Source organism: Aythya ferina (genome assembly GCF_964211825.1).
Source record: "Aythya ferina genome assembly, chromosome: 1".
NCBI classification, from domain to species: Eukaryota; Metazoa; Chordata; class Aves; order Anseriformes; family Anatidae; genus Aythya; species Aythya ferina.
In genome coordinates this window covers 57,772,845-57,917,023 of record NC_140296.1, presented here as the reverse complement: position 1 = coordinate 57,917,023, position 144,179 = coordinate 57,772,845, and the positions used below count along the sequence as shown (strand labels likewise).

The 144,179-nt window shown below is 39.2% G+C and overlaps 5 protein-coding genes across 23 annotated transcripts; 1 reads left to right on the top strand and 4 right to left on the bottom strand.

Annotated features, from left to right (window-relative positions):
* Positions 1 to 56,569: 56,569 nt before the first annotated feature.
* LOC311436819 (protein-lysine methyltransferase METTL21E-like) lies at positions 56,570 to 77,371 on the bottom strand. Its single transcript, XM_084519317.1, has 7 exons — positions 77,330 to 77,371; positions 76,512 to 76,653; positions 75,872 to 75,910; positions 75,441 to 75,551; positions 61,121 to 61,278; positions 58,423 to 58,540; positions 56,570 to 57,520 (listed from the first exon to the last, which is right to left on the bottom strand). Exons 4-7 carry the CDS (start codon positions 75,505 to 75,507, stop codon positions 57,096 to 57,098), a joined length of 768 nt encoding a protein of 255 aa, XP_084375443.1. The 5' UTR covers positions 75,508 to 75,551; positions 75,872 to 75,910; positions 76,512 to 76,653; positions 77,330 to 77,371; the 3' UTR covers positions 56,570 to 57,095.
* A 1,722-nt stretch (positions 77,372 to 79,093) lies between these two features.
* On the bottom strand, positions 79,094 to 94,742 carry LOC311440843 (DNA excision repair protein ERCC-5-like). 10 transcript variants are annotated; one of them, XM_084528268.1, is made up of 17 exons: positions 94,639 to 94,742; positions 93,436 to 93,536; positions 92,652 to 92,827; positions 92,027 to 92,142; positions 91,316 to 91,408; positions 90,483 to 90,543; positions 89,450 to 89,593; positions 88,296 to 88,503; positions 87,064 to 88,011; positions 86,488 to 86,717; positions 85,979 to 86,098; positions 84,759 to 84,972; positions 82,979 to 83,123; positions 82,601 to 82,723; positions 81,977 to 82,177; positions 81,093 to 81,177; positions 79,094 to 79,756 (listed from the first exon to the last, which is right to left on the bottom strand). In XM_084528268.1, exons 2-17 carry the CDS (start codon positions 93,521 to 93,523, stop codon positions 79,199 to 79,201), a joined length of 3,510 nt encoding a protein of 1,169 aa, XP_084384394.1. In that variant the 5' UTR covers positions 93,524 to 93,536; positions 94,639 to 94,742; the 3' UTR covers positions 79,094 to 79,198. The 10 variants fall into 10 exon arrangements, with proteins under 10 accessions (XP_084384394.1, XP_084384390.1, XP_084384397.1 ...); XM_084528264.1 differs by having other exon boundaries at positions 93,436 to 93,556; positions 94,639 to 94,709; XM_084528271.1 differs by having other exon boundaries at positions 91,316 to 91,405; positions 93,436 to 93,556; positions 94,639 to 94,709.
* Positions 94,743 to 96,736: 1,994 nt separating this feature from the next.
* On the bottom strand, positions 96,737 to 111,285 carry BIVM (basic, immunoglobulin-like variable motif containing). Of its 8 annotated transcripts, none has more exons than XM_084528361.1 (11): positions 111,218 to 111,285; positions 109,625 to 110,226; positions 108,010 to 108,136; positions 107,033 to 107,128; positions 106,850 to 106,954; positions 104,925 to 105,019; positions 103,468 to 103,600; positions 101,020 to 101,091; positions 100,049 to 100,132; positions 98,116 to 98,212; positions 96,737 to 97,178 (listed from the first exon to the last, which is right to left on the bottom strand). In XM_084528361.1, the coding sequence occupies exons 2-11, from the start codon at positions 110,112 to 110,114 to the stop codon at positions 96,888 to 96,890; spliced, it is 1,590 nt and encodes a 529-aa protein (XP_084384487.1). In that variant the 5' UTR covers positions 110,115 to 110,226; positions 111,218 to 111,285; the 3' UTR covers positions 96,737 to 96,887. The 8 variants fall into 8 exon arrangements, with proteins under 8 accessions (XP_084384487.1, XP_084384486.1, XP_084384488.1 ...); XM_084528360.1 differs by lacking the exon at positions 111,218 to 111,285 and adding an exon at positions 110,989 to 111,105; XM_084528362.1 differs by lacking the exon at positions 111,218 to 111,285 and adding an exon at positions 110,707 to 110,824.
* A 3,644-nt stretch (positions 111,286 to 114,929) lies between these two features.
* On the top strand, positions 114,930 to 125,136 carry POGLUT2 (protein O-glucosyltransferase 2). 2 transcript variants are annotated; one of them, XM_084506391.1, is made up of 10 exons: positions 114,930 to 115,246; positions 116,814 to 117,019; positions 117,417 to 117,622; positions 118,381 to 118,458; positions 121,250 to 121,422; positions 122,445 to 122,682; positions 123,264 to 123,473; positions 123,939 to 124,028; positions 124,558 to 124,662; positions 124,869 to 125,136. In XM_084506391.1, the coding sequence occupies exons 1-10, from the start codon at positions 115,068 to 115,070 to the stop codon at positions 124,884 to 124,886; spliced, it is 1,503 nt and encodes a 500-aa protein (XP_084362517.1). In that variant the 5' UTR covers positions 114,930 to 115,067; the 3' UTR covers positions 124,887 to 125,136. The 2 variants fall into 2 exon arrangements, with proteins under 2 accessions (XP_084362517.1, XP_084362518.1); XM_084506392.1 differs by having other exon boundaries at positions 115,114 to 115,246; positions 116,848 to 117,019.
* TEX30 (testis expressed 30) lies at positions 124,769 to 133,844 on the bottom strand. 2 transcript variants are annotated; one of them, XM_084506393.1, is made up of 5 exons: positions 133,646 to 133,844; positions 131,599 to 131,829; positions 130,080 to 130,131; positions 128,398 to 128,606; positions 124,769 to 127,205 (listed from the first exon to the last, which is right to left on the bottom strand). In XM_084506393.1, exons 1-5 carry the CDS (start codon positions 133,661 to 133,663, stop codon positions 127,032 to 127,034), a joined length of 684 nt encoding a protein of 227 aa, XP_084362519.1. In that variant the 5' UTR covers positions 133,664 to 133,844; the 3' UTR covers positions 124,769 to 127,031. The 2 variants fall into 2 exon arrangements, with proteins under 2 accessions (XP_084362519.1, XP_084362520.1); XM_084506394.1 differs by having other exon boundaries at positions 133,790 to 133,807.
* Between the last annotated feature and the right edge of the window lie 10,335 nt (positions 133,845 to 144,179).

Genomic DNA, 144,179 nt, shown 5'->3' with positions numbered 1-144,179 from the left:
ACAGTGGTAATTTAATTGCTTCAGATTTACTGATTAGATATGCTGATCAGATATCATTAAGGTAATCTGATGCATTCTTTTAAATATGACTGCAGACCTTCTGTCTCCTTCTTCTACAATGAGTTTATGTATTGCTCATTTGGGGGATTTCATCACAGTTTTTAAAAGCCACTTTCCCCCATCTGAATTCCAAATAGATGTAAGGAGGTCATATTCAGATGGTAAGGCCCTGTTTAAATAATTTGATGGTACAATTAATTTCCCACAAGTGGAATTAACTACAGGGGATTAATGAAAATGTCAGGGTTACAGGTTGTGCTGGTAATGTGTTTCTAATGTCAGTAGTAAATCTGCTTGCTGTAGGTAGAACACAAATTCTTTCCACATAGTCTCTTTCTGTAAAAACATACTCTGAACTCATAAAATAACCCACTGCTGATATGGAACAATTTTCCAAAAAAGTGCACTCACCAAGGAAACAGAGCAAAACACACAGTTTATGGAGGTGAAAGCATATTTCAGGTTTCAGAACATCCATTGACCAATTTAAAAATGGACAAAAATTCTTGCACAAAAAGGGGACTTACAAAATAGGTGAAGAAAAAATAATTAATGGACCATAAATTTATTGCTGGCAATTTAATATGATGCCTGAGGTACAAGTCTCAGCTTAGGAAGTCCTTAAATGAAAGTTTGCTGGAAGCTGTGGAGATATGTACCCATGTGTCTTACAACTTTCCTTCCAGCACCTGCTTCTGTCATCGCTAAGTTAACTGGAGCTCTGCAGTTCCTGTGTTTGTTTTGCAATCACTTCCAGTAAGCATTAAATCTAAGGATAAGTACAATGTGTTTACAGATATCTTGCCTACTGAAAGGGAAGAAAAAATCACTGAGTCTGGAAGTAACAGCTGAGTAGAGGTACAGAACAGCATCTAGTGAAATGAATATTGTATTGGAGGAGTGACAGGAGAAAATTCAGAGAAAATTATTCGTTGAAGACATATCTCCCTGTCCATAGAAGGACCGGTCATCACCTTGATGGTCTTCTTTCCATTCTGTACCACCTCACACATTACATTGTATATTTTCAGAATTTTTCCACAGAACCCATTTGTTAGACAAACTAAAACTACTCATGGTTAGAAAACATAAGACAACTGGACCATTTACAACACCAAAATCATTTATAGTATTTAAAGCATCACTGGAATATGGTCAGAATTACTATTAGAGCTCATTGACTCAGGGGTAGCAAAAACTCCCTGTGATCTCTGCAGACACCTATCCAGAAACACACTGCAGTTGCATGAGGTGGGTGGTGAGGAATCAGGTAAGCCTGGGTGAGGAAGCTGGGGTCAAGCAGTGGTGAGCAGAGAATACCATTTTAGACTACCATTTTACAAGTGGTGCTGTCCCTCTCACATACACAAAACTAAGTTTTTCCGTCTTTCCCCACAGACGGATTGGTCATACATGTATTTCAGGCTGCCACGTGGAAACAGCCCCTGACACATGGTCCTCATCAGCCCTACCCCAACACCCCTTGAGAGTGCCTGGTCACAACAGCTGAAGCTGTGCCAGGAAGGGTGCAAGCAAGTAAACAGCACAGGCAGTCACGCAACAATCCTCAAGCCTGTGCCCTGACCTTGACTTATTTACTGGTATAGGTGTAACTGTATGTGCCCAAACCCATTTTTTCTTTAAACACTGAAAACCATCTAGCTTTAGAAGGACCACAGAATTCTAGGTACAGACCATGTGTTTTCTGATGTTGTTTCTTTGTAGATCTCTGGCAGCTCTGACTCATGCTGTTAGTGATGAATTAAGCTTTAATGAAGTAAATACTTTAGTTCAAACAATTTGTACCTCTGTGGAACCCAGCCTCCATTTATATAAAACAGATCACATTCATCCCAGAATAATATTGTATCTTTGATGTAGTGTTTGTTTTTTAAACAATTTGATCTTGGTACCATTTGTACTGCTCTTCAAATGTTACATATTTTTATTGTTAAATAGGTTAATGGGTATGATAGAGAATGAAAATAATCCTTGGAATTAAGTTTTCAAAGGTGGATTTCTGCTTGCTACTATTTTATGAAGGCTAATTTTATTGCATAAATCATTTGGGCTTAACTGCAGGGGACTACAGGGCCAGGTTCAGAGGTGATGTGCTGCCTTTAAGCATGCTTTCAAAAATCTGTAACTCAAACGTATAAGGTGATATGGAGTCATGTCACTGCACTGTCTACATGATGAGAAAAGACATCTTGACAGAGAGGAAGAGGGTAAAGATTAATGTTGTGAGGCTATACAAATGAATAAATATATTTGCAAATGTGATTGTACTTAATGCAAAACTATTCAGGAAAGGTGCCTAAACTCCAGAAACACCCTCCTCTTTTATTGAATCATCCATGAGACGTTTTGAGAAATATGTGAATGCAGACACTGAAAGTGCCTCCTTTATAACAACATTCATGTTGGAAACAAGTTTACCTCAAAGTCCAGTCAGACCCTAGAAATAATGTGTTCTCACACCTGCTTCTCTTCAGGAGATCAATCAAATGGTCATTTTCTGAGCAAACCTAGTTGGGTCCTAGAGAAATGAGTGGATTCTGGGTTGATTTGTTTGTTTGTTTTAGTCTTAAATATGCAGCTCTTGTTGATGATATATTCTCTATTCCCTTGCCCTCTCCCTTTCAATGTACATTAGCCAATTGACTATATTGACAACAAGCACCCAACACAGCTGCATCCTAGAGCAATGTATGTCAGCAACAGCCTGACACTTCTACCCCTTACTTGCTCTATTTTGTCAGTGGAAGTTGCCTACCACACATTTAGCATATGCTGCTAAACAAAAAGGTGTCCAGCAAGCAAGACTGAGCATTGGGTTGCAATTCATCCATGCTGCTGTCTGCTTCTGTGATACCCCTCAGCCATGGCAGAGGTCAGTCCCCAGCAGCATGGGCATGAATCAGGCCCTGGTCTTCTTTAGCAGTACATATACAGCAGAGGAGTCTTCCTTCTGGCTGAATATCGTAAATTCTTCATCAGACCAAGATGTACATGAGCAGGTGCTTATCCAATCACCATAAGCATTTGCACTAGTTTCTGTGAAGGATAAACCCTGCATCCAGAAAGGCACAATTAAACACACCAACCCTTTGTCAGCATTTGGTACGTAACACCACATATTGTGCAACCTGTAACAACAGATGACAAGTCTAGATGTGGCCAAGGAAATGTAGGCTTCTCACAGGAGAGCTCCTCTGTCCTGCCACATGCAGATTGGCTAGATCACTGACAGAGAGCTCTCAGAAAAAAAAAAAAAAAAAAAAAAAAAAAAAAAAAAAAAGTTTTATTTATTCCAGGAATACACATTAGTGTGTGAGAAGATACATGCACAGAGGACACTGTAAGGAAAGAGAAGAAATGAGACAGAAATAACAGAAGGGTGGATAAAAGCTGGGCAATTACTTTCACTATTGACTGGAGCAAGAACATGAACAGATGGAAACAGAAGTGGATATAACACAAATAAAAGCATAAATGTAATTGTAAAATGCCAAGAAAGGCTCTGAAATGACTGAGAAGGGGGATCAGATGTAGTAGGAATGGATTCTGGAGAAAAAGTGTTGTAATACCCTTTTTTATTGACATCAAGAACTGTAGAAGAAGGAATATTTTTTCAGTCTGCCTCTAAGTGACTTTTCTTTCTGAAAATGCACCCTTTAAAGTAGAGATCAAAACAGTTGACTAAGAGCTCCAAGATTTCCCATCAGAACTTGGAGCGTAATGTTCCTTCAGTCTTTAACTGCATACTGAAATCAAATAGGGTGTGCCATATGCTTTTACCAGTCCCATCTTTACAACTCCAAAGATAAAAATGGCTTTTCTTATCAGATTAATTTCAGGAGATAAGAAACAGCAGTTCAACTAAAAGATATGCACTTTGGATGAGCAAGTGAGCAATGAACAACTGCTAAACAGTAAAAAAAAAAAAAAAAAAAAAAAAAAAAGTTTTCTCTTTCATTCTGTACCCCATAAAATATGCAAAGATTTGTTTCATTTTATTCTTTTAAACAAACATTTCAATCATATTTGCTCTCTTATTTTAAACTGGCTGCAGTAGAAGCTCTATCTGCTCAAACTGGCATAATTGTGATAGGCTAATTTGAATCAGAAAAGGTGAGATATACATTAAACACTTGCATCTAGAGCACTGTTGTACTGTGTTACTGAATTTGTGCCACAGACTGAGCTTCCCACTTTTCTTGTCAAAAAGGATGAATAGTATTGTTCTCCACTGTCATTGTTTCATTAAGTAGTGTTGTAATGCAATTGCAGCAAATGTAATCAATATATTCTTAGAGCAAAGTTTAGAAAGCAAGCTAAGCAAATATAAAATATTTTAATAATGTCTTACTGTGTTCTCACTAAGTTGTAGCCTGCACAAATTGATTTTTTCATCCCTGACACTGATATTGAACCCACAGAAGTAGATCTTACTTTTGCATGGGGAAGGCTCTGCGTAGATGATGGTAGTGTGTGAATTCAGATTTTAGACTAATTTTAGATCTTAACACAGATAATTGATCATACTGAACATGGCCTCAATGACAGTGAGTACTCCATCACTTGAAGTGTTGTCATAAATGTTAAATTTCTTTTTAGAACAGGAATTTTTGGCTGCTGAAGTTGTGGAGTGAATGCCATATTCCATCCCATACTAGCAAATTAAATGATCTCAGTAGCCAAAAATAAATAAATAAATAAATAAACTGTGAACTTAAGCACAAAGGTCATGTCAGACCCTTTGTTTATTTTTCCAAGTGGTAAAATTTACCATCGTACTTGCTCTTCCTTCCTCCCTACTAGCCTAAATTATTTTATCCTGTCTTTATTTATCACTCTATGCCCTGAAGCTATGGTTCTGAAATCATGTGAAATATTTACAAAGAAATGTGAAAATATTGGCATTTAACCTGACATATGACAGGAGCAGGAGAGCTGAGCTCCAGAATTTCATTTTGCATAATCAGCCCCTAAGATCGCAGACTTTCACTGCACAGCAGCATATGCCAGCACAACATGTTGAAATAAAAAGAACAGAAGACCAGAAATATTAACTACTTACAAATGTGTGAAATAGTTATTTCTTCTTTGTATATCTTGTTCTTCTAAACTGACATCAGAGACATGAGGGTGGAGCTTAAGACCAGAACTTAATTGGTTTAATTTTTAGCTCTGAACAACATAGCTACAGGGTACATTCATGGCTCATTGTCAGACTGTATGTTCTTCTATTAAAAGATCTTTATTTACCTGCCTCAATAAACACTCCAACACAGAGACCAAGGGGAAACAAGTATTCAGAGTGTTACTAGCCTCCTGGATATGCCCTTGGCCTTGTCCTCTTGGTTGTTTTGGACAAAAACGCCCTTGAGTCCAGCCTTTGCAGATACCACAAGAAGTCACTCCACTTTGCCTCACAGCCAGCAGGCCACCCACCCTGTACAACAGAGAGTCCTGATGGGTGGCCACGTCCCTGGCACCAAGAAATGTCCTCCTCTCCTTATGGGAGATACCTTCAGACACCACTTTCTTGGACTCTAGAAACACAGCAAGGGGGCATTTTTCAGACCCTTGCACTCAGCACTTCACAGCTCATGCTGCTAATATTTCTTCTCTCTGAAATGCAGGTGGCAGGCCATATCTGTCTACTTAAACACTTCTATTTCACACCTGAAGACCAGATTTCCAGCTTATATGCAATTCATGTGCAAGGAAGCCCCCTAACAGTGTTGCCCCAGGGGATCTGTCCCCTCCTGCCCCTCCGTGAGTCCACAGTAGCTGAGGCTTCTCCTACTCAGCTAACACGAGGGAGATGCCCTCCTTGAAGGGTTGAAAGCCTGGATTTGCATCCCCAGTATCAAAACTACATGTGTGATAAAGTCAGGTTGTGTTTGGGTAAAGGATTCTTCCCCTGCTCTCCCTCATTTGCTCTACATCATCCTAGTGTGCAACCATCTAGTCTTCTCATTGTTCTCCTCTCACTTCTCAGAGAGCTGTTAAAGCCACCTTCACATGCCACAACACTTCAAAGCAGAAAGACATGTTCGATATTAAAGACTGAACTCATTCTTGGACAACCTTGAAAAGAAAGAGAACATTTGTAGAAACTTTACTGCATTTTTCCCAAACATTGTGTTTACTGTATTTCCTCCCCTCCTTCAGTCCTTATTTTATGTAGCATTTCCACTACTGCAAATGTTCTTTTATTCCCTCCCACAATAACACCTGTTTCACACAGTCCTGTGTTTTGGCTGTCAGTCTCTTATATCAGAAAAGCAGTCTAGAGTCACACTTCTCAGAGCTGTGGCTTCTGTAAATGCTTCTAATTAAAGGCATCTCCAGCCTATATTTTTATATGTATTTTCACAATAATAATAATAATAAAAGCCTAATTATAATGCAGATAGTTGTACTAAACTGAAGAGGAGAGTTTCAGATGCTACTTTTTTGAAGACTGATTTGTGCATAATGATTCCCTAAAAACTTGCTTGTTTATTTGGATTAAGAGGGGAACACATAAAAAGGACTCTGTGAAAGAAAAAGATGTTGTTGACTAAAGGTATTGTGATATAACTACAACTCAGAAAATAAATAGAATGCAGAATCAGTTAGTTTCAAGTAATATATATCTGTTAGTACTTTTCAATCTTCTAAATTTTATCTGCGGTTACATTTTTAATTTTATTGATATGTTCCAATACTCTGACACATGCAAAAAAAAATCTTCATTATTACATTTGTGAAAGAGGTACAGTCTGATTACTTAGACTGAGTTTTACCTTTCTTAACTTTAATGGTCTATAGTTGATCTACTTTCCTTAGACTCTTTCCGTAAACATTTGAAATCAAGAAATAACAGCTTTAAAAACATAGCTTATCTGGTCTGCTATAAGCACCTCTAAGCTGAAAATAATGGGATCCTTATCTCTCCCTGCTAACCACAGAAGGGAGTCTACACTATCTGGGTCAGATGTAGCAGTTCACACGGTAGACATCTTTATTTTATCAGTTATCAGGTTTTCAGATTCTACTTTGATCAAGAAGTGCAATATTTTCTATGCCTTCTTGGCAATGCATCTTCAAGCAAAGTTGTAGAGATTGTGGAGATTGTTGTGGAGATAACTATTGTAGAGAATATTTCTTCTGAAATATTTTTTCATTTATAATATCTGAAACAATATTGTAAAACAGTAGCTCCTTAGTTCATGGTGGTATTGACCACAATTACCTCTTTGTTACTTCATGTTCACATGTTCAGGGCTAAAGGTTTGGAGACAGAAATATTGTTTCTTTCCCATCCCCAGGTAAGATTGAAAGGAGCATCTGGACTTTTTGTGTCAACCTGCAGCCCTGTTCTGGGGACATCTGCTAAGTACCTCTGGAAGTGTTATTAACTGAATTTCTTCTATTACAAGGACTTACAGCACTTGTATTATTATCATCTCTTTTGCTCACTCCCTGTAATGTATTGTATGTCTAATAAAGCATGGTGGGTTTATATTCTGTAAGAGGTTCACAAAGCACCTATTTTAGAATGCAAAACAGGTGTTAATCAGAAGATAGTCACTTCCAGGCCTATACTCTTATAACTTGTCAGCCAACAAAAACATTATTTGTCTTCAGGGAAGAAAACATAAGAGGATAAGAGGAGATAGAGGTGAATTAGTACAAGAGTATTTTTAAGTGTTTATATATATATATATATATTTATATATTTATTTATAACGTTTTGAACTATAAGTCATTATAAACCTTTTAGAAAAAAAGGGAATTAAATTTTACCACAAATTCTACCTAGCATGTTTAAGAAGCAGAGATAACCTTCAAAGCTTTAGGCCCATGGGAAGTTGCACAAGTCATGTACAAGGTCTAAAGTAATACAACAGGCTTGGAAAATGCAGAAATATGAAGGGACACTTCCATGTATTCTAAGTCACATCTCCTTGCTGGCTGATCTTATTGCACTTTCTTTTCCCAGCCATCCATGTGGAAATTGTGCTACTGTACGAATCAGCACAATACAAACACATACATGCATCCTGTGTGCTGAGCTTGTTACACAGCCACTATCACCAAGAAGATGGGTGACATACTCATTCCCTTCTCCTCACACGAACAAATCCTTCTTTACCCTCTTGTGCTCTCAAGTCTGTATTTGCCTTCTCTTCTTTCCCCCTGCAGCTACATCCTCACTTCGCTTGAATGGAGTCTCTTGCAGACGTTTTATTGCATAAACTAGAATTTCATGCTAGATCAGTAGATGGCATAAGACCATGTATGTGATGACATAAGCACCTCAGGGAAGTCATTTTGTGTTCTTTCTATCTAATCTGTCTATGCCTTTATACTGCTGTCATTAGTATGAGTTCTGAGCATTTAATTATCATAGGTAATAATCTACAAAGATTGCAACACAAAATTTCTATCTAATCCCATTGTCATTGATTCTGAATTTGCTGACTCAAATGATAGCAGTCTATCTGGGAGTGTCTTTAAATACACATGATCTGAGATCTGAAGAAGTGCAGTTTACCATGTCCTGTACAGTAACAGCATTTTGATGTTAAGACGAATTCCTTTCTTTTCTAAATTCTTCTTTCTTCACTGTGGTAGCAACCATTGGCAATTTAACATGGGATACCCTTATTCTAATTTAGTATCATTCAGGCATGGATTTACCAGAAGAAGCAGGGCCTGAACCTCTTCAATGCCTTAACAGTACCACATGTATGCCCTGGCATATGACATCAGAAGTCTTCAGTAGCACACTGGCTGTCTGCTCCACTTCCCCTTATAATTGTATCCAACTCAGATCCTCTCTGAAAGCAGGGGAAAGCTTCTTCTTTTAGTGCAGAGTACAAACCCTGCAAAAGAGCACGGGGGGTCAATCTTCAGGCTTTGAGGGAAGCTCCTTGTAGGGTGGCACTGCGAGTAGGCAAAAATAGAGAGCTAGCACTTTACACTCACACTCTGAGTTAAGGCAAAAAGAATGTGAACAGGTCTATTTCAATCCAATTATATTTTATGTTCACAGACCTATCCTTTAGAGATTTTGTTTTTGTCTTTTATACTAATTGGCCAAAATAACATAAATCAGATCTGATCAAAAACATTCAGTGTGCACTAAATGAGGGAAAGTTGAGAGGGGAAGGTCAATCATTTAAAGGTGTGATATGGCTAGTGTGAGCCAAGTTGCTAAAGGGTTAGTTCTTTAAAGGGCCAAGTTAAATAAGATACAACTGGTGCTAAGTTAGCTTCCAAGAGCTCCCAAGTGCAGGCTTATGAATGCCTGGAGGGACAGGTTCACTTCAATTGTGCCATATTTAACTTGGCAATTTAAAAAGCAAAACTCCTTTTTAACTTGGCTCTTGGTATATATATTGCACCTTTATATGGCTTAACATCTTTACTAAAGAGGTTTTTTTCTTCATATTAATTAGGTATTGCCATATGTGTGTACATACTATTCGGATATGTAGACACAGACACACTTAAAATGGATGTGTATGTTAGATGTCACTGAAAATTTGCATGGACTAGGTAAAATTCAACTTCTTCAGACATGTAACTTATGCTCAGATTTTTAGTAGTGAAGTAATTAGTTTTCTTAAAGAAAGATACGCGTGTCCCAGATATTCCGGGGAGAGAAATGTGCAATGAAGCCTTCTAGAAAGAGATCCCGTACAGTTAGTGGAAAAAAATAATAAATAAATAAATAAATAAATCACTATCATGATTTTGATTTGTGACTTCTGTTATCTGGTAATTCTTTTGAGTTTTGTCCACTTAAGTATCAAATGAATCAGCAAATAACAAGACTAAAGGTTTCCAGTGATACTCCATTTCCTGATATCTCCCTTACAGGTAGATGGGAGTGTGCTAAGGTTTAGATAAGGTCACATTTGGGAGCTAAAATGGTCATTATACAACAGTTCCCCATCATTGGAACAACAAAAACAAACAACAAAAAAATGGTTAAGGGATAAAAAAGGTAGTGGGACTAAATCCTTCTTTGTAAATCCATCTCTAGCATTGGCATAACTGAGAATAGAAGCTATCTTTTTCTTAGCTTATTTCTTAATTTTTGCTGTGATTTACAATGAACCTCCTCTACTATTTGCTATTTTGGTAACCCAGGTGTTCTTCTCTAGGGTAGTAATAAGAAAATAATTGAACTTCAGTTGATGTATACAGAGATTTTCAAGGATGCCAGTCTCAAATTTTAAACTGTACATCCTTAATCATAAGAGCTGAAATTAAAGCACTTCAACCATCTGATTTCAAAAGAAGCACTCTTCTCTCCTAACAGCCATCCTTTTCAGATAATACAAAGAAAAATAAATAAATAATTTTGTTATAGTTGTTGTTCTGCATTGATCTAAATGAAGGAGATACAGGAAAATGGAAATGGATGAAAGGGCTGAAAAGATGTGTGCTTTCTGGGAGAAAAACAAAGGGGTTTACCCAACCCAATTGGGGTTTGGGTAACCCCAGTCTTGAAAATGTTCATTACCAAGATGGTCTGTTCCTTTATTATATATCAGATTAGAAACCTAAATTTCACTTCCTTACCTTCTCCTAACAAAAATCTTTGTAATTAGAAGTTAGATAATGGATTGATGACTCTATTGCAGGCCTCTCTTGCTGTAAGAGGAACTACTTTCAAATGAGCTGCCTCACTACTTGCTTACCTTTTAATCAGTTTTATTTAACCATTACATTCTTTAAAGTAAGTTATGAAAGCATCATCTCAAAATGATGGTTTTTTTTTCCCCACTATACAGCATCAACAGCATATTTTAGGGCTAGGGCAGCATTCTTCTACCTGCTTGAAAAATACCTCGTATTTGGGCAATACCACAACCTACAAATAATAGACTGGGCATCGTACATGTATGCTTCCAGTCCAGCTGGAGACATCACAAGAAAATAAGCAAGTAAATCTAGTAAGACAAAGTGCAGGATTTCATTACCTTTCATCATGTTTTATCTTGGTGCCCATATCATTGCCTATAATCCTTACTATCAGTACAATGCTCAATTACAGGAAGCTTGAGATATTAATTATTTGTTTAGGTGGGCAAGTAAGGGCATCATAGCTCTCAATCTAATGCACAACTCTTCAAATAGAAATGTACATTTCAAAGAAGATCATATGTTGTAATTACAAGTCACTTCTATACTAATTCTGTTTCTGACTTTGGATACTGGATCTTACAATTTAGGATATGTTAGGACACTACTTGAGTCAGGGTAGAGAGACAGTAGCATAGATTTCTTTGTAAATCATTGGAAAAATCTTTCTCTATTGTATTAACCTGAAATGGAAGAAATTCTACTATGCACTTTGCATTTTTTGAAATCCCACTCTGTAGAAAAAAAAACAAACTTAATTGATGAAAATAATTAGGTATAGTAAGCATTATTTGTATTGTTCAAGATCTCTTAATCAACGAACTACATTCATTAAGAAGCTCCAAACAAAGTTAGTAAACCACATCTTGGAGCATGGGTAGAAAGTACAAAAATGGCAAAGCCGAAAAGCAGAAAAACCTGTGGGGTTTCTTAGGCTCATGAGTCCAATATTGATTGTTTCAAATTATCTAAATATTTGTATTCAGACTAAATTATATTTTAATATGATTCATAAAAATAGATAAACAAGAACTTTAGGATGCTCCTCTGATCTATTGTGTAACGGAGATGAAATAGAGATGGCTCTTCCTTTTTGGTACTCACTTTTCAAGAATGGTCAGCCAGGAAATATAGATGTATAACTGGCCTTAGGCAAAATATTTTCCATAATAACAATTAATCATTTTTTTTCTTATAGTGATTGCACTATAGGACTATGTACTGGGTCTGGCTGGAATGTTAACTTTCCCGGCAGCAGCCCATACAGTGCCGTACTCTGCACTTGTAGCTGGAACAGCAGTGTTATCACACCAGTGTTGTGTCTACTGCTGAGCAGCACTGGCACAGCATCGGGCCTCTCTCTAACCCTCCTAGGGGGTGGGCAAAAAGTGAGAAAAGAAACATCACCAGGGCAGCTGACCTAAACCAACCAAAGGGATATTCCATACCATGTGATGTCACACTCAACAATAAAAGGTGGAAACAGGAAGAAGAGGGGAGGGGTGGGCTCTCGTTGTGAAAACGTCGGTCCTCCTCCCGAACACCGGCTACGTGCGTTGAGGCCCTGTTTCAAGGATGTGGTCAATCATCGCTCATTTGTAGGAAGTAGAGAGTAATTTCTTTCCTCTGCACTTCCACATAGTCTTCATTTATTTTATTTGTTTGTTTTCCTCCCTTCTTTTTATTTTCCCTTTCCCCCTCCCTTTTCCCCTTTCCCTTTTTATTTCCCTTTAGTTAAATTGTTTAGTTAATAGTAATCTTTATTTAATTATTATTATTATTTCCCTTTAATTAAATTATCCTTATCTCAACCCGTGAGTTGTTCTTTGCTTTACTTCTCCCCCTCCTCATCTAAAAAGAGGGGGAGTGAGAGAGCGGTTGTGGGGTTTAGCTGCCCAGCACGGTAAAACCACCACAGACTACCACAACCTAAGGAACTATTCAGAACTGGTGTCTCATAGCATCCCTAGATATCTCCAAGGTGTGAAAGACGTCAAAGCAGAGAAGAGTTCCCTTGCATAAGTCAAATTCAAATATTGAAGATACTTCTTATCAAGAGTCATGAAGCACGTAGAGAACCCTCTGTTGTCAATATTTTGGAAGAGGCATTGAAAAGCAAACATTTTTTCATTTAACTGTGAATGAAATTTTCATGCAACCATACTATATGCCCAAAGCAACTGAAAACCAGGCCCAATGTCCTTGGTCATTTGAATTCTATTATTCCTGCAATAGGCTCAGACTTAAAAGAGAACGGGTATGTGGAACAAAGTGCACAAGAGCTACAGCTTTGTTTCAGCAAGTTAGGTGTGGGCTCTCTCGTTAATCCCTAGATCCCTGCCATCCGGCATTTGTGGGAAACATGCAGCTTGGAGCACTGCCATAGTCCTGCAGTGACAGTGAGAGACTGCTGATGCCAGGCCACGAAGGAGTGCTAGAAATAACACCTGCTCTCCTTCAAATGGAGATAACTTGGTGAGAAAACTGTGACAGCCACTACTGATATGGGACATAGCTCTGACGGATAAGAGCATTCAGAGGGCTGCTGTTCTAGCAGCCCTGAGAACACTTGATAACTTCCATTGCACCGTATGGCAGGAGATCAAAGGCAAAGATCTTTTGGAAATCCCTCTCTGTCAACAATGCACTTGGATGGTTTCAGCTTTCTGTGAAGAAATTAAAAATAAAGCAGTATCTAAATTATCTGTTCCCACTGCTTTCAAGGTCTTCATGGGAGATTCCCACAGATCCTGAATAAATGTTTGCTATATACCATTCTGCCTTCCTGACAGAAAGACACAGTCAGCACTGGTGTGTTTCATGTTATTGTAAAAATTCTTTCTTTGAAAGTATCTTAAAATAGAATGTTCACAAAATTGAATTAAAAAAAAAAAAAAAAAAAAAAAAAAAAAAAAAAAGCAGATCTTAAGGTGAACTAATTACACAATCAAATATACCTAAACATATAGGTAAATATATGCCTTATATATACCTAAACATAAGGCCTTATACAGCTTCCAGATGGAAAGCAGCCACTGCTTTCATGAAGCTTTGCAGCCTTCATTCACTCTATTTTCAGTCATGCAGGACCAAGTCAGCATATCATAAATAGCTATATATTTTAGTACAGCTACTTTTCCTAAAGTGTTGCACAGAAAGTAAACTTTGCTTTCCGTGTGTCTTCAAGGTATGCAGGAGATAAGGCAGTACTTTTATGGAACATTGTTTCAGTTTCTGAAATAACTAATATTTTGCAAAGATTCTTACTCGAGTAATATTATATAAGTAATAGCTTATAGTACTTTTTGAATTTCCTAAGTAATTACAGGCAATGTCTTAAAGCAAACTTAGAATATACTTTTAATATTAGTGATACAAATTTTCCTTTTTCTTTTTCCACCTTGTAGGGAATGAACATCTAATCTGATAACCTCTAAGGTTAAGGACATCAGAAAGCATGTTAAACATTAAGCAGCTGATGGCATTTGAAAACCATCATCACTAGTAAGAACTGTAAAAGGATTTCATAAAACTACATTTAAAAGGGAAATAAAGCTTGAGCCAGGTGAAAAATGGAAGGATCCTGACATTGTTGAAAATAAAAGCAAAGTCTGATAACATAAGAAAAATGTATTTAACATTAAGAAACTACATTTGCACACTGGTTTCAAACCTGGTCATTCACTGTCATGGAGTTAGTTATTTTCAGTGGAGTTATTTTCACCTGTAAATTTGTGTGTGCTTATGAAACATATATATTCCATTTGATGCTATGATATCACAACCTTAATGGGCTGAAACACAGATACTTGCATTATTTCAGACACATTGAACTGTTGAATCATATAAAGATGATAATGTTGATAACCCCACAGAGCCCATCGGATACCCAAGGTATCTCTCAAGCAGTTAAAAATGCCAGAAGGGTTGGGTCAGCCTTGAGGCATAGGAACATGAGTCATTGTGCACCACACAACATGGAAACTCACATCACTTCTACAAGGCTGATGCAGATGTATCTACAGAAACTGCAAAACACAATGCTGGATGTCAATATAACTCTATAAATATAATGTTTGGAATTTATTACCCAATAAACTCTGAACAAAAGGTTAATACTTGAAGGACAACTTTGTAGAAAGAATACTTGCATCTGATACAGAAGTTAAAACTTTTATTTACAGGAGTTTAGTCTTGTTGACATTACATGATTATATGAAGTAATGAATGTTACAGCACAGCTTGTAACATAAAAATAATTACCTTTATAAAATACTGCCATGTCTGACACAAACTCCCACTACCTGTTTTGTTTTGTTGCAGTTAGTTCATTGTACTGATGGCCATTACTCCCAGTTTATGTCTTTTATGTTAAAGCTAGGAACTAAGACAGGAAGGCTGCAGAGATACAGCTGTGATAATTGCTTGCTATCTAAAGAACTCTCTCTACTGAGAGAATCCCAGGCATCCTCAGATGGGATTCACAATATCCTATAGCAAATCAGCTGCATAGTAATGTTTTGTATTGGTGTTTCTCCTCAGTGCATTTAAATCTATAAGGACTAAACAACTTGCTATACATCAAGGTAGTGCATGCAACACAAGAGATTCAGTATCTGGATATTATGTAGAAAATCTAGATAAAACATTCAGAAAAAGAAAAAAAAAAAAGAAGAAGAAAGAAAGGAAGGAAAGGGGAGGGAAGAAGGGAGGGAGGGAGAGAGGAAAAGGAGAGAGGGAGGGAAAGAGAGGAAGAAAGGAAGGGAGGGGGAGAACAGTCTCTCAGCAACAGCAGCAAAATGAACATTGTGGAGATTGTGATCCCAATCATTGTTCAGTGGGGCAGAGATCTCAGCGACAGATGAGAAGGAAATGCCTGAGGTCCTCATACCCTTTTTCACCTGTTTTCACTTATAAGCTTGTCCTCATGACTCACAGTTTCTCAAGCCTCCTAATGGAGTCTGTGGTAGTGAAAAAGAAAAGAGTCAGGAAGCATTTATACCACTTGGACATACACAAGTCAGTAGGAGCAGATGGGATGCACCCAACAGACAGCTCTCTAATGCTTTCAAGGGGGCTGTGGCAATCAAGCCATCCAGTTCCCAATGGGTGCAAAAAGGCACATGCTTTTATTCAAGAAGAGCAAGAAAGTTTAGTCCAGTCAGCCTCACCTTAGCCCCTGCAAAGTTGATGGACCAATTCCTCTCAGAAGCCATAGGCCAATCATGTGAAGGATAAGGTGACTGCAAAGAGCCACTACGGATTTACTAAGGGCAAATTATGCCTGATCACCTTGCTTGTTTCCTGTGATGAGTGACTGAGGCTATGGATAAGGGTGGCAGGGGATGCTGCATATCTTGACTTTAGCAAGGCCTTTGGCACAGGCTTCATAGTGGTAATACAGTCTAATTGTTAAGATATGTTAACAATCAAATTGTTAAGATATAAACAGGGTAAGTGAATGATAAAGCGGGTGGGAAATTGGCTGTAATGCAGGACTCAGAGAGTTTTGATCAATCATGCAAAGTCCAGCTGGCAGCCAGTTAAAAGTGGCATCCACTTGGGACAAAATCTGTTCAATGCCTTCAAAAATCTGTTTAAAACCAGGACGGCAGCATACTCTGCAAGGTTGCACAACACCAAATTGGGAAGAGCAGTTAATACGTTGCTGTTCAGAAGGACCTGAACAAGGTGGAGAAATAGACTGACAGAAACCTTATTTAGTTCAGTAAAAGCAGATGCAAAGTTTTGAATCTCAAATGGGATAACTCCATATAACACAGGCAAAGGGACAACCATTTAGGAAGCAGTCCTCTGAAATGCTTTTGTGGAAATCTTGTTCTCCTGCTGACAGTTGAGGGCTTTTGGCACATAACATAATGGAACTCTTTCCCTGAGCCTCAATTCTCTTCCGTTAACTTTCAGGAAAAAGTTCACAGTTAGGACATGTCACAGTCTGGAAGCCTTTGGGTTACTCAGGACTCTGTGCTTCTATTGTGACACCTGGGTGAGATTCAGGAAATTTCACTCTCCATCTTACATATTGCCTTTGAGATGTTTTTCAGTAGGCTGCCTTCTGCTGCAGTACTGGTGTGAAATTTCCAATGGAAGGGATTGCCCCACTTGTGATTATCTGAGTGACTGAAGGTCTTATGCAAATAGTTATATTTGAAATACATATGTATTGCACAGCTTTGATTTATCCCCTGCAATGAGGCTGACCAACAGAAACCGTGCAAGAGACAGCTGAAATTGCTGTCAGGGAGGGGAAGCCGTAACAAAAGACATTGCCATAGTGTCATCATATTATTTTGTGTTAACACATTATTTTATTTTACATTAATATTTTTTTGGATGCAGTTCACTACAAATTCTTATTGTTATAAAATTTGTGTATGTGTGCAATGGGATTAAGATATCCAAATCTGAGCCCCAAAATCCCCTAAATTTTTATATGTTTGGTACTGTATTGAATAGATCAGATGTGAAAACTTTATCAGCTAGCACCTAGCCTGTCCTGTATTTCTCATGGTGACATGCAGTCAGGCTTTGCTCTGCCTGTGAGTTCTGTGAGTCATTATTATTTCTTCAGTCTCCTTGAATTTCCAGTCTCTAAAACAGACTTATATTGATTTTTGAGGTATTTTATACCTAGTTAATTCAATAGCACAGCAAGTGTCAGGACTCTGTGTGGAACTCCCCATGGATGCTGGCTGTCTCGTACAGATACAGGGGATTTTGTCTCATCATTCCTCTCCTGACAGAAACACTGGTCTTGTTCTCCTTTGTGCTCAGTCAGATCTCAAGTTCATGTATAACTCTTTTCAATTGATACTGCTGCAACATTATTAGTGCAAAGCCTATGGAATGGGAGGCTGAGGGCTTACATGACTCCCAAATGACTGTTTAAGTGTGGAGCTAGAGACATGTTAAGGAACATGTTCCAAGAAATGGGACCTCTGCTAGGTTCAAAACAGTCATCCAAAGCTGAGGCTGCTTAAATAACAAGACATTTTTTTGCATTATGTACATCTGATTCAACTTTTTTCTTTATTTAAAGAGACACAAGGTGTATATTATAATCTATACAATATATGGAAAAATAATATAAGTTATAGTAGATCAATGTCCAAGGACCTCTCAGCAGAAATACCAAGGGCTCTGAGCTTTTTCAAAATCACCTGCAACTGACTGCATACAAGACAAACATCTTTTGTTCTTAATCTCCCAAAAAAGTATTTGTTAGATAGAAAAAAGGACACGTTTTCATCTCAACTGCATCCTTACAACATCACTGTACTTAATAAGCTTGCACATATGCAATTAACAGAAGAACTTGGTCCATTGCCTTCTGCCAATTTTAATGACGATCCTTGACCTGTAACAATCCTAATAAAACTATCACACAAATTATGTAAAGATATTCCCGAGAACAAAACAGTAAAACATTGTTAGACATACTTTATTGTATGTTATAAAATGAGTGAGAAAGAATTTACTAAACTACTGCAGCTCATCATAATCTTATCTGCTTAGAGAGACAGCTGGCAATGCTTTCCCTTACCAACAGCATTGAAAAGTAGCAAGGAGTACAAAGATAAATTCTTCCTCGGATGCTTTGCTTTGTAACTCTATATTAACCTCAAAATTTTGAAACCTGGATATCTGAAGTCAAGGATCCACATCAATATGTAAACACCTTTGAAAAAGCAACCTGTTTTTCAATTGATGTTAAACACCCATTGGTTTCTCTGAGCAAAATGTAGGCACTTACCACTGATTTTGTTGCAAGGTGCTTGTGTTAAACATATCTGAAAATCAGACCACCTATAATTAAGTATATAAACTGTTGGTTTAAGATAACATGTCATTTACAGGAAATAATTCACAGGTTCATAGTATTATTTCCATCACATTGTTAAAAGTCTGTAGAGCGTGGATGGTGATGTTAGAAGCCTCCCACTGTTAAGGACATCCTCCTAATTTTTTCCTCACAATTTGTCCTATAACTATTTCACAAGGCTGACCCTTTTTGTTTGGTTGGTTGGTTGGTTTTGTTTTGTTTTTCCCATGGACCTAATTCCAAGATACCTCTTATATGGAAGTTATCATCATTTTGCTATGATACCTGTTGTGTTTGGGGATTTATTTACATTTTTTAATGGAAATTAAATAAATCAACACCTGAGACAGAGATATAAAAATGAACATGGCAATTCAAAAATAAATAAATAAGTATATTATATCCTGGTAAAGAACTCCAAAAGTTTTGTGTTCAGCAAAATTTTTCTGCTCCCATTGTTTTTTATTAATTTTTTCGTCACTTATTACCACTGAAAAACGGCTTTCATACATGTCCCCCTCTACCAAATTCCTCCTGACTACATTTCCCACACAAAGCTGTGCTAGTGCTTTCTGGATCTTGTGTTCACAGTAACCAGGAGGACAGCTTGTTACCTTTATCAAAAGCATTCTTATTGAACTCAAGAAAAAAAATAAAAAATAGACAATGTAATTCCTGGTCAAGCTCAGCTCTTTCCAATTCTTTTTGCAATGGTGTCCCTTCACATAGCTAAAACATAAAATGCTCAGATATAGGGAAATACTTTCTCTTAGGAAGTGCCAGCATATTCATTTTCAGAGCTCACATTTTCTCTTCCTCTAAAAGATGCCTGGGCAGCATTCTTGTCAAAGCATTTTCTTGTTCTGGTTTTCTGATCCACTTTTTTTTTTTTTTTTTTTTTTGCAACTTCTACAGGGCTAATTGTCTCTGTCTCGGAAAGTTTTCAAGGTGTCAGTACTGAAGTTTTTATCTTTCTGCCCATAAGCCTTAGAACTTGTGATCCTAATAAATCATCCTGAAATGTGCTACAGTACTCTCACAATGTTATATATAGTTTTTTTGAAACTTCCAGGACAATCTTTAAGACAAGTGCATTGTACTGAATTTTTTAATAACCAGTTTGACTTTTTACACTATACCCTTGAAATAATGAGCCTAAATGATATTTTTAAATATTCTCCTGAATGAGTTACTGACCTATTACAAATACACCAGGGACTTCCTATGAAGCACTGTGCAATGTAGAGTCAGCAAACACACATTCTTCAATGCACTGGAAAACATCTATTTCTGTACGATGCTGCAGATAAACCTTCTTTAATTCAGGAAGATCTGCAACAGTCCAGAACCAAAAACAAACAGAATTCTCAAAGCATGTCATTCTCCATTTTATTTACTGTTATTTTATTTTTTAAAACACTTAGCAGTTGTAGCTTGTATATTTACAGCAAGAGTGAAATATTTTTGCCTTTTTCTTTAGGTGAAAATAGGAGGTATGCTTTGAGTTTCTGACCACTCTTAACACTTTCCACAGAATCCCCCGCTATTTCTACCTTTGTGGTCCAAAAAAAGTTGTTAAGCTTGGAAATATTTGAGACTTTTCTGATGCTCATTCATTTATAGAATCATAGAATCATAGAATCATAGAATATCCTGAGTTAGAAGGGACCCTTAAGGATCATCAAGTCCAACTCTTGACACCGCATAGGTCTACCCAAAAGTTCAGACCATGTGCCTAAGTTCACAGTCCAATCTCTTCTTAAATTCAGACAGGCTCGGTGCAGTGACCACTTCCCTGGGGAGCCTGTTCCAGTGTGCAACCACCCTCTCTGTGAAGAACCCCCCTCCTGAGTTATTTAGAATAACTCTCCTAAGCTTTTACACAATGAGATCATTTTTCATTTCCAGCTAAAGACATTCAAAATCATTCCCAGGAATTAATATTAAATGTATCTTACTTTCTTCAAATCCCTTTTTCATATCTCTTGAATTTTACTATTAACAGTTATTTTTAAAATATTGGGTCCACTGCAAGAAAACTCATACATATATTTCTAATTTAATGAAATAGAATTTTTTGAAGTCTACAAGTCTTGGAGACAGTATTCAGCAGTTTGCACAATAAGAATTGTGAGGGCTTATGCTCTTTTTATTCTCTAGATCTTCTTCACTTCTCTTGTCACCTATTAATTGTTTAAAAGCTAACCCATGATGAAAACTACAAAAGTGAAAACAAGAACCAAAACAGTTCCTTAAAATTATTCAAATCTAATTGCACTGTTCTTCTGTTGCTAAAAATATTTACCATTCAACTCCTGACACTAAGTGGCACACAGTGATGAAAATCACTAGTAACTTTTAAAAATATGCTGATTGCATAAATAAATAGATATTTCCATACATAATGCAAGATGGATGTTCAAACAGCAACAATCAGAAACAGTAATTTATTTGGGTAACAGATCCGAAATTTCTGGCTGTAAGTCTAAAAAATTAAAAAAAAATAATAATAATAATTAATTAATTAAGAAATTAAGCCAGAGAGGAAGGAGAAATAACATAGGGAGAAGAAAAACAAAACAAAACAAAACAAAACAAAACAAAACAAAAAAAAAAAAAAAAAAAAAAAAAAAAAAAAAAAAAACCAGTGAAACCTTTTATCTGAAAGAAAGACCATAATTACCTTCCTGCAAGGACAGGGACAAGGTTGTGCAGAGCATGTGCTGAGGCTGATGCGTCTGTGCCTCCCAGAGACTCTGTGGCCTCTTGGATCACATTTGGAGGTGTCAAATCCCACCAGCCCTTTGTGTGGGACCTCTGCACTACAGCATTACCCGGCAATGTGGGACAGGACAGGAGAGGCCTAGGGGAACTTGGCATAAGGAGCTAGCTCCAGCATTAGATGGTGATGGGCATGGGACATATACACTATTCTGCAGCTTGCTGTCACAAATGGACACATCAGACATTTTTGAAAGAATCTTTAAGTTGCACGTAGCACTCTTTAGGGTTCTTAACTGTGGGGAAAGCCGAACATCATTTTTTCATGGAACACTGATTAGACTGCATGCAAGCTGGTTTAGAAAGAAGTAAATGCATCAATCAACACAGATTCCCACTGTGCCAAAAGGACAAAAGTTCATATCTATGAATTAGCACAATCTTAGCCTACTAAGATCCAGTATTGTAGTTCATTTCGATTCCTGGTCTTGCATAATCTTTCCATCTTTCCATTATCTCTAGATAACACAAGAGTGTTCTGGCACTCATGCCTTGAAATTTGCTTACGTCATATCTGGTGTGATCAAAAGATGTTTGCATATGACTCAGTGCAACACACTGGCTTTCCCATAAAACATCTTCCTCCATGCTCTTTGCGAAAAATGAATGCACAGGTCCTCCTTAAATAAGAAAGCGACCTACAGGACTTTAAATAGTTAATTCTAGTATGTAAAAAGAGGTTATAGTAGTATATAGGTGTTAACTTTATAATACTTTTGTGAAAGTACATTCAATTTCAAATAAAGTACACAAAGGCTGAAAACTAACATTTAATGTACTATTAGTACATCCAAACCTGGTTTTCCTAAACTCACAACATGCATAATGGAGAGATAAAGGTATTGCCACATTGAAGCTCTCCCAGTTTCATTTCAGAGCCCAAATCTACAGGAGTAATACCATGTGACAGCTGTATTCCTGTATAGAACCTCAAAACACTGAAAAAAAAAATGCTTTATATCACCCTCTACAGTAGCCTGTCTGTGTCTAAAGTGAGTCCATAGGACTGATAGGACACTCTGCCTCCTCGCTTAGGCTGAGTACCTCAAGTTATAGTATCCTAAATTAGAAAGTGTAAACCTATCCTTGAGTTTCAAGAGGGAAGGGTTACACAGTGTCCACTCAGAAATTACACAGAGAAAGTACAGCATAAATTTGGAACTTCATCTCACAGAATTATCCAATACTTCCTCTTATTACTTGTTCCTCTCATGGATGCATGCAAAAATAAATAAATTTTGGAGCAAGTTTCTGCTGTTCACTTTAAGGGTATGTTGTCAAGCTAATCATTACACAAGTTCCAGCAATACTGCCTACACTGTACAATTCTAATTCCGTCAACTGTTAACTCCATAAAATCTAAAAGGGATAAAGTTCAAGATAATCATTGATAAATAAGTACTACATCGTGAAATAAAAGAGTGCAGTAGCTACTGTACATTGGAATCTAGAGAATTTAGGGGTCAGAACTACCTAAAGTTTACATTCTCAGATACATTATAGGTATTGCCTTTGAGCCAAATAAAACTCTTAAGGACTGCATTAGTTTGTATCACTCACAGCTGTGAGTAGTTAAAGAGCATACAAAAATCTTAATTGAACCTCCCTGCACTTCAGGTAGTTACGAGCACCACACCCCAGTGTCCTCCTCACGAAGTGCTTTAAATGAGCTACATAAAATGAAGAGTGCATCCTTACTTATTGTCACTGCGTGCCTTTCATTCCCATGAGATCTGAAGCTCAATGTATCTGCCACAGGGATAGGAACTAATATTTTGTTACATGAATTTGCTTTGACCCCTCTGATACCTGGGTCAGAGTGAGAAAGGAGGAGACAGACAGTGGATTCCAGGATAATTGTGGTGCAGGGTGCTCATCTGGTTGCAGGCACATTGGTACACTTCAAGAGGAACTAATGAGCAGGCTGCAATGTTACAGTATTGCCAAATGAGTAAGGAGGGAAGAAGGTCAATGTTGTATAAGGCTTACATGGGATGATCTGGAGCCTCTAGGGAAATAGTCCTCCTACCTATTGACCACAGTCTTTAACTGAGAAGTTGCTGTGTCTAGAAGTAAGCTTCAAAGCATCTTCAAAATGAGAACTCAGATTTCGGATTAGATTTGGGATTTTACAGAGCGCTATACACTACAGAGCATCTGATTTGTTCTGATTTGCTGATGAGTCAGGACTCCAGGTTTTTATTAAGACAGGGGTGAGCAACAGCCCCAGTATATTTCAGAAACATCTTTACAGGGCCTTAACACGTCAGAGGCCTTCCTTCATTTTTCTTGACTTTTACCCTGAACCCAACTGCTCAGACAGTAGTTTTAAGCAATAAGACAGATATCTCTCTGTACTTCATCTATGATTCTCCTTTAATCCCTGTAGTTTTTTTATCAGCATAATAAGGACCCCTGACTGTAACTGATACCTATCAAACACTCCTTGGTAGCAAGTATAGCGGTCTGTTGACCCTACAAATTACAAATGTATTCATCTGGGTATAGTGAATATTAACTTGTCTTGAATATGAATGTAAGCACTGAAATAACATAACTGGCAACAGTACATAAGTGTTTTCTAACATGGTGATGGCATAGCCAGGCATAAGGTGAAATGATTTTACCTTAAACATACAAGCAATGAAATCAACACAGGGACAATGAAAGATGGGTGTTGTTGCATGTAAGACGAATGTGAGTGACAAAAAGATGCTAGACAAAAAGCAAGAAACACCCAAGGGGCTGCAGCTGGCAGGTCATCTTCCCAAACACACAAGATGGATGACTGGCAAAATCCAAGCAACTAAGTGCTAAGCTACCATCCATCATATTTGAGAAGTTGTGGCAGTCCAGTGCAGTTCTCATTGACTGGAAGAGGGGAAACATAACCCCCATTTTTAAAAAGGGAAAGAAGAAAGACCCAGGGAACTACAGGCCAGTCACTCTCACCTCTGTGCCCAACAAGGTCATGGAGAAAATCCTCCTGAAAACTATGCTAAGGCACATGGAAAATAAGGATGTGATTGGTGGCAGCCAGTATGTCTTCACTAAGGGCAAATCATGCCTGACAAATGTGGTGGCCTTCTACAGTGGGGATACAGCACTGATGGACAGGGGAAGACAAACTGATGTCAGGGAGTATAGTGATAGGACAAGGATTAATGGTTTTAAACCTAAAAAGGGTAGATTTAGATTAAATATAAGGAAGAAATTCATTAATCAAAGAGTGGTGAGGCACTGGAACAGGTTGCCCGGAGACGCTGTGGATGCCCCATCCCTGGAAGTGTTCAAGGCCAGGCTGGACGGGGCTCTGGGCAACCAGGTCTGGTGGGAGGTGTCCCTGCCCATGGTGTGTGGGAGGGGTGGAACTACATGGTTTTTAAGGCCCCTTCCAACCTAAACCATTCTATGATACTATGACTCTATGATTCTATGAAAGTCAAAACTGTGATAAACAGCATCAGTAGCAGAAAATACCACTTTCTGGAGTGAAGGATGGGGACAATAGCAAAAAAAGGAAAATAAATAAATAAATAAATAAATAAATAAGGGGAAAAAAAAGAAAGGAAAAAAAATAAGAAGAAGAAAGGAGAGAAAGGAGAGAAAGGAGGAAAGGAGGAAAGGAAGAAGGAAAGAAGGAAAGAAGGAAAAGGAAAGAAGGAAAGAAGGAAGGAAAGAAAGAAGGAAAGAAGGAAAGAAAGAAGGAAAGAAAGAAGGAAAGAAGGAAAGAAGGAAAGAAAGAAGGAAAGAAGGAAAGAAGGAAAGAAAGAAGGAAAGAAGGAAAGAAGGAAAGAAAGAAGGAAAGAAGGAAGGATGGAAGGAAGGATGGAAGGAAGGAAGGAAGGAAGGAAGGAAGGAAGGAAGGAAGGAAGGAAGGAAGGAAGGAAGGAAGGAAGGAAGGAAAGAAAAAGAAAGAAAGAAAGAAAGAAAGAAAGAAAGAAAGAAAGAAAGAAAGAAAGAAAGAAAGAAAGAAAGAAAGAAAGAAAGAAAGAAAGAAAGAGAAAGAAAGAAAGAAAGAAAGAAAGAAAGAAAGAAAGAAAGAAAGAAAGAAAGAAAGAAAGAAAGAAAGAAAGAAAGAAAGAAAGAAAGAAAGAAAGAAAGAAAAAGAAAGAAGGAAGGAAGGAAGGAAAGAAGGAAAGAAAGAGAAGAAAAGGTACAAGATAAATCGTAGAAAGCAAGCTCATTTCAGTCTTGACCTTTCTCATGGACAAGCTTTCAAGCTTGATCACTTCAGCCTTGGTGACAAAGAAACATCAGCAACCATAGGTACCTATGCTGACTATTCAGCATCAGCTCCAAGGTTCTGCATACTCACAGCAGATTCAGGATAGGTGTTAAAGAATAACAGGCTGGTATATGCAATGTAGGTGATTAATATTGTGTAAGATATAGCCATTATCAAGAAGTGTGCTGTCAATGAATGAATTTAGTAAAGATAAATTTTAAGGTTTAAAGCTTCCCTGATGTTTCTAAACACTCCTAATAAAATCACCTTTAATTCTCTATGGATATATGTTCATTTACAATGTTATCTTTGCCTTTGGCTTTGTTCTATTCCATGAAGTAGGCAGGAGTGTTACCATTAAATTAAAAGGAAGCAGATCCAGAGATTGCTCTCTTGGATATTAAGCAATATCCACTTGATATCCACTTTTTCTTCACTTTAGCCATCTTTTTCCTCTCTCTCTTTCTCTTATATATGAAAGATTTCTCATGCCTTTTTCTTCTCATTTTTAAAATGGATGTGCTTTTTCCCCTACTCAAACAAAAGGAATCTCAGTTTGTGTCTTTTTTGGGGGGAGTCTTTTTTTTTGGGGGGGGGAGGGTAGGCATTTATTCTGCATGAAGGTCTGCAGAGGAGCCACCCTATATACATGGAGTGTGTGTTTTCTTTAGCCACAGATCCCATAAGGAACAGGTAAGTGGAGCACAAGCCCCAGTCAAGGTGTTTAAAACAGCTGAGATAATCACACTGTGAAGGTGGCTATTTCTCTTCATTAACTGGAAAAGTAATCCAGTCATTTAACTTTGAGGTGATTCAAGTTAGAGGAGGTGATTCAAGTTAGTGAAACAAGCACTGCTGAGAGAAAAGGACTGATGAACACTGCGTCATAATGCTGCCAGGAGTTCAAAGTTCTTGCTTAAGTGCAGAATAATGCAGGGACTGGACCGAGTTGCGTAGGCTCATGATAGATCTCTTCATTTCCTCCCCAAGCTTCTTGCCAAGAAATGCTGGAGACTTGAGCTTTGAAGTCCTGACTTAATTGGTGTTGGAAAATATGAGACACAGAGATTATAGATTGCATGGCACTGAAAATGATAGATAACAGGAATGAAATTTATTTCTTGCAGGGTGAAAATACATTGACATCTTTCTTTTTTATTATTTTTATTTTATGTGACAAAAACTGACTGGGCCATACAATCTTTCTTTCACTGCTACAGAAATTTACATGAATTGCTTTGAGATTCCTCTGCTTTTATTACAAAGAGATTTGTCTACTGTAACAGAAAGGTGTTTCTTTGTAGCAGAAGTATACAAACTTCCCAGTAGGGTTGGCTATTACTTCTTCTAATTTTATTTGTGTAGCTTTCTGCAAGACCACATTTCACCTGACCTGAGAAACTAGGATTTTCGATAAGATTCAGCCCTTCATTTCTTCTAAAGATGTAGAAACATATACCTAGCTCAGAAAAGCAGTGAACAGTACAACATTTGTGTACCTGATAAACAATAAGTAGGTGAACTAATCTTTCTTGTTCTCCTTCAGCAGCATAATGACATAGCAATCTTGGTATATGTTTTCCACTGAAATGCTAAACCATCTCATATTTCATGATCCACAGTTCTGCATGAATTATGCTCTATAAAGCAAGCTTTTGCTGATATACATATCTGGAAATGCAACGAAATGAGATTCTACCCTTTATGTTCAGTTCTCTCCTCAGGAAAATGACAAATGGTAGTCACTTCTTTTAATGCATTAAGGAACAACACTGGAATGGTACAACATTTATTTAGTTAAAGCAGACTGAGATAGAACAGAAAAGCTACATGGCGTACTTTCCTCAGCCAAAAAGAAGACAGAAGCAAATAGCTCTGGGGACTGATCAAAAGTGCCTAGAGCAATAAGAATTGTTGCAATGTACATATTCTACAAAATGAGAAATTAGCTACAGAGAGATTCATCCTCACCTGATTTTCCAACAACTATAATTTACACCTGAGCTGATCATGCCAAGTATCTAATTAGTGGATGTATTTTCAGAAATATTTTTTCTGACCTATATTTGACATCTCAGTGAGGATGAGGTGAGTTGCAGCCTGGACATGCTTGTACTTCTCTGTAGGATAGATAAGGAATTAGACTCAAGGAACCCAGAGGTAGATGTCTTCAGGATACACAGATACCCTAAGGATACCTGATCCCCTTATGATGGTGAGTTTAAAATAATCTGCACATTCTAATTTGTCATTCTTTCCTTCTCACACAAAGTATTCTTGAAACAATTCATAACACAGAGAGAGTGGCAATTTGGGAAGACATCGTGTCTTGGATCATAGGTGATAATTTGCCAGTGATATAGTCGATCAGTGCAGAGTGTTTGTAGGGTCACAGATCTAATCTTTATATATATAGCTCTCCAAGGACAGTGGAGGACCTGGAGCTCAATCTCTCTTGCCATATGTTCATTTACTGTAAAGTTCAGAATAACCATAAAACTATCCATCCCTCTTAGGTATTACCACAGTGCTGAAATCAGTGCCGAGATTTGTCTTCTTAACAAACATGTAAATATTTATACACACTTCATCAGCATTTTTATCACAGTGAAATTTTCTCTAAATGGCTTTTAGGTGACTTTTAAATAAGATGTTGCATTTCAAGAGCTGTCTCATATTAGAAACACATTAGCAAGCAATCTTAATGCTGTCTCTGTTTCACTGGTACTAGCTGAGATTTGATTTATTAAAACACAATCCATGAAGCCCAATTTGACTTTTAATTTGCCTTGTTCTTTAACAGGTAGGAGAGGAGCACTCTGGAAGTGCCCATTAATTGAAGTATTTTTTGCTCACTGACAAAAACAAGAGTGCATATTAACGAGAGATTTTTCAGTCTCTAGAATCATTGCCAATACTTCAGAGTTTCTGAGATCTGACTGAAAGTAACCACTCTCATTTTACAGACCTGAAACTTGTGATTTACTTCCATCCTCAGAGCCAAGAACCACATGAAACCAGCAGAGACAACTGCACTACATTGGATCATCAAGCTGCAAGTTTAGTGGTATTTTGCAAGGGCAGGCTTCAACAGGACTCTAGGAAGGGTCTGAAGATCATATGGTGTTGCTAAATCTGAAGAAAGGCAGTGGAGGAGATAGCGAAGAGGTGTTTGTGTGTACCTGTCTGGTATTTTGTCTGAGAAAATGTCTTCTTTTTTCTCAAGGTGCTGTCCATATAGCTTGTCTATAGGAGGGGTTGGCATCAAACTAAAGCCCATGACAAGAAAGTGTGGCTTGCTGGGATGAAATTGGAGACTTCAGGCATGGAACAGAGGCAGAAGGAAGAATTCCTCAGCAGTCACTACCTCTTCCCCTTTTTTTAACAAGGAGACTATGAACCAAATCTTCTCTCTGTATTTTGCATAAGTTACTGTGTCTAAAGTCCTAGGAGAGAACAGAGTGCCAAAAGTTAATTTATGTGAGTTCATTGGCCCAAGGTTTCTTCCCCTCTTTTATGGACTGGACCGACCTTTCCCTGAGCTGGCTTGATGCCTGCCTGGCCTGCTGTCACTACCTTCTTGATTTTCTAGTTTTTCCTGTTGCAGCTGTATTTTTTGCTATCTTTCTGGTTCCAACAGCAAGCTCACCCCATGCATTAAATTCACAAGCAGTATCTTAGCAATCAGAAGGATAAACCATGAACATCAGGTTGTCAAGTCAAGTCAATAAATGCTTGCAGTTCAGCAGCAAAGGTCGGCTATGTAGACAGCCTGTAAGGTCTCCCTAACTTCCTTCATTCTGGAGTCACAGCAGGTGAAGGCAAAGGTCTGCCCCCAGAACACTGCAGTCATGAAGAGGCTTGGCATGGTCTTTTCTTTCTCAGGAGGCAGTGGTAAAGGAACATTAGTTTGTGTGTGCCTCTTAACCACTGTGCAGTCAGAATATAACCACAATGCACATTCAAACTAGCCAGTGACACCAGTTAATTTTAAAAGACATTGAGTTTAGCACAGCAATGTGATCAAAGTGCTTAAATAACTGAAGGGAGGGTGCAAACATGACAGAGCCAGGCTCTTTCCAGTGGTGCCAAGTGCCAGGACAAGAGGCAATGGGCACAAACCGGAACAACAGAAGTTCCTTCTGGACATCAGGCAGCAGTTCCTGCTGTGTGTGTGACAGAGCACTGGCAGAGTGCCTAGAGAGGCTGTAGGGTCTCTTTCTTGGAGATCTTTGATGGCCACATGAACATGGTCCTGGGCAGCAATGGGATTTTCAAAGAATCCATATAGTTTCCACAGTTGAATAGAAAGGAAAAAAAAAAAAAAAAAAAAAAAAAAAAAAAAACACCAAACATGCAAAACAAGTTCCTTTGGTAAAAATAAACTGTTTAAAAAAATGAGGACACTGTGTGATAAGAATGTTTTTCTCTTCACACTCCATTCTCTCATTCACACCAACTTCTTACACATGCTTATCAATTTATGTCTAAAATTATATAGCAAATACTGTATATCATGAATTCCCTTGCTGTTAACTACCTGTCACTTTTCTAGGTGTTGAATACAAGTGTCAGTAGTTAGAAATAATTTTGTGTAACTGATAATAAGTAGGTGAACAAATATCTTTTATTCTCTTTTTATTGAAATACATGTGTTTAAATATTTGACTGTTCTTTAATTATAGCAATCAGCAAAAAGCTATTTCAGCTTTCTACCAAACTGAGGTTTAGCATCCATAATTTTGAGTAGAAATGTCTGCACATCTATTTTATATTTCAGGTTATTTATATGCATTAATAATAAAACCTTTATAAAATAATTCAAAACATTGAGCAATTTCACAAGTAATGGTAAGGTGTTTCCTAGTGATAATATATAAACTGCATCAAAATTAATAAGGAAATTATTAATATATAGTTGTAAACAGATGTATACATCAAAGTTAACAGCTGATAGACTAGAAATTATTGAATATCTAAAATTAAAATGCCAAAGCTGGATCAGCTAAATAATGAGAAACTGATTGCCTCAATTACCTCAGAGGAAATGAGTTCAGCAGTATAGAAATAAGCAACTGGGTCGATGGGTATCAAATAGAATATTTTATAGATTTTTTTTTTTGAGAGAGAGCAGTCTTTCAGATGAGGAGTATATTGCAGAGCACTGCATGGCCAATGAGATGAACACCTACAGCTCTGTTTCCTGAGATGAGTAAGCTAGAACTTCATTCAGAGTGATGTTTGTCCCATTTCATTAATTAATTGTACTTCAAAATCTTATCAGGTAGCTTAAAACAGGTCACAGATAAACTAATTCACAGAGATCAGGTTGATTTCCTCCATGGCCAATTTATGGCTGATAATTTGAGTGAATTATCTAATTTAATACGGCAAGTAAATAAATTAAACATCTCCTCTACAGCAATCCCTGTTGATACACAGAAAGTCTTTAAAAGGCAATTTACTCACATTCCCCAATGAATTGATTTCCCAAGATCTCTTACTAATACTTTACTACAGTATTTTAATGTCACTGCATCTCCTTTTTCTAGCATTTGCCTTTGCATATGGAATAGGTGGGGGAAGGGTATTTGACTCTTCATTCTTAGACATTCATCTTGCATATAGATGGAATCAGCACTGACAGAAGCAGTCCTTCTCCCCTAGAGCAACTGTTTATTCCCTGTGTAGTTAATGGAGATCATTAGATGCTTCTTAAAGCCTCACCAATGCTGGCTGCTTAGCCTGAGATACCTCAGGTTACCCTGCCTTTTGTGAGTGGAGTTTGAAAGCTCTGCAATGACTGCTGCTCATTATTTCACACACAGCAACGTTGCTGGGGATGGAGCCTTCCAATGTGCCAATTCTTGTCAAAACAAGCCAGCAAAACAATAGCCCTGAAAAATGTGCTGTCATCCTGACATTTGCTCTCTGGAGGAAAAAAAGGGAAAGGAAATGAAAACAAATGGCTGGGCTCACAGCCTGTTGAAGGAGAGGGCATGCTTTCTGCCCAGCAGCTCAGCAGCTACAAGACCCACGCACAGACTGTGTGGGTCCCACGTGAGGGACTGGCAGGAGAGCTTCCTAACAAGCAAGCCTCTGACTGTTCTTGATAGGGTCATAATCCCTCCTGTTGGGGCCTCATTGCTTTTTGTAATATTCTGATATTCAAAGCAGATCAAGAACGACTGTATTACAGGATTCTCGATAAGAGGGAAACTCAAACCCCAATCCCCTCTCTAAACCAGGTCTTTCTTGGCTTACATGTACAAAGGTACCAGCATCAGCAGAATAGGCTGAGGCAACACTGTTAGATGGTCTTTGTGTTTATCCCACATTCCTGGGAAGGAATAAAAGTGACAATTTTTAGGTACTGGAAGAAGATGAACATTAGTCTGCAGCAACCTGAGTGAGGCAGAGATGCAGAGAGGCCAGCCCTGCCTCTAGTGAGCTAATGTCTGCTCTGAGGCAGCAGGTGAATAAAAACAAAACAGTGACGGAGAGAAACAGAGCTAAATGGCAAAATAAAATACTTTCAGTACTTAATGGGGCTTTAAAAAAAAAAAAAAAAAAAAAAAAAAGATGGAGAGCAACTTTTTACTTGTGCAGATAATGATAGGACAAGGGAGAATGGTTTAAACTAAAAGAGGGGAGATTTAGATTAGATGTTAGGAGGAAATTCTTTACTCAGAGGTTGGTGAGTCACTGGCACAAGTTGCCCAGAGAAGCCGTGGATGCTCCATCCCTGGAAGTGCTCAAAACCAGGCTGGATGGGGCTTTGGGCAACCTGGTCTGTTGGGTGGTTGATCTTCAATCAGCTGATCTCCTCATCTAGTGGCAGGTTTCCCTGACCATGACAGGGGGGTTTGGACTGGATGATCTTTAAGGTGCCTCCGAACTCAAAACCATTCTATGATTCTATGATCCTATGTACCACAGCCTTTGTGTACCAGCCAACTCAAAGACCGGGACACATCTAATCAGGATCTGAAGGAGGATAAAGAGCATAAGGCTGAATGACTACAAAAAGGCAAGCTGCAGATGTATGAGAAGAGGCAACACATTTCTTCTTCTCTGGAAGTGGTGACTGTCAATATGGGAATCCCACACAGTCAACAAGTGTGAGGAACAACCATTTTGAAAATGTCTGACTAAACTCCTTTGCCTTTTATAAACTCCTTTATAGCTTGCTGTCACTTTTACATAACCCAGTCTTTTGGCAAAATTGAGACAAATATCATGAATTATTTTCAGCCGCCTTGAAACTGTAGGGCTTTTTGTAAATACGTTATTCAGAGAAAAACACTTTGCCTGAGTCTAATCAGAAACTAATTAGAATCAGCATATGCTTTTCTGCACAGTTACTGTGTCATCTGCAGCAGCTAGATATGCAAACCCCAATCTAATCAAACTGAGATGCTTTGCATTAGGAGCATTATCAGCTGAAGAGTCTTCTACAGTTGACAGAAGAAGAAATAGCAGCATGATTCAACTCACCTAGTATCTGAACCACCCTCTAAAATTGATTATTGCTCCCCCTTGATTATAGAGGGGGATCTGAGGGTGTGATTTAGCTGCCAGAGCACTGGTAGCCAGTGCTATTTTAGGTGCCCCAGAGTACCCACCTGGCCTCCACCTGCCTGTTTGGAAGAGCACAGATCTCTCTTAAGTCCTGTGGTATACCTGCCAGGACTATGCAGGTGTCTCGGGTGCCTTAGTGAGTCCCAAATGGCACCAGACACTTATGAGCTACACCTAACAACTTCTGCGTGATTCAGGTAGGGCCTGAAGTCATTAAAGGTGAGTCTGGGCCCCTGAGGCACTGCTGTAGCCATGAGTGAAGGGTAGCAGGAGTGACAAAAGCTAAGGCCATGACAAGGCTGAAATAGAGCTAAACAGTGAGGGAGCTATCACAGAGTGAGCTGTGAGAGTGGCATTTTTGATCCTGAATGAGGCACTGTATTATTAGGAGGTAATTACTCAGATATTGTAGTTATGTGTCAAATTATTTGCCTGAAATTACTCCCAACATATATAAAGACATAATGATATCACACATATGTGCACAAAAACAATTCTCTGCAGCATCTTTTTTTTTCAGATTTATTCATATTGATACAGTTATACAAATTACACTTAACGGGAGGCATGCAACCAAAGCACAAGTCAGCATCTGCAAAACTGTAGTTTTTAGTCACCATAAAATTATTTTCTCAAATTTTCCTGCCTATCTGATGAACTTCCTACTTGCAATTTTGGTGTTTTCTTGTGGATAGAGCTAAATGTTTTCCTGTAACATAAAAAATTCTTTGGTTTTATCATTCATCATAGAACTAAGACATTCATATGAAACAATTCATTTTATGGCAACACACAAGGCTTTTAAAAAGAGGTGCGAGAGGTTTTTCATCTTATGAGGATCAATGTCATTGTACAAGCAAGAGCAATTTTAGTCCATTTTTCAAACTATCTGAAGCCCCATGTATTGAAGAAAAATCATTCAGCAAATATAATTTTGACTCAAGTGGTAATTTATGATTCTATCTGACTGCAATGACATTTGTAACAGTGGCCACCAAAGTTTATCACCAAGACTTTGCCAAGAAAAATGCAACAATTTGCCATTCTAATTGCAGACTTTCATTTAAACAAATGTGCAAGATTAGACAGATTATTTTCATGATTGAAAACTGTTACACTTTTAGAGTAGAAAATAACGTATCATTAAATATGTTTTACAACTGAATAACTTCAAATCATACAGTGAACTGTCCTGTTCTGCGATAACAAAATCCAGCTTAAGGAACACAAGGCAGGTTCCTGAGCTGGAAACCAAGGCTGCCTGCACAGAGAAGCAGCCTCTTAAGTCTTTCTGGGCTGCCTATGCTGATTCCTAACTTAGGCACTTACATTAAATATCTAGTTAGATCGTGGTGTAACCTCTACCATCTGTAATTCTGAGGCTGAGAGAGAGGTGGATGGAGGTGTTAATATTGAAAGAGATGTAGGAAATGCCTGGAGGGCTACAAATAAGTAAGGATAACAATACAACTGAAGGATAAGGATACAATATTGAAGGTGAGGATACAATAACAATTGAAATGATATACTATGTCACTTAAGGATGCCAAATTACAAAACCCCAAGATGCAGAGAGATGTGCTGATAACATTCAAACCTTTTTTCAAGACAAACTACAACTGACTGGGAATTTAACAGACAGGCAAAGACTTTCATTCATTTACCTCATGCAAATATACTACCATTTCTCTCTTCCGTGTTTGGCAATATCAAAACAGCACTCAGGTATTACATGTAAATCAGCTCAATTAATCAGCAAGTGCTCCAGCATGTTCTACTTGCTATGGCCAGTATACATCTGATGAAAGTGAGTGTGTATTGTTTGCAAGGTGCATAGAAGATCATTTGTGCATGGTATCAAGCAAGTGGAAGAAATATTGTTTGTGTGCAGGTGGTGTTTTCACCCAGCTGGACAGCTGAGCTCCACCACAACCATTCTCTCACTTCCCCTGGCACATCTCTGGCCAGCAGCAGGTCCCTTTTGGAGTCAACTGGAGCTGGCTCTGATCTGACATGGGGCAGCTGCTGGGCTCTGCTCACAGAGGCCACCTCTGAAGCCCTCTCCCTCCCCCCCAAAAAAAAACCTTGCTGTGTAACCCAATACAGCCTCAGCCTGCTATTGAACAGGCACAATATGAGGAATCAGCCAAAGAACAATGGGTCTGTAGAGATCTGGTCACACCCTTCAGCATGTGATAAGAGAAACTGCAGTGCATGACTGGTCTTAAACAACAGAGACACTACTGATAGGGCTAAGAAAGAGTGTCACCCTTGATAAGGCTGAGGGAGAGACACTGCTGAGAAGTTTCAGAAAAAGCAGCACTGTTGGAGGCCAAAAAGGAAGGGTTTTTGATGATGCACATGTTGCTGGATGTGCATCAACAGATCATCCAAGCATGTTGGACAGAAGCCCAGTTCCACAACCAAGGGCCTTGGCTGTCCACCAAGCAGCACTGTGGGCAACCAGGTCAGGTTAACTGCTGAGACTAAGAGAAAGTACGACTGAATGCATAATTATCTGCTCACAAAGAAATTTCAGCTAATGAGAACACTGATGCTCTTCCCCTTGTAACAGACACACCTAAAAAAGACAAACTAAATTCTAATAACTAACATGTTGATATATACATATATATAACTGTATAACATACCTTAATTCTCCTGAAGTGGATTATTTGTGCACAATGAATGAGATAGTCTGAGTAGATTTAGTTTTGCCTTTATAAATGTTTATAAACTTATTCTAAAACTTGCCCCTTAAACAAACAGAAACTTAATGGGAAGAATGCAACATCAATCCAAAGCTAACAAGAGCAGGAAAAAAATTCCTTTGACTAGACCTTGAAGTTGAATGATATGTTAGAGCTACTTACCAGTGAGATATGCCGTGCCTGCACTTGATGGCAATAATAATGCTGCTATCAACGTGGAAATGCTGGATTTAAACTTAATCTTTTCCTTGATAAACTCTCCAGCCCGAGGATTTATAGCCTAGACATCTAAAAGCATTTCAGACTCAAACTCTGGGCTAAATTGTGCATCTGTTTGTCCCAATTTCTGTAGGGACTGGAAAACAAAACATTTTAAATGTAAATACTTAAATTCCAGAAGCTAGGAGCAGAGCCAAAAGAGCTGAGAAGGCCTCCTGGGAGCCGCACTGTCTGTGTGAACCAAGCACAGCGTCTTGGCTGAGATCTGGCCCAGGGCTGAGCAGGAAGCTTGGGCTAATGGAGCAGTAGGTGAAGCAGCAAAGGTAGGAGTAACAGCATCCACCTGGCTGCAGGAAAATAAGGGAAATAAAAGTAATGGACAGATACTTGGTGCTCTCACAATATCTATAAAATTATAAGAAAAATTAAAGCCCTGGGGTAACAATTCCAAAAATAGACTTTTTTTTTTTTTAGAAATATGAGAAGGTTAACTTCTTCCTAATCCCCTCAGATTCACATTAATTTTGAAAATAATGGATAACAAATATATTTATGTTTTAAATGTTTACAGTGTTGGGGACAATTCGCTTAAAGAATCAATAATTACTGTAAACAGTTATAGAAAGTACATTTTATTTTTGGTGGTACAAGATGCATTCGAAACAGCTGAAATCAAAAGTGTGATTTTTGTACACATCATTTTCAGGGGCTTTTCCATTATTTCAGGGTATTTTCCTGTGCTTACCAAAGTGATAGACTTTTGTGACCAAGAACAGTGATTGATACGGCGTGACAAAAGCCTCAGAGGTTAGCCAGAGCTATGGCAGGAGACACGGGGACAGAGAAAATTCTGCTTTCTTCAGATGGAGAGTCAACGATAAAAGGATCAGCTAACCTCATGCAATGGCCATTGAGGCCTCAGTATATGCTTTGCACATGAGGATAGAGCAAAATTCATATTTGGATGGTAAGAGCCAAAAGTAAAAATGGTCACTTGGGTTTTGTTGTTGATTTGGCAGTAGTAACATCTGGATTGCAACATGGAGCTTTATGATACAATAAACTTTATTCCATATAATATCTTTTATTAAAAACTGCCTTCCAAGTTGCTTTACTAAGTAATGGACTAGTCTCAGTTAAACAATAAATACAGTAGCAGGAGTGGAGAGCAGTTCAGAGCTTTAGGCAAAGAAAACAGTATTTCAATGCAGTTTGAGCACAAGGGAGGGTTTTTACCCTTTATATATTATAAGTGAGGTCTCCTTTCAGTGCGTTTGTGCCCATTGGCAAGCAATTAGAATGCGTTCATTGGAATAAAAAGAGTTTTCCAAGGAGAATTTTGCTCTCTGTGACATGTAATTTGCTTTGCCTCAAAACAGCAGATGTCAGGTGTCACTTTCCACATAACTCAGTGCAGAAGAGTACAAGGGAACTGAAGAGGAATTTACCTCCCCCCTCCCCCCCATGCTGAGGACAACAAACCCTAGCTTCCAACACCTGCTCAGAGCCCACAAGCAACAGGGCAAAGGGGAAGGATCGGTGCCCTCATTTCATAGTGCTGTTTAGTGCTCTCATCGTGTGCCCAAGATCTGGGATATTTGGCCTTCATGCCAAAGTGTTCAGATTTATATCTTCCCTGTTCTTCTAGCCAGAAGTGGAAAAGCTGATCATTATTCCACATTCATTCTTATGGAGAGAGCACTTTGTAGGAAGAGAGCATAAGTAATGCCATGTCTCTTTAAAAAAGTACCCTGAAGCACACAGTATAAATCTATACAAGTAAAAAATATTAAAAAGACTCATGGAGCTTTTATGGACAAGTCAACAGATGTATCCAGTCCCATATAAACCAAAGAGACTTTCACTGCTACTCTCAAATTTGTCAGTATACAATGCCTCCAGATATACACATAAAATGTTCCCTATGCATTTTCATATACATGTAAAATATTCACTGCGCATTTTCAATTTCAGGCAGAATCCCTGCTGCATCCAGTGCCAGCCATCTCAGTACTAATTGCTGTTACGCTGAGGCAGAAAACATCACATCCCCTTCTGCTTATGTGCGTAAGAAACATACACAAGAAGAGAATCATTGCTACTAGCAGCTCTCCATCAAGGCAGTGAAAGAAAAATGAAGGCAGCAAATAGCTGGGACCAAGAAACCCACACAAAGAAAGAGGCCCTCTTTTAATGAGTGCAATGCTCTGCACCTAGAGTCTTAGAATAACAATTTTTGCTCCAAAAACCCCAACCATCCAGGCACTCTTCCTCTCCACATCCTCCCCCATTGGTAAAGGAGACTTTTCCCACCTGCCTGTGTCTTATTCTGAAGGCTCTCAGACATTCACGTGCTTGTAGTGTGTTCTCCAAAGAGATTTGGCATCAAGGGTATTTTAAAAGGTAATCTTCACAAGCAAAAAGAGGCAGCATGGGAGAAAAAGAAGTTTCTTGATGTCATTTTTGTCACAAAATGATACATTTTTAATAAGATTAGAAAAATATGGGCAAAGTCACCATTCAAATTGATTTTTTTAAGAGTTTGTAACATGTTTTTTGTTGTTGTTGTTGTTGGTTGGTTGGTTGGTTTTCTCCCTGGGGACAGAGCCAAGACAAAATTTAATAGAGCATAGTTTAATTTTATTTGCAGTGTGTAGTCTTAACAGGAGCTGATAACAAACATTTCTTGTTCCAGTTCCTCTTATGGGAATACCTTTAACACACCCCATAGCAGCATGTTAAAAACAAACTAGGTAATCCATATATATGTCATCGACAGAACACTGTTTCTACTTTATAAAACATCAAGGAATTCTTTATGACAAGACTCAATATTTGAAACTGTTTAAAAGAGTTCCTCACTTTTCCCTTTTTATTAAAAAATAATATATTTTAATGCATACATTGGGACTGCTAAAGTGAATAAAATTAAGCATTTGCACAAACAGTCAAAGAAAGCAAGAACTCAGACTGTGAAGTCCTTGGATACATGCTGAGCTCTGGAAAGTCCAAAATTAGTGACTATCAGGCAGCTCATGGTGCCCTGGCTAAAGCTAGCCTGCGTTTTCTGATGCCAACTACAGAAAAAATGAGAACTTACAAATGGTTAACTCTAGGGGACAGATTAATAGCTCTGTGGCACTTTGAAGTCTAGATCCAGGAGTGAAAATAAAGTGCAGTTAAACTCTGAGTATCATGGAAGTCACCAAACATAATTCTTTCCCAGTTCTCTTCAAAAGCGAGTTTAACAGTTGAAATGGGGAATTAGCTTCAGACTGGAGGTCTGTATTTAGACCTAGCAAGAAATCACTGAAAAGAAAGAATGGCAACCCTGAGACACAAATGAAATGAACTGCCAAGCAGATTTTTCACAGTCATGATAATTATTTTTGAAATCTCGCAGCTTGCTTTTCTCCGAGCATAAAGCAATTCTCTTCACCATTCTCTTTCATGACAACTTGGGCATCAGCTCTCTCAAAACTGATTTTCACTTGCAGTGGTATTGTTAATTATTATAATGAGGTATGTAAGAATCTAAGGCTTTAAGAAAAAAAAAAAAAAGATACGGTGCCTTATTATCTATTTAATTAGAACACAATAAAGTGTAGAATTTATTCTTTTAAATGTTTTGCAGGCAATTTTCACACATGTAGTAAGTCTGTTCAAATTTTCATGCATAGTTAGCTTTAAAGCTTCCCTGATGTTTGTCAGATACAACTGAAGCAGTGATTTTGTGTTGTAGATATAATTAGGTGGCATATTGCCATGAGCTTCTTTTTTTCACTCTTGTTTTCACAACTCAGACGTCAAAGCAAATTATTGATCAACTGTGAGATGCAAGGGGGCCCAACAGTAGGAAAGAAAATTAAGGTTACATTTTCATCTGTTTTGCATTGAAAGTTGAAGGTTTCTAAATTATATTCTTATCTAGATGGACTGTGTCCCCTACTCTGCCCTTGCTGCTCTCTATTTCTAAGGCAGCCTGTCATTGAAACGTCCTTACCTGTGAAATACTACTTGTTTCCATCAAGTTCTCAGTGACCGTCTGTTCTCCTTACAAGAACTACCACCCTGGTTGGGCTTTTTGGATTCTCTCAACAACAGAAAAGCCAGGAATTAAAAGAACAAGAAATATGCCTGTACCATTTTTGTGAGCTGGCCCACAGCCACACTTAACCAAGAGCCAAAGTCCTTGTAGGTAGAAGCTGAAGGACACCCCGGTGAGGAGGGCAGACCCACCTGGGGATAGCTCAGCACCACATCTCTGCCACGCAGAGGAGCTGCGTGCCACCTGTGGGCCAGAAAGCCAAGTGGACCAAGATTTTGGGCATGCCAAGGAGTACCTCATGCTAGCAAATGCTCTCACAGCCACTCATCAGAGATTGTGTGGACCTAACTGGAGAAATTATCACAGCATCACAGGATGGCTGAGGCTGGAAGGCATCTCCAGAGGCCATCTGGTCAAACCCCTGCTCAAGCAGAGCCACCCAGAGCAGGCTGCCCAGGGCCATCTCCAGGTGGCTTTTGAAGATCTCCAAGACCCCACAGCCTCTCTGGGAAACCTGTGCCAGTGCTCCAACACCCACACAGCACAGAAGTGCTGCCTGAAAAATTAAATTGCCCCTTCTTCCCTTCTACATAGCTTTTAAAATCCAAGGGCAAGAGAAAGTGGTAGGGTACTGGGAGAAATGTTGCACTGTCCATTCCAACTGTGCCCGCTGTGTGGGGACTCAGAAACCCGAAAGAGTGGGTTCACTTGAGCTTGCTGCATCAGTTCCTTTTGCAGTCAAGCAAAAGAAACAGACACCTCTAGAACATGGTTCCCCTTGTCAATAGGAGGACATTTATCACAGGACGGGTGAAACACATTTCCAAGCACCTATTTTAAGGAGCTCAGGAAGTCTGCTAGATAGCAGACAATGTAGAAAATGATAAGATAAGTGTTTTAAACCTAGCAAGATAAATCCCAGTCCAGGTTCCACAGATAGTGACCTAACCCTTTCCTGCACACACCATGCAAGTGTTTTGGGAAAAATATGTTCATCAGAGCACTCCATAGTGGCAGACATAAAATGTAAGGGAAAGATAATCTACCCTTGCTCTTGTTTTAAAATTTTAATGGTTTTAAACCCCTTTCTTGTGAGGTTTAAAGCTTTGTTTTTTTCATGAAGAAGATGAATTCCTCAATCATAAAACCAGTGTTATTCTTTAACTGTAATTAACATGGGAATTTTGTATGTCTTTTAATACCTAAACCTGAGCATCTAAATGCTTCTTAATATCTAAATGATATTGCATACTATAAAAAATATATGTTGCTATATTAAGATAATTAAGGTAAAGTTTAATTAAGATAATGTCAAATAATAACAATTCACTTAGTAATACGTACATTTATGATTCCATGGTCAGAGAACAAATCCTTAAACTTAAATTTAAAAGTTGCACCTCAGTTGCTTGAACAGTTCCAGCATGCATAATTTGAAGATTTCAGCAGGGCTAAATCAAGCCCTCAGAACCTTGAGACTTGTCTAAAAAGTAAAAGAGTGGCTCTTCTCGTTTCCTGCATTTGAGCATATTGACTTGAACTTGTGCTGTTTCAAGGTGCACTGCACCAGACTAATCCTAATGTCCTTGCAGTAACCTATCTCCTGGTGTAACAACATCATCCAAATGTTATGCCCATTTCTGCAAGGTGAAGAGCAGTGCTGAATAAATCCTACAGGAAAATCTAATCACTAACTTGTGTGATGTTTAAGCAGTTGCAGTGTGACAACAATACCTCCCCAAGCCACAGCTATTATTCCCTGCTCTGAACATGAACCGGGTAATGATTTTTCTCTTTACCTATTTCTTCATACATCTGCGGCTTGCCAGTGAATGCCATAACGTTTCTAATATTACAACCTTCTTGCTCTCAGTCTCCTGCCGAACAACATGTCAGTAGGTGGCAGGCCATGGCTCATTAAGGCACTTCAGTGGTGCTAAATTCATAGCAGAGTCTGGATTTACAGCTTTTTCTGTGGACAATTCATTATTTTAATGCCTTTTTCCTCTGTCTGTTATACTGGGAATGATGGAGACTAGCAGCAATGTGTCTAAATCCAAATTTTACTGCAAATTGCCCAACTTTGTTCTCTAAACTGTGGCCCACAGTCAGACAGTGTTATTTACTGTGTACAATGTGCAGTAAAAGATAGGCTGTAGCATCTGCCATGGAGAAGTGAGAGCAGCAGTCCAGAATATAGCCCTCAGCAATTTTTTAACAAAACAAGCTGGAATATTTCTTCCGTTTGTGTGTTTCTGAGAAAATAAAGCAAAAGATGAAATTCCCTTGTGACCTTTTAATTCCACAAGAGGAGCTTTTGGAAGCACGTCCAAAATTGTGTGTATTGCAACCAAATTTCCAACAGCTAGAAGCAAGCCCTGATAATTGCCCACCCCCTGTGACTTAAACAGACACAACACCATAAGCAACCAGAGAAAATGTCTCCATTGCCCACACAAGATGTGTAAACCCAGGAAGAGAGCTTATACCAGAGCAATGAGCTAAACACAACATAAGGGCATGAATGATTGCAAGTTATGTGTCTGTCTGCACCCTCTTTCTGGGTCTTTGTACACTCACTGCCACATGGCTGAACCTTGTCAAGCTGACGGGGTGGGAATGAAGTGTCCTAAGTGGTGGTTAGCTCAGGTGTAACAGCTGTTCATTTGGGGGGTGGTTTTGTTTTGATTTAAAAGCAAATAAAAATGGTACTGTTAAAGGTAAGAATGGGCAAATTGCAGCAGAGTATTGCCACATTTCTGACCTCATGGCAGAAGCAAGTTCCAGCAGAGCAAGATCCAAATGCAAAAGAACATTTGGCAGCTGAGAAAAGACCCAGAGCCTCAGACAGTCCCAGAAGGAAGGGGAAAAGGGGAGAAAATGGAGTCTGCCCATGTGTCCTGGCATGTCTGTCCTGCAGAAAGGGAGCCAGCCTTGGAGGGCAGAAGCACTTTTCCTTCTCTGGGCTTGTACAGAGCTGCTCTGACAGAAAGTTAGACAGTCTTTCCACCTCTGCACAAAGCACAGGAACAAGGCCACTGTTACCACAGAAGCACCCTGGCAAAGACCATTGCACTGCTCCTGCATTTTCTGGCAGTCTGGCTTCAAGCATCTGCAGCAGCCATTGGATCAGGATCAGCTGTTCTGATAAGAAGAGGACTTCACACAGCCTTGTATCACTGACATGCCTGTCACCTGGAGCTGAGCTGAGCTCTGACCACAACCTCTCCTAGAGAACAGTGAGACTCCCCACAACCTGCCTGTGTTTCAAGGTCATGCTGGTGGAAACAATGTACTCCCAGAAAGTTAGAAAGGAATAAAAAGATACAACGAATCTAGTTCCACAGGACTGATCCTACTAAAGGGGAAGAGAAAGCCAGAGACTGAATTGTTCCTTTGGAAGGAATCTGATGTGAAGGAGCTAAGAAAGGACTTAGTGACACTGTAGGCATGGATTGAAACATCCAGTTTGCACTCTTTTATGTCTTATGACCCATAATAGCTCAAGCTTTTTGCTGAACTGGACTCATGGGAGTGTGCAAAGATGACTTACTCTAATCTACTTGTCCTTATCAGCTAAAGATTGGGTAGAAGTTGCAGCTACCATGTCATTAAGAGCTGTACTGACAGAAAATGCAGGGAGAACATGAGCAGATTGAAGCTACATATGAACAGGTCTTGGTTATTGCTTTCAGATGTGTTACCATGGTGTACATGGGTCCATGTGAAACCGTGTGAAACTCACGGTTGCAGAGAGTGAGACATATTATAGGCTCCTCAGGACGATCTATGAGGGAAGGAAGTTTATGCCACAGCTGTGTCAGATAACCCACTCAAACATATGGCAACAGGTAAAGACGTGGTTCTGCAAAAACAGAGGGAGGGTGTACATCATAGAGCTCAACGGGAAAACAACATTTGACTTATTGGAAAACAGAGACAGGAGTGCAGATGCTTGTTCAAAATCACTGTCAGTTACAAATAATTAGCAAAGCTGAGCTCCAGGTATGTTGGTCTGCATTCAGTCCTGCTTCTCTTAGAGAAGATGATGTAGTGTTAAATGCAGACTGATGGATAATGTCTTTAAGGTGCCAGGTGTCCTGTCTGAAGCATGGCTGCTTTTTATAAAGGTGTCAGCCACATTTTATAATCAGCAGCTAGAGAGGTGATTTTCCAAATTATGCTGGAGGTCAGAATGAAATGCTAACTGTTCTAAAAAATTTCCCTTTAAGAAGTTTTTCTACAGTGATTTCTTTGCAGTTAATCCCCTGGAAACTACATTCTCTTCCTCCAAAATCCTGTTCTTTTTCTGATATTCAAATTGATTGGTAGAAAAAGGATGCAAAACACTCTGAAAAAAAAAAAAAAAGTTGCCTGATGAGTTATTAAGTGCATTACATTTGTGTTCTCTCTGGAGAGGAGCAAAGGAGGCTCCTAAATACCGAGCAGGGGCACCAGCACCCACCTCTTCTCAGGACTCTCTCAAGTGCATGGTTCTGCCTTTCTTCTGGACCGGGTGGCTTTTTTGTCCCTTTTTCTCCAGGTCTGTCCTGGAAACCCAAGTACAGCATGCAGGCTTAGCCCTCCAACCTCATCCAGCCCAGCCTCTTTTTCCTGATAGCTCTCCAAGCAAACCTGATGTCACTGCCCTCTGCTTGTCTCCAATGGGCCTCAAACATAGGTTTGCACAGTGGAAGGAAAATTGCAACCACCAAATAGGTTCTCACACTTGACTTTCAAAGGAACAAACTCAGAAGACTAGTAAATCAGATCAAACTTCAAAGTCAGCATTTAAACCTCTCCAGTTCCTGCCAGCTGGAAGCAGCAGAGCACATACCTTGACCCTCACGTAGTGTCCTTTGTACCAGCCTCTCCCTTCTGTCTATAATCCTGTCGGGACAAGCATTGTGGCAGGCAGGAATTTAGTAACTCCTTTGTGCCAAAGGATCTCTATGGGTTATGTTGCCATTGCCCAGCAATGACACCAACCAGGAGCTCATTCTCCTATTTTCCCATTTTGCCCTGATGCCCCTAAAATGTGCCCTCCTAAGGCATTTTTATCTTTTGTATGTGATGGAACACATGCAATGAACTGTCCTGGAATAAGATATCTCTATCCTCCTTCAAACTCTAGCTCAGTATTCAATTCTAAAGATGTATTGATCTCATTTACATGCATAGGAAAATGAAATGTGTCAATATACATGTACTAACAGCTCCTTAGTTGAGGAAGGCATATTGTGGGAGTCCATGAAGACACCAAACAACCCTAGCAGATAACTTCAGCCTTAAAAATATGTGGCCTACATGGCATTACTCCTAAGGGAGTGGTCAACAGGACACTCATGAAACCTCCATTCACAATCAATCTGAGCATATCTAACTGGAAACAAAAAGGCTTAGCCACCTTTTGGGCATTCTCTCAACAGGCAATGCACCACCTGAAATGGAAATATTGAAATCATAAACTCTTTCCAAATTCATGGCTTCTTTATGGAGATATGCTCTGATGCAGACATAAAACCAGCAGCTGCAGAACAGTCACAGGCAGATCAGCTGCCTACCCCAGATACCTCATAGGGCTGTTCACTGCGTGATTCACACTGGCTGTATGCAAGCTAAGTATCTGTGCAGGCAGATGAGTCAACAGGTTTCCACTGTAGGATTTAGTTGTCTTCTACCTTAACCCACAATATGCTCATCTTCCAAGCATATTTGCCACACTTGTATTATTGTTATTTCTCTTTATTAAGCTGGATTGCTATGATCTCCCTCAGGAAAAGATGAGGGACTGTGGCTTCTCTCTGAAATGCACCATTTTATGACCTTTCCTTCCATTGGTTTGCCCACACACCTAATTTACAAGCCAGTTCCCAGTGGATGAGGCAGATTGCTGCAAGCCACCTCCCTCATGCTGCTGATTGCACAGCTCATGGTGCTCATCACTGGGGACAACTGTCTCCTAAAGGTGAGTACTTCTGTACCAGCAAGGTGTCAGCCATCACTCACTCCTGCCTTCTTATGCACAGTTCAAAGGAGACAGAAGAAGAGAATCCCCTTGGAGCTAAACTACAAAAGGATGCTGAGGCGACCAGGCTTGTAGCTTAGGTAGGCAGATGTTTTAGCAAATGTAGATCAGTAGATGTACATGTAGGCAGGTCCCTCTACATTTTCCTCACTTGTACTCTTCATATGCTATATGTCTTTAGTTGAAGGCTTTTTTTGAGGCAAATCTGTGCCTTCCTGTGAAAGAGCTCCAAGGAACATCTATTAGAGTACAAGAAACAGGATGTTTCATAAGCACTCTGGTACAAGAACTTAACAGATTCTGCGTCTTATAAAAAGTTTTTACATTCTCCACTTCTTATGCACCATTTGAAGTCAGGGACACAGCTATGCCTGAGCACGAGCATATGCTAAAGTGCTTTGCTGCAGGAAAGCGCTTTGTGTATCACCGCCAAAATTTCAGCATTCCTGAGCTGGCTCTAAGCTGGCTGGCTCAACTGCTGATGGCAGGACTGCTGCTGCAGCAGGGTGCTCAGGGCAGGATGAAGGCCAGAAAGTCTAACCACCTTTTCAGATAGGTTTTGCAGCCTTCCCAGGTGCCCCTGTTATACGTGCAGCAGGTAATAAGGTTAAGTTAAGGCAGCTCAGTGACAGCATAGCTATAGCCAGTTACTGTGTTCCCTATGCATCGGTGATCAAGAGTAACAAAAGCTGCTATTGTGTCTTGCCCCAGGAGCCTGGGTGCAGCAGGGCTTGCTGTGAGCTGAGCATGTCAGACGCCTGCTGAAGGGTACATACTGCACTTTACTGTCTGCAGAGGACAGAGAAGGACAAATGCGAAATTTCAGGGAATTCCCTCCAAAAAACTGTAATCTACATTTCCTACATCTTAAAACATAGGTCTTCCAAAGAGAAAGGTGGCCAGCTAATAGAAGTAGAGGCTTCAGACAGCAGTTGCAATGAGGTGGAAATATTTATTAATATGAAATTTCCTTCTCTATGCAAAGGAGCGGGAATAGACACTAGCACAGACCCTCCTCTTGCACACTGAGCACTTGAAATCGCTACAGCACAAAGGGAAGTGGACTCCTACACTGTTTGCTCAAAATAAACTCTAAAATATGCACAGTATATTTTTAAGTGCCAAAATGTGTCACGTTTTGCAGTAGGATTTTATTGTTTTTATCCCACTGATTTCACACCGTAAACATACAAAATCCCAGAACACTCGATCTCCAAACCCTTTCGTTGTCGGTCGGTAATAGCTCTCTCCTTTTTGTAGAGCTACAGTGACCTCCTGTGGCCACTGTGAGCTTTTCACGTTTCTAAACTGGGAAAGGGAAAAACTGCCCCGTATTATTATCTACGTGTGACGGATGGGTCTGGAAATGAAGACAGAAATTGAATCCATCTACTCTTGGGTCAAAGCTGAAGACTGAATATGTTGTCCCGAATTAAGTAGCAAGAAATAAGTAAAAAGAAAAAATATCTAGCCATTTCTTTAGCAGGTATGCCTTTAATTAAACAAGGTATATTTATCTATCCATAAATTCTTCCAGCAGCATATCTTACCTTAGAGTTTAGTGACAGATTTCATGTCCCTTATCAAAGACGAAAAGCATCAAAAATTGTCAAAAATCATTAAACTGTAAAATAGTGAAAAGCAAAATTCAAGTTGAAGAATGTGCAGCTAATACATGGCAGAAGAATAAAGCAGAAATGTCTACACTAAGCATCTTCAGATGCTTTATGATACTACAATTTAAAAATTGTTTTGTGTTTCAGATTCTGATGAGTGCAACAGCTTTGCTCAGGTGGTGAATCTTTTCCATGATGTATTGAAGAGTTTTTTGTGGGAGAAGGAATATAACTGTGTAGTCCGTTATATAGACTGCTGTATGAAAAACCCTATTCTGTTAACAGCCCCTGCCATTTAGAGTCACATAGGTGCACACACACCACAAAGCCTGTAGGTTCAACTACGCACACACCTGAGACATGAGGGAGTTCCTGGCTGAATTAAGCACTGAAGGACAAATGTAACAGAGGCAGCATCAAACTGGGAAGTTTCAGCAATATCACAAAGTTCCAGGTAGCAGCCTGCAAATTCCCAAAAGGCAGGTACTAAAGTTGCCCAAACCCTGACAGAGCCCACTACGTGCATTGGTTCCCTGCATGGCCAGAGAAGCCTGCCTTCTGAGAGGGAAGGACTACACACACCGCGGTGTTGCTGTGGATCTCTGTTGACACAAGGTGGCCCTGAACATGCAAAAGATGGCCCGATTCCCATTTCTTACTTCCCCACGCTTCAGCACATTCACATGAGGATTGTATTTCACAGGAGAGCAGAGGCCATTAGTGGGTTGGAAGTAAATTTCTGGCTGAAGAGAGAGGCACCTGCCACTGTCAACCTGGATGGCAAGGAGCAGCAGAAGAGAGAGACATGAAGTCCAAACAGACAAGATCAAGTGAGACTTCTTGCACACCAAGGCAGGCATTGCCCTCCTGTTGTATAGAGTTCTCAGAAGAATCCCTAGGGTAAAATGAGAATGTGGAATAGAGTTTTGGATTCAGCAGAGACACAAATGGCACTGTGTAACCCTGAGATACTACACCAAGTGTAGCTTTTGTCTGTGATAATTCGTTCTTAGGCATTGCACTCTGAAAAGTGTATCACATAGGATTCTGTTGTCAGAAAGAAAAGACAGTGTTAACAGCTCTTGATATGCTAAAGTGCTTACTTGGATTGAGATTACTTGTTGCTCAGGCAACACACCAGTTTGAGTGCGTGTGGGAACTTCATCATTTCAGGAAGACAAAGATAAGGAAACCTGAAAACAATAAAAACTGGGAAAAAAAAATAAATAAATAAATAAAAATTAAAAAAAAAAAAAAAAAAAAAGATGGTCAAAGGATCAGGACGTCTGAAGTGAAATAAGGATGTCTGGAGATATAAACAGTGAAAGTTTTCTGGGTAGTACACACCTCTGTCATGTGAAAATTAAATGCGTCACTTGAAAAAAAAGAAGTGGTTAGCTTCACACTTCCCTTTGAAGATCTGAAGTATCCAGATAACAAAATTTCTTAGGAATCACAGTAGGAGAAAATATGCAGACTGAAGTTACTGTCTGCATCTAATGGAGCCTGCAGCCCTGCATGTGATACTAAGTTAATCAGCAATTGCCATATAACCAAAGCCTATATGTTATGCAGTGAAAGTCTCACAAACATTGCTTAGTAGTCAAAACACTTGTCTGTATGCTAGGAAAAAAAACAGAGCTGTGTTGATATCAGGAGCATCAGCTGCCAAATGTACGTCAGGTTTCAAGGATGCTTTAACAACAGAGTTGTTGGTATCTGCATCTTTCTAGAACAGCCACAGCTTCAAGGGATGATCCTCATAAGCATAAGGAATTTGCATCTCCTGTGGTGATCTGGTACTTGGCCAGCCGACCCCAGCAGACTGAACTCTCTCTGATACCAGAGGCTTGTCTGAGAAGTGCTACACTGCCTGGAGATAAATCCTCTGGAAATAAATGCTAATTATCAAAATTGACCTATGCAGTAAATTCTTCTAAGGACTAAGAGAGATCTAACAGAAACACTTAGGTATATAAGAAGTTCAGTTCTCCTATTTTAAATGCTTGACTTAAACATTACCTCCCTGAAATATTAGGTGCTTGCCTGAAGGAGCAAGCATAAATCCAGCCCCTTCAGTATTATTACTGAGACACCCCAGAAAATTAACAGAAAGGCAATGCCTCCAGCGATCTGCTGAATCTTCAGAAGCACTTAACATCTATGCCTCCATCTCTTCATTTATATTACACAAAACTTCCACACCTCAGCAATGATCTAGTCTGCTTAAATTAGGTATTTCCTTCTCCCACTGAAAGTAACGGAAAATGTCTCTTGATTCAGACTGGAAGTGGTGGCGCACAATTTTAAGTGCCTAGCAGCCGCAGCACTTATTTGAGAAGATGGAGACTCAAGTTCAAGTTCTCTTCTCAACCTGGAGCTAGGAGGGAATGATTTCCATTTTGTTTTTGAGGCTGAACTTCTCCATATCCAGAAACAAAAGAGTCATAGGGCAGACCCCAAAGACCCAGGAGTCCCCAACCACTACAGCCTGTGAGGAAAAACATATATATATTAAAAAATAAAAAAAATAATAAAAATTAAAAAAAAATGAGGACCAAGTTCATTTGAGGGGAAAGGGTAGAAACAGAATTTCTGTGTTTGGTGTTGATGTGAGACCAACAATTACAGATGTACCAGATTGTTGTTCTTCCTGACAAAATTGCAGATAATTCACAGATAACCTATACCTTTTCCGTATAGGTAGTGTTGAGATTAAAAATGGGGATCCTTAAAAGGATCATTAAAACTCATTAAAAGGCAGATTTCTCTTCACAGATTGTGTCAGACACTTTTTCTTATATGATTTTTTTCCTACTTGTATTATTCAACTGCTATGGCTACTAAAAGGACTACCTATTAAGAGTTCACTGAAAAATGGACACTAGGCTGAAAACAAGTAGTGAATACTGCTGAGCTATTTTACATCATTCGGCCATAATTTCTATATAATTACTTATTTCTGCATCCTTTTGAACAGCTTGTCCAACACATTTCTTCACACTGCATTTTCCTAATTAGAATTAGCTGGGAATCTTCTGACAAAGCTGGCTTGCCATAAAGAACACCACTTTTGCAGAATGTCTCAGTTTCAGTGAATGCACTTTGAATTAAACTACTCATTTACCTATTGCGCTGCTAGGAGAAAAATATTTCAAAAGTTAAAGAGTACACCATGTCCAAAGTTTTTCAGCCACCTGTGCTACAGTACTGGGTACCAGCCATCATGGAAGACAGGATAGGGCTCCTCAGACATTCACTGTTGTCACACAAATCCCAAATGACTAAGTGAACCTGTGAGGCTTTTCATCTTAATTCAGACTAAAACACTTCCCAGAAGCTTACTTCCTTTGATGAAGGACCCCAGTCTGGAAGGGAGCAGGCTGTCCTTGTGGCATGTACTTTAGAATATTTTAAAGGCATCTATATCAGGCAGAAATGGACAAGAAATTGTTCCTTAAGATTACAGTCACTGTGGTCCTCTAAATCAGATTTGCCATCTACCTCCTTCTGTGTCCTCAAGTTGTAAATCAAAGCAGCACTGTCCAAGATTCAATAAACTGGCATGGAACCATGCAATTTTCTCACTTTTTACAGCAGCAGGATTTCACTCTCAGGGCATCAGGAGCATTTTCTGTGATTGCTCACTATTGTTCCCCACTTGGGGAACATTGCTAATATTTTTCTTTTGAGAGATCAGTAAAAGAAATCATGAGAAATCATGTGTTCCTAATAAAGATGGTCTAATCCAGTGTCCAGAAATCCATTCAGTAACCCAGATGTTGTCCATATACTTCTTCCAATTAATACAAGAGTGCTAACGCTACTATAAGCTGATGGGCTGCTGGCAGGAAAACAGCCAATATCTAAAGATCATTTTATTCCACTGCAAAGGCTGAACGTATCAGGAAGAAACAGTCACTGCTGCACACATGGGTGTAATAATCACAGGCATAAAGAGAGCAACAGCCTTGTATGTTTTCATGAACTGTCTTCCAAACTGAAAGAAATGTGAGCAGAGTCAGTTGCACAAAGGACAGATGACCAATAGCTGAATAATAATAATAATAATAATAATAATAATAATAATAATAATAATAATAATAAATTGATAATATATAATTTGGGTAATCCAATAATGCAATAATCTAACACTAGAGATTAATCACCTTTAACAATCAGAGAGTAATGATCTGTAGAAGAGCCCTGTAGTTACGGACCTCTCAGACCATGAGAGCACAGAATTTCAGTGTGCTCAGACCTTATGTCTGGGTAGCTCCAAACAGTATGCAGGATCCCTTGTCTTGATTCACTTGTCTCTTAATTTCCAATTACTATTCTTCCCCAGAGACAGTAACTGAGTCATGCTGGCATATTTTAGAGCCTTTTCTCCCAGATAAACAGCACAAATGTAGTGTGGTGGTCAAATGGTGAGGAAGGGCATGAAGAGAGGACAAGGGGATAGTCTCAGTGTACGCAAGGAAGAGACACAACACCCTGCTAGGCTGAGAGACCTGGGTTTGTTCAGCCTGAAGGGAAAATTAGGGGTGGGTCTAATGGCTATCCTGTATTACCTAAAAAGAATGTTATAGAGAAGAAGTACACTGCAAAAATGATCGGAGACAACTACCAGCTTCAGTAGGAGTAATTCCAGTTATATATATGAAAAAAAAAAAAAAAAGAGGTAAGGAGGTAAGGAGGAAAGTATGGAAGGAAGGAAGGAAGGAAGGAAGGAAGGAAGGAAGGAAGGAAGGAAGGAAGGAAGGAAGGAAGGAAGGAAGGAAGGAAGGAAGGAAGGAAGGAAGGAAGGAAGGAAGGAAGGAAGGAAGGAAGGAAGGAAGGAAGGAAGGAAGGAAGGAAGGAATAATCCAACCCAAATAATTCTGGAATTCCACTGTAACCACTGCAGTCTGTGTTTGGTATTGTTGGGTGGCATAAGTACATGAAAGGGGAATCTGAAATTTTATATTAGCCTTTTGCTGAGTGTTTATACTCACAGGGTTTTTTATTATTTATTTACAGAGTGGCATGGATATAATTTGTTAAGAAATAATAAAATGAATTTAAATTCACTTTCATGTGAGTAAATTCTAACAAGAAAAAAAGCAAAAGAAATATTTTCACTGTGAAAAAAAAAAAACTTTTGTACTCTGCTCTTCACTGTGACAGTGGTTAAATCACTTGACATTTAGCTCACTCCTCTCTTTGCTCTACACCTGTGTAGCAGTATTTCCCTTACGTCACAGAGCTATTATAAGAATGAACATATCAGTTTCTGAAGTACATCTATGGAGCAATGACATCTTGACAGCCTCTATCTTTCTTTCTCACTGAACTTATTTCAGATCACCTAATAGTTACCAGGGTAATATCAGTGGCTATGAGTGGAAAAAAATCCCATGACTTTCAAGCCTCCAAAGTTTGAAGGGTGTCAGCTGAATCTGGGTCTTCTAAACCCATCCAGTTTTCAGGATCCTGCATTGTTTGGTTACCCAATGCAGTATTTCAGATGATTATGTCACATCTGCTGACATACCCGATTGATCTTTAATGCTGACCACCATTAAGGAGGACACCCATGGAAGCCACAGGCTTCTCTGCTCACCTAGCACTGACCAGTGATTGTACAACAGTTATTGTACAACTGTACAACTGATGAACTGAAAACAGTTCATCAGTCAATTGCCAGTTAACCCATGGGTAATTGTTTGAATATTACTTGGTAGTTGTATTTCTTAGGCTGGGCCTCTCACTGCTTCAAAATGAAAAGGGTTTGCCCTGCCTATCTACACTGTCACTGGAGTGCTTTTTCTAATGTTTTTTGTTGTTGTGTTGTTGTGTTTTTTTCAGTGTCTATAGCTTTTTCTTACAGCTATCATAAAAGGCAGAAGCCCAGATTAGTGGGTTTAATAATAAAAATGCAACTCAGAGTTGAAACATCACAATTCAACAAGACAGACAGAAAAACTCATGGGGAAAAAAAAAAAAAAAGTATGGAAAAAATACAATGTTGAAGACGTTTGCTACTTTAATGTTGAGAAGCAAAAGGCAGTAATCTGTAAAAGACCTTGATGGAGTTGTTATATAACAAGAGCAGAAAAATAAATCCCTTTAATGTCTGTCGGTGTGTAAATAAAAACACCGGTATGTGAAATTTGTAGAGTTAGCATATAACTTATGGAAAACTTAACAAATGCTATCAAGTGGATGAAAAGTAGTTTAAATGCATTATTGGTATTGTTGCTCCATAAGATACTGCTAGGTTGGAGTATGGAAAATCTGAGGAATTGATTGAACCCATCCAGTGAATCCCAATTTATATCTTCAATTTACATAATTAAAACAACATTCTGTAATATACTGCAAAAGTGTAAGTTTATGCAGCCTCTCTAGCATTCCTCATAGGTGGAGCTTTGACTCACAAATTTAAACGACTTGTTTTTTCATCAGTCTTTCAGAAATTACGGATGCAAATACCATGTGCATTAGCAACATAATGAACTGAATAACAACTTGATTCATTTGAAATATTAGAACAAAGAGAAAATGATTATTAAAATTGTGACTGACTTTAGGAATCTGTAATACTTGACATTCAACTGAGAGCCCTGTTCTCAAAAAGCAGAAAATATCTCCCCAGGCAAATGCCACGTATAACCTCTACCACCCATTGGTCATGGCTAATAACCTGCCCATCATAACGGAGGACAAAAGGCTTCCACACAATAGAGCAGCCAGGCTCTAAAGCTTTCCCAGGAAGCCTCATGCAGCGTTGCTAGACAGACTTGTGAGAAAGAGAAGTAGCGTTAGGTTACACTAAATATCACCACGCTGTTGGGCCTAAAGAGCCCAGTTCTGAATCTGCTTTTCAAACACAGCTCCTGTTGGCTTCAGCAGGAGCTCAGCAGGGAACAACCTGCAGACCAAAGAGAAGGGCTCATTGGCAGAACAGCTCTTTAAAAAGTGATCTCTTTACTACTTTGCTGGAATCTCTCTTTTCCTCTTGGTCTGCATTGCTTTGTAGTTCACAAGCTATTTTCACTGGTGGATTTTGGTGCATGCAGAGCCTTCTTACTCTATCCATTCAATCCTAGTGCCAAACCATTTATCTATGAAATATTTGTAAACAGAGATGCCTTTTGGGATGCAAGGATTATAGTTTCAATTGCAGTGGATTTGATGGTTGCAAATGAATTGGGAGGGAAGGGGGTGGAGAAGAAATCATGAAAAGGCAGATCCATGTTTGCTCACTATTCATGTAAACTCTGAACTATTGGTGTTAACCAAAGTATGAAAAATATTATTTCTCTACTGTAATTGTGTTTTTCTACAGCTGAAATGTACTAAGGACATAAGCAGAATAACATTTGTAAGTAGAGGCAATACCTTATACCAGCATATGTCATCTAATTTTCTAGCTATACTGGTTAATCTAACAAAAATTCTGCATCTACCTACAAACCTTGTCATATGAAATTAACAGAAAGGGACTGCAAAATTTCCATTAACAATTTCCAAGCCAAATTCTCAAACATGGTCTCCAAGAAGAAGAGCCAGAAAGTCAATGTTCTCTGCTTCCTTTCTTCTCGGTCTGCTGTCCTGTGCTCAGACACACTGATTGCTCCAGCACTATCACAGAGTCATCCTCTGCTGGCTCACAGAGGATGCCCCCTTAGAGTCAGTGGGTCCAAACTTTTTGAAGTCAGTCTCACTGTTGCAACCTCTTCTCTTTCTCTTTGTGCATCTCACCTTCTTCCTACAGCTACCTTTTCTTTTCAGTCCTCCCTTCACCTCCAGATCCCTCCCACCACTTTCTCTTCACCTCCTTTCAGATATAGGATCCTCAGCTCCCACTGGACCTATCTTGGAAGCTCAGAGTCTCCTTTTTGTGCCACCTTATGTTCAACAGTGGGAACCTTTGTCCCCAAAATCCAAATATTAGGCTGGGAGTAAGAGCACATTCCAGTTGTCACTCATCTATCACAGTTCTGCTCAGTACTTTTCTCCAGGCTTCAAAGTAAATAAATGACAAGTATCAGTCATGGGAAGAGTTACAAACACTAGTATGTTCTGGAAGCCACCATTAAAAAATGCTCACATTTAATATCAAAACACCTCAGGAGGAAGTACAAGGGGAGTTAAAAAAGTAGGCTGACTGCACACAGAGCCCTCATACTGCTGAAAGAATTGCTTGTTGCAGCAGAGGTGGTAAAGCTCTGCATGGACATTACCACACAAGCTGGGCTTGCCTCTCTAGACAACAGGGGACTTGAAGTTTTTTCACAGACAATTACAAACTGAATCTGAAATTTTATGATGTCCAAAGAATCATTTTATTAATCTTCCCAAAAGAAAACTATCTGACTGCCTTCAAGTATGTTAATCTGACCTCTAAAATCAGGAACACACTGTACTGAGTGGTGAGGAGAAAATATTTTGTTTGACCTGACAGAAACCCCGAGTCTGCCTATGTCTCAGCCACACCATGTCAGGCTGGTTTGGTTTTCTACCTCTACTCACCACCAGCCGGCACTGCAAAACACTTCTCTTGATGGCCACTGTCGTTTTTCCATTGTTCCCTGAGCTCCAGATAATGGTCTATTTTCGGAGGGGCAGACCTCCAAGAATTTCAGATGTTTGCAAAGGGGAGCTGTGGATACGACATACTATTCTTATTCGATACCTTTTTGCAAGCAACAAAACATTTAACTCCCTATTGCCTCATGTGTGCAGCTGTCTGTTGAATAATCCCTGAATCTAAATATAAAGTGGAAGGGGAGGAAAGCATAATCATTAAATCAGAGTAACCAATATATTCTCTCATTTTATTATGACAGTATTTCTCCCATTTTTCCTTTCAGTTAACTTAATCTCCTGTAAAGGCTCTTTAAAGGAAGGATTTACACACTGTAGTGGGCATGAGGAAAGATGAGATTTAACACCACAACTTTTAAATACAAAACTTGAGACTGTGGTAAATCTTCAGATGATTGGTTGATCTTGTAAGACACCGTTCAAAGCTGCAATTGAAAGACATTGGAAATATTCATTACACATCCCACAGATATAATACTGAGACTTGTGGCAGTTATTACTGCTGACAATTTAGCACATAAAAGTCAAGAAAGCATCAGAAATACATTTCTTCTGTGTATAAAACTAACAACAAGATGAATTTAGCAATTCTTTAGGGATGAAATCTGATATTTTAACTTTCTCTAAAAATATAATTCATGCAGGTACTGGCAGCTGCTAACATGGAAATTATTGAAAAGAGAACAAGCTACAGAAGAGCTGATACTGTTGCCCCCATGCAACTCTTTTTCAGACAGACAGTTTGGAAGGTCTGACTTTCATCCTGCCTTTCCTCATTGCCTTATACAACGTGATGTTCAAACTAGGGAAATTAGAAAGCACCTCTAAGTCAAATAGTGTCTGAAATCTGCCCACAAATTGGTTCTCCTTGTCCAACCTAAATTTCATAGCCCACAGAATAACAGTGTCATTCTTGCACAAGTGATCAAAAGTTAGCAGGAGCTCATCCAGGAAGGGATGATGGTAAACTACATCAGCAGCCATAATGTAGTCAAAGTGACACGAAGCTCTGGGAAAGTTCTTTTCCAGATCAATGCCCCAAGACAACTCCTTCACACAAGGCCGGTGCTTGCTTTTCAGTTTTGTATTTTGGAGAACGTTGTGCTGAAGGTTTCCCAGCAGTTCTGGCAAATCAGTGGCAGTCACAAGTGCACCTGTGAAACGGAGAAAACAAATGTAATCTTTGAATATACTCCAATATTGAGTAAAAGCCCATTCTCAAAACACACAGTACGAGGAACTGATTTTAGTTGGTAGCTCTCACTGGGGGAAACAGAACACTGTAACAGCTCCCAGTAGCTCTTAGACATCATGCTTAAAATAAATATTTGGTTTACAGTAGTTATACTCTACAGTTTGCCATCTAAATGCAGCTGGGCATGGTTGTGGAGAAATCAAATACTATCTGTGTCTTGATATCATTTTGGTTAGAAGTACGGTGAGAGATTAGGGATTGAAGATTGCCAGTTACTAACTCCAGAATGAACATGAGATCTAGGTATTGCCTCAGGTTCTTTCCCTTCAACAAAAAAAGAAGCTTTCTCAGACTATTGAAAGCTAAAATTCAGTTAAAATGCAGGACTTGCTGATTTGGATTACTCTACACAAAGATCAGGCTGCTATGAGAGAAAATGCAACAGTGTCTGTAGCAGAAAACTCAAGGATCAGTTGCTCAAAGGCAATGCTGAACACAAATGCAAAGGAAGTGAGCTGGCATCAAAGAGATGTTCGATCAATGGAAGGTGATGCATTGGTCATGCCTGCATCTGGCTTCATCCTGTTGCTTCTGACATCTTGTCAGGTCACTAATTTCTTATTTTGGTCCCCTGCTTGACATTGCTAATGGCAACATCATCTACAGGGACCTGCCTTTACTGCACCCATGAATTTACAGTTTTACAGCCGAAAATAACAGAACAGGTTTCCAAGCAACCCTGCTGGAATTCACTTTTTCTTTCTCTTAGATTTCAAACAGTTGTGTTTTAGAGGAACTGAGCCCTCCAGTATTCATATTAGAGGTGTTTCCAAGAGCACAGGAGCAATGGTATATACTCACCCAATAAACTGGCTACTATGGAGACCAACCCAGTTCCAGCTCCAATTTCAATCACATTTTTGTCAACCAAATTGTATTGTTTAGAATTGGTTTCCAAAAAATAACACAGAACAAGAGCCTGCAGGGGAGGGAATCCATGAATATACTGAACAAATAAATGAAATAAAAACCTTCACTAAATATGCACAGTAATTTATAAGAATGCAAAAAATGTTTTGTAATTTCATGCCTTCTCAAATGAGCAATATTCATTCAAACCTTGTCCTGAAAGGATCACGACTCACTATGATCTTTGAGCTCTATAGGCTGACAAAATAAATGCTGCTACATGCTTCAATATAGGCTTGCAAAGCATTACAGCCAGAAGGAATGACTGCAATTATCTAATCTGTCACGCTGCATAACATGAGCTGTAAAATTCCAGTCAGCAATTCCTGCTTATAACTGCACTTACTTCTGGTTGAGTTAAAACGTGTCCTTCACAAAGACTTCTTGATATAAGTACTGCTTGTGAGAGAAAATCCACAAGTCTTGATAGACTTTTCCAATAGGTAATTATTACTAACAATAATTAATTACCATAATGATTCAAAAGGGGCCAATAGATTTACCCCTATGCTTTCAGTTCAGTTTTAATGTGTGCTTTGTTAAGCATAACAAATCTTTCTAGCAAACAAAACCACTTAGCACTCTACAACTGATTCCTTACATATGCATTCATAAACTGTGATTAAGAATCTTCTCCAGCTTTTCTGTCCTGTCTCACACTGACCAGTGTAGAAATACCAATCACTACTTTCATTCCTCTCACAAAGATAGTTTCCAGCTTCTCCCACTTATTGTTTCCCACACTTGGAAAATTTCATAGTCTCCATTGACAAATATGTGTTTTGGTTGCCACATCATCTGGCAGTACAGATGACCACTTGGGAAGACAACTATAAGTGGTTCAGTTTGGCACTCCAAAATTAAGCTCTTAAACAGAATATTTCTTATTCTTTAACAGAATAAGAAATAGAAGGAAAGCAGCAGAAGGAATATTGATTCAGTAAGTGTTAGAAATTCAAACTTTTTGCTTTCCGCCTCAACTCAGACCAAAAATCAATGTCTTTTATATGAACTTGCAGATATCTCGTAATCAGCAAAGCTGTGAAATAGAAATAAGCTTGTGAGCACAAGGTTCCTACAAATTGTATCTGACGATTGCCTGACGTTCTAAAACACATCCTATTAAGATTTCTTGTTAGTTCCATATATTAGGAATACCATTTTTTCTCTCAGTGTCTTGCCATATTCTGCTGTTACAGAACCTATGTAACCCAACTTCCTTTCCATGAATCATGCAGAAGCTTTATTTTCTTTAAAGTTTCTGCCTTCTTGACACATCTGGTTGACATTTTTCAGATTTCAAATAGTTCAGGGTGGAAGAGGAAGGGAGAATTTGAAGAGACAGAGAGGAATTGCCTTCCTTCCACAGCAAAACTAACTAAACTTTCACAGAAAAAAAAAATAAAAATAAAATAAAAATAAACATAAAACATGCTTTTCATGCTTTTCAGTACAGCCCTTGAGATGCTGTACTGAATGAGAATGTTTGACAGTCAGCCAACCTTGCCTTGAAGACATGCACTGAGGCTGCTAAGAGATACTGTGTAAATGACTTGTCCAGTTCTGCTAAGAGATGGAAAAGTGTTTGGAATTCAAAGCAGCAGGTTATGCTAACTCTTTGGCTGAATTATGGCCATACTTCTCAAAAATAGTACAGTGTCACAGGCTGATACTGTAGGGACAACAATGAAGCCTCTTGGGTTTTAGTCCCCTCCATCTTACAGGAGCTCCCAGAGATCCTTCCCATTTCAGAGTTCTCTGACTACTACAAGTGTCAATAGTGTATCATGGCACCTCCCTGGCTGCAGCAGTTTTTTTTCACTCTTAATTCTTTTAAATTAGCTATTCAAAGACTATTAGCTGTATTGCACCTGTTCAAAACCTTAGAGAATGTTCTTTCTGTGGTAGATATGTTGATAGTTCTTATATCTTTAAGGTCCCCTCCAAACTAAATCATTCTACGATTCTATGATATCAAGAGCCATGAGTGATATTTCCTGAAGACAAGGGTTCACTCCCACACAGATGTCTTGCTGTTTATGAAAATGGAAGCTCTGAGTGAATCTCTTCCCATGGCCGCCTATTCACAGGGTAAATTTGTTTTTCATGTGAGTAGGTCGAATAGCTTGTGTGAGTGTTAATACCTTGTGAGCTCACATCACAACTGTTTCTGCAACCTAGATCTGCTTGCTATATAGCCAAATATTTAAGAAATGTTCAGAAATGTAATTATCTCAGGACCACCATATTTCCTTCAAAGTTTGCTTCTAATTGGCCAGAGGGATCAAAAGTTTTTGGCAGAAGAGGGAAGGGACATCAGAGCACACATCTAATGTGACAGGGGCACAACCAAGAAATAATCATTTAAGCTTTGAGAACCAAGAATACACAGAAAACCAAGAATACATGGGAAACAAGGCTAAATTCGGGTTTGGGGGCTGCAGAATGGAGACAGAGAAAGCCTAGAAACTTTTCCTTGGTTTCACGACATGCAACAAAACATTTATCATGAAAAATAAATAAATAAATAAATAAAAAGTACTAGAATACTCCAAAACTGAAAAATAACAATACAATGTAAATTTTGTACCGATGGCCAGACAACTGCCCCATAACAGTCAGTGGCTTCTGTAATCCTTATCTCATGGCCAGCAAAGTGAAAGCCTTCCCAGGCCTTATGAGTTATAACAGTAGGAAAAAAACGTCTTCTCATGATTTCTGCAACTATCTGTTCATCTTCTTTTTCCCCTGAAAGCACAAATACAAAAGGTCAAATGGACTGAGAGGGCTGAAAATGAAACTACCAATTTATATTTAAAAGCTGATCTGGAAGCAGGAATTTGAATTATGTTTGTGAATAAAAATGCATTGTACCATTAATGTTTAACATGATACATGGGAAGTCTCCTGAATTCCAATTGAAGTTTACAGTTTATAACTACATAAAGCAATCTTTTCCTGTTTTGCTGAAGAAGCCAAGTTCAGAAAAAGTGAAGAAAAGAAGTGGAATGTTACCATATATTGCTTTCCAATTCAGCAATCCAACAGAAATTCTTTTAACTTTTTTCCATTTTAAGAACAGCCAGCCACCTGAATATTTATTCTCATGGTCTCATGTGCCTGCACTTTATTATTATTATTATTATTATTATTATTATTATTATTATTATTATCCATATCCATTTATTGTTCATTTTCCCCACATTATGGTTCTTTTTGACAGTAAACAAAAGGAACCACAATATCATTTAAAAGTCTGTCACAAGATCCTAGCAACACAAATTATGACAGACAGGAGAAAAAGCACTACTGTTGTCAGGAAAGCTTATCCACCCACCCAAAACGGAGCCTTGTAAAAGGGATTCTTTCCAGTTGGCTTGATATCCTGAATGCCATCCTTGTTGCTATGTGAAGGATATTTATGATAGCTAACATAATCCAGGACAACTCTTTTACAGGAGAGGATTCATTCGTTTTTAGCTAAATACCAAGCCAGCTTCAGTTTTGCCATCATCCCACAAAGCCACACCACCACAATGTTGTAAATAACATGTAAATGAAGCTCTCCAAAGCATTTTCTTAACAAACTATAGAATCATTCCAAGTTTTCATAGTAAATTTGCTTTCACAGCCAAATACGATCTCTTGGCAAATTAGCTAAAGCAAAACATGTTTACAAGCTGCACCTCCTAGAAAGCATGCTAGAGATTTGACAACTAGGTTACCATCTTTTCCAAACCAGAGTTCCCTTATCAAGCCCCCAGTTACCATTCAAATCACAGATATCAACATCTGGATAACGTAGCACAGAAACAGCAGACCCACTGGCTATTAAAATTAAAACATTTGATTTATCATCAGCATAAAAAACCTTGGTCTACCATCCATCAGTAAATTTATAGAAACCACTCAGTATGGCATGGATGGCAGCTGTTGGCACTACAGATGATTCCACTCATTTTCTTCCCCCTCAAATCACTGTAGTCATGAGACATAATCCAGTGCTGTCATTTGCTCTGCCATATGTTTTGGTATTTTTATTGCCATAACCATTGAAGAGAGACAACTCTCTCTCTCACCCTCTTTCCTGGAAGTTTTGGGTTTTCTTGTGTGTCTTTGTTTGTTTGTTTTTGTTTTTTAATAAATAAATAAAGCGATGGTATTCCGATAAATGACTGGGAAAAATACTAGTCATGGGATACAGCAAAATTAAAAATAAGATTATATATATACTACTAGAAAGAATGTTATACAATATAATTTTATAAAGGTAACATAAATAGCCTTAACATTGAAACTATGATATTTTAAGATGTCAGGAACTAAGTAGTATGTGGCCAGCACATTACATCTTCTGCAAGCCTTTAATGTTGAGAGAAAGTGCATATGTCATTGTGCCTGCCAGCAGGAAACTATACAAACATGAGTGAAGTGCCAGAGAAATGCTGCTCTGGGGCCAAATTCATCTTTTCTTATGAAAAAATAATATGAGGTTTTCTTATTACAAATATCATAAGTGTATTTAATTTACCATCCTGTGTCCAGGCATACTAGATCTAGACTGCTTTTAATATTCTCTGACTGCTTAGAGCAGTCTGATCTTGTTCTGTGATCAGCACTAGCTATGAAAGTAAAAAGCTATTTCTTCTCTTACCTCTCAATTTTTTTTTTATTTTTTTTTTTTTTTGATTCTTCTTCCATTTACATCTGTTTTGGATTCAGTTTTATTGAGAAACCCTAACTTATTAAGCCTCAACTTACAAAGCTCCTGCCAAAAGATCTATAAAACTTTAGAATTATTACAGCTACCCCTCCAGTGTTCAATAAATATTTCCCGTTTATTTTTTTTTTATACTGTCAGTAATCTTTCTACTTAAGGTTTCCACAGCACTTACACTATTAAGAGTTTGTAAGCCACTGCTCCCTACCCAGGATAAGCTGTCCACACTCCCAAAAGAAGACTCCCAAATCCACAAATTAATAGCATCACTTAAATCTTTGGTCATCTTATTCCTTTGGTATTTCCACAGGTGAGATATCTGGAGAAGTTTATGTAACAGTTACAATTCCTCCTCCTGTATTCCCCCTCCCTTTTTTTTTTTCCTTCCCTTCAGGAAGATATTACAAGAAGGGCTGGAAAATGAGGACCCAGGAAACTACAGGCCTTGTTTGTCTGACCTCAGTGTCAGGGAAGCTCATGGAGCAGATGATCCTGAGTGCCATTACGCAGCACTTCCAGGGCAAGCAGGCAATCAGGCTCAGTCAGCATGGGTTTATCAAAAGCAGGTCCTGCTTGTTGAACCTAATCTCCTTCTGTGACAAGATGACATCTCAGTGGATGAGGGAAAGGCTGTGGATATGGTCTACCTAGACTTCAATATGGCTTTTGACACCGTTTCACACAGCATTCTCCTTGAGAAACTGGCTGCTCATGGCTTGGACTGGCGTATGCTTCGTTGGGTTAAAAACTGGCTGGATAGCCAGGCCCAAAGAGTCGTGGTGAATGGAGTTAAACGCAGTTGGAAGCCGGTCACCAGTGGTGTCCCCTGGGCTCATATTTGAACCAGTTCTCTGCAGTATCTTTATCAATGATCTGGACAAGGGGATTGAGTGCACCCTCAGTAAGCTTGCACACGACACCAAGTTAGGCACAAGGGTTGATATGCTTGAGGGTAAGAAGGCTCTGCAGAGAAATGTGGATGGGCTGGACTGATTAGCTGAGGTCAACTTCATGAGGTTCAACAAAGCCTAGTACAAGGTCCTGCACTTGGGGCACAACAACCCCAGGCAATGATGCAGGCTGTAAAGCTGCCCAGCAGAAAGGAACCTGGGTATATTGGTCAATAGTCAGATGAGTATGAGCCAGCAGTGTGCTCAGGTAGCCAAGAAGGCCAACAGCATCCTGGCTTGTATCAGAAATAACATAGCCAGCAGGACTATCGACCAACCGATGTCATCTACCTGGACTTCTCTAAGGCTTTTGACATGGTTTCACATGACATCCTGGTCTCCAGATTGGAGAGATATGGATTTCATGGGTGGACCATTCAGTGGGTAAGGAATTGGCTTGAAAATCACACACAGAGAGTGGTGATCAATGACTCTATGTCCAAGTGGAGGCTGGTGATGAGCGGTGTCCCTCAGGTGTCTGTCCTGGGACCAGTACTGTTTAATATTTTTATCAATGATGTAGACAGTGGCATTGAGTGCACCCTCAGCAAGTTCGCAGATGAAACCAAGCTGAGTGGTGTGGTTGATGAAGAAGGAAGGGACGCCATCCAAAGGGACCTGGGCAAGCTTGAGAATTGGGCCCACGTGAACCTAATGAGGCTCAACAAGTCTAAATGCAGGGTGCTGCACCTGGGCAAGGGCAATCCCAGACACGAGCACAGACTGGAGAAGAACTCATTGAGAGCAGCCCTGCAGAGAAGGACTTGGGGGTTCTGGTGGATGAAAAGCTTGACTTGAGTTGAAGTGCACGCTTGCAGCCTGGAAGGCCAACTGTATTCTGGGCTGCAGCAACAGAGGAGTGGTCAGCAGGGTGAGGGAAGTGATTGTTCTCCTCTACTCTGCCCTTGTGAGGCCTCATTTGGGAATAATGTGTCCAGGTCTGGAGGCCCCAGCACAAGAAGGATGTGGAGCTGTTAGAATGGGCCCAGAGGAGGGCCACAAAGATGATCAAGAGCCTGGAGCACCTCTCCTATGAAGAAAGGCTGAGAGAGCTAGTGACATGCAACCTACAGAAGAAAAGGCTCCGGGGTGACCTCTTTGCAGCTTTTCAGTACTTAAAGGGGACTTAAAATAAAAAAAAAATGGAGAGCAACTCTTTGCTCAATCATATAGTGACAGGAAAAAGGGGAAAATTTTTAAACTAAAAGTAGGGAGATTTAGATTAAAGGTTAGGAGGAAATTCTTCACTGTGAGAGTGGTGAGGCGCTGGAACAGGTTCCCCAGAGAAGTTGTGGATGCCACACCCCTAGAGATGTTCAAAGCCAGGTTAAAAGAGGCCCTGAGCAACCCGATCTAGTGGATGGCATCCCTGCTTATGGCAGGGGGTATGGAACTAGATGATCTTTAAGGTCCCTTCCAACCTGAGCCATTCTATGATTCGATGACAAGGGAAATGTTTGTCCCCTTGTAGTCAGCTCTGGTAGGGCCTTACCTCAAATACTGTGCTTAGTTTTGGGCCCCTCACTATGAGAAGCACATCGAGGTGCTGGAGTGTGTCTAAAGAAGGGCAATGAAGCTGGTGAAGTGCCTAAAGAACAAGTCTTATGAGGAGTGGCTGGGAGCTGGGGTTGTATAGCTTGGATAAGAGAAGTCTCAGGGGAAACATTATTGTACTCTACAGCTACCTTAAATGAAGTTGTAGAGAGGTGGGAACTGGGATCTTCTCTCAAGCACCATGTGATAAAATGAGAGGCAATGTTTTCAAGTGGCACCAGGGGAGGTTAGGGTTGGATATTAGGAGAAATTTCTCCACGGAAAGGGCTGTTAGGCATTGGAATAGGCTGCCCGGGGAAGTGGTTGAGTCACCACCGCTGGAGGTTTTCAAGAAACTTAGATTTAGAAACTTAGATTTAGAACTTAGTGGCATCGTTTAATGGTAGACTTTAGTACTACGTTAAAGGTTGGACTAGATGATCTTAGAGGCCTTTTCCAACCTGAATAATTCCACAATACTATTCTGGAAAATCAAAAAGAGTATTTGTTTCATCAGAGACATATGGAAGACAGGCCCTCATGAGAAATTTAATCAGGACCAGGAGACTAATTACAAAATCTTTAGTTGGATTTGGTTACTTTCACATAAGTCTCCCTTCACACTCCAAAAAGCATTCTTCTATTTTCTGCATTTTTTGTATAACTGCTTGCAGAGCAGTCATAACAGAAAAATAACAAACTAGCAGAACATGTTTTGTGAAAGAAGAAAATTGTTATCAGTGTAGGCAGAATCCAAGTACAATGAAGTCTTTTAATACCTGTAAACATTGAGAACGTTCTGCTGGTTCTACTTTGACCAAACTTGGTACTAGATGTAAATAGCAGATAGGAAGTTACTCTCCTGGAATTGTTCATCTGTGTTAGTCCTTATTCACTTGTTCAGGAAGGTAACTGGAGTAATGACTCAATGATTTTAATGATATTTAAAGATTGCAAGAGCTGAGTCATCAGTGGAAAAGGTCAGATGAGAAAAGGAGCCTTTTCTGACCCAGCTCCCAATTTCCAGCAATATTACTCGAGCACCCATAACAAAATATTGGAATATAAAAGTCAGCTAGGACTGGTTCCTTCCTTCTTCATTTACCTGGATTTGAGTGGGTTGCCCTCACTCTTCCATTGTGATTTGGAGAGGCACGGTGTTTATAGAGGCACTGTATAAACATAGAATGATTTTCTTCAGTCTATTCATCTCTTTGCTTATGAATATAAGCACAGAAACCACTGGAATTCCACCTATTTACATTTAGAAGAGACAGTTTGACCCTATTCATTTAACACAGGGAGACTCAGATAATTTTTGTTAATGAAACAAATAGCACACCTCTGGCCTTGAATTGTTCAATTGTTCTTGTTCACAAAGAAATTCCTGTCTATAGATGCCCCAAATCCTTCTTGAAACAGGATCTGAACTTCATAGTTTCATAAGACTTTCTCCCTAATAGGTTAATGACTTAGAGAGTCCTTGAAAATATTTCAGGTATGTTTATCATAGAAGTCTAATGTCTTTGGAGCGTGTTCTTTGAACACCCTTGATTTTCAGTTGATATGAGGGCAGAAGGAGAATCTCACACTGTTGACATACAATCTTGCGCTACATCAAAGACACCATTAAGAAAACAGTGTAAACATCATTCTCAAAGGCAAAGCAATCATCATTATTATAACCGAAATGTGAACATAGTTTTCCAAAGAGACATAATAAATCATGTGGAAGACGGGAGTTCTGAAGTTAGTGGCAGGTTGGTTACAGAAATGCGTGACAAGCCTCAGAATCTCATGCAGGGAACCAGAGAATTTTGCTGACACATTCAAATGTCAGACAAAATGTTTCATACTTGCAGAAAAACTAAAGAAAGAAAAGGACATGATTTTTGCTGAAACTGAGATGGAGAAGCGGGGAAGGGAATGCAGAGAGAGACAACAAAAATGTAGTCTAGGTCAGAATGAAACAAGCTGCAAATTACAGTATCTTTTTCTTTATCAATGAAGGAAATTACAAGAATGGGCCTTAGGCTAACTTTATCTGAACACTGTTTACTTGGAATGAGTAGAAATAGTACTTGTTTAGAAATATGGTACGTAATCATCTATTCTGTTTACACCACTTTTACATAAAAATTGTACTTGGGTAGTACACGGCTCCATTAGGAAACAGTAATCTTAAAATTCAGTTTACAAATGGTACCCTCCATCAATTATTAGCATACGTTAAATCTCCGCATAAAGAATGATACTTAATTTAATGCATTCTGCACTGAATAAAAAGGAAGCAAAGGCAACACCATTAAATGGTACTTAAAATGCAGGAAAAGCAGCAAAGACAAAGGGGCCGAATTAGAATTAAATGTATATTGATACCATTTGTCTAGAAATCTGAATTACAATGTGGCTTTAAAACAAATGGAAGTAAAATGACATTTCCATATGGAAGCTGTGAAGACTATACTAGCAGTCAATATCTCAATTCTCCAACTCACTCACAAATAGCGCACAGAGCATCAAAACATCCTCTGAGTACTTTGTTAATGGATTAGGACAGCATTAATCTGTAAACGAATAGTTTCTTCCAGTGAGTTACCAAAAACAATTTACAGAGGGGAAAAATCATAGATTAGTTTATTTTAAGTGCTGGCCTGACCCTATATACTTTCTTAAGGTCAAATGGTGTCACAGCCCAAGGTGGTAAGTGTGTATGCAAAGGAAATAAGACCCAACCATCTTCTGCTTCTCTCCTGCTTTGATGGATCCTCTCCAACTGGCAAAAGGAATGAAATCCAAGCCTTCAGCATGAACTTGACCTGACAAAGTTCAGCCCTACAGCAACACATTCTCCCCCTCTTCAGAAGCAATATGCTCTCACCTGCAGAGATCAGATTTAAGATTTAGCATTTTGAACTGTATTTAACAAGTATCTTGACAACCTTGTATCAACAGCTGTGATTAACCACATACATGGTTACTCTAAGACTTCTCAGCAATTGTCTCTGAGTTTGATGAACACAGGAGGATACCTGCACTGACATACCTGGTAAAAAGTACCATGAATTCATGGTAGCCAGGCTTCCTCAGAACTCTCCAGCATGGACACACACAGCTGGAGACATCCAAAGTAAAAATTCCAGATGTATTTCATATATATAGCATATACATTACATGTATATGTGCACATATATGTTACATGAATATATAAAAATATAAAATAGCTATCTATATATCCCAGTGCCAAGAAGACACCCACAGAAAGATCAGTAAGAGCAGAACTGCAACTAGTTCCACAACTGTAAGAGATGACTGGAGAAGAGTAACCTCATTATAATGATGGGAAACCTCAAAATGTAGCCCTGTGAATTCATCTTGGTATTTCCAATGGCTCAGAAGAACTTTACCCCAAATGTACACTAGCTCCCACATCTAAGGGGCTCTGAAGCCTCCTATTTTTTACTGAGCTACTGATATCTCAGGATCAAAGCCCTGGTCTCATAAACATTACAGATAGCTCCATGGAAACATACAGTTGGAAACATACATGGAAACAGTCCTGAATCACAGAACAGTCCCCAAATTCCAGGTGACAGCACTTAAGTATCTTCATTTCCTTCCATCTATTTCACTCCATTCCATTGAAGCCTAAGGACCCTTAAAGGAAAGAGACAGGAGGGAAATTTAACCATGCCCTTCTTAAGTCAGATGTAACCTTGACCTTTCTAAGAACATAAAGCAAAGTACTGTTCCAGAAGATTCACTTATCTAAACTACATTATTATTTTTTTCCTGTTTTCATCCCTACTTACAAAGACAGCAATGATCGGGTAACTGAGTATAGGTATTCCAGTACGTTCATTCCATGCTCAACCTGCTGAAGTGATGGCAATGACAAGGTATATTATATCGATTAATCTGAGGTATTACGTCAGTGTAATATAATGCTTGAAACTTCATACTTTGAAATGCAGAAATACAAAACTGCCACCCACAGGCAGCCTCATCTCAGCCAAGAGAGAAAATGCACTTTGTACATGGAGACAAGAACAGGAGAGGGGTATACTCTCTAGGAGCTAGTCTATGTATTTATCCAGGTTTGAGAGGTGCCTTTTCAACATGAAATTTACACCACTGATATCCCAGCCTCATGTAAGTCACAGGACATCTAAAGCCATTAGAAGGCTGCAAATAGAAGTACTGTAGGCAGACTCATGAACACATAATGAATTCAAATGTGCTGAGTACTTCCCTTATTACTTAACCGTGTTTGTCCATCATCAAAAACATCTTCAGGTCTATGGTCAGCAGCTATTTACTTGATAAAGATAAGTAAATGATTTCCCTTTGACTACAGAAGCAGGCTGTTTTCTTAAGTTGCATGGTTTAACATATATTATAAAAGGCTGACAATTTCCTAATAGGTAGGAAGGATCTGGATGAGTAATTTAGATACCATAAACTGTTGTCTAACCTAACCTTCCACATCTCTTACCTTGCCTTTTCAAAATGGCTTTGTGCAGTTGGAGTTCCTATTTTCTTCCAAAAACATGCCAGAAGACTCCATATACCATGGACAGTGGAAGAGAAAGGACTCCAGCAAAATACCTGCCAATTTTCCCCAGCAATAACTCTGGGTTTCTAAAAAATTTCTTTGAAGAAAGAGCTGAAAGTAACCTAAAAATATCAATGCATGAAAACATATGACATTTTTGTGAGGTAGTTGAGAAATATTTTATTTATTGTTGAAACACAACTACTATTAAGGGGAAAGATGTGAAAACCAAAGATGGGCACATGGCTGAGAGGGAAGAATATATTACAGATTTCTCTAAACAGTTGATTCATGCTTTGATTACTTGAGCGTTGCCACCAACTTCTGTTCTACCCACAGACATGAAAGTTTCTGTTAAAGTTTACTAATGCCTTCATTATAAGCAGGTTTACTTGCTGGGGGAAAAGAAAAGGAACAGAGAAGTTTTAAATCGAATTACTATAGCTCGTGTTTCCTGTACTATGTGAATGCTGTTACTTTCAGACAAAAGAGCTTATAGACAAGTTTCTGGAAGATAGCAAAAGTGTGAATTTATTGAAAAGGTATTTTTAACATCATAGAATCATTGAATATCCCAAGTTGGAAGGGACCCACAAGAATCATTGAGTCCAACTCATGAGTCCCCAAAGGACCACCCAAAAAAATCAGACCATGTGTCTGAAAGCATTGTCCAAACTGAACTCCACCAGGCTTGGTGCTGTGACCACTGTCCTGGGAAGCCTGTTTCAGTGCCCAACCACCCTCTTGGTGAAGAACCTTTTCTGATATACATCCCGACCCTCCCCTGCCCCAGCTCCATGCCGTTCCCTCGGGTCCTGTCGCTGTCCCCAGAGAGCAGAGCTCAGCGCCTGTCCCTCTGCTCCCCTCGTGAGGGAGCTGCAGGCCGCCATGAGGCCTCCCCTCAGCCTGCTCTGCTCTGGGCTGAACAAACCAAGGGATTTCAGCTGCTCTTCATATACCTTGCCCTCTAGACCCTTCACCATCTTTGTAGACCTCCTTTGGACACTCTCTAACAATTTTATGTCTTTCTTATACTGGAGCACACAAAACTGCACACCGAACTTGAGGTGAGACCACACCAGCACAGAGCAGAGAGGGACAATCCCTTCCCTTGACAGGCTAGCAATGCCGTGTTTGATGCACCCCAGGATGTGGCTGGCCCTCATGGCTGCCAGGGCACTCTGCTGGCTCATAAAAAAAAAGTTAACTAATGGTGTTACTTCCAAACATACTACACATATATATATACACACATACACACACGTGTGTGTATATATATAAATGTTTTTTGATATTAGAATTAGAGATTTTGTTTGTTTGTTCAATACAGATATATAGTTTAAAGCTAAAAAAGAGGGGGATGAAAGAAGGGAAGGTAGGTAGTAGTAAAAAAGTCCTTAAACATAATATAAATAGGCTGACTTTTTAACCAGCACTGTTAATTGCAAAGTCCTCTATATAAAGAATGGTTTAGCATTTGAAGCACTCAAAAAAAAAAAAAAAAAAAAAAAAGAGAAATTGAGTTTTGGGCCTTCTTCAGAAGGATTCAAATTCACACCTGGCTACCCTGCAGAATCAGATGGATCCCCTTCCTTCCACCACCATTAAAGGTGGGCCATAATGAAAAGAAGACTGCAAGATTCATGGACAGAAGGACCACAAACAAGAAAAAGCCCAGCTACAAACTGGACACTCAGCTGTGAAAAAGCAGGCTTGGGCTCTATGCTCTGCTCTCAGGATGTTTTTCCTATTTCATAGCAAAGTCTTTGAAGTCAGTGGAAAATGGTCAGCAAAAGTGGAAGAGAAAGTGTCCTTAGAAGTAACCCAGGAAGTGGGAACAAGACACTAAGTCACTCCCTCTTCCCAGCTGAATATCTTAACTTCTAAGTTACAGGGTTAAGCTGCTTCTCACTTGCCTCAATTCCAACCATGTCCCATTTAAGGCATCTTTCTGGACTTTACCCAGAGACTTGAACTGATGGCAGGAATTGCCATCAATGAGGACATCTGTCAAGCAGGGGGAGGAGACGGAGCATGTCTTTTATAAAACGCTGGAAGATATGTGAAGGTTACCAGGTCAGCATTTTCTCAGATATTTATGGATTAAAAACTGGGCCCCAGCCAAGTGAAGTGAGACGAAGTATCAAGGACAAGTACGCCTTGCAAACTCTCTCTCCTCCTTTTGTCTCAGATATAAAATTATTCTGGGGTGAATGCAAATAATACAACTGTTGCAAAGTAATTCAGGTTCCCAAGAAATGAAGGAGGCAATGGTAGAATCTGATCTCAGAAAAGTTTAGCCAAGGAGAGTAAAAGCTAGTGATCTCAAGAGAAATTGTGAGAGGAATGAAGAGAAAAGAGGCATCTAATGATGTAGGTGTGATGGAGAACAGACTGGATAAAGGCACCAGGAAAGATCAGACTGGGTGAGGACCTATCTGTAAATTGGGAACTGGTAGTAATAGGAACTATGTGCAGGAATAAGGAATTGTAACCTAAAGAACTTGTGACAAGCCAATTGAGATAACAGAAGATGGCTGGGAAGGGCAGTGAATAAAAAGGGGGTAGGGATATAGCAAATACAAAGAGCTCAGACTCTGAACATGCAGAGAAAGTGAACAAGAATCACAAAAAAAAAAAAAAAAAAAAAAAAAGCAGATTAAGACTGGATAGGTTAAGTTAATAAAATGGAAATGGAGAATGTGGAAGAAGAAAAGAAGGAAAACAAGGAAGGCACAGGCTGAATGACTGAACAGGTAAGTGTCCATGCAGCAGGTTCAACACATTTCCCTCCAACACCTGGAATGGAATATGCCAAAGCCTGGTGTCAGATTAAACTGTGAAACTGAAAAAATGTCCCATTTTCCACTGATGTCTCCTCATTTTCTTCAACTTTTGAACTTTTGTTAAACAAAGAAGAGAACAACCCGCTATTGCTATCAACACTGATAGCAATACTGATGTTACTGATGGCTGAACAGAATACATTTCTGCGTTTGATCTAAAGATTCTGCACTACCAACTGATTTTGCATTCATTGATCTGATATCCCCTAAGTCAAGTTATTTTAATAGTTCAACAGCTTAAGAAATGACATGCAGACTCACTTCTCACTGTCCTAAATCCTGCATGAAGGAAGTATCAATACTACAATTCTGAAAGCCAAGCATGCAGAAGCATAGCAATACCTGTGCAACTTTAACTCGGCCTCTTGTGTACTATAGAATACGTAATGGCAGTCATCAATATTTCAGTCTTTAATAGTTTGGCCTTAAATATTTATACCTTTAGATATTTATTCCCCCAGCAATCATGCGTCATTGCATAGAATCAGCTTGAGCATTTCGTTCAAGTCAGGATAACATAATAGCAAGGGGAATTGCATTAAAAAATTATCCAGAGTAAGGCACTTGAACAAGGCTTTGTGTAACTGCAATCCATACCAAACCCTATCAGCCACCTTCTTGTGTGATGTCAGCTTTCCAGAGAATGTCACAATCAGGGGGACTTATTTTTCTTAGCACTTCAGTCATAAGATGTGTAAAGACTCAGGAAAAAGTAAACAGAAAGCCCTGCAGACAACAATAGAAACTTTCTGGAAGAAAGGACTTCCCTTGCCAGTGTATGTGAAAGAGTTGTTCTGGAAAAAGTAACATTTTTAGAGCATTTTTTTTTTAAATTGCAAATCAATTCAATCAACTCTCTTCTACTATTTTTTTAAATCATTTCAAGACTTACAGCACATGACAGTTACACTTTCTAAATACAGTGGGCTTATTCAGAGTATACGTATTAAATTCAAATTTGCCTCTTAACATTATAAGAATTTCAAATTAGGATGATGTTCCTTCCCTACATTTTTTCTTTAGAAGCATGAGTTTCACCTTTATTTGCATTATCTTCTCAGGTCTCCAATGACATACTGCTCTGATAAAAAATTGATTTAATTTTGTTTACAAGTCAACAGGATCAATGTTTTCATTTTTCAAAGCTTAGTTTTCCCTATTTTACAGGCACATTAACCATTATGAAATACAGAAATATCTTAACATGTATTTTTGTGTTTAATTCTATTCAATTCAGAATATATTCATTTTTTAGTACTTTTATTATTCAAAAGTAAATACGTCTAGGTAAACTAGAATTCATGTGTTGCTCTTCAAAAAACAAACCAACTTTGATTTCAGTAAGCAAATAACTAGTTCTAAGCATCGCAGTTATGCCCAAAATTTCTTTTTTCTCTGCCTGAAGGAAATTAAATATATACTAACAGAAGTCCTCTTTCAAGGAATCAACGCTTTTCAAAAAATTTACTACTCGTTCTTAATATTTGAAGACCAAAGAGCAAAAGCCAGATCACTCAGATTTAAAAAGAACAACTTTTTTGTTGGCAGGGGAGATGAGGGGGGTCACAGACGAAATAGTGAGAGTCATCACTACAGCACTGTCTCTTAAGGCCCCCAGGACCACCTTGCTTCGCTGAATAGCTGAGCCCCAAAAGCTTAGCTCTACTTGACCAGGAAACAGCTGAGATCTTAATAATAATTACAAAAAAAAAAAAAAAAAAAAAAGAACAAATAAACCCTTCTTTGGCATTCAGCTGTAGCATAACTAGATCCCATCCCAAAACAATACACTCTTGTCCTAAATGTTTTCTAATCCTGGTCACCCCTAAGGATGCGATTACTCGTGGTGCTTCAGCATCTTCAAAATATGCAGCCATGAACTCACTTCAGAAAAAAGCTGCTAACTGTCCCTGAAGTTATTTGAAGATTAGCCTTGGGGCTGTCAAGATGGAAACTGAACATGTAATAACTGATTCCACCTAACTGCCACTCCACAAACAAACCTCTTCTGAATAGCCTGATCATAGCCACAGCTTCATTCCCTGGAACTTGTCATGGGCAAATAGCTGGGGCAAGTTGCCAGTCACTGATAGAAACTGCCAGGACCAAAGTATGCTGGCACAGCAGATATTTACTACATAGCTAGAATACTACAACAGCGCTATCTATTGCATTTTCTGTACAAGTGCCATAAACACAATTCTTCAGGAAAAATGAATGAGAAGATAGCTTGTCAGCAAGATGCCTTGTTCCTTCTACTTAGCTAAGTATACCAAGAAAATATAGTGAAGTAATAATGACTTTACCTGCTTGTCCTTCTGTTTTTCTTATTAGTTCATTATGTAGATTATGTTGTGATGATGTCAAATCCATAATATGCCACAAGACATGGGACAGAAAAACAGAAGCCTGCGTACCTGGTAAAAATGAATTAAAATATTTTATTTTAATTTTTTTCCCCACATACCACTTCACACACACAGTTTATATTTGTTATGCTATAATTTGCTTATATTAACATATAGAAACATAAATATCTGTATTCAAAGCATAAAAGAGCCAGAAGTTACAAACAAGTTTAACTGCTCTCCCCTTAGAGACGGGGAAAAAGTGAGCAAATTCAGAGGGGGATTGCATGCTTTGATAAAACTGTTTTTATGAGATTTTAACATTAGAACTAAATTAAGTCAAGTTAGTAAGCTTATAATTGTTTGAATGGGAAGGTAGCAACAAATACCTGAAGAAGAAAAATTACACTGATCTTGAATTAACTAGCCTGGAAGGGAAGGAAACAACCAGTTAATAAAAGTGGCACATGAAAATAAGTAGGAAGCAGGAGCTGTTAGCAACATGCAAAACAGAATGCATATGTGCCTGTGTATAAATAGACACAAGACTTACATACTCAGTAGAAAAAAAAATAATAGGGAAAGAATGTCACAAGGCAAAACTTAAGAAGTTGTAATACATTATGATAGCAAAAAAGAACAACATAATTTTCAGCATCTGCAGAACAGCAAAAAAAAAAAAAAAAGCCTCAAATTCTTGACATTTTACTACCACAAAAACACAGTTTACAGAAAAAAAAAAAAAAAAACAAGATCAAAAAAAAGGTGCTCTGAAAAATTTTAAGTCCTACACTGTAATATGGAAATTTGACTGATTTTTGCAGGACTGATTACAGGGAGAATACAGTTAATAGTGCAAAGATACAAGTAAATAAGGCAAACGGCCAATGATTATATACAGAATAAATAAAAAATAAATAAAAATTTTTATATATATATATATATATATATATATAAAATAAAATAGTAAAAACATAGGCTGAATATCAAGGACACTTCCTCACAGTGCAAAGCCTTAGATAGACCTACCTCTCAAATCACGGGATGAAAGTGAACAGTAGAGAACAACCCTGTCTTGTTAGGGAGGACACACGATACTCTGTTGACTTTACCCTACAAAAGGCATCCAGGTTTCACCTTATCACTGTAGTGCCAGCAGCCATTAACCTATCTGAAGGTGAAAAAATAACTTATCTGGTTTCTACACGTTACTATGGCATGTAAATACAATAGAGTATGCTTGTTTTAAGTCCATCTATGAACTTAACAATAGCAACAATATCATGTGGGAAAAAGACAAATTCGGTAGAATTCAAAATCCTTGTATCCATATTAAGAATAGCAAATAGCATTAGAAACCAGTGGGACATAAAGCAGTAAATGTTACAGACATTCATCAGCTTGTCATCTACCTTGGAACTATATAAAATCAAATTTTCTTCCCATTATAAGATAAAAATAATGGGTTAATAATCAGTCCCTTTGTATTCTGAAGTACAAGCAATGTAACAGTATAAAATCACCTTTAAAGGAACACCTTTGTTTTTGATGGGTTCTATAGGAGGTTTTTTTTTTTCCTTTCTAAAATTACCCTTTAAGGTACACTCAAGTACACAACCTGTCTGCCTTAGCATATTAATTCAGGAGTACTGCCAGCAACTAAAAGCCCACAGGTACAGAAGAGCTCAGTTACTGACTTATACAAAGGTAAAATGTTACAAAGTAATTTAGAGCCAAAAGAACAAGGCAAGTCACATCTACTGTATTTCAGTCAACATTACCTGAATCTCTCCCACTAGCTTTCCAATGATGGCACTCAAAACAAACCAAAAACCAAAAATCCTTACTTGCCAGGTAGTTTCCTTCCCAGTTAGCTGCCAGGCAGTCCCTGATAGAAAAGCTCTAAAGCGTGTGGTACATATTGCCAACATCCCCACACCAGTAGCAGTAATAAATCCTGACAGCTGCAGCAGGAACACAAAGTGGGCACAGGGCACCATGGCTCTCTGACGTAAGGGGACAGAAGATTTCATAACAGCAACAGGTATCTAGTCAAGGGAGCTCCAACCAATAAAGTAACCAACTTCCACTTGATTTTCTTTTTTTTTTTTTTTTTTTTTTTGTGAAAACAAGACAGTTGCACAGTGTTGGTAACCTCTCATTGCCACTATAAAGTAACTGAAGAGCAAAAAGTAATTCTTCAGAGACAAAGGCTTCTTCAAAGCACAAAAGGGCAACTTACCAACCAGCCAGGTGGGAATCTGTGGATACATAACCAAGCACTCTCAAAAGAATCTGAAACTGCAACAAGGTACAAAACCTGAAAAGTTGTAGTCCACTTTAAAGCCAAATATTTGATGTATAGACAGCTGTAAATGTACATAAATACACATGCATCACTCCTCTCTTGTATATACAAGATGTAGATTTGCTCAACAGATTGCAGCCAGTTACTGCCACTAGAACAGAGGTGTCCTTAAGACCTCTCTTATTTTAGATTGTCATATCAATACAGGACAGGAGCTCTCTTACTTTACCCATTTTTTTTTAGTAAAATTGGACTCCAACTGGGTTTTCTAGGTGCCATTGAAAAATAATTATTGTATAAGAATACTGAACAAGACTTAGAGAACTGAAGGTCTCTGTATTTTATCACACTCACCAAAAGAAAATAATGGGAGCTCTTCCACATTTAGAAGCTATCAAACAAACCACCAAGGCCTGCTCTACCTTTTAAAGTAACATTCAGCAATGCCTGAGTGATCTGTGAAACAATGCTGTAAATCAGTTGTCCAGACAAAGAAATCACTTCAAATGTGATCATTTTTTTACAAAAGTGCTATCAAAAGGGATATTTTGGATTAAAGAGACATTCTGAGCCTAACAAATTGTTTCTCTCACAAATGAATCCAACATGAGTGCTGCAGCCAGTGGATCTGTATGCCGGATTCTTGAAGCACAAGCAAGATGAATGTTTCCCAGGAAGCAGCCCCCGCACTGTTATTACAAACCTCCTCACTGATGAAACTGAAGCGAGGGTGGGAAGGGAAGGAAAGTTGGCAGTGTTGGGGCAGACTGGCAGAATCCAGCTGCATGGAGACGCAAAGTGAACAAAGAAAAAAATCTGGCTTTCATTCAGACAGTGACACAGCAGACCAACAGAAAGAGCAACTGATAAGACAAAGGGGTTAAGCAGGAAAGCAAAATGAAAGAGAGATCATTTCACAGATTATGCCCAGTGATGAATGCTCTAAGGTGAAATCTAAAGGACTTAAAAACCTCCATGCTACCTCTGAGCATCACTTTTGGAAACAAATTCTGTCTTTGGACATCCCCATGTAACTCCAAGTTTCAAAGCATGTCGTTTACATTCAGAATATAAGCGATTATTGTTATAATTATGGATCATAAGAATTTACTGTACTATTTTCCATGACATATTATGAGGGCTTAGATATAGGAATAGATATTATTTTTTAGCTTAATTTTATAACCTCAGAACAGAAAAAACATATCAGGTCCAGCTTGAGTGATTGTGCTGAAAGAATTCTTTTTCCCATTGTTTAAAATCCCTCCTATTTGAATTCCAGACACAAAACAATGCATGACAATTGCAGATGAATAATTTATTTTTTTACATACAAATTCATTAGAATACTTACAGAGTTTAAGTCATAAAAAACACATACACAGTCTATCTTTAAGACTTTTTTTCTTTAAGGCTTTTTCTTTGTTTTTCCTCTCTTATTCCGTGGTTTCTGTTTTCTGCCCTCAAACACAGATTTGGCAGTCACCATGATCGGGTTTCCCAGTTCTTCATCCTCACCACTTGAGCTACTGTACCCCTTTTTCTCTTTATGGTCTGTTGTCTCTACTTCAGAGGTAATTTTCCTCCTTTTGCTCTCATCTAAATCTCTGCTTTCCAATTCCTCTGCTGAGGAGTCACTAGAAGTTTCTGAGAGATGCAAATTCCCAACAAAACCGCCTCCATATAAAGGTTCCTTTCTAAAATCTGAACGCTTCCTTCTCTTTCCACTTTGGATTTCTGTTGCCATGGCTTGATGATTTGAGCAGCCTGAAGTACTTCCCCCTTTCCTTTTCTCATGCTGTTTAAGTTCTTTCTCCATAACAGCAGTAGCTTCCCGAATTTCATCAGCTTCTTCTTCTTTTTCCTTTCTCTTCAGACAAGTCACAGCTCTGCGTAGTCTCTGACTTTTAATAGCTTGTTTTTCACGCTGTGCTTGTCTGAAGAATGAATCAATCCGAAGCTGAGTCTAACAAAAATAAAGCAGTGAAGCAGCTTTGGATGTTTTGTGACAGGAATTCAGTTGTTATCTAAGATATACTATAAAGCATCATAAATTAAAGCAGGACAAATGACTAATGAAATCAGTAATGCATGTGGGTAAGATGTATTATTATAGTAATACTTGTACTTTTATAATAAATTATGCAATAAGAACCTTCATAGGAACTATGGGCAAACTCCAGTGAAATTTTTATTAACATTGTGTATGTGATTATGGTTAGATACACATTGCTATTTTCAACCCTAATGCAGAGAATCTTTGCAGTGTTAAGTACATCCTTGCAAACACATCCTTAAATGCAAGCTGTTAAAACAACACAACATTTACTAACAAATACTGCTAACACTTCACATCTGCATATGTCAGTACAACAAAATGCTGCCATTGGACTTGAACTCATTCTGACACATGCTGCTACAGTAGAGAGATTGAGAGTAGAACTAGAAGCAGTTGCACACAATGGATCTGGTTTCTCAGCTACAGCCAGGCTTGCTGTATAGACTATACCAGTCCTCTACCAGTCCCTAAAGTCAGCTAAGGAGACAGACACTTCCAAAGGTTGTTCCAGTCAACCTAAAAGTGTATGGATCTAATGACAGTGTTGTGGTACCTTTCAAGCCTCTGACTAGAGACAGCCTAGGGGACTTGTGTAGGCTACATCTTGTTGGTAGCAAAAGGAGGAAAGAATCCTAGCTTAGTTAATCGGTTCTGCAAATAACTTTTAGAGTTGCACAGTACGCACCACTTTTAAGTTGTATGAAAACTGACAGTACATTTATTTGTAAAGTTGAGTAATATTATAACTGGGCTCTTGGTCAATAATTTAGTCTGTATTTCTCCTTAAAGGATTGGTATGGTACCCAATGGTCCATTTCACTTTACCAAAGTCTTAGGGGCATTTTTATAAATCATTTTAAGAGACAACACACAGTCTTTTAAAAGCACAAAAGGTACTTGAGGTACTTGTAGTTCCAGCTATATCTGGAGCAAACAGCAAACAGCAACTTGGACTTGAAGAAGCTGCTTGATAGATTACCGATTTGTAACCAACTACTACAATTACAACCTCTGAAATTACATAGAGTGCCTCACAGTACACCCAAATCATAAAGAAACAAAGTCTAGAGACCTGTTTACTGGTTTATATATATATAATCTATATTTATATATATTAAAAATATGGTCAAATTCCAGCTTCCAAGAAATGTATTTTATAGATTAAAGCCTCGCTGTTCATTTTAAAATGCATCTCTTACAATTTTCCAACTAGGCTTAAGCTATACAGAGTTCTATACTTTACCTGCTGCAAGTTCAGCTGTTTCATCACAGGCAAAAGGACTTCATCTATCTTTGTCCTAGTCCAGCCAAAGTGATCTTTGCAGAATGTGCAGAAAGTTAAGGAACATTAAAAATGGTTATTGCTGCTATTTTGTAAACACAAAATAAAAATTCCTCGATTAACCCATGTCTGGAGGAAGGCTACTCTATGTCAACATTTTTACTACTACAAAAACAAAGAAAATGCCTCAAGTTATTAAGCCCAACTTATGTGGATGATTCTAATATTATGCGATGTGTGTTCATCATGCCATTACATCTCTGTTTGTTACAGTGTTTATTAGCACTACCAAAAGTGTGCCTCCAGGAAGAAAAAGCTCATTTTGACTATGCAGTACTGCCATAAAATACAATACCTGTAAATAAACTACTTGTACATTTGCACACCCTGAAATTTTCATTTACTGTTTAAAACATTATTAGTTCTGCACGCACTGCCATCTACTTTTCAACAATTCACTGCAGCTCAAGCCGCGACCGGTGCAAGAAATAGACATTACTGCAAGGAATGCAATAAATAACTAGGTTTTGAAACTCACGTGTGAAAGACGGAACAGTTACAGAAGTGTAATGTCACAACAAGCTGCTCAGCCCAGCTATGAGACCGGATTCAAAGTGAAGCAGGAGGGCAGTGAAGCCTCAAATGCCATACATGAATAGCTACATTCTTTTCAATTCCAAAGCTGGTATCAGTGTAGGAGAGCACACTCAGCTGGGGCAAGGAGGCCCATCACACCAATGAGATGTTAAGAATTTGGCACACTGCTAACGAGTCACTACCTATCCCTATGAACTTTAATCTGGATATTTTTAGCTAACAATTCTTGTCTTATAGTAAAAGGATATTCTCTGATCTGCTCTACATCAGGCTTCCCCCAGGTGAATGAACCCCTTCTTTCATCCACCACAGGCTTCAGGTATGCTTCTGCCACTGCTGGATTCGGGAAACCTGAAGAAAGCTGCAGATCCCGCAACTTCTTCTTGACTTTGGTATCACGTGGATTAGACCTCATTTTTTTATTTTTCTGAGCCTCCTGCCACCATTCACTGAAAAACGGAGGAAAACATTCATTTGTCCCCATAAAATGTAACTTGGAATGTCAAGAGCATCCACGCTAACTTAAATGGCTTTAACCAGACTCCCTACTTCAGTTACTACGTGACATGAGGTAGGTAATTTTCAAATAAAAACGGCCAAAGGGATATATATCTGAAAGCAGAAAGGACAAAACATATACAGCCAATAGAGCCGCTGCCAGCCAACGTAGCAAACATCACCTGGATTCCCCCTAAGCAGCTAAACAGAAGGGCTTAAATTCAGCCTTATTTGGGAAGGACATACCACATGTTACAATCATTTTTGTTTTTTTTTTGGAAAAAATAAAAATAAAAAGGACTTCTAATCATCTTCATGATTGCCAATACAGTTGGCTTGTCAGTCTTCAAACCTTGTTCTTCCCCACAGCCTACCTGTCTGTCTCTTTCCAGGTCATCCATTCCTCACTCATCAAGTCTCTTTTCTCTATGAGCAAGCTACAGCACCTTCTCACATACTCAGGGAGAAACAACCTCCACTCCACTAGGGATCCAGCTCTGCAATGAACTCAGAGGCAGTTGCGCAGTACTAAAGCTGTTCTATTATCTTCATTAGTCTCGTGGTAACTGCTGTATCAATATATTTTATTTACCTGCCATTTCAAATACCGATACAAGGAGTCACATATTTTATAGTTAACTTAGCATCCTTAATGATGCTCATATGTTTTGCTGAATGCTTAAGCAGCAGAAAAGTGTATTTACTAACATTAATTTTCTAGAAAGACATGAAAAAAATAAAACAAAGCATACGCGAATTTTAGGAGAGGTTCCAATCCACGCCCAGGAAATTCATTTAAGATCTCCATCGCTGTTACAAAGCCAACATTTGGGATGCCCTCAGTGTAGTCACTTCCAAGCAAGTACGCCAAATTAATTAACTTGTTTCGATCCAACCCTGTGAAAGACAGTAAACCAAATATAATTAGTGCATGCTGCATCCATTCTCTTCCAGATTTTTTTTTTTAATTTGTAAGACGAACAACAAAAGAAATACAGATGCATTAACATCAGGACTTGCTAAATTATATTCTGGAGCAGTGTCAATATGCTACTGCGAGCTCAGGCACCATAGTTGTATTTGCATAGTTTAGCACATCTTGCCAAAATCAATGCATTACAGTGCAGAAATCCAGATTTCCCCTATGGTATTCAAGAGCTAAGGGGTAATATTTTACATATATTTCTCCAGTTACTGTCCTGTTCTCATCTAGTGCTGACCTGAATTTAGCAACTCCTGAATCAGCAATAAAAACATTTAAATCCTCAGTTTTGAATTCTAGTCTACAATATTAACACCTCTGCTTCTTGAAAGTGCTCCCAAACTGGAAGTCATTTGCTCTGTGCTACTGCAGTTACTCCAATAGACCAAAAGAGCCTCAGAAACACCTAGAAAGAAGGAAGAACTCAGTTGACCTCTTCTTCTTGGTACATTATAAGATCTGAGGCAACCAGACTGATTCACAGTGACTAGCTTCAGGAGTTTACATCAAAAATAAATATTGCTGTGGAGAAAAGAAGGAACGTGTGTCTAAGCCCCCATCAGAATGCCAGTCAGGATACTCACTAAGTGTCAGGCAAGAACTGTTTAATGCATAGAAAAGGAATAATAGCAAAAGAATGCAGAGGAATGTGACATGAAGACAGATGATGACTATTTTTCAATAAATAACATCTCTGGTTTATTACATTAGTAGCAGCTAAATATCATGTGTGCTTCTGCAGAACTTCTTTCCAAGTAAACTACAGTGCCATACCTAAACTAAGTAGGGAAAGTTTCATTCAGTTTGCTGGGAAAATAAATCAAAAACATTTTTCACCACATAAAAAATGAGGAATTTTACATGCTGAAGGCATTAAAATATTATTTCAAAGACCATATCCCAAAAATGTCAAAGCTGAATTTAACTGAGTTCTGCTTAAACAAGACATAAAAAAAAAATGCAAAAGTTGGCTCATATTTTCCTCAATATCCTTTGTGCAACACCGAAGCTTAACAGTTCAATATAATTAGCAGCAATTTGATCAGATAGGTAAAAGTACAATCAGAAGAAAAAACTGTCGATACTAACTAAAAAAAAAAAAAAAACAACTTTTTACAGAGCATATAATTACACTGGAGCCTTTTTTAATCGTTACATGTCAGTATGCCCAAAATAAGCTTCCCTTTGCAGAATATTACAAATCCAATGACATCAGAATACAATTTTCCCACACGAGAAAAGTCATACTGACATTTACTCAGAACCTGGCACTGTAGTTCACACCTCCAGCCTTGACTGATCATCACACTAACTCACTGTATTGAATGCAGGTGTACCAGGCAACTGCAAATTCAGAGGGGTCAACTGAATTTGCATCATGCATTAAAAACAGCAACCCAATTGAATTTCTTTAGAGCCTTTCCAAAGAACAGGCATTTTATAAATCTGTTATGTAGGAATTTCAACATTGGGAATTCAACTTCAAAAAGATACGTGGCAAAGCTGTCCTATCAAAGACTGTATCTAACAGATGAATTGCTGAGCCTTACCTAGCTGGTTCTGAAAATCAATGTACTGATAATATTCCACATATTTGTTTTGACTGAAGAAATTTTTATAAACATGCCGTGCACCAAATAACCAAACATCACTATCATCAGTGATTGTCCCAGAGGTCTGGTCAGTGAGGTCCAGTATTGCACACTGTGCCTCCGCTTCCATTGGAGCTTCAATGTATGGAATGCCAAACAGACGGAGGAGCTCCTGTAAGGAGGCAAAGCAGTTAATATTTCATCTGAAAAATGAAATTTTAATGTTTTTCTACATGACTCAAAACTGCTAGATTCACACTTGGGAGGTATTTAATATTTCGCAGCAAATCTTAATTTCAACAAAAGAGCACTATGTACGGCTAAGTCGAAGCAGAAATCCCACTTACTCATCTGAGGAAGATAGTGCACCACTTGATCACACTATTGCTGAAGAGTTTGAGAATCTCCTGTATTAATTACACAAACAAGCTCAAGTGTTGTACTTTCCACAACCCCTACTTTGCCATGGAGAAAAGTCCACACATTAGCAGTTACGTGGACTCCAAGAAGAAAGATGGAGGTAAAAATAAAATAAAATAAAATTAGTCATCACCTTAGCTCAGAAAATAGCTGGAAGGCCTATGAGAAATATGTCCATCTGCTAACTAACAGCAGGCAGACTAGTCATCCTCTGGAGGGTGGTTTGATACACATGTATTTTGATACATTTTACACAATCTGCTTTTACGGAATACATTGTTTAACCTCAGTTAAATATCTCATACAAAGGATGTAGTAGACCAGAAGACTAATACAAGTCAACTGAATTGCAGCTGCATTAACTTACACTGTATTTCAAGTAGTTCTTCCAGTAGACTGGATTGTCTTTTCTATGTTAATATTCTAACAGAGGTTACAAGTTTACACAGGTATTACTGGTGAGATTCCTTAAAAAGATCAATCTGGCACAACCTTAAAAAGCTGATATTTAAAAATATATTGATTTACTCATAACTTTAATATTATTTTATGGTGTTATAGTATTTATTTAAAATTGTTGGAATTGAAGTTTAATCTCCGCATTTTCAATATTTAAAATCAAGCAGACAGAAGAAAACAAGCTTCTAAGAGGAAGAAAAGGTGACCCATAACTAAAGAAACAACACACAGCTTTTAAGAAAATATTCAACTGCGAATCTTTTTGATGCATCATATCAAAATGATTCAACAAATACTACCTGGCTTTCCAAGAACATCTGTCCTGTTACAGAAGAAGCAACACGCTCCTGCTGCTGTTTTTGAGCCTGAAGCACATCCTGCTCAACAGAAAGGTCATCTTCTAATTCTTCTAGTTCTTCCTGAAAAACAAAACAAGATTTTGGTCATTTCAACAATTTAGTACTTTACTACGTACTTTGCCTAAGGACACCTAAGCCCACAGTTATCATTATTTTAATAACATATGCTCCATTAATTCACACTAGGAAGTTGTCAGTTTCTCTAATGCAGTAAGTTACAAGACCATAGATAAGGCTTCTTATCAGAGTGCCTGAAACCTTAGAGTTTCCCTCCGATTTCAGAGAGATTATGGTTAACTGTAATCTTTAAGGAAAAATCAGCCCCCATAAAATTAAAATGAATATATGAAAGCAATGAAACAGCGAAGAGTTGCCCAATGGTTTTCCTTAAAAAGTATTTGGGTACAGAGCAATTCATTGCCAGCTCGAAACAAATAACAAGGAGTTACCAAACTGATGTCTTGCCACTCATCTGCTGCATCTTTACCATCATTTTCTTGTTCAGCATTCTGACTGTTTGTCAGCTGCACTCCATCAGACTCCTTCTGCAAGTCCTGCGTGACAACATCTTGTCTGTCCTCCATTTCTGAAAGTGCTGGTTTTTCACCCAGTCTCTCATCATATTTAGTAGGTGAATCACCCTCATTACTGATTTCAGCATCCACTTCAATAAAGCTTCCTATAAAAGGAAAATAAACTCCTTGGTTTTGTTTTGCTAAATGCAATAAACAGAAATAAGGATTGCAAAACTATGGAAACCAAATAGTTGACCATTCCGTATACCAGTTCATTACGTTCAAGGTACAGAACAGCATGCTGTCCTCCTTCTCCATATTATATACTCACGTTTCAACAAAACAGCATAAGACCAAGGGAAAAATATAGCTCAGATTTTTTTTCTCCAATCCGTATGTATGCAGGAATGGATGTGTTTTAAACCATTTGTTAAAAGAGAAGGTTAAATTGACTTCAAATAAAACAAGGTCATATTTTCTTATCTTTGTATATGATTAAAAAACACATACCATCAGAATCGCTGTCTTCAGACTGTGATATCCCTTCTCTTTCCTCCTTAGGACCTTCTGCTGCTGGAAAAAAATGAATTTCCTTTTGTACCTCAGATACATTCTCTCCTGTTTGTAAAATTACTTCCTCTATATTTTTAGAAGTTTTCAAGTTTTCCTCAGTTTCAGAAAGGTCTGCTGTTTCATTGTGAATCAAAGACCCTATACTATTTTCTGCAGGGGAATAGCTTGGCTTCTGAATGCACAAGTTTGTATCCTTGTTTTCCAAAGAATTTAAGTCCATTTTTGAATCATTTTCTTCTTTGTCTTCTTTTTCTTTTCTAGCATCATCAACACAAGAATAATTTTCAGCTGTGGATATACTGGTGCCCTTGTGTGTAATTTGATTTTTTTCCAACTCCTGACTCTTTTGTCCAAATTCAGCATCTTGCATAATCACTTGGGTTGATGAATGAATTGCAGACGTAGGTGTTTCTTTATCCTCCCGTACTTCAGGGACCTGATCTTCCTCATCGGAGCTACTAAGCAGAAAATCCTTCACTTCTGACCTTTCTGTCAGCGCTCTATCAGTTCTAACAGTAACAACTTCCTCCTCTTCATCATCATCATCATTCAAAGCTCGCTGAATTGCCCGTAATGTTCTTGGAGACACACTGCCTTCCTCTGTTATAGACGGGACAACATTCAAGCGTCCTTCATCTTTGTACCCCAGTTCTTCTTCTGAGCTGCTTTCTGCCATAGCTGCCTGGATAGCAAACAAAGTCCGGGGAGAGGGTGGTGCTGTTACTACATTTTTATCTTTCTCTGTCTGCAACTTGTCAGATGCAACTACTTCTGCATTTGCAGGAGATTCATTAATTTTATTCAACTTTGTAAATTCAGGCTTTTTTGATGAGGGTCCTGCAGTAGTTTCCAAGTCTCTACTAGTAGCTTCTTTTGCTTGTATACCTGAAAAGAAACATTTTCATAAAAGACTGCATTCCATCTTACATAAGGAAAAAGTTCATTTGAAAGTTAATAAACCATAAGGAAAAAGTTAATTTGAAAGTTAATAAACTAATTTTCTACATTTGCTGATCACAATTATCACAATTCAAATCACAGTTATAGCTAACAGTACTGCAAGTTTCATACATACACATGTAAACAATATTCAGCGTTTTTCTTAAAATTAACGGCTGCAGACTGCACACAGGAAATAAGAGATTTTATGAAATGAAGACCTGACATACCTTTTATTAAGATATAGTGAGAAGTGTCTTCAGAAATTACCCTTCTAGATTCCACTTCTTTCACAAAACCACCTTCATTTTCATACTGTTCTTGGATTTGACCAGAGTGCTGTTGATTCAATTCTTTTTCTACAATTTCTATGCACCGATTGAGGTTGCTTTTCTTAAGCAAACCCCTAAGCTGGTACTGGGAAAAGTCACTGGACTCCTTAAAAATAATAATAATAATCCAAGTAAATTTAAATATAATGCCACCAGCTGTATCTTTATGCAAGCACACTTACCATGCTCAGGAGAGTCTTTTAATAGAAATATTTTCCTATTTGCTTTATGCAGATAACATTTGTCTTTTGTCAACTGCTGCACTCTCAAGCAACAGTGCTATTAGCATCATAACACACATTAGAAGTCTAAAAGGTAAATAGTTTTGAATACTGGCTAAACAAAATAAGACCTAAGTGGTGTGACCAACAAATGTTAGCTGGCTAATGGGCCTGGTCCCCATCTTAAAAGCAACACAATTTTCACAGAATCCATACGTGGTTGGTTTTAAGATGTTGCCCACCACTAGATGCTCCTTAGCGTACACTTAGGCACAAGCTATCATTTAATCTGACAGATACTGGACTTTAAAAACATTTAACTGTGCTCTGAATAGCTGATCTAGAAGTAAGCACTGTAGGGTTCTCTGTTTCTGAACGGCTTTAGTATCACATCTGTCTGAGTTACAGCTATGAAGGTCTTTTCCCAGCTGCCAGCTTCCCTAACAACCTGAGGGTTTGGAATTCAAACTGTGTTCATTCTGCTTGATTTATCCACATTAGTAATTTGTTCTTGCACTTGGAACGTTGGGAGTAATGCTGCTGAGGCATGAGGCACAGCATGATTTATTCATTCTTGCCAAACTGAATTAGCTCTGCCAATTTTAGTAGAAATCAAGAGATAGGACACTGAATGTACACATGGGAAGGATGTGTTAGGAGTTATTACCTCGTTGTTTTTCTTTCCCCCTCAACATAACATCTCTCATTAAATAGGCTTGGGAATAAAGCTCTGCAGTTGTGATACCCTTATGCAGTCTTCATCTGCATTAATGGCAATAGCTCCATTCTAATGACTTAAAACTATTCTAAAAATACTCTAAAAAGTATTACCTCCGGCATTGCTTCAAACAATGTTCTTTTTCGTTTTGTAAATTCTTTCATATCAGTCAAGATCTCATGTTTTATTTCTGGAGGCAGCTTGTTAAAATCTTCTGATTCAATATCTACAGAATGAGGGTTTTCAAATAATTCTTCCTATAAAAATGGAAAAAGAAACACATTTATTTTGAATTAACACCCATAAATAACAATGAAATATTTCCATTATTATTTCAAAATGAAAAAAAAAAAAACACTATAAGACCTTTGCTGCTATTTCCTATACCGTGGGGGAAAAAAAAAAAAAAGTAAAGAAAAAACTAGAACACCAAATACTTAGCTAATTATTGACATACACTCCATAGGTTACAACTTAAAAGCTTGGCTTTGTTCTTTTTATAAGAAGATATTTAGTATGAATCACATAAACAAGTATTACAGCCTCAGCAAGTCTGATTTTATCATTCCAAAGAGGTTTTCTTTTTTGCAAACTACTTCAAACATTAAGCGTGTTCACAAAAGAATTTTTTATTTTTGTTTTCTATTTGGATGAAAGAAAAAATAATGTCACTGATGATTATGCATTCTGCTTAAATGATATATTTCTTTTCACCTCTTCCCCTGAGATCAATGCATCAGAAATGAATACAGAATTTATCTGTGAAAACTCAAAGACCAGTGTTTCAACATCAATTCATACCAGGAGAAGTATGCAAATTCTGCTAAGTATTCCGTCTTATTTCATTTGCACACATTTCATGAAATGTACACATTCCATTTTTGTCATTACAAAAAAAAATTCTTCTTCACATACCCAGAAAACACATTAAAAATCCTATTCTGCTGTATTCTAGAGAAGCAAATTTCATTTGCATTTTCTGATTAGCAGGAAAACAAGGCATCCTTAGAATTAACTCGTGTGCTTTATCAGTAATGCTTTAATAAGGCCTCCAAACCCAAACACTTTTTTTTTTTTTTTTTTTTTTAAACAGAGCATGTAAATACAGGATAGCTGTCAATAACAAAGGAATTAGAATGCATTTACCTGCAATATCTTTTTTTGGCTCATTCTCACTTCCCATTCTTTTTCGTCTTCCTCCTCTGAGCTAAAAATCACAAAAGAAATGTAGATATTTCCCTAGGTAAATGAAATACCTATAAGAGGCCATTAGTCTTCCCTTCACTGATACATAGAAAAATTCACACACAACAGCAAACTATACACATGCAAACAAATATAAATATAAATAAAATGCAAAAAGATACAAACAGAAGGCAAGAAGGCAGACTTCTCTCAGTTAAAAAGCAAAAATTATGTTAGTCTGGATTTAAATAATTAACTGATTCTTATTTGGTCAGCATTTAAATTATATGAAAGTATATAAGGAATACACAAACTGTGCAAAGAGTAATCTAATGGATAAGTTTCCACTTAGACTTATTTAAGATGTCACAAATTTGACAAGTACATACAAAGTCTAATTTTGCTCAACACATCTACACTACTAAATGAGGGGACACAGACCAGAACCCGGCTGCCACACACGAGCTACCCCAACTTGAACAGTTGGGTTCATTTAGTCACATAGAAGTAGTCACTGAAAGTGAGATAGCACTTTCAGCCCTAAACATGAATTCTGAGAAGAAAACTAATCTGCGGGCTGAAAGCTTGTTCTGTTAGTTATTTTCTAATAAATAATTAGAAGGCTTCTGAATCCAGAGTTAAAATCCTATTTGTCCAAAAAGAAACTGAAATAAAACATAAATATTCTTTATATATTATGGAATCACATGGGTCAAAGGTCTTTCAGCAACACTTCTATACTCTTATCTCAGTTTATTTTAACCGTTTTATCTATTTTTCTTAATTCTACCTACCTGTTCTTCTCTTCATTCTCTAAAGAAGGCAATACATATATATCATCAATTTCTTCTCTCCGAACTTGTGTTATACTGGGCAAAACTTCACTGCTTAGAGGAAAAAAAAACAAAAAAAAAACAAGCAATTAATAGATACATAAAATTTACCAGCCACTTCTAAACAAGAGGAAAAAACGACTGGCAGAGGGAAACATAACCCCATTTTTAAAAGGGAAAAAAGGAATACCCATGGAACTACAGGCCAGCTGGTCTCTCCTTTGTGCCCAGCAAGATCATGGAGCAGATTCTCCCGCAAACTAAGCTAAGGCACATGGAAAGGTATAGAAATATACCTTGGAACTTTGTACCTTGGAAATACCTTTCTATACCTTGGAAAGGTATAGAAAGGGGGCTATAAGAAAGCTGGGGAGGGACTCTTTGTCAGGGAGTGTAGTGAAGGGACAAGGGGGAATGGCTTTAAACTAAAAGAGGGTAGATTTAGATTACATAGATGGAAGAAATTCCTTACTATGAAGGTGGCAAGGCACTGGCACAGGCTGCCCAGAGAAGCTGTGGATGCTCCATCCCTGGAGGTCAAGGCCAGGCTGGATGGGGCTTTGGGCAACCTGGTCTGGTGGGAAGTGTCCCTGCCCATGGCAAGAGGGTTGGAATTAGATGATCTTTAAGGCCCCTTCCAGCCCAAACCATTCTGGGAATTTTTATTCCTACCTTTTGCCTGTAAGAGCAGTTTTGATAGCTTGTCTCTTCAAAAACGTTTTCAAGAGTTTCTCTGTAGTTGTCCTGGAATCACGCACAGCCACATCCTTCCTGTATCTTCGCTTAGCCTGTGAACATGAAATTAACAGAATTTTGCTCAATGCCACAGACACACATCAAGCAAATTACTCTACAAATTTTGCACGCTAAGCCTAAGAGCAACTCCTAACTCACTCTACACCAGTGGAGACACAGCCTTCAGATCCTATAAATCCTTCTGGGTTGGTGTCCTCTGTGGGACTCAGGAGTCGTTTTCAGCTTCTGGGTGTAAATGCTTTTAAGGTCAGGTCCATTCTGAAGCAAGACGCAGGCTTTATGCCATGATCTACTTCTCTGCAATCTGGTTTCTACACAAATCAAACCTGAATAAGTATCTATCAAAAGGGAACGAGTGGCAAGCTCCAAGAGATGACCAAAACTGGGACTGCAAAGAACATCTGCACAGCAGTGTAATTCAAGCCTTTCCATCCTCATGGCTCAGAAGCATAAGCAGAACTCAAGGGATTTGAACATTCTACTCATTAGCAACAGACACACATCCTACTTTGCATTGCAATGACCCAGCACAGGTACATACCAAGGTCTGTCTCTTCAGAAGCGGTGCTTCTCCATCAAAAACAAACACAGGCCGAATTCGGAAAAACAGTAACTTGCAGAGCCGATTAAACAAGGTGAGGAGGTGAGCATTTTGTATGGAATTACCATGACGATCTCTGGCTCCCTTTATTGCTTGGTTTAACCAAATACTAATATCTTAAAAAATGGTTAAGAAGAAATAATGTGCAATCCTACACATATATCAGATTAACAGTTTCTGTAAAGCCCACATATTGACTGAGTGGCTTTTGCTCGCTGTTCCAGGCTTGGCCTATTGAAGCCGTGGTTATCCAAATATTCGTGAACTTTGGAAAAAAATAAATTCTTGCCTCTGCCACCTGGACAAAGAGCAAAGTTGAAACTCCTCCACAGCAAGTAGTATCTCCTCAGTTATGTTTACAAATAAATGAAAGGTTACTTCATCTGCATGTTTCTAACATTTTTTCAGCATTTAATCAAGGGAAGCTTACACAAAAGGATTTTAATTTTGTTCATCTTCTAGTCCTAACTAGTGGCACATTTATTTATTAAAAAACATCCTGCATTTGCGTAAAAGACTTGTTGAAAAGTCTTACTTTTAAAAAAAAATATAAACAAGCATAAAGGTCTTAGTATCCACATATTATAAAACATAAAAACTACTCATCAAAATATTGTCACAATTTAATATGAAAATTTTAAAAAGCTAAACACAATAGACCACGTAGAAGTAAGTGCCATAGTGCTCACAAATTTGGCTCCTTAGCCTTACTTTCAAAGGATACCAACAGCAAGAATTTTTCCTTCTAGTGTTTCTGGGTTTATAGGTCTTCCAGTGCATTCAAGCAGTTTCCAAAGTCCTTGAACTCCCATTGTTCTTTCTTAGCTACTTTAAGAGAGAAGAATCTATGAGGAATAAATAAAAGTATAATCGAAAGGTTGTCTGAACCATTTACGCTTTATTAATGAAAACCCAGACCACTAATGTTGTAAATAGAAATAATAAAGAAATAAAAACAAAAATCCCACATCAAGAGCATCACGACTAAAGTGGGGCTTTATTAAAAATCATCTACTGAAGCAACCTGCCAGTCACATAATTGCAAGCTAAGGTCTCTGCTGAAATTATCTCACATTCAAATGTGAGATTTAAAATAACAGAAGTCTGATTTGTTGTGCTACAAAGTGAGAAACATGGTAAAATGTATTCCCTTCGTAACAGGTCAAATTTTGGTCACAGAATCACAGAATCATTAAGGCTGGAAAAGCCCTCCAAGATCATTTGGTTCAGCCACCCCCCTACCACCAATGTCACCCACCAAACCATGTCCCCAAGCACCACGTCCAACCCCTCCCCTTGCACACCCCCAGGGACGGTGACTCCACCACCTCCCTGGGCAACCCGTCCAGGTGCCTGACTGCTCTTTCTAAGGAGAAATGCCTCAGAGTTCACGGTTGTAGAAAACCACCCGCATCTCAAAAACTGCTGAAGGCAGATGATCTTTCATATTCCTTTCAAGAGGTGTATCAGGGTTATAAAGAGAAGAAATAAATAAAGAAATAAAAATAAAACAAAGAGAAAGAAAACAAAACAACTAAGAGATGATGAGTATAAACTGAGTTATGTAAAATATCGCCCTTGCTGAACTAGGTTACGAAATCTGTTGGGCAAGGGGGGGGGTTCTTTCCTGCCTTTGCCTGCCAAATACTGGCGAATAAGCAGCATTTAATCGCTGTGGTCGAGGAGAAGCGCTGCCAGCAGATGCCCCCTGTACCACGGTCTGCTACGGGGGGTACGCCGCCCCCAGCCCGCGACCCTTCCCCCGAAACCGCCCCGCCGAAGCCCGTCAGGGTCCCGAGGACCCCTCTGGGGTACTGGCGAAACGCCGCCACCGCCTCAGCCGGCCGCTCCCCGGCCCCTCAGCGCCCCCTGCGAGGCGATGACCGTTGGGGCGGGGACGACAGTTAGGGGCGCGCGCAAGGCTCACCTGAGGGGGGAGGTGGCCTCGTTATGCCGAGAACCCTCCTCGCGGCGCGAGTTGCGCATGCGCGCCCACCGCGCTGCCCGGCGGGAAGTGTGGTTCGCGGGGCGGGGCCTGGCGCCATGATGGGAGGGGCGGGGCGGGGCAGGGCGGAGCACAAAATGGCGGAGGCGGCGGGGCCCCCTGGTGGAGGGGGTACCGGGCCTCCACGTTTAAAAGCAAGAGATGCAAGTCCTCAGCTTGCAGAAATAAATATTTAAAATAGCTCGTCTGAAAAGTACCATGTTCAAAACCCGCGGGTTTGCTAAGCAGGGATTGCAAATACCCCTTTTTCCCATTTTCCTGAAGAAATCTTCTAGCGACTATAGGGCCACCACTCCAGAAAGAACCAAAAGACAAAGTAGAAAACAAATTTTATTGAATGAGCAAAAGTCTGAAAGTACCCCGTTTTTGGTTTAACAAAAGCAGCGACCTACAAAAACCCTGCGTTCCATGAGAAATCAGCTTGAGTCAAAGAAACACATCCTTGTGCAGGTACAGACATCCACCCGCACAGAGGTACATGGGCTGAGATGGGTCTGGGCAAACACCTGAAGAAACTCCAAATCGGGGAGGGAAAAAAACAAAGGGACTGCACATGAACACCTGGAAAAACTTGAATCGTTTGCTGGCCCTCTAGAGGTATTGCAGAACATTAGGGATCAGAAGGGACCTTGAAAGATCATCCAGTCCAACCCCCCTCCTGGAGCAGGACCACCGAGATCAGGTCACATAGGAATGCGTCCAGGCAGGTTTTGAGAGTCTCCAGAGAACGAGACCCCACAACCCCCTGGACAACCTGTTCCAGTGCTCTGCCACCCTCACCGTGAAGAAGTTTTGTCTCATATTTAAGCAGAATCTCCTATGTTCCAACTTGCACCCATTGCCCCTTGTGCTATCATTGGGTATCACTGAGAAGAGGCTGGCTCCATCCTCCTGACACTCGCTCTTTACATATTTATAAACATAAATAAGGTCACCCCTCAGTCTCCTCCAAGCTAGAGACCCGGCTCCCTCAGCCTTTCCTCATAAGGGCGATGCTCCACTCCCTCAGTCACCCTCTTGGCTCTCCACAGAGCTCTCTCAAGCAGTTCCCTGTCCTTCCTGAACTGAGGGTCCCAGAACTGGACGCAATATTCCAGATGTGGTCTCACCAGGGCAGAGTAAAGAGGGAGGAGAACCTCTCAACCTACTAACCACACCCCTTCTGATACACCCCACGGTGCCATTGGCCTTCTTGGCCACAAGGGCACAGTGCTGGCTCATTATCACCCTGCTGTCCACCAGGACCCCCAGTATATCATAAGGGCTGCCAGCAGTTTTCGGCACTTGCATTACCATCATACAAAATTAAAAGAGCAGCACAAAAACAACAGTTTTAAGATTGAACAAGGAAAAGAACTGCCAAGAGAATGCTGTGTTCAGCCAGCTCGTTGGGCTAATGGGTAAGGCAGCTTTATAAAACCGAATTTCCCAAGCTTGTGTTAAGCAAGTCAGTGCTCTCGAGCTCCCAGGATAAGAAATCAGCTACTGTACCCACAGAGGAAAAGCAGCAAAGAATGTCCCATCCCTGCCACCAGTGATTCCCCTCAGTCTAAAACAGGCATCCAGATAAGGGAAAAGGAACTGGGACCTACTTGACAGAATATGATTATCTGACAGAACTCTACTGGGAACTAGACTGAGAACATACATTCACTTTGTAAATCTGACAAGTTTTTTTTTTCCAACCTGTGTGATTTTTCTTTGCACTGGATATCAGCAGCCTTAATAAAATGGACTGTTGAAAAGAAAGGCAACTATTTACTTTTATCCTTACACCATATGCAGAATAACCCTTTTTTATGAAGTCATATTACATTTTCATGCTTTTGATTATTAAGTATTTTCAATTAAGTCTGATTATTACATTGACTAATTTCAATCTGCTCTTTTGTTTTCACAGCTCAGGATATAGTACAATTATTTCAAAAGAAGTGATTGTTTTTTCTGTCATATTTGCTTTTGATTACAAAAGTACAACAATCTGTGCTTATGTGTCAGTTTATGTATCAGATCTCATCCATTGCAACCATATAACCAGATTTATTCAATAATTATGAAGGTGTATCTTAAACAATAATTTTTATTCGTACATAACCTAGGACTAATAAATCCCTACCGTGTCTCGATTAAAACTAACTTTGATATATCAACTCTACTATCTGAAGTTAATTTTAATCATTTCCATCATAATCATTATAGCTCTGATACCCACTGTTCCTTCTCTCATGAAGATTAGATTTTTTCCACGTAGATTCTTGATGGAAACCAGCACTGAAAGACCGACCCAGTCGTCCGTGCTGCTTTTTAGAGATATTGTCTTCACTCTCAGATTTGGCAATACCTTGTCCTTGTGTTTGGGATTGTTTATCCTGTCTGACATTTCCAAATGGAAAATTCCAAGGACCAAATCTTTGCCAGTTAAGTCTCTGAAAGGCAATGATGCAATGAAGATTTCCTCCAACCTAATCGAAGTAAAAAGGTTATTCATTAAATGCAGATAGACACTTCTGTAACATAAGCAGATATTTGAAATAAAGTTCCTTCAGGGTAACAGAATTCTTAAAACAGGAAAAAAAAAAAAAAAAAAAACCACAAAACACTACAACCACACCACCACCGTACCCACAAACAAACAAGAAACTTCTATTCAATCAATTTTGATCAATTTCTAGATTCCACTACTGTCTTTCTCATCTTTTTAAGTTATTTATTTTATCTTTCATGGGCTAGTATAACCTATCTTCTGCTAGTCTTTCACTCTCCAGCTATCTTCATGCAAATTATTTGCTCCGGTCCCTTCTCGTGTTACTGACACGATCTTCCATAGTGTCTCCACATTTGAAATCATCTCTTCAGCCTCATAGACTGAAGATCTGGATTTCTCATAGACTTTTAATCTGGAAATTAAATGCAACCCTTACCCACAAGATATGGCCCCAGCTATTGGAAAGACAGCTGTATGTATTACCAGTAAATAAAAAGAACAGATGCACATGCATTCTTCTAGATTTGATCCTACCCTACCGTATTTTCTTTCCAGATTACACACAGCTGGAAAGTCGTGCATCAAGAAGATGAGTCCATAATTTGTCTGTAGAATATTTCTATACTTGCTGAAGCTGTATTTTAAGCCAACAAGGTTAAATACTGTGACCAAATATATGGTATTAAAGACATCCTGGTTTACCCTAGCATATGCCATGCTACTGCTATATCCTATCTTGTCCTGCAAGTAAATATAAATGACTGGTATTTGAGTATCCACATTTGACTTGCTTTCTGCAATAGTTAACACTTTTTTTTTTTTTTCTGTAAAGTTATCTTACACTGCTTAAGTATGAATAGGTTTCACAAACTCTACCACAAATTTTCTTCCCACCTTGGTTAACTTTACCTTACCTTCTTTGTTTTTCGATGCTGCAATCCTCTCTCTAGGTGTCGAATATCTAGATATTCTGGATTTTGGGTATTTAGGTCAGTGACAATATCCGTCCACCTGCAGAATAAGATTATTACTACTTGGCTAACAATATGAAGCCTCACCACCACTAAGACTGCTGTACACGCATGTAAACAGAGATCTGAGTCTTTAACAGTGATTTAAAGATAAGCAACTGTAGAAAGATTTAAAAAATGTCTCAGTATTGGATATCAAGCTAGATATAAAAGCGCCACTTTTAATCAAAGCTTTCAGGTGATTATTGCTGCTCTTGGCAAACAGCTTCCAAAATGAGTAAGAATATCGTGAGTCATTAGTTGCATTGCTTAGCAAATCACCAGTTTGTTAAAGGGAGAAACAAAGCATTTTAGGCAAGGAGAAACGTTCCTTTTACTGTATTTAATCCTCTTGCTGTTTTGTAGTATTTCATTTGAACCCATGTTTTGCTCATCCACTGTGTTCACCACACAGCTCTCACCGTAACTCAGGTTCCATTCTATTCAAGTCTCATTTGTAATAAACTACCCCATTTACTCAGATCTTCAAGCTTTCATAGCTCCTTCTAGTCTAACTGAAACAAATATCCCCACATTCTACACATCTGTAAGCCTTCACATCGCCTTTCCAGTTCTTTCAATGTCTAAATACTTGTTTAACATAACCTTCCAAGTTCAGAAAATAGATTTTCACCCCAACCTTTTTCCCCTCCTACCTGAAACACAGAACTTTTTGCGAGCTCCTGGTGGGACTAAAGCAGGAAGACAAATGTCTCCATGATCAAAAATAATATTACAGACTTTGTATTATGTATTGAAAAAGCTTTTGCTGTGCCATCTGTAGCTCATACACCACAGGACAAATATCTGTCAGCAGGATGCATAGTATTTTGTTTTTCAACACAGCAACCAGTGCATAATATGTTTCTTATTTTGTTGCACTCAATCTCAGGAGTCCAAAATATGCAGGTATTTACAGCTGTGAATATAGTCACATCACCAAAGAAAATTAAGTTTTAGGTACTGGAATCGATCTGACTGACTATGAAACCAGATCAGATAAGCACTTTCAAAAATTTTTTGCAACACAACTGGGAAAATAAAGAGGAAACAAAGCAAGTTTTGTGTGCTTCTTCTTTCTCCAAACAGCTCTTTTCCCAATGGAGCAAAAACTACAAAAAATCACTCCAGCATTAACTTCTGTGCATAGCGAAGAATTTATTTGGTAAAACTGGAACTGGTTTCCTGAGCAACAGAATTCTTTTGTACTGGTCCCTCCTTCCAGGAATTAGTATTAAGCATTATGAACCAGCATGTCAAGTAAAGCTGAGAAAACTGTTCAATTAATTTATCATGACAAATATAATCAATGAGAATTTTATCTAGAACCCTCTAGCTCTGCGTGTGTGTCTAATTTAGTCATCAACTTCTTAGGAAACAGACTTCATCATGAATATAAGGGAACAATGCAGCAGATTACAGGTTGTACCAACACCTACGCTAGGAGATGTTGAGATATCCAGTGCACCCCCAACATGTAGCCAAGTACTTCATCAGTTGCAGCATAAACTCATCCAAGGTTCACATGGCCTATAAATCACAATTGGCATGATTGCAGGCACCCTGCGTGTCTTTTCTGCCTGACTAATACAAGCTCTGTCACACTCAAGAGAAACAGGCTTTGGCTTTCAGCAACCAACACGTGTCCTGCCACATGATCTAAAACTGCCAAGCTAGCCTTGAGGTCAAAAAGAAGTTTCTTATTAAAGCACCTGTTTCTCTTAAAACTACAGTATATTTGTTCTTTTGAACAAATAAGTCAGTCAGTAGCTCTGAACAGATACATACAAATTGTTCTTAAAGAAAGAACATTTAGAATTCCTACCAAGTAACATACCTTTTACAGTGTATCGTTGGATGTTTTCTGCTTGGCTCTCCAATTAAGATCCAATATTCTACTTCTTGCTGCAAGACACGACCTCTGTTCAATAGAGGATACAATCCCAGTAAGATTTATTGTGCATACTAAAGAAAAAAGAGATTAACATTCTATACATACATGTACTCTTTTTTTTTTCTTTTTTTTTTTTTTTTTTTTTTTTTTTAAGGATTATCTGTGTTTTTTTTTTCTCACCCAAACTAAAAACAGCTCCTCTAGCATTTTCAATTGCCTACAGGGAAGCTTTCTGTTTCACAAAGCTTGAAAGCAAGACAGAAGAGCTATTGCTTATTATTTGGGAGAAAGACAAATCTTCTTCAAAAACAGTGTTACTCAGTTAGCCGGTCTAATGTAATATAAAACATATGCAAAAAAAATGCAAATAAGAGTTGTGGAAAGCCACATGAGGGAGAACAAACTTCTTCTTCCCGAGTTCTGACTTCTACCAGAGCTACGGAAGAGCTCCTTCCACTCTTTGCAAACTACACCCCGCTTAATAGTTATTACTAAAAGCCACAGGGTAACCTGGATGAAAATAACTGGTAACTTCAACCGCTTCCTCCTAAGCATCCAACACAGTAAAAAACAAAACCCTCAACTGATACTGATTCAAGTTAGTTAATTTCAAGATACTTAAAGCCTGTAGTAGCTGGTTCAGGAAAAAATCGTGACAGACCTAAGGGCAGACTGATGAGATACGGAGGCTTGTTCTGCGACTTCCCGTGTGTAATTATCCTGTGAAAAACTAATTTATTTTCAACCATGACAAAACCTAAGAATTTTCTGCAGTAGTCATTAGGCAGCATACATATGGCCTTACCGCTTGCAACAATTCGTTTACTTGCTCTTAAAATTCCCTGTAAAATATCAATGTATGCCATCATTCTACAGGCAGGAAACCAAGACACAGGATAGATTAATTGACTTACCTAAAGTCACACTGGAAGTCTGTGGTTGAACTGGGAACTGAACCCAGGTCTCCCGAGTCCAAATCCAGCAACCTAAGATCATACAGGAAGTCTGTGGGTGACCTAAGAACTGTCTACTAAGCTCAGCCTAGCAGCCTATCTACCCATTTCTTTTTAAATGTTCTTAGTTTTATTTTCAAATAAAAACTTCTTACAACTAGAATGCAAAAACAGGTAAGCAAGAACTGCTACAGAATCTATTGACTGTGCTTCTGGAGTCTAAACATAATTATTCCCAGTAAGATATCAGAAGATACAAAGAGAACAGGATGCTTCACTAGTTTGAACTCAAGCCTAAAAGAAGAATATATAAGCTCCTTGAACTCATTATTTCATGTTACGTTTTTAGGAGATAAAACCTTTTTTTAGGGGGAAAAAAAAAAAATCCAATACTGACTTAAAAATAACATCACAGTACATCTCCAAATCATTTCTCTTGTTCATTTCTAATCAATATAAATTCAAACTATATATATAAGGCATCGTAAGCTCCTACACATTGAACCACACTTCTTCTCTAACTGCACTTTCAATCTAGTACACTTTTTTTTTTTTTTTTTTAAACTCCTTTTCTCTCCCAGTGAACATTCTTAGTAAGTGATGGAGTAAGCAAGTCATAAACCTTTTGGTAAACTTAAGCAGATTGATGTGTTGGACTTCTATTTGGGACACGTTTTCTTAACTCTTGTCACTCAAATGGCATGCCAATGTCAATGAATGGAATCATAATTAAAAAACCCACACCTTCTGTATTCTTTTGTTCATATACTAAAAGTTTTCATTAACCCCTTGGTCACAGCCTCATGCTGGGAACAAATGAGATTCATATGATTATGCTTTATTGCCTCCACACAAATACCACTGTGAACTTTAGAAGCCAAGCTAGCATTCTTCATTCCTTGACGTGACACTACAGCTTTCAACACAGCAAAACACAGGCTGCTTGGTAAGCAAAATGCAAGAATGAGGCTCGTCTTGCATCAGCAACTATTCTCTTCATTGCTTAGTACTCCATGCTATCAGTATCTGCTAATTTTGTCAGAGATTTTCTTATGCTTATTGATAATACTACTAAATATTGACCAACAGGTGAACCTTGAGACTGCAACACAAACCTGCAGCACATACTGTGCTTGCAAGCACTTTGAGACAGGAAAAATATTTTAATTGTATATGATTCTGTGAACGATGCAAAACTTAGTAGTAGTAGTACTATTATCATCATTGTTGTTGTTGTTATTATTATTGTTATTATTATCTTCCTGTCTTAATAAACTGTCTTTATCTCAGCTCACGGGCTTTACTTTCCCGTTTCTCTCCCCCATCCCAGAGAGGGAGGGGGGGGAGGGTGAGTGAACGGCTATGTGGTGTTTAGCTGCCAGCTGGGTTAAACCACTATAAAACTACACTCAGCGTATCATACAGCAGCAAGTAAAATGCCTTACAAAATCTCAGATAAAATTTGCTAAGGCTGAAAATGTTCAAAATCTTGAGACAATCTGTGCTTGTTTTTGTTTTTTAAATCAAGGATATCCCCTAAATTCAGTATGAATACCAACGATATTACCCTTGTTTTAAACCTGTATCAACTATCCCATTATTTTATCCTGCTTAACCCTGTCACCCTGACAAATCTGAAATTATTCAAGTTGTCATATTTTCATTCTAAAACAATTGGCAAATCAAGTTTCTCCTGGTCTTTCAAAACTACTTCCTCATTGGAAGAGTTGTTTAAAAGAGCCAAACATCCTATGACAGTCCAGAGATCCCTTCAAGCTTCTCCCTCTCCCTCTTTTCAAGATTCTTGGTAACAAATTGTTCAGTTAGCTTTATTTTCCTAAACCTTAAATTCCCATTTTATCATCATCATCTTTCTTAGTCAACACTGAAAAAAAAAAAAAAGTACATGATCACCATACTGCTGGCTGTACTACAAGATCCTGTTTTCCCCATCCACAAACATTTGTTTCTGCAGTTACAGATTTCGTATTTACTTCACAATGGATTAATATCACTGCTAGGCTTTTTGCTTCTCATTTATAGAGCAAGTCACACACAAACTCAACTGCAGTCACCTTACTTTTTTCAGTATACAAGGTTGTATTTTTCAGGCTAGCTTTCTTTATTTGCCCTTCAGGCAGATAACTACCTTACCTACACATCTTTTAGCATCTTCTTAGTACCAGTATGGTTTTCTGTTTAAATTCTCTCAATCTAGCTTGTTCAGTTGTGTTTAGTTTTGTTAAGTCAATCCTTTCAAACTACAGCACTGTTTTGCTATTTCAAACATAAATGCTTTTACAACATACAATGAAATGTTATTTTAGGGAAAAAAAATGCTATCAACTTCACAGGAAATTCTTTTTTGTACATTTCTCCCCTAAGATAAGCATAAGCATATCATCTTACCTATACGCTTTACTAGCTTTTACTGGGGTTGCTTCAAATCCAATTGGACAAAAATAATGGTTCTGGCAATGGTAGATGTAGGCCATTGATTCCTCTTTCAGTCCACGTGTTAGCTTTGTGAGGGCTCCCAAGGCTACAAAAGAAAGTTAATGTTACAGTCCACAGTGCTTTGGATCCTCCATATCATATTTAGAAAAAGAGACTTATTTCCTAATATAAAATAGTTACATCTGCTTTTTGTTGTTATTTTTTTTTTTGTTCGCTTGTTTTCCAATTAGAGGACGTGATCTAACAGCGCACACAAAATACAGTGCTCATTTAAAACTTGTAACCTAGTTTGTGTCCTGCCTAGTAGAAAAAAAAGTTCAGATCTGTCCCACAGTCTTTTCTAGAGAAATGGAATATACAGTATGCATTATATTTAGACCAAAAACATATTAAAAATTACTTTTTTCTCAAAAAAAAAAAAAAAAAAAGCAAAAGTATCTCAACTTAGGAAATACACATTAAAACATAAGGCAATCCCACTGCTCTAGTCAGACGAAGTCAGATAGCAATGACACTACTGAAACACCTGAAAGCTTTCAAACACTTAGGTGTCATGAGCTTCTTAAGAGTCTCGGAATCACCTCCCATATTGAGGATACCATATTCTGTAACATAACTACAAGGCTCAGTTTCAAGGAATATGAGAAAAAATGCTGAAACATGGTATTCCATTTAAGAATTTCAAAAAATAGCTGAACACACAACAACTGATAAGTGAAGAACAGTTTGCTGGGATTCTCATTTTAATAATCTGCCCCATAACTTTTTTCATTGTGGTTTTATCCTTTTAAACTACCCTTCCAGTTAGAAGACAAACAGCCAAACTGAGCCAAAGGCTAATAAATTGTATATAAAACCCTAACTTCTCTTTAGATAGCACACTTAAAAGCACGCATAAAAATGCAGCTTGAGCAGCAACTTAGAAGTAATTACCTAACATTTAGAGTCAAATGTTAGCTAATGGCAGGTATAACAAATGAGTGCACTAACTTAAATATGTATTTTTAGAAGTACAAAACATTTAATAAAGGTATTACAATAATACTTTGGTGCTGTATATTCTAAATTTTTATACAGAGATTTCCAAAACGTTGAAATAAAAACGTGTTGCTCCCCTGGCATTACAGCAAATACCTCTTCTAGGAAAACTGGATACCTTAAAATTCCATCTTTGTGATTGAAACCACACAGAATCAGAGAATGCATCTTATTTTTTAAAGATTACAGATGAAAGTATTAGCAAAATAAGGGAAAAAGTAAAATTAGAAAAAATCAGGCAATTTGGAGTTATTTGATACCTTATCTGAAACTGGAAACAATACTAACAATTTGTCCTGTCAAATGCTGCACATTGTGGGACTTTTCACTTTATATACTGTAAGATGAATGTTTTAAGATTAGCTGCTTACCAGTTTCTCCAGCTGTCTTGTTCTTCCCATGAGGTTTATACAGAACATATGAGCATCCCTTGATATGGAAGTGATCATTTATTTGCCTAAACCATCTGAAACAATAAGCTTAAAGATTGTAGTAACTCAGTAGTTATTAAATGCAATTTTCTTTTCTCACACTTCTCTCTGCTGGGCAGTTTAGAAAACAAGCCTCAGTGTATTACTAAGCACCTGCCACACTAGTATACAAATTGCAGATGACCAGGGTACATAATACAAATGGATCATTCTATGAACGTAAATAAATATTCGTAACCTTTCCTTTCACTTTGCTTTTCCAGACCTGATACAGAACCATAATAAACAAAGGGCTAGATTTAGAAATGTTGGTCCTATTCTGTAGAATTCAGTCACATCTAACTTTCAATTACTCAGCCTTTAGAAAGGCTCTCAAATTATTAAGTGCTAAGCTTTAGCCATGATTTGTAAGGTGTACAACAGGAATTTTCTAAGACATTAGAAGGCAGGAGACTTCAGTGGGACATTCTGCATAGCATGTTGGGCTTCTGTCATACAAATTTTACATTCCCAAAGCATTACAGCAGTCTAGTACCAGAACTCCTCACAGCAGAAAGTGACAGTAGATCTGACAAGAGGATTTTGTCTCAGATATTTACTTCACAGCATTACAAGATTCAAATTCACCTCCCCAAAGATAGCACCTCAGTCATAAAACTATGTTATGATGGGTTTGTCTCTCAGTCCTCCTGTTTTCCAGTCTGCCAAATGCTTAAAATGATTTGACCAGCAAGAAAAACAAATAGATAAATGAGGGTAACTTTTCTGCAGCACATAGGGCACTCAGCATGGAACAGAAAGAAGGATGCCAGGTATTACTTTTTGCTATACAGACTGTTGGCATAAAGAGACAGAATATTCTGTCAACTTGTTCTATAACGGCTGACATACTCCTAGGAGATGCAAAATCTGTATCTGAGTCTTCTAAGGCACAGAAGGAAGTTTTCATGACAGTCTTCAATGATCTAGACAGTATGCTACTATTTAAGAACAGACTGCTCCCACATTTTCAATCCAGTGCCCACATTCTGTGCCAAAACATATATGTTACATTCAAAAAATACTAACTAGATCACATGTGATTCACAAGGCTAGTACAAAACTGCAAGATTTTTGAATCTCATAAATGGGTAACACACCAAAGCCTTTTTAAGATGTTCAAACCTCGAGGCTCTGTTTAATTCTAAAAGTTCTCTGAGTTTAGTAAAACATGGAATGGACAAAGATTTTAGACCTAACTCCTCAAAATCAGGAAGCAGCAGAGCAGAAAGGAAATAATTTGAAAGTTCAAGCCTTCTGTAATTCCAGGATGAGATGTCTGGGTGAATATGGGTCTAAATAGCTCCTTTGCTCAATGAACTCATTATCTCATTTATATATATATATATATATATATTTTTTTTTTTTTTTTTTTTTTTTTTTTACACAAAACTACTGATGTATGAAGAGCCATTTCAGGCTATTTTAATGACAGTAACAGGCATTTAACAAAGACAAGAAAATGAGGGTAAAGAACAAAATGAAGGTAAAGAACAAATTTCCTAACCAGAAGATGGATTCATTGGAGTATTATACAACCATTAATCAAATTGAAACAAAAAAATTAATACAATTTCATGTTCTCATGATCTAACAACACCTGCACCATACATAACAGCTAGTGTAAAAACCCTTTGAAAAGTTGCACTGGATACTGTCAGAGCACCCAGATACGCTCTGCTATTTTAAAACTTAAGATGACTATTTTTTTTTTTTTTAAATAGATGAATTACTACCGCGTCTTTAGAGATTGTATGATCTAGTTTTTTATCATGACAGTTTTGCATATATTAACTATTTGGCTGCATCAAAAGAATCAACCATACCTCATTAAAGTTGTATTTCCAGTAAATGGACCAAACCTAATGTCTTCAAATGGGGGTTGAAAACCCAGTATGTGTAAAGCTTCTTCTTGAGTAATAGGTGGCAAACTGGAAATAAAGATGTATAATAAAGAAATTAACACCACATTTTAGACTATTTAGAGGAAAAAAGTAAGTGTGACTTACCTGCCAGCTCCCAGCGTACTATATAAGAAATTCCAGCAAGATACTAATGAAGAAATTCCACAAGAAGTTTTATACTGAGGTCGGCTAATACAATACCTAAAACACAAGAACAACAAACACATCAGTAAGAATTCTTTACTTGGTTACTTGAGCAACCTGAACTTCTTTTCTTTGTGTCATGCCCCTGAGGTACCAAGCTCTACTACAAGGTTTCACTCTGATTGTATAAAAGAATGCATACTTAAAACAAACAGACAAAAAGGAGCAAACATACTAATATATTTCTTTATGCTTGTCAGATATTACTACTCACTATCATACAAACAGGTCAAATTTCTAACAGCACCATAGGAGTTCTGTACAAACGATCCTGTAGGAAAAACGGTTCTATACTAATACAACATAGTTTGATCCTGTCTCTTCTAACATATGATCTTCTAGTAAACTGAGTTTGTGACAATCTAACAAAGAATGCTGTCCGGGCTTCAGATTCTCTAGTCTAACTTCCTAACGTCATAGACATACAATAAGAACCAGAGGAGTTCATTAAACTAAGTGAACTATGTTCATATGATATACATTGAGAGAACTGACAGGTTCTGATCTAGTATTTCCAACTTAAAACAAAAATCAGGAGTAATATATGTATCAGCTCGACACTTAATTTTTGCATGACTGTGCTTGTGAGCTTGCAACTTTTCTAAACACTGAACCCTCACATAATTTTTTTCCATATTGAAAGAAGTTATTTAAAAACAAAAATGTGTTTAGAATTTCACAGGATGGGAGGGAAGCTCTTCTTCTTTCTTTACTTTAGAAAGTAAGAGATTTAGTGTGCGTATGTTTAGCAAGCCCATAGAGTAGATCTATTAAAAATGATTAAGATATAACTCGGGAGTCTTAAATAAAAGAACCAGCAATGGTGTCTACCTATAAATTTTACAGGGATAACCTTAAATGCATTTCGTAAATACTACCATCTCCGGAGGTCCAACACTTTCCTCTCCTTCACATCCTCAAGAGCAGAGCGCTGAGGACACTCCCTGTATTGTTTGCTTTTTTTTTCCACAGATTTTTTCTTTGTCGCTTGTTTCTTCATGTTGCCTGCAAAGCAGATTTCAGAAATAAATAAATGAGGAATCCTGTTTACCTTTTACATCTTTCTCCATACATATTTTTAGTAATAGCATGCACCTCAAATAACAGATGATGGCTGTGTTAGTACGTGCAAACTGGGACTAAACATTAATTGATGGATAAAATAACCATTTTGGTTATTGGTTATTTGGTTATTAGGGATTTGTAAAATCCCAAAGCACCCGTTAGGTACATAAACAATGGCATGTTTCTCTGGGAAGAATTAATGATGATCTGCTCAACTGTTCAGAGAAAGTAGTCAATCTGAAAACTTCCTAATGAGTTTTATCAGCTGTCCCATAAACACATTCTGTGAAGATCCTAAAAGGCTGAAAATATGTTACCAAACCAGAGAGACCAACATGAACCTCCCATCACAGAACATTAAATGCACGGAAAAATATAATTGAACATTTGCTTTTCAAAGCCAAGCTGTGTGACCAGCTACTTTCTGATTAAAACTTATACACCCATTCAGTAAGAATAATACACCCCTAAAGCCACTGAGGCAGTGAAAAAACAAAAAGAGTTCAGTCATGTGTTAGAGCAGAAATATTTGTTCAATTATGAAGTCTTCATATCCAAATAAAATATAATACATTTTAGAGAAACTGACCATCCTGGAAGATGTTATCATTGCTTCTTATATTTAAGGACACTACCTGTACACATGAAAAAACAATGGCAATTTTCCAAATTCCTATTTAAGTTTTGCTAAACTGGTCTCACAATAAGATATATAAAACTGCAATTTGACTAGCTAACCAACACATTAAGGGAAAAAAAAAAAAAAAGAAGCTATAAGCAGATGTAGATAAGCAAAGAATTACAAAACGAAACCATGTGTGTATGTGAGCGTGATTCACAGCAGCAGTCTGAGAAAGCACATAGGAGGCAGCAAAGCCAACCATAACGAAATGGGCCCCCTAATAGCGTAAACATACAGCAAATGAAAATATACACAACTTCATTAGAGAAACCAACTGCTCTCCTAGATAATTAATAATTTCATTTACTTCTTGTAATGAATAAAGCATACCTTTATTTTCAAAACATATCTATGAAGCATCCTCAAACACTTCTGCAAGTGACAAAACTGTACTTAACAGGTAGAAGTAATCATTGCATAACGCACCGGGTTCTACTACAGAAGTTTTTAAAAGCCACCAAAACAAAACAAAACAAAAAAAAAAAAAAAAGAAAAGAAAAAAAAAAACAACCTACACAGTAAAGTACAAGCAAGCCTTGTTTTAGAGCCACTTATCCAGGCAGCTACATTTGGCTTTCATTCCTCCTACCTCACTCTCTCCTTTGCTGATGAGCAAGTTGTTTGAAATGATGTGCAGGCTCTCCTACAGCTCTCAAGTAATGTGAGTTGCTGACCTTCCCTCTCCAAAACCAAGCTCTGAAATGAATCCTTTCTCTAACAGAACAATCCAACGTCCACCACCTCACCTGCTTTGTTCTTATGGTTTGTGGTCACGCTGTTGAATTCTGACTTGTCTATTTCCCATGCCAGTGGCAGCTTTCCAAGACTGCCAGACAAGTCTTCCAAGTTAGAATCTTCACCGTAGATTATGTCTGAAGCACCAGTTTGAACACCCAGCAAGCTAGGTGTGTTATTTCCAACGTTTAAGGCAGCACTGCTTGACAGGCAGGCACTAACTGAAGCACTTGGGCTTTTACAAATAGATGTTACTCTGTTTAAAAAAGCATAGTCTGAGCAAATGGTATAAAATTTCTCTCGTGTATGAGTCACAGGACATCCCCATGGGTAATGCCCATCTCCCCTAGACACCAGCGATGCAGTGGAGGTATCTGACATGCAGTATGGCTTTACAGGATCATGAAGAGAAGCTTCTGGGGATTCTTTTCCAGGTTTCTTTCCAGTGTTTCCATTGTTTCCAGAACCATTCTCCTTTTCCTCTTCCGAAATGTTAGGCATTGAATTGTATTGAAAGAGTATTGCACAGCTATGAATATTTTGGTTTATGTGGTGATTAGCACACAGTTTGCATCATTGCCTCCATTGCCACTGCAAGTTATTGATGAGGTACCTGAAAGGAAACGAGATGTTAGTACTGGTGCCTTAGTCAACCTAAAAATACACACGAAGAAATACACATTTCTGAGCCTGCATACTAATACATTGAAAGACCTTTCAAAATATATCAAAACACACATCTAAGCGTCTCTAGAATTCTATAAACAGCACTTTCTATCATTTCTTAAGTGCCAACCACCACAGCGATACTGCAATGGGAACATCATGAGTAAATACCCTCATAAACCTGCACAGGAGCTCAACACGGATCGTAACAGCTCCCTACGCTTACATAATTGTTGTTGATTACTCCTGCCCCCTTAAGGTCACAATACCTTGCGCAGATAAAGCATAAAATAACTTATAGAAAATAACAGACCACTAAATCGCTTAATTTTGAAGCAGCCTGCACACTTCTGCCGCAGGCAAAGTTCAAGCGGGCAGAAAATGGCAGTAACCCTTATCCCTGCTCACTGCAAATCGGCAAAGCCACCTTCAGTCCGTTCCACCGCCTTCCTTAAGAGGCGGTCAGGGGCTCCCTCATATCTTTGCGTGCCTCTTATTCTACAAAACGGGTGGGGGAAAAAAAAAAAAAAAAAAAAGAGAGAGAGAGAGAGAGAGAGAGAGCAACGCCCGGCAGCAGCCCCGGGGTCCGGCCACCATCCACCAAGGCCCCTCACAGGCCGGGGAGGGGGCTCCGGAGGTAACGGCCGCGGGGGGCTGTGGGGGGGGTGTTGAGGGCTCCGCTCCGCCGCCCTCGGCCCCTGCCCGTTACCTGCGCGCCTCCCCGCGGCGGCGGAGCGGGAACGAGCGCGCGCCGGAAACGGACGCGGCGCGCGATAGCGGGCGGAGGGAGGGGGGCGCCTGACGCGGTTGCTGCTCAGTGTCCCCCCCCCCTCTGCTCCCTCATGGTCTCGTCCGGCGGGCCGGGCTTTGCGGGGGGATGTGGGGGAGGCGGGCGGGAGAGGCAACGGGGAAGGAGCGCGGGGGGGGAGGGGGGTTACCTGCATGGTGGCTGCCGTGTGGAGGGGCGGGGCTGTGTGGGAGGGGAGCGCTCTCACAAGCCCTCACGGGCCTGGCGCAGGGAGCCCGGGCTCTCTCGGTGTCCGTGGGGCCGCGGCACAAGCGCAGCGACGATGCTTCAGGAAAACTGCGTGAGGAGACAAAAGGTTATTTCAGAAAACAGCGTGTAGAGGTGCAGGAAATGTTTTCTTGCCTCATCCTTGCAGTGATGTTTTCAACATCAGCAAGTACGGTGACTGAAGACATGAGTGGGGCGCTTTGGGCACAGCCACAATTAATTAAAATTTATTTATATTAAAATAATGCGATTTGTAACATTAAATAATCATTTATATGGCTCACTGTGGTTATTCCAGATTAAAAAAAAAAAAAAAAAAAAGGTGAAAAACTTGAAGTGTGTTGCTGAGAGAAGATTCAGCACTAGTACAACGTAGTGCCCTCAAACCTGTGCCCTCAAACACATGCCCTAATCCGAGCAAGTTTCTGTGAACAGTGCTTCAAATAATGGCAATAAGAGTTTAAATCTCCTCAAAACTCCTCAGAAAATCTCCTCAAACACTGGAGTTGGTTGGTAGTTTTCAGTGATTGGGTTGAGCAAAGCGGCGAAAGCTCTGTAGGGCTCATTGGCAGGTCAAAGTTTGCCATCCCATGCCTATAAATACGACAAGCCCTATATCAAGTTCAGGATTTTGTGTGGCTTCATCCTAAAGCAACCTTCCTCTCAGATGGAGAACAGAACCCCTCCTGCCTTTGCCAGCTGGAAGCCTGTTGAGCCTTAGTCGGCCAACAGCCTTTGAAGTAATTAAACAATTCTGCCTCCAAAGCATTTTTCACTGAGCCAAATTACAAGCATTGGGATAGCAACAATGTTGGCTTTGCCAGCCAGAACTAAAATTAGGTTGCATGACTTATTTTACAGCTTGTTTGGGTGCTGACAAATAGTGCCAAATCTGTACACAGACTCCCCAAGCTGTATTTATGTGGGGGAAGGAAAACTGGAGGAAAAAGACAGGACGGTTGAAATGTGTCACCTTTATTTCATTGCTGTTGCATTTTCCTTCATGTGTCAGTGCCCCCCTACTAGGAAGAGATAGTACACGCTTGGATTTCTACAGCTATGAAGTTTATTTTTAAGCAAAAATATCTTTAAAGTTCTATTAAAGGAGACTAGCTTGTTTCAAACAGCAAAGCATAAGCTGAGAAGGAGTGTGATTTCATCCTGTAAAATACATCCAGAAAGTAAAGATGGGGGAGAGAGAGGAGCTAAAGGATCACAGATATAAAATATGGCCTGCATAATTTTTTAGATTGGAAATTGGAAGTCTTCTATCTTCCATACTAGTGGAATGCAGTCCTGAAAAATCATGCCAATAAGAACAGCAGGAGACAAAAAATAAATTTTTAAAAGTTGGAACTTAACAATTTTTTAAGGCATTTTGTGATGAGGTTGCTCATTGGAAAAGACTAAATTTATGGGCCCATTTGGCCCTTGCTCAGCCTGTGATTTTCTCAAAGGAATTGATTTCTGTGTGCTTTTTATAAATACATTTGCAGTATTTCAAAATGCAAAATCTCTTTAAAATTCAAGATTCCTTGATGATGATGCTTAATGTTTCTGTATTGTTTGCCTTAAAGAGAGAAAAACAATAAAGAGGAAAATTGGAAGTATCTCATGGAATTGAAGTTCTTGCAGAAAGAAGCTTTAATTTTGAGAAGGTTTCCATAGCTGTACGAGAAAGAGAAGCATTTGAGTATGTGTACATATGCATTTAAGAACAGTGCCAATGTCTGCATTTGCTCTTCTGTGCGATAGGAGTTGCACTGCTTTCAGTCTGGCAATAGCCAGGATCAATTTCAAGAAACTGAGAGTTCATTTTAAACCTCTGTCCCTCAAGTCTTAAAAAAAAAATAAAAAATCTCTGATTGATAGGATAAATATTCTGGTATTTTCCACGTTGTCTTCCTAATTTGGAAATCCAGATCTTCCTCGTTCAATGTTTCTTAAGAAATTTTCATAAGAAAACTACTGGTGCTATCATACGAGGGGAATATGAGAAGTCCTCTCCATTTAGCTCTTAGCAAACCTGTGGGTCCACCTCCTAGGAGGATGTAATTAGCAGTACACACTACACCCACAATGCTGATGAAACCCAAGTGGTCATGCAGGAGCCACCAGGATCTCATTTGTTCCAGACGCACCTGCTGCACTGCCTGTGCCTCATTACTGCGTTATGAAGCACAGGGCAGCTGCTGAGGACTTTCCCTAGCATGACTGTCCTTATCCACACTGGATGTACACAGGTCCCATGCGTGGATGTTTGGTGCCTCACCAGCACTCGCAGCTCTGCAGTGCTATCCCACCAACACACACCTTGTGTAGTGTGCCAGCTTGTCAACCCAGAGCATTTCCTATTTCTTCTCTGCAGTTCAGGGTCTTCGGTGGTCTTTGAACTTCCTTGAAGACAATCCTGTAGGTTTCTGATGCAAGAGAGGCTCCAGGATTTGCTCAGAGCTGCAAAAACAACTTGTTAATCTGGACTTTTTTCCACCTCCGCTGTGCATTATATCCCCATTCAGAAAAGGTGATTCATTCTAGTTTTCACAATTTCACCCCACTTTCAAAAAACAAACAACAAAACAGATTTATATACATATATATATAATCATTCATAAAAGCAGAACTTTATAGCCAAATTCAAACCTTGTAGAGAAAAAAAAATGTAGAAACACATAGATGCATAATTGCCATTTGTCCACCTTAAATTGCCTTGTCTTGCTAGCTTCTTGATAACCTAGAAATTCCAGAGTTTTCTGGAGCGACTGCTGAAATAGGAAATGCTGGATAGTTAGTAGGAGCAAAATCAGCATATTTATGTGTGAACTGCTTCAGTAAACCTTGTTTCTTTTTACCCTTTTTATCTGTTCACTAGGTCTGGGGATTTGGACTATTTTATGGATGAAGACCTGAATGTATAAAAGGTCTGGTTAACTGGTTATCGCAGTGGGCATGGAGCCTCCCTCAGGATTGCAGTGATGAAGGTGGCATCCCAAATGGTGATGCTTCTGGAGAGATTCAGGACCATGACCTCAGTCACAGGACTCTGCGTGGGGAGGATTTTACACACATATTTTCCTGACCGTAAACTCATTTCCCACACCGCTGTTACATGGGCGGTGCCAAGCACTGAGGGGACTTCGATTCGTGACATGGCTGCACGATAAAAAATAAAAAATAATAATAAAAAAAATACACGGACCAAGCCGGCTTTGCCGAGCTTCTTTCCACTGAGGTGGTCCCGGGGGCTGGGGGTCTTTGGGGCAACGGCCGCCAACGGCCAGCAACGGCCGCCAACGGCCAGCAACGGCCGCCAACGGCCAGCAACGGCCGCCAACGGCCAGCAACGGCCGCCAACGGCCAGCAACGGCCGCCAACGGCCAGCAACGGCCGCCAACGGCCAGCAACGGCCGCCAACGGCCAGCAACGGCCGCCAACGGCCAGCAACGGCCGCCAACGGCCAGCAACGGCCGCCAACGGCCAGCAACGGCCGCCAACGGCCAGCAACGGCCGCCAACGGCCAGCAACGGCCGCCAACGGCCAGCAACGGCCATTGCTGAGGGGACTACATCTCCCAGCAGCGCCGCGGCCGCGGGAAGTGCGGCACCGCCCGCCCCTCGGGCAGCCGCCGGTGCCCGCTGCGCTCCGCTCGCCGCGGTCGCTGCGGGGATGGCGCCGTGAGGGGCCGAGGCAGGTCCCGGCGGCTTTGTCCCGGTCGCGGCTGAGCCGCCGCCGCCTTGCCGGGCGGTGTCCCCCCGCGGGGGGAGGCGCCGTCAATGCGTAGCCTGTGGCTGCTCGGCTTCGCGCTGGGGGTCGCCGCGGCGGGCGGCGCGGCGGGCGGCGGGGGCCGGGTGAGCGCGGAGCTCAGCGCCGTGTGGGGGCCCGGGCTGCGGGCGGCCGCCGTCCTGCCCGCCCGCTACTTCTTCGTGCTGGCCCTGGACGCGCAGGGCCGCAGGTAAGGACGGCGGCGGCCCCCTCCGGCACTTGGCAGGGCGAGGGGGACGGGGAAAGGGGGTGGTGGTGGTCTCCGTGCGTTAGTCTCTGAAGAGACTAACTTGCGAAGAAGCCAGTTAGTCTCCTTAGAGGTATCACATACTGTGCAGTGGGATGAGAGGAGAAAATAAAGAATCCGAAAACGACAAACAGTAAAGTGTCTAATTGGTCTAATCAACACTGTATGATTTTTTTTTTTTGCTTTGTCAAGTACTCAACAGTAACTAAGTTATGATATATCTGTTTGAGTGTCCCACTTGTTTCTGCTGTCAGGAATATCAGCATTTCAAGCAGGTAGGCACCAGATCAGTAGAGTCAATTAGTGTGTACTCTGTAGACTTTTAGGTAAACTTTGTAGGAATTAAATAGGTAAACTTAGTTTTTACAAGAAACTCATGGCTTTCGATTTCATCAGCTTGCCTTCTCATTTCTTCCCTAATCAGGTTTGCGTGGCTCTATTCAGGTATCCTTACAGGAATGGACTCCGTGTTATCCATTATTCATAGCCTGTGGTGATTTCTCCAGGGTTAGGGAGCATTTCCCACTTCCTAGGTCCAGGTAGATGCCTCAGCCACATCTCAACCCACTGTTAGGGTGCACCAGGGTTCTCCACACCTCTTCTGAAGTTTTCTCCAGGAAAGAAATTCTGACCTTACAACTAGTTAGGATGTGCTTGCAGTGCTCCAACCAGGTTGTCCAGATTAGATGCGCTGTGGCACATGCAAGTCTGGCAGGTGCCAGTTCAGCTTATCTTGGGCAGTAAATATTTCCTGTATTTTCTGACAGCTCTCCAGTATGTCTGGACAAGTATACATTGAATTACACAATCCTACTATAATATTTTTCCCTACCAAAACACGAGCATTTGTAATAACCCTTTTTTTTTTTTTTTTTTTTTTTTCTCTGTATGAGATACCATAAAGATTAAGGACTGCAAACATTATTAGAAGTTTAACTTCATTCTTCACTGCCCTAAATAGTACCTGGGAAATAAAGTCAACTGGAAATATTTCACTTCCGTATATGTAAAATAACATTATTATTAAGCTTGTCAGATGAAGCTTATTATGTTTTGTTGTTGTTGTTTTTTTAATATATATATCCACCACCATCCAGTTACTTGCATGCTTTCTACCTCCCCATCACTACACCTGGGAGCTCCAAGTGTAAATAACCAAGAGCCCCACTGGATTTTTGAATGTGCTCTGCTCCCAAATAGTCAAAACAAAGACTAAAACATTGTTCAACATATAGGACACCAAGTAATTTTCAAGGTGTGTTCATGAATATCTGAGTGGAAATGCCTTCATACTTAGTGCTTTTAAGAGCATGAGACATTTTAGGTAACCTGACAAATTTCTGTTTGGGAGCATCACGCCTGCCTTGTGAACATTAGGATGTGCTCATAAAGACCTAGCATGGCTTAGTGAAGTCACTGGAAATCTGTTCCATTTCAAATGAATGGATAAAACTAAGAAAACGTTTGTGTGTTTACTTTTTAAGTCAGCTCCCACTTATTCTCTGGGTAGGTTCACTTCATCACCGGGTGAAAATACATTCCAGGTGAAGATCACTGCTCCTGATGAACAGTTCACTCGGGTTGGTGTGCAAGTATTAGACAGGAAAGATGGTTCCTTCATTGTGAGATACAGGATGTATGCAAGCTACAAAAGCCTGAAGATAGAAATCAAAACCAGAGACAAACACGTCGCAAAGTCTCCGTATATTTTAAAAGGTAAGAAGCAGTACTATGCACAAAACTCATAGCTTTTTGTCAGAAAGCACATCCTACAGTATTTTCAGGGAGTAGCATAGGATCATAGTAGCAGGACCTCAGTACTTCTCTGGAAATGCTGAGGACCTCCAAATCCCATGGAATTACAGACTATTTGTAAGTGTCCTGCAGGTGCTATTCAATAGAGCAAAAAGGAGTGAAGTGCTATGAAGCTAATGCCAAGCAAGCAAAGGGCTTGCACAGAAGTTGATGTAGCTTGGCGTGATGCCATTGGACTCAAAAAACAAACAAAATACCACCAGGCCCTAGACAGTGAATGCTCAGTGCTTGACCTTCTTTTCTGATCTCAGTGGCTTAATAGTGTGGCTCATTAAAATAATGATTGCATTCCTAATAGGACCGGTTTACCATGAAAACTGTGACTGCCCTCAGGAGGAGAGCAGCGCGTGGCTGGAAGAGATGAACTGCCCTCAGGTCATTCCACAGATTCAGAGAGACCTAGCAAATTTTCCCATTGTTGATCCAGATAAGATTGCGAAAGAAATCCCACAGAGGTTTGGACAAAGGCAGAGTTTGTGTCATTACACCATCAAAGATAATGAGGTACAGTATGGGTTGATCTGAAGTCCTTATGGAGATTTGGTGACGAGCAATAGAATTTGGCCTTTTGGCTATTCCAGCTGAGAGGCTTCTTGTTGTCTGTTCTTTGAGAAACTTCTTTGTCTGGCTTCTGTCCTTGAAATTGAATACTTTGCAGTTTGTGTATGAGCTCAGTAATATCTGTCTTGCTTTGTAAACTGCTTTTTGTCCATGTTACAACCGAAGCAATTGCAGCACAGTGAAGGCACATTACTTTCCAAGCAATCAATATGAGTGTTGGGAACAGAATCCAGCCTCCAAAATGCTTGCTCAGTTTTCTGTTCTCTGAGCAGTATTGCTGTGAAGTGTCACGATCTTCTAATTGTGACATGCATCAGTGGAACTACATTGTGCCTAAGGCTGAGGTGAAGAAATACCACTTAGCTCCACTGAGGATCAGAACAATAATTCTCTGCAATAAAACTGTACAGACTTCAGTAGAGTCATATGGAAGTGGGAACAATGGAACACAATAGAGGCCAACCAATTTCTGTTTCCATGAGACAGATCTAAAATGTCTACAAATGCAAGTAAAGCTTGTCTCCCACCACCCCTTTCCTATCATGAACAAGAGATTTCTAAAGCTTCCCAACTGATTCATAAATCTATAGATAAAGCCATACAGTCTGACTAGTTACTGAGTTATTAAAAAACTCAAAATTGTGCCAGTCGTTCTTTGTTATGAAAACACCAGACCAGTAAACTATTTGGGTTATTTTCAGGTTTATATAAAGACGTATGGGGAACACATTGGCTTCAGAATTTTCATGGACGCTATACTTCTTTCTTTGACAAGAAAAGTGAGTACATCTGTGTAGCCATTTATTCTGTGTCCCCTAACTTATAGAAGCCTGGGCTTAACAAATATGCCTCAGTGTATTTGTTGCTATTTCTGTTAAAAACCTTTTCTTGTTCTTTCATTCATAATGGAAAGATGAGGTGGATTGTTCTTGTTCGAAGCTGGGATGTTCTGGAATGCTATCTGATGCGTGTATGGAGTGTCATTGTTTACCAGGCCTTTGTAGGAGAGCTTGATAGAGTTGGACAGAGTGTAGTTTTGTTTTTGTTTTTCCTGAAGGCTAAATAAATCATCCTATAGCACCTAATAGTCAATTCTCTCTCTGCTGAAAGAAAATGGGGAATTTATATCTTTCTTCATTAAATTCCAAATGTTGAAAACAAGATGCAAAGGGTTGAGAAAGTGCCAAAAGCCCAACAGGTGGCTTTTGAGGGAACTGTCTGGATGTACAAGCAAAAAGCACTGCACAGACTTCTAGGGAACCTCTGGAAAAAAGAAGACGTTATGCACATAGTGACAGAATATAGCAGAGCTGAAGTTTCAGCACATAGAAGTGTGATTGTTATGTAAAGAGAGTAGCAGCAGAAATATTAAGATATCCAAGTTAGGCAATATCTATTTTTTACTGTAAAAAGACAAAGCACTTATCTTTGAAAGAAAGAAGAGAGAGGAGCTACTAAAGTAGGGAGTTAATCACTTAAAAAGAATCATTGCAAATCTGTTCGAAAATAATAAACACATTTTTGTATGCATCTGAAAGATAAGTCAATTGGTATGAAATACCATGGGTTTATCATCCAAAAATCAAGTTATATAGCAAGGTTCCTTCTATAACAAGATAATAGGCTTCAGGAATCTTAATTTTTGTTAGGCTTTTGAGGGTAGGACTCATAAGTTTCTCACAACCAAAATAAGAGCACTTTGTCTAGAATAAAATTTCTAGTCTAGTTTTAGTGAAGAAGGAACTGCTGTAAACTGCTTGGCAAACCTTGCTAAAAGAGTAGTTGCCAATATTTCTGGAGAGGTGAAAGGCATAACAAATGTATTCTTTGTCTTGGGCTCAGGTTACCATTTGGTAACCTAGTTATGTTAAGCTCTAGGTTACCATTTGGTAACCTAGTTATGTTTTTAACTCAGTGATGGACTACAGAATATGCCTACTGAACTTTCAGACAACAAAAATGAAAGAACCCAAAAGCCTCTCGCAGAACAGTATCAGGATTATAATTACCAAGTAATTATTGTATGGAAAAAAAAGGATAACGTGACAAAGGATACTACACAAAATGAATCATATAGTTACAGTACTTATCTAAAATAGGGAGTGGGTGGCTATTTCTGCAGAAAGTGTGAAGGTTATAGCATCACAAATTTAAAAGGAGTCAATGGTGGCATGCTGTTGGAAAAAAGAAACAAACAAACAAAAAAACATTAACAGAATAAACACATGAAAGAAATGTAAAGTTACTTTTCCACTATACCCAGGATTAGTAATGTCTCAGTTATGCTATTGTGTCTAGCTTTGGGCATCATGCTTCAAAAAGGATTGTTCAATTATTGACATTACATGGGAAAATGTTAGGAGAGGCCAGGCATACAGTCAAGTGGGGGTTATGTCAAGTAATGAAGTCTAAGGGAAGACATAAATGTAGCTTCAATTATATTAGAGGTTGCTCTATGGAAGTTGGAAGTAAGCCTTTCAGCAGAATTGGACAAGAAAGAACAGAAAAACATCTATCAGAGGGATTTAGATTAAGCTACAAAGGCAGAATCTGTTTGCAGTTTTAGAAAACACAATTAGCCTCATCCCCATTAAGAATCCTCACAGGAATTTCTGTTAGTGTTATTGAGAGACAATAGATCTGTTGGGTTGGCTGTCACTTCAGATGTAGATAAAATACAATGTATAGCTTTCCTATGTCCATTATAACCATTAGATGGCACTCTACTAATAAAGTTAAGCGCTGAAGATCAGAAGGTGTAGCCAAACCCCCTCTGAGAGGAAGGGACGCAGTGAAACCTTTTCTGTCTGCGTGCATACTGAAGACCAAAAGTACTGCTCTGGGTCTCTGTCTTTAGAATTTCTGGGTGTCTCTGCCAAAGGTTTTCCTAAATCATCAGGTTAGAGAAAAATATCTTCAAGCATTTAGGAAAGCGTTTGGTAGTCAGCAAATGATTAATTTCTTTGTCCATAAATTAAATTAGAAACTTAATGAAAACCTGTTTGGGCCACAGAAGAATCCTGGAGAATGTTAGACTGCCCAGCCATTCATACTTGAAGAGTAAGGGGGTTTGAGAGAAGTGCTTAAATATGGTGGGGAGTCAGAATAGGCTTTACATATTTTTACATGTATATGCATATTTTAATTTGGGAATTATTACTATATTCAGAAGTGTTCTTTCTTCAGAGAAGGTAATTTTAATACAGTCAACAAGGTGGTCCAACTTACCTTGGAGTTATACGGTTGCTTACTTAGGTCCCAGTGCTAGCCTGGAACAAGGACTGCATGGCCAATCATCTAAAGCATAACAAGCAACTGTTTTCTAAACTGGGAGGGAGACCTCCTAGGTGATTTTGTGACATTCTTATAAATAAATAATCTTACAGACCACAGTCTCTGTGGTCTGAGTATTTTTAATGTTTCTAACTTTACGTATTACAGGTACATCGACTATTACTACAGAATAGGCTTTTTTTTTCGCTCTTGGTGATGTTCTCAAATTGCAAGTTTCCACCAAAAGAATGCTGCTTCATATTGAAAAGCGTTTGCGCCTCCTTTGCTTCTGTTTAGGTGAAAATGCCAGATGTAGAATTTTTTGTTAACTTGGGGGACTGGCCTCTGGAGAAAAAGAAACCTCCGCAGAACCTGCACCCTATCTTCTCATGGTGTGGGTCCAGTGAATCAAAAGACATCGTCATGCCAACATATGACTTAACAGACTCGGTTCTGGAGACTATGGGACGGTAAGAGATTTTTTATTTTTTTCACAAAGTTCATAGTAAGTGTTCTTCCAAAAAGGTACTTACGTTATCAGTACATTAACTTTTATTTATTCATCGAGACATTGATACAGTATAGATAGGCAATAATTATTTAATTGGCATCATAGCATGAACCAATTTGTACATTCTACAAGTTACATGTATGAAAACATACTCCACTATTCTATTTCAAAAATCAGAATTTATCTAAATGCAGTCAGGTCACTGAAAAAAGCACACGGAGTTAAACACTACAAGAGTAGGTGTTTTGTTTGTGTGCTCTGCTTCATCACAATGAACGTGCTGACAGCTGGCCAGGACTCTCTCTTCCCATGTTTCCTAGAACATTTAAAGGCCTTTGAAGCCAGAGTGCTCAGCTGAGGACCTACCATCTCTTGATTACTGGTACCTGGCTGCGGTAACAGCCCTGCTGCTGTCTTGGAACAATACAAATACAGCTTCTAAGATATCTTCATTACTCATTTTGAACCCATATATCATTTCACTGCATTACATTCACGTTTCTAGCTTTTATTATCAAGACTTTTCCTAAATTTGCTCTGCTTGCCCACAGCTTCTGTGCTTTAATTTAGCAGGTTTCTGTGGAAGTAAATTATGCTCTGTTAAGCCATTTACATTCCAACCTTGCTTTGGACTATTTGTGGCTGCCTCATCACCATTTTCAATTATTCCTGTACCCTGCATCACCCATGGCAACCATACCCACTTTTAGCTGCTTTTTACACAACAACTGACAGATCCTCTTTCCACACACAGTTCTCTCTTGCCACAGGTCTGTGGATTTGACGTTCCCTATCTCTTTTTATCACTGTAAAAATACTGATAAAATACATATACAGGTATAATCATGACTCACCCTCATCTTTGGTATTTTCCTATTAGTACTATAAATTATTTCAAGTAATCACACTTAAATAAATCCAAATCACATGTAAAAAAAAATCCAGTGGACATCACAAATAAATCACTACTTTCTCCTGCAGGGTTAGTCTGGATATGATGTCAGTTCAAGCAAACACCGGCCCATCATGGGAAGACAAGAATACCACGGCATTCTGGAGAGGACGTGACAGCCGCAAAGAGAGGCTTGAACTTGTAAAGCTCAGTAGAAAATATCCGGAGATCATAGATGCTGCTTTCACAAACTTTTTTTTTTTTAAACACGATGAAAGCCTCTACGGCCCCATTGTTAAGCACATTTCGTTTTTTGATTTTTTTAAGGTAAGCCACTAGTCATTTATATTTTGTAGAACTAGGTTCTCAGTGTTTTCCATTACCAAATAACTCTGTATATATTATTTATAATGAAGTGATTTTGGTTTTCCAGCACAGCAACGACAAGCATAAGTAGGCTTCTCTCCGCTGGGACTAACTGCTGTGTAGCTCTTAGATTGAGAATAAAGATGTCTGATTTACATCTAAAGGTTCCACAGAACCTGGTGTAATCTAATAACTCCAAGTTCCTTTTTATTTCTTTTTCCTGGTTCAGTGATCAGGACTACTAACATAACTAACATAGTGGGAAGTCAGTGGATGAAGTGGCACATCAACCCTCACATCCCAGGATGAGCGTCTAAGAATGTCCGGAGAGCTTAACTGATGAAGAGGGCACCTGTGTACCCCGCACTACGATGAATTCCAAACTAAATAACAAAAGCTACTTAAAAATTGATGCTTGCCTAGCCAATCCGACATTTCTCAATACCAGCAAGTCAGTAATACCGGTGCCCTCAGAATAACACGAGCTAACCAGGCTACTTGGGTCTTGTTTGTTAATAACCTCTGGTCATTTTCTTCCCCAGTATAAATATCAAATTAACATTGATGGCACAGTGGCAGCATATAGATTGCCTTATCTACTAGCAGGAAACAGCGTTGTGCTAAAGCAAGACTCCATCTACTATGAGCATTTTTATAATGAGCTGCAGCCATGGAAACACTATATTCCATTCAAAAGTGATCTGAGCGATCTCCTAGAAAAACTACAGTGGGCCAAAGAGCACGATGAAGAGGTAAATACGCGTTTAGAAGTACTTGGCAATGTTTCTTGACAAATAAGAGTTTCTTGACAAATAGCTTTGTCTTGAGCAAAAAATACATTTCTTTAAAACAAAATCTGTTATTTCCTTCTGAAAGGACTTCAGAATGAGCATCATCAAGTGCATAAATAGAAGCAGTTTTTAAGAATACATAATGCTGCCCTTTGCTTGAGAATTAATAGGAATTTTGGAGACTCTTTTGATAAGAATGCCTTACTTTTACAATTAATAATGCTTAAATTCCTAATCCCTTCCATGTATCAGTAAGAGATTTATGTTACTGTTTTATGGACAGTTCAGTGTGGGGACATGTAAACACTAGATAAAAATAAATGAACTATCTTAAACTATCAGCACCCTAGAATCAATAGTAGCATCCTGAAATAACTACCATTTTTAGAGAATTTAAAACAAACAAACAAACTCTTTCTTTTGCAGGCCAAAAATATTGCAAAATCTGGACAAGAATTTGCAAGAAACAATCTCATGGGAGATCACATTTTTTGTTACTACTTCAAACTTTTCCAGGTTAGTGTATTTTTAACTTCTACTCCCACAAAAATAGAAATCCCATAGAGAGAATTCAGGACAACACAGCTGCTGGAAATTGGCCAATCCGGCACTTGAAGCCACAAAGCAAGTGACAGCAATTAGGAAATTCAGTTGGTTTATAAACACCGCATGCTTTTGTTTCCTGTGAAACCGCGTAAGACTCTGAGGGCAGTTTGAGAGAAGCAATCAGATCCCATAGATCTTGACTTAACCTGCAAGAATACGTTGCTCACAATGATCAAAGAACTCCCCATCAGACATGCACCCTGTGAACCACAGCTGAAAATATCTCTGCATTAGCACCAGGATATTGAAACTCCAGTGAGGCACCCGAAGGGGCCCCTGTCAACAGTTGGGTATCTGTTTACCCTTTCTGTGGCACAGCGTGGACAGAGTAGAAAACTGTGTAGTCCTGGAGTTTTTACAATTATTCAGCTGAGTTGTTGCAGGATTTACAACATAAAGAGCTTATGAATTAACAACACCTTTCGTTTTTTAAAACTAGGAATATGCCAGTTTGCAAGTGAATGAGCCAAAAATCAGAGAAGGCATGGAGAAAGTCCAGCAGCCTGATGATGACCTCTTTCCATGTACTTGCCACAGAAAAAAGGTACAATATATATGGTGTTAAATGTAAAGTGCTCAATGTCTGCAGTTTGTATTCAACCAAATTGGAACAACTGTTGCTCAATACCACATACTCTGTCACCAGACTATTAGTGGCTTAAAAACATTTATTGTTGTGTTTGCAGGACTAGACTATTGAAAATTGAGTTTCCAGTTAACTGAAAAATGTTTCTTCTTTCTCTATTACAGACCAAAGATGAACTTTGACAGAAAGAAATAAAATCATTTTTTTTGGATATTTACCTACATTCAGAATCACTTCTTCAGGACAGAAGGAAACCTTGAATTAAAAATTAAACGGTTATTTTGAAGTTTACTCTATCATGATCTACATACAGAAGACAACCAACTATTGCCTGTTTCCTTTTTATCATGGAGCAGTCACAGAGCCTTGTTCAACACACATTTTATAACTTTTTCTTTTTTTTTTTTTTAAATAAAAAACACATTTCTATCAGTTACTTGGTACTGTCCTGAGATGCTTTTCAAATGCAGGTACTTTTTACTCAGACAAGGTGCCTGGGATACTGAGTCTAGCATGTTCAGCAAAAACAGCCAGATAAGAATCGTATACCTGCTCCCTGGCATGCCTGTCAAAAGCAATCATTCTCAGACCATAATTTTGTTCCTTCTGAGACAGTCAATATTCTCAAAGACAATGATGTGGGGTTTGTATTCTTTAACCTGAAGGAATTATACAACTCTATTGGACACTTATCTTAGATAAAAACTGATTTTTCACAGATGCTTTCTCTGTGAAACTCAGTCCCTTCGGAAATATAAAAAGAATTAAGTGGCACTGAGCAGTGACTATTGATAATAAACCAATCATTCTTCTACAATTTGATCTGCTCTTAAAATACCTATTTTCCACTGGTGTTAAGTAACTCAGCTGCTACTTTCTGAGCATATCATCATCATCACAAAATGCTACACTGGTAGATGTCAAGTCTAAATTCATCACATTCTAAAGTTTGAACACACCTCCCCAGTCAAAAGTGAGGATTTATTTTCTCTGTAAAACAGTGAACTTAAAGAAAATAGCCACACAGATTTTATGTGCCTTTTGAAATTGGCTGTGAGCATCTAGATACATCCCATGCTTATTAAACAACACTATTGATGGGCAATCAGCATTCTTGAGGTGCCTTGTAAGAAATGACAGAATATTGTATCTGATTTTTAATTTTCATCTGTCTATTGATTATTTTTTGCTATAGTAAAAGCAAGCTTAGAGTAGTTTGTTCAATCACTTGATAAGCTGTATAATTTAACTGCAATAAACTAGTCATGAATAATTGTTTTTTTACAGTAATCACCTGACCTTTTACAGTACAGCACCAAAACAAAGCTAGCAGATGCAGTCACCTGACCAAATCCTCAGAGAAATCCTCTGAGCTCACCACAGCTGACTCAGTGCATTTAAGCAGCTCTGTGTTGCCACATACAGCAGTCACTCCCCAGAACCACCTCCAGGCTAGAACGGGGAACTGATCACACTGCAGCAGTGAGCTGCAAGCTGTAATGATGCAGAACAACCAGAGGAGGCTGTAGGAAACTTGGCAGTGGAGATGAACCCAGTGTCTCAGAAGACAACATCAAGGTGTTTGTCTCAGGACCAACCGGCAGTTTCAACTCAGGTATTCACACAGCCAATACATGCTGATCATCGGCTGAAGGCAATTAGGCTGCTGCTACAACCTGGTTATACCCACAGGTCTCTCAGTCCATAATGGGGAAGACAACACCTGCAGGCACCTATTAAGTATTTTAGAATCTTAGAATTATTAAGGTTGCAGAAGGTCTTCAAGGTCATCTGGTCCAATCTTATCCAATCTACTCCCATCACAGTTCATGTAGCACAGCAGAATGCCCCAACAGGGCACCAAGACAGAACAGTAAAACCCTCGCTGTCCAGCCCTGGGAGATATGCTCACAGAGTTTTACAGATCAGTATGTTTTAAGTTCAAACAAGGATAGTATCAGTAATAGACTCAAAAATAAAAACACATCTGAAGATTTGGAGTCCAAATATTTGAATATACTGAAAAAAAAACAGTCAAAAACCATTTACTTGGTAATGCAGAGCATTAAGTGTTGTGTATAGCTTTTGCATGGAAATACTAAAAACAATGCTGCTCAGACACTGAATATTTAATGTTTCCCATTTTTCTTTTAAAATGTTTTTATTGTTTTGCATATTTTTTCCTTTCATTAAAAAAAAAAAAAAGTTTTATTTACATTTACCCTTAGACTTATAAAATACTTGTTTTCAAAAATGTATGCCACAAACTGATTTGTTGCACTTAAGAAAAAGCTGATTGAAGATACTACTTAACCACTCACTGCAAGTCATTTGTGCTCCAGTTCAATATTCTCTCTAAGCCAAGAAAAAACTTGTGCGTTTATTTCTTCCATGACATCATCTTCTGCTCGTCCTTTAACTGCCATCCCATGGTTTGCTTTATCAATCCAATGGATTTTTTTAGGGGCTTTCATTTTGCTTGCCACACCTTCTAACAATTGCTACAGAGAAAATAAAAATGGGAAAGTTAGATAATTAGCTGCTACAAATTGTCTAACACACAGATGTCTCTCACTTTGCCTATGTAACACATAATAGGAAACGTTTCAAAACAAAAATGGATTGGCATTTACATTAAAGAGACAGTAACTGAAGAGATGCAATAATACTGTATTCAGTAATATAATTTACTTAAACACTAGCCCTCAGTAACAGTCACTCACTCATACACCTAAAAGTAGAAATGTAGAACTTCATAACCTTGTGAAGGCGCCTTGCCCACACTCAGACAGAACGCGCTCCTACTGCAAGAGGGGGTACAGCACTGAAATGGCAGAACTATACTCGGATGTGTCTACAGTGCCAGAGTATCAGCACAACCCTCTGGAGACTAGTGCTCTGTTCAGCTGTCTCCAAAGTGGAACCAGCTCAGAAGGGCTTAAGGATCTTCCCCCTTTAGGAAGGCACTCCAGGTATTTGCCGGTTGCTAACCACACTAATTTCAGTGACAACTCCTTGTGAAAGTGTTCTGACTCCTTAGAAACTGTCCAAGCATGGAAAATGGTAACTGCATACATACCATCCCAAACTGAAGCCAAACAGTTCAAGAACAACAGATAACTGCTTTGCAAGAAAACAGTAGAAAAACATTGTATTCTGATCACTGCACACCTGTTCTTCATGTCAACAAAAATGCTGCTATCAAAAAAGCTTAACTTCTGGTAGAACTGCTTTGCTAGAAGAATGTTATGAAAATTTGACAAATGTGGACTAGTAGCATAGCAGTGCTTAGGTTTTCTAACTTGAGCTGGTGAAAACAGAAGACCAAATAACTTGCTCCTTCTACATGTCACTTAATTCATAAAATCTTTGCTATCAAAGGACCAAAAAAAAAAAAAAATTAAAAGCTGGATTATTTATTTGCCAAAAGATAAGTTTCCCAGAGCAGTTGACCAAACAGTATCCAGGCATGTGAAAAAGCATAAGAAATCAACCCAGGATTCCCTAAATCTGATGAAATTTCCTACCCAAATCTTCCTTCAGAAGATTTATATTTGTATTTATATTTACATTCCTATTTAGAGAACGCTGTTAATCAAAGTCACTGCTGTGGATACCAGTACAAACACCACTCAGACTCATTCCTATTCCTCCATGCTGCCCTTTGACAGAAGGATTTACAAAGATACTCACTTTTTCACACATCTCATCTGCTGATCCTGAGACAAACAGCACCGGACACCTGATAAATAATAAATCTTCATCCCGGAGCTTGGACTGCAGTTTTGGTCGATGCAGCGGGTAAGATAAACACACTAGACCTTGAATGAAGTCATCATTGTCATCATCTTGGCTGAGCTGACGTATCACAGAGGCAGCAGCTCGTGAGCCCATGGAACGGCCTTTCTCCCATGTTAAAATAAAGGAAAAAAGTATATCCACAATCACCTCACCTGCATTCTTAGTGTGCTCAACTCCTAAATACATTCATATGGCTTGTTTTTAAGTGTATATGTAGTACAAAATGCTAGGTATACTTTTATTCATTTTTCTGCTAAGGTAATTGTATGATTATAGTATGTTTCCACAAAGCCAGTTAAAAAAAAAGAAAAAGAAAAAAGAGAAACTGAAAAGGATCCTTTGCAATACTGGAAGGACCAAGAGCTCATCCTATTGGAGGGGTTGAGTGAGGGAGAGAGAGGACAGGTCCTGCACTACAGATCCCTGCAATTCCAAACAGATCCTTAAAGTCTGAAATAATGCAATTAACTTGTGTTTGTTCTTTCATGCAGCCTTAATCTACTCATAGTAAAAACCAACATTTTAAGCTCCTTACTCCCCAAACAAATCCAGCAAGTGTTTATGTACACATAAATTTTCAGCTTAAAAATAGAAAGGGAAAAAAAAATAGAGTGAACATGCAGCACGAGGTCGGTTAGTAACAGCAAGGGGATATCAAAACGCCTCCTCAAAGAAGCAGCATATGAGCTGACAATGCTCTATAATTGAGTGTTAGAAGTAGTTGATTCCAGTGGGATTAACTTGCCTCAGGGCAGATCTGGTTTCGCTTAGTCGGACAACATTTTTAAGTTTCCAGTATCAAGTTGTTCCTAGTTACCCCCATGTATTTCCCTTCTCACAGAATGTAACTGATTTTCTATCTGCCACTAGGTTTATGTACCAAATCCTGCTTTGGCAAAATGGCTGTTTACCAGAAACCAGAATTCAAGACTTTTAGTTAAAAGGTACACAAGGACTATCAGAGAACTTGTGCCCTGTCACAAGCCAGGCAGGTTTTCTCCCCAAGTCAGAGCTAAATCATGGTCTGTTGCTCTTTCTTTCATCCTTCTAAAAGATCTACAGCACCAAGAGGACAACGAATAGATCCAGATGCTTCCAAAATAATTCTGTGAACACATCAGGCTAGATATTCTGACTTGAAATGCAAGAAGCAGAGCTGAGCTATACGCCTACCTGGCTCATCCCCTAGCTACACAGCTTGTTGGATTCAGCTCCAGGTTAAGACACACAAATGCAGATCTGCAAATGAGCTCGGCACCTACGTTCTCACTGCAATCCGTGGGCTTCTAGTCAATTTATAAAGATTAGAGAGCATTCAACACTCTGGAAAGAAGACCCTCCTAGCCTACAGCTGAATTGCTGTCATGAAGCAGTAATGACCAGTGGGATTTTTTCAGCTTGTTCCAACACAGGACAGCAAGCTTTTAGTGCATACCACCAACTGAAACCTGTCATCCACATCTAGTCTTTCACTTCTTACCAAAGCAGGACAGACTGTAAAAAACAGAGTAATTAGAGATTGCTAAAATTACAGCCAGAATGAGAGGGAAAACTATAAATAATAAAAACTGTACCTGCGAGGAAGACACCTGAAAGTTTATAATCATCAGAAAGCTTTAAGTATTCCTAAAGAAATAAGAGAAGAGAGAAACATTACAAGCCAGAATTGTGACAGCTGAGAGGCTTAGGATTTTTTTTCGGAGCTGCTAACCACAACATGGGAAGCTCTTTCATCACTGCAGATTAAACAAAGACCACATACATAAGAGTTGCTTTTTTTCCCCACGCAAATCAGCTCATCATATTTTGCAGCAAAAATGTGATAAAGAAATAATTTCACATTAGTTCTCATCACATCTAAAATTTCAGACACACCATCAATTTACTAAAATATTAACTAATTATGTGTATCAACTTAGTTACAGTAACAGACCATGCACACACTCAGCCTATCAAAATACTGAATAAATTAGTACAAATATCCTTCACTGAGATTTGAGGTCATGCATTCCAACAAAAAGAAAAACTTTAAGACACAGCCAGTTATGTCTGACAGAACAGATAAAATTCAGCAACAACTTTTTCAGTTCTTAGGAGGTAACTAATTAGATGCTATCTTAATAGGGGCCTTTAAATCACCTTTACACCACAGCACACTAATGTAAGCTCACTGACAACACTGCATTTCTTCAAAAAAGATTGGAGAATAGACCCACATTAAAGCTACCAAAGACTGACTTAAAGGTAACATACATATAATAAAACCACAGTATCGTGCATATGAATTCTTTAAGACCTCAGCCTGATGCAAAGTGCTCATGCTACCTTTTCCATTTTGATTCCTTCCTGCACACTCCAGAACAAAAAGAATCTAAGATGGCATTATTATAGCAAAACATTGTTCATTTTAACAAAATCTAGGTATAGAAGAACATTTTAAATACTGTATCAGCAGAAATAGATAAACAAAATCATATAACAAAGCGATTTTGAAATCAAAGCCTATTTATATTCTAGGGCTCTCCTATAGTATATACTAGTATATACTACACCCTATCTCTTTTGCCTTAGATCTTCCTGCATCCCAGTCTCCTGCACTCTACCTAAGGTCTTGTTCTCTTGGCCCCAAACCTTGACATTCAGCACAATTCCCACCTAAGCCTCCTTCCTCTGAAAACCCCTCCCGAAGCCATATCCCTTATTCCCCTTTTCCTCACCAAGCCTTCCCAGAACACCAACCTCTCATTTCCACCCCAACTGAATTCTTTACATTTTCCCAGCTATAAATTTCCTGGCAGAACATACATGCTCTCTTCAAATCCTTTTCTCAAGCTTTTCTTTCTCTCCCTGAATTCAAAGCGACCCATTTACAGCAACTGTTCTAGCTATTGCCTATAGAAGAATTGTTTGTGCTCTTTTTGCGTATGGACACCACTCCATTTAGCTAACCATCACTTCCAATTTTCTCATTGCAGCTTGACTAATCTCTGCTGGTAATATAGGAAATCCAGAAGCAGACAGAAGATAAATATATATGTTAAATCCTGCACATCCATGGATTTGCAGCTTTGGCAAAATCTGGTCACTTCTTACCACAACTGCTTTGTAAGCTTTAGTCCTATAAGCGATGTTAAGGCCTTTACAAGTAAACCGCAGGCACAGAATTCCATAGGATGCAAGATAGGTTGCCAAAGAAACTAAGTGAGGGAAATTCATATCTCCCCCAGCTCCATGGGTAAGAATCACTCCGTATCTTAACTTCTTCTTTGGAACAGAAAAGATGGCATCAAGGTATTTGTTCCCAAAAGGTATTTTCACTTGAACCTAGAAATGAAACAGAAAAAAAAAAAAACAGTAAGAAGAAGATAAAATTTTCCAAGCTGCACATTATGATGAGGAAAAAAAATTACAAGTCCCATTCTATTCCCCTTGTTTAAGATCTTCCATGCGATAATGAGCAAGTTACCTTATCACTCCTTATTTTCTCCATTAGAAAATGAAGCATCCCTAGCTTCAAATGATGCTTCAAGGCACAAAGTGAGTTGCTTCTTACATTCTCTATATGCCTATTTGAGAGCTAACTGCCATAATTGATTTGAATATTAAGTCATCCACAATAAGAAACACTAACTTTTCTACAAAACCTAAAAATAAACGAGATTAACAGGATATATAGGGCTAAGAGAACTCCACCCAGGCAGCAACTGTTTAATCCTGTAGATGTAGCATCCATGTACAAACATGATTACACAGGGAAAAGACTGAAAGAGTATTATGAAAAATAGTTTTGAATACACTAGTTTTACATATTACAGGTAACTATAGGAAAATAACACAGGAGTGACTTTTTCATTAAGTATTCATAATAACTGGCGATGAATATCACAGTATTTAATATGTTTTTAGAATTGACATTGAAAGGTGAACCTAGGCACTTACACTACACTGACCAGCAGCCAAATCCACAGAAGTACAAAACCCAAAGACACATCTCAGCAAGTATTTCCAAATTACATGGCAGTAACCACTCACCAGAGTGGTGGCATTCCTATTGTCACAGAATGAATTTTCCCCAGAAAAAGATCAGACAGCACAGTTGCAAGACAAAATCAGCATAACATTGGCAGAAGACCCCCCAGTCATGACAGATACTTGGGACAAGCTGAAGGAGACACGACGCCAGCTGATGTTGAGCTGAATAAAAGGGGACTGGAGTGTGTGTGCGCCACCATATATGCCAAAGCTCTTGAAAGCAAAGGAAAACAACCCAGTGCTGGGACGGAAGGTCTGTTCCACACCACCACATCTCAAGGAACATGCCAAGTCAGGCAGAATTTGGCTGGTCACCACCCATACTTCAAATTTCACCTACAAAGGCGGAGGTAGCAGCACACATCTCAGAGCTTATGAGGCTCTTAAGGATGGAAATGTAGTTGCCATGGACTGCAAATTTCTAAGTGTAAAATAATATAAACTAAAATAGGTTGTTGCTATGCCTTCAGCCACAGCTGTTAAATCATATGGAGCACTCTGCAGCCTTCCTAATGAAATTACATTGCCTCCTTGAAGTATGGAGATGCCACCACCCCCATGGGGAACTCAGGCATGTGCAGACGAGGTGACTTTTCCAACAATACACAGTAAGGCTGTGCCTAAGGAGCTGAGACCAGACCTTACAAGTGCTTTGCTGGCCTACTACAGAGGACAGCACCTCATTTTTTTTGGTTTCAAAGTCAGCAACTAGTAAAAATGAATAAATAAAATTTTGGACTTCCATACAAGTGTAAAAGCATTTTCCAATGCCTGTATGAATGCAAAGATGCCATGTAGCAAACGCAGTGTTGTCTTAAATACTTTCTCTCCTGCAAGCACCTGCTAAACTAAAAACCATGAACCACATCTTGCCAGGAATTGCTCAGAGTTTCTTCTCAAGCCAACACCGAGCAGTTAAGGGAAGGCAACTTGAAAAAAACGATGACAAATCCCCAAGCCGCTGCACGCCCTCACAGCTCTTGCACTACGGACAGCTCAACCGCTGCCAACGCCAACCCCAGCTTTCTCCCCTCCTTTCAAAGGGCCGCAAACCGGACCCACCGCCGCCGGAGCGGAGGAAGATGAGGAGGAAGGAGGCCGGCCATACCTCTGCGTGCCCGCTCATAGCCCCTGAGGGGCGGCGGCCCCGGGCTGCAGGCAGAGGCTCACTACACACGGAGAGGCGCCCGAGCCGGAGGAGGGGAGAGAAGGGGGGGCTCCGGCCCCTCAGCCGCCGGCCCCGGGCCGTTACCTCAGCCCAACGGCCGCACACCTCAGGCCAACGGTGTCAGGCGGCGGCTGCGCATGCGCACGCGAGGCTCTCCCCTGAGTGATCCCGCCCCCCACTCCCGGAATCTGGGTGAGTGACAGCCGCTCGGACCCATCGCCGGCCAGATGCGCGGCTCTGCGCTGCTCGATTGGCCCGCACCTGGGCAAGGCCCCGCCCTGCAGCTCTGGTACCGGCACGGAGCCTGCCCCAGGGCTGTGCTTTGTTCTGTGACTAAAACCAAACCAAACCAAACCAAAACAAAACAAACCAAACTAATCACGTACCATAAACACAGCTTTTGGGTAATGGGCGATAAGCACGGATATTCTAACACAATGTTTGCAGTATTTATATGTTGGATGTTTCATAAGCCATAGAATCATTAGGGTTGGGAAAGCCCTCCAGGATCACCTGGTCCAACCACGCCCCTACCACCAGTGTCACCCACTAGACCATGTCCCCAAGCACCACGTCCAGCCTTGCCTTGCACACCCCCAGGGACGGTGACTCCACCACCTCCCTGGGCAACCCGTCCCAGTGCCTGACTGCTCTTTCTGAGCAGAAATGTCTCCTCATTGCCAACCTGAACCTCCCCTGGCACAACTTGAGGCCGTTCCCTCTAGTCCTGTCACTAGTTACCTGTGAGAAGAGGCAGACCCCCAGCTCCCAGAAATGCTCCAAAATGTTTTCTCATATTTTCTGTCAAGTCAGAGACTATCGATCTGTTTTCTGCCATTATTGGTGTATAAAATGCAGGTAAGTTAGGACACCCAACATATTGCTCACTGATTCAAGGTGCCATCCCAAACGGAACAGGGCTTTTTCCACATTCACGTTCTGGAAGACAAAATGTGCTCTGCCCGGCATGCTCATTGTGTCACTGTCACACTGCTGGCTGGATTTCACCCAACACCAATCGAAACCTTCAGGCCCTATGAGAAGTTCAGCTGTCATCAAGCTGGGAAAGGCAGGGAGCCTTCGTTGCCTAAACTTCTACTCGAGAAGTGCTTAAAATGCAAAGCAAGAGCAAGATGTGGAAGCATAAAACTGAAGGAACGCCTCTGGCACAGCCTGCAAGGGTCTTCTGCCACTGGGGACACTGGCAGAAGTACCCAGCAAAGCACAGGCGGTGCTGAGGCAGCTGCTGCTTGGGCCACAGCTCGCATTGCAGTCAGGGCCTCCAGCAGACTAGGGGAAACACCATGCCTTCAAGTAGCACTGAAGTTACTCACCTTGGTTGGGGATCATGCTGTTCCCACTGACACTTAGCACCAGGGGAAAGTTCATAAATGAGATACTTAACAAAAAAAAAGGGGTTGGGAAGCTCTATTCTGAAGCAGTGATGGTTCAACTCTCAATCCACATCAAAGGAATGCAAGAAAAAGAGCTGAGGAAAGGTGCTTCCATTTTCTATTTTTTGTATGTTTGTTTGTTTGTTTGTTTTTCTTCTTCATTGCTTTCCTTGCTGCAGTTAGTGGGTGCTTGTGTTCTCTAGTATAGTTTATATTTTTTGGCATTTTGTTTTACTTCTTTCTTGATCTGATTTTTGCTTTTTTTTTTCTCTGCATAAACACAGAGGCAGGCTAGCTAGCAACCGGTAGAGTCTCAAGAAATCAAAATGAGCGTGTGAATGTACTGAGGAAGGAGAGATGCTGCTGTAGCCTCTGGTCCATGGAAATACAGTCAACCTAACTGGGTTTTGCCAGACTTTTCCTGGAATTGCTTTTCTTCTGGAAGATAAGGTTCCTTTACTGTGACACACATACTGCTAATATTTCGAAGGCTAGGAACTTTAATTAGAAGTATATATATTAGATTGAAATTCATGGATATATTTTCATGATGGATACACTCTGGTATTATGAACTTCTGGATATGTAATGAAATATGTTAATTAGAATTACATTCAAATATAAGGAATTTAAGATTTTATTTTTTTTTTTAGTTTTGTGACATAATGCAACTCCGTCATATCTAGCTACTAAAAATCAGGTTTCAGTGGTTTTAGGAGGCCATGTAAGTACACTGTGGTTAATTTTGAAGTGTGCTGAGAAGCCCCTCTGAGAACCAAAAGTATTCACTGCCACGGGTCTTTAAAATCAGACTATTTTTCTTTGCATGCTTAAATATGAATTAAGAGTCTAACTGTAAGCTCCCACATTTGAAAATGTTGATTATAAACATTTTCTGAACATCTGAAATAAAGTTTTTAATTAAACATCTAAGAAAACCTGGTTTGCATCATTTCATAACTTTAACTTTACATCAGTCCTGGAAATAGAAGTTTATTCTCAAAATAATATATGATACATAATAATCTAAATTTATCACCAAATATGACAATTATGAAAGATATGTGATTTGACATGCTTCGCAGAGAACGTATGTTGTGTGTTATAAAAACCTGTACACTGCTGTAGGCACCTCTGACAGATTTGATATGCCAAAGCCATCTGAATTTCAAGTGGCTCTTTATCAAAGAATGACATTATCCACAGTCTAATTTTTGCTAGTGCATCAGTCCCTGCTCTTTTCCTTGGACTGTAAATACAGCTTTTCATGCCAGAGACTCAGATTTATATGCAATAGGAACAACAGAGATGATCTCCCACTTTTTCTGAATAGACTTGTCTAGAAAAAGTGTATAATTTTTGTTTGTTTGTTTGTATGTTTTCAGTGCAAAATAACTAAAGCTTGGAGGGCATGGTGTGTGTGCATGCCCTCAGAAACAGACCATTTGTGTCTTTTCTCAAGCTCCTGTTTTTTATGGTTTGGTTTGGACCACCAAAATGATTTTATTGGCTTGGTTTGGTTTAGGCTGAAGCTATATGTATATTTTTTAAATCTTCTGTTCTCATTCTAAATTACTGGGTGTACAGTAAGAAGAACCATTATAATGTGAACCCAAAAAAAGATTTTAGAGTGGCCTGTGTGACCTCATTTCTTTGCAGAATCCAGAGAACTTGGCCTCTTGTACTGGGTGACTTTCCCTGGGAAGATGAAAGACCAATACAGATGTTCAGATGCTGTAGACGCTGATGTCAGTCAGCAAGGTCAGCCAGCCGGCTTCATGGTTAGAGCTGCACTTGGGAGCTGACACTAATCAGAAGGTGAATTACTTCCAGCTGAACTCCAACCTTTTTCCACCACTGTAATTCCATCTCATAATCTGTTGTTTTTACTGGATGGCTTGTTCATTTGACAGTGATAACAATGTCACTGTTTTATTGTTCTAGTTTTTGCTGTGATCTCATTTTATGAAACCATGACATGCAAAGGGAACCAGTTTCTTTTGTAATGTTACTTTGGTCACAAACTCCAAGAGCACAGATAATGCCAGGTAACAAAAGTGCAATGCACAAAACCTTTCTCTCCCTTTCAAACTGCACAAGACTCTTTGGAAAGATTTTTGGCTTTGCAGTCGTGGTGCTTAATGGAAGTTCCATGCTTTAATTAAGGAAGGTGTCATCATAATGCGTGCCTCTGGATGGTGACTTTTGGATGCTATGCATTTCTCCCTGTCTTTGACAGGGATTTTGTATTCCCTCATTGTTTTTGATAAATGCAACCACTTCATTTCCAAGGAGCAGCTGCTACAATTCATTACTACGTTGTGCTGGGGGCTACTGGCAGGAGAGAGTTGTGGCTATTCTCTCCCCTTGGCTGTCAGTGAAGTGACCCGGCTGGGAGCCAGTGGAACAAAGCTTTCTGCTCCCATTGCTGCACCAGAAGAATTAATACTTTTGGCATGCTCGTATAATCTGTGAATGCTAAACTCAGTTCCATATATGCTTTCACTCTGAAGTTTCACTCCATTTCTATCTATTGCTTCTTCACCAGACATATGAGCATGTTTAGGGGTGGTAACCAGCACTACTGTCACTGCTAGGATTACCTTTATTCAAACTAAGAACATTGTGTTAAGATATGAGGCCCTTTAACATTTAATTCTCAGTCCAAAAAACTGATACCTTCTGCAGATATGTCATCGGTCACCCAAGTGCATTACTTATCTGGAGATTATTGCTATTTATAATTACAAACAACATGTAACAGCCCCTAAACATGAGAACTCAGTACATTTTGCTTCTCAATTGCCATTGTTCCTAGGCCATTTTCATTTCCATTATTAAATTGATCTGCATTAAATTTATCTGCATTTAGATAAATCTAAGATGCAGAAAATGACATTGCACCTCTCTACCTTTAACTCACACAAAATCCCACGGATGAGAAAATGAAGTCCATTTTTTTATTCATAAATTGTCAGAGCACAGGCAACTGCCCTGTAATCCTGAACACTCTACAAGTGTCTATCGTATCTTCCCTATCATTTCTCCAGGTAATTTATTTCATTTATGAAAAACTTTGCCTTCTAACCCTGATCTCTGAAGTACTCTAGCAGTCCCTCTCAGTATCTAAGTATCATGTCACCTGTGCTTTTAAGAACTATGTTATCTACTCCACAGTCCAGGATATTTCTAAATGTAGTGCATTCCAGATAAGAAACCACAAAACCCTGTTTGTTTTATTCCTCTGTTCTGTTAGAATATCACTCATATCACTGAAAAGTATTTTCTGGCTTCACATGCATGCTGCTGGGAGTTTATATTATGACTTTCTAGTCTGATAGAAAGAAAGAGCATCAAATTTTCCTAAAGTCAACATATGCTGCTTTTCACAAAATCTGCTACAGGGGTAGAAGGAAAAACAGTTTGGTTTAATACAACTTAGAAAATACCTTCTGGATATTAAGCACTTTTAAATAGATTTAAGAGTACTTGAGATTTAAGAGTGTATTTGCTTTAGTAGTATCTAGGGACTGAAGTTAAAGCAAAAGATCTAAATGTTAATATATCCTTATTTTTCTTGTTTAGCTTACACATTGTCATAAATTTACATATGGAACAGAATCTACTTTGCTACCAACTGCATACTTCTGAGTATAAGCATCCACATTCATACATACCCACATGTGCACTAAAAGCATTATCAAGCAAGGAAACATGCCTGTAAATATCTGAAAACTGATTGACAGATGAAGCTATGGATGGCCCCAGACATAATTTTTAAAAAATCTGGTACTTCTAAGGTCCTTCTGGCTTGCAGTATGCCCAAACGACAGTTCAGTCATGATCTAACTATATGTAACAAGTCTTAGGCTGCTAATTAAAGATAAATTCTTAGAGCCTGTAGTAGATTTCTTCTGTGTGGAGACAGCAACAAGGATAAAAGAGAGCTTGCTCCAGTGATAGACTTCACAGTGGTGAAAGACTGCAGGTAAAATAAGTCTGGGGTCTCATGATGCTGCACTTGAAATGCTTGCAAGCCTGTCCACCACATGTCTAGTGGCAAATGAAGTATGCAAAACACAGTGAACTGGTGAATTCCCTGCTGGGGGAATGCTTACATGACTAGCAAGAAGTTAGAAGAGGAGAGGGCAGGGCGCAGACGAGCACGTAGAGTATGATCGAAGTCTGCCTGCTTCAGCACTCTCTTAGAGCCATGAAACACAGCATCACTCGGGCTGGAAGTGACCCAGGAGGGCTCTACTCCAACCTCCTGCTCAGAGCAGGCCAGCTGTGAGACCAGGCCGGGTTGCTCAGGACTTTGTCTAGTCAGATCTCAAAAAAAAACACAGGGATGGAGCCTGCTCAACCTCCCTGGCCAAACTGTCCCAATGCTTGGTTACTCTCACCATGAAATTTTCTCCCCTTACATCTGCAGCCATGTAACCCATCAATTACATTGTGGTTTCTTCTTGTATTGGGTCACAGGTTGTGTGTTAATCTACCAGCATAGGCTTCAAGACCTGCTAATCTCTTGTCGGTTCAGAGACACCATACATGTATACCTGTTTACAAAGTTCAAAATGGCACAAACTTCCTAGGAAACTGCCCACTGCCAGTTCCCATGTGATTGCTGGCATTAGAGAATTTCCAATATCCTTATGCCTGAGAGTATCCTTTTGGGATTAATTTTTCCTCATATTTGTTTTAGGCCATTTTACTATACTTTAGCATTTCCTATTAACCACTGACATAAACCACAGAGGTATTGTTGGCCGCATCTCCCAAGTTAGTGGAGATTTTAGATAAAGCTGAGCCTCAAAACAGTTTCCCTGATACACCACTGAATGTGCCCTGACCTATTTCTTTTCTGAGCTTATTGCTATGTGAGGTTAATCACGTCAGGTATTCTGACATCTACTTTAAGTTATGGGATGCCTGTCACAAAATCTGCCTTCCTTTTACAAGAACTCACTTAGTGCCAAGTGGAAAATCTTCCACGGGATGCTGTGGGGGCAACAAATTACTGGAGTCCATGTGACAGCGTTTAGCCCCAGACGTGTCTGGCACTTGTTTTACTCAGCACTTGTAAATCAATAGATTATATGACATGAATGTTTAGAAGGAAGATGAAACATGGGACTTCGTCCACAGTGAGCATGTCGAAGATCCTGTAGCATCACACGACTTTTATTTATGAGGGACCAGTCATCCCAGTTTTAACCTCTGAACTTTTGGATGTGCGGCCTTGCCTTGATCACCTGGTTACGTTAGTACGCAAAGCCCAGTCGTTTACTTTGGAGATTGTGTCCAAGATCACAGGTTCCTCACATGTCTGTTGTGCAATTAATCCCAATTAATTCCCCAAAAAAGTTCACTGCACTTTAGCCTTCTGGGAAAATGCTAAGGATAGTAACATTACCCTTAGAAGTTAAGAGAACACATTGCCATGGGGAATTTGTAAGTCTTGCCAATGGCAGCAAATCAGAGGATGTCTGAGCAGTGACATCAGGCACACTGTGCCTGGAGTCAAGAGGCAAGCCGTAGATAAAATCAGAAGGAGGCAGGCTTGGCAAACCGCATCATGCAAAAGCCAGCTTGGTCCGGTGCACGCAGCAAGGTTTTGGCCTTGTGCTTGATAGGATGATGGACAGGAGCAGAACTAATGAAAGGGTGCTGAAAAGGGGACCTGGGGAAAGACCATCTGCAGGTTGGAATTTATGGTGCTATTTGTTTTGTGGTTTAATTGCTGCTTTCAGTCATTCCAATTTTATACACTCCAAAGGGGGATTTTTTTCCCCCTCACTTTCTGAAATAAATGACTGAAAGTTTTCTGGGCAGTGAGTTTACAATTTTGCTCCTGAAGAAATTAATCGCGTCCAGATTAAGGGAGATCTCTTAGTCCTCAGTTTGGATCAGGGTCAGAGTCAGTCCAGTTGTACCATGGCAAAATCAGTTTTAGGATCCAGTCATGGCAGACTGTGCTTGTAAACTTGTCATTCTCTTGAACGCTAGGTTTTCTTTGAGATCTTGGTCCCATCCAGATGCTGGGCTGAGATGACAGACCCCCACATAGTCTGTACCCTGTCTGAACCAGAAGATGAGTATGAATTTGTGTCAGCACAGAGGGAGGTCAGTCAATTGGTGAGATTGGTCAGTTGAGTTGTCAGAGAAGAGCTGAAAAAAACTAGTGCTTTTGCATCAATTTTGCATCAATGCACCAATCTATTAATTTTTTAATATTTTTCTTTCAGTCTGTTTTAGTGGAATCCAACAGAAGAAGATGCAGAAAAAATACATCTCAGAAAGTGCTTTGACATCACAGCAGTTAAGCATGTTGTAGGTGGTAGGGCATTTTCCTAGATCCACAGAGTCAGAAGCCAGGTAGGTCATGTAGTCCTATCCCTGCAAGTGCAGCATTGGCCCATTTCAGCTCTGAATATTTCAAAACCTACTATTTCCAGCACTAAGTTTGTAAATTTTAATTGTTAATATCACTTCTACAGCACATTACCAGACCTTGTTTGTGGTAATCAGGTTGACCTGCCTTGGCCATCCCTCTCCTTCGCTGCGGTGTGCTGCTGACATCTGTGTTTTTCAAAGACGACCAAAATTGCACTTTCCACAGTGCAAGAGCTCTTGTCAGAGAGCTGTGACGTTATTAGCTGTGAATATCCTGCAGACTACACATATAAATCCTAAATACAAATGCTTGTTTTCACCCAGTGCTAAACATAACAGCGTATCAGATGTGGCACATTCCATGACTGCTTCCTTTGTACCATTCACTCTTTCCCATAGTCAGACTGGGCTCAGCACTTCTCTCTGGAAAGTATTTGCATGCCCCTTATTGTGACTTTCCTGGGCAACAAAGGCCCATCAGGATTTGCTGCACAGATACGTGTGGCACTGGGGAGAGGTGAGTGCAGAGAATCACCTCGGTACAGTGCAAACAAGAATGCAGAGAGGACCCCAGGAGAAAAGCAGTGGGACTGTGGCCTTTTATATCAGAGAATAGTGTCATGCATCAACCCTGTGTGCATTCTAGTTGCATCCATTGTGAATTTCCTGTGTTATGAAGACTGACAGGAGCTGTCTCCTTCTTCCTTGGGCAGAAGATCACAAATGCTGATCAACTCCTTACCAGGACAGAGTATAATCCTCTCTACCAGTAGCAGGATCGTTTGGTGTCAAAGCACACATCTTAAACTGAAGGAAAATTTGAAGCTCCACACTGACTTCAAACCATGCTGTACTATGGCATGCTTGTTCACTCCTGCACTGATCAAATCCACTTGCTATTTTTGCAGTGGATAATGAGAACATGTGCTGTAAGTACATTTAGCTGTAGAGTCATAAACATACCATTTCCCAAATAAAGTCACCACAGAATTGCTTCTCCTTTTAAATGAAACAGATGAATAATTAAGTGTTTTGACTCTGACCATAGCACATGGTGTCAATATAGCACAGAGAATTTTAATCACAGGAATCCATGCAATAGCTCTGTTAAAATACCTCCCTATATCCTGGGCTGTATCTTTATCAGTGAATAAGACAGTACCAGGGCATACCCTTAGGCTGATGATCATCCATACCATTTAACTGTTGGTGTGATCCCTGTTTCAGTTTTAGCTGATGCCAACTAACCTTCTCCCAGCCATACCTTGGGATGTGGGATGAGGATGTAGTTACCTTGTTTTTTATAGAGAAAAAGGGATGAATGCCACGCTTGCTGTCCACACCATGACACTTGTCTTTTGAACCAAAGCACAAGTACAAACAAGCCTTTTGTTTACGAGAATGGACATAATTACTGATGAGATCATTTCTATTCTGTTCATGTATGGCATTCACACTAGTAGCTGTAGAGAACAAGACTACATGATGACAGCACTTATCGTGTTTGCAGAAGCACAGCCCCAGATAGGGGAAGGAAAAGGCTGTGCCAGTACAAACACACTAGGTAATCTGTTAAGTCCTTCCAGCCCTCTCCCACCAGTAAGCTTATACCTATATTAAAGAATATCATTAACATGATGTTTGTTCTCTCAGCCTGTGCCAAGAGGAAATGTGCAGCTTGCTATCTTCTTTGGAAACGGATTGCTCATTTTCTAGTTGCACACACAGTGCAAGTTAATACGTATTTATTTCCAGGTTTGTATGATAAAGTATTTGTATCCGCCAAGTCCATTAACAGGGCTTGCCTGTGTAATACCAAATAATGTCTAATAATGTGCAATGCTGACCTGCGGTTACAGTTATGTACTGTGTTTATCCAGCTACTCCTAAGAACATTTTTACTTTCTTTTGGCAGGGCAGGCAAACTTTTTGCAGGCTGGTCCAGATGGTGGGCGCACCAAGTGGCTTGGGCTGAGCAGATTGTGCTGAGTGGGTACCAAGCAGGGTTCTCAGATAAACTGATCAAGAAGAAGTTGAAGGACGTCACGTGCCATGTTGGGGCCTTCTCTTTCCAGGGCTGACCTCTCTCTGCCCCTCTGTCTGTCCTCTTTCTGATTTGTTTCACTGGAGGACTGTAGAGAATAATTTGTTTTCTGTGACTATACCATTCTTTGACTCTTGCAGACCCACCTCCGCGTCTTGGGGGGGCAGAGGAGGGCAGAAATGCTGCAACGTCATCCCTCAAAACTGTTTCAAGGAAACTGATGGCAGTTAAACAGTGAGCAACCAAGTCTCTCTTCTAACAGCCTGCTTTCCTGGATACACCAACAACTGTGTGGAACCTAGTGATGACTTGTAGATCTTGCTGAGGTCTCACCAGCCCGTTGGCCAAACAACCTAAGACTCTGGGGAACCTGAAGATGGAGATTTCACAGTTTTGTGAAGATTTGCTCCTTTAAGCTCATGCACTTATTATTATTTGTTATTATTAAAGGCAGCTGTTCTGGGTACCTTTTATAAGTTTTCTACATTATTGTTTGAGTCTGGTAATACTTCAAATATATCTTTATCTCAAATACTGCTTTTTCTCCTCTAGCAGCTACATCTCTTTCTCTACCTTTCCAAGGAAACTTCCCACATCTTCCCCTCTTTCTTTCTTCCTGTTCTTCTCGGGGAGCCAT

Coding starts and splice junctions, on each gene's coding strand:
- LOC311436819 (XM_084519317.1), bottom strand. CDS start 75,507: ATGGATTTGACATCATCACAACATAATCTACATAATGAACTAATAAGA. Junction 61,279..75,440: donor AAAAACAGAAGGACAAGCAG/GTAAAGTCATTA, acceptor TTGTGCTTTCAG/GGGAAAAAGAAGATGAACAG. Junction 58,541..61,120: donor GGGCAGTTGTCTGGCCATCG/GTACAAAATTTA, acceptor CCTCCCCTGCAG/GCTCTTGTTCTGTGTTATTT.
- LOC311440843 (XM_084528268.1), bottom strand. CDS start 93,523: ATGGGAGTTCAAGGACTTTGGAAACTGCTTGAATGCACTGGAAGACCT. Junction 86,718..87,063: donor TGAAGACAGCGATTCTGATG/GTATGTGTTTTT, acceptor TTCCTTTTATAG/GAAGCTTTATTGAAGTGGAT. Junction 81,178..81,976: donor GATGTAGAGCAGATCAGAGA/ATATCCTTTTAC, acceptor AACTTTCTGCAC/ATTCTGCAAAGATCACTTTG.
- BIVM (XM_084528361.1), bottom strand. CDS start 110,114: ATGCCTAACATTTCGGAAGAGGAAAAGGAGAATGGTTCTGGAAACAAT. Junction 105,020..106,849: donor GGAAATACAACTTTAATGAG/GTATGGTTGATT, acceptor TTATTGTTTCAG/ATGGTTTAGGCAAATAAATG. Junction 98,213..100,048: donor CCAACGATACACTGTAAAAG/GTATGTTACTTG, acceptor CTTATTCTGCAG/GTGGACGGATATTGTCACTG.
- POGLUT2 (XM_084506391.1), top strand. CDS start 115,068: ATGCGTAGCCTGTGGCTGCTCGGCTTCGCGCTGGGGGTCGCCGCGGCG. Junction 117,020..117,416: donor GTCTCCGTATATTTTAAAAG/GTAAGAAGCAGT, acceptor CATTCCTAATAG/GACCGGTTTACCATGAAAAC. Junction 117,623..118,380: donor ACACCATCAAAGATAATGAG/GTACAGTATGGG, acceptor GGTTATTTTCAG/GTTTATATAAAGACGTATGG.
- TEX30 (XM_084506393.1), bottom strand. Junction 130,132..131,598: donor AAGCTTACAAAGCAGTTGTG/GTAAGAAGTGAC, acceptor TTATTTCTTTAG/GAATACTTAAAGCTTTCTGA. Junction 127,206..128,397: donor CAGATGAGATGTGTGAAAAA/GTGAGTATCTTT, acceptor TTTTCTCTGTAG/CAATTGTTAGAAGGTGTGGC.